This window comes from Bactrocera neohumeralis, chromosome 5 (genome assembly GCF_024586455.1).
Source record: "Bactrocera neohumeralis isolate Rockhampton chromosome 5, APGP_CSIRO_Bneo_wtdbg2-racon-allhic-juicebox.fasta_v2, whole genome shotgun sequence".
Classification (NCBI taxonomy): domain Eukaryota; kingdom Metazoa; phylum Arthropoda; class Insecta; order Diptera; family Tephritidae; genus Bactrocera; species Bactrocera neohumeralis.
In genome coordinates, this window is record NC_065922.1 from 70,701,541 (window position 1) to 70,845,719 (window position 144,179).

At 33.1% G+C, this 144,179-nt stretch overlaps 3 protein-coding genes and 1 long non-coding RNA gene across 5 annotated transcripts in view; 1 reads left to right on the forward strand and 3 right to left on the reverse strand.

Annotated features, from left to right (window-relative positions):
• Nucleotides 1-1,365, reverse strand: part of LOC126759361 (cysteine-rich venom protein pseudecin-like) — a 1,653-nt gene extending 288 nt beyond the window's left edge. Inside the window, exons 1-5 of the mRNA XM_050474097.1 lie at nt 1,237-1,365; nt 847-981; nt 383-464; nt 88-301; nt 1-21 (exon numbers count right to left, since the gene is read on the reverse strand). The exon at nt 1-21 is cut by the window's left edge and continues 128 nt beyond it. Of these exons, the coding sequence (XP_050330054.1) occupies nt 1-21; nt 88-301; nt 383-464; nt 847-981; nt 1,237-1,365 (581 nt within the window). The remainder of the gene's footprint in view (nt 22-87; nt 302-382; nt 465-846; nt 982-1,236) is intronic.
• Nucleotides 1,366-8,183: 6,818 nt separating this feature from the next.
• Nucleotides 8,184-67,269, reverse strand: LOC126758433 (DNA N6-methyl adenine demethylase). 2 transcript variants are annotated; one of them, XM_050472695.1, is made up of 3 exons: nt 66,538-67,269; nt 48,105-52,479; nt 8,184-10,163 (listed from the first exon to the last, which is right to left on the reverse strand). In XM_050472695.1, the coding sequence occupies exons 2-3, from the start codon at nt 52,156-52,158 to the stop codon at nt 10,141-10,143; spliced, it is 4,077 nt and encodes a 1,358-aa protein (XP_050328652.1). In that variant the 5' UTR covers nt 52,159-52,479; nt 66,538-67,269; the 3' UTR covers nt 8,184-10,140. The 2 variants fall into 2 exon arrangements, with proteins under 2 accessions (XP_050328652.1, XP_050328651.1); XM_050472694.1 differs by lacking the exon at nt 8,184-10,163 and having other exon boundaries at nt 46,843-52,479; nt 66,538-67,257.
• A 23,903-nt stretch (nt 67,270-91,172) lies between these two features.
• The window catches only part of LOC126758785 (uncharacterized), a 154,701-nt gene continuing 101,694 nt past the window's right edge, over nt 91,173-144,179 (forward strand). The window contains exon 1 of the long non-coding RNA XR_007666882.1: nt 91,173-91,612. This is a non-coding gene — a long non-coding RNA (uncharacterized LOC126758785). The remainder of the gene's footprint in view (nt 91,613-144,179) is intronic.
• On the reverse strand, nt 124,323-125,890 carry LOC126758778 (vitellogenin-1-like). The gene is made up of 3 exons (XM_050473161.1): nt 125,636-125,890; nt 125,197-125,579; nt 124,323-125,133 (listed from the first exon to the last, which is right to left on the reverse strand). The coding sequence occupies exons 1-3, from the start codon at nt 125,865-125,867 to the stop codon at nt 124,432-124,434; spliced, it is 1,317 nt and encodes a 438-aa protein (XP_050329118.1). The 5' UTR covers nt 125,868-125,890; the 3' UTR covers nt 124,323-124,431.

The following is a 144,179-nucleotide window of genomic DNA, read 5'->3' on the forward strand; positions in this document are numbered from 1 at the left end:
AATAAAGAACCATCGGAGAGACTAAAGAAAGATTGATAAATTAAACAAGACTACAAGGTATTACTGTTAGAGCGCAAAAACGCTTACTTTGCGGCATTGCATCCAATCAGTTCTACTGTAGGATATATCAATTGCGAGTAGTTGCCAATGAGACCCCTCTTGCGTTTTTCATTAAAATTCTCCCATCTTTCACGATAATTGAATTCATTGTACCATTTGCGCACCAAATGTGCCGACCATTTTTGATGTATTATACCGTGATGAAAGTGAAAATTGTGATACACTCGCGTCTCTTTGGGACCTAAAGAGAGTGATATAGCGAGAGAGAGAACGGCGTAAGCGAAAATTTAAAAATTTTTGTCTTGAAGTTTGCTAGTATTACCAACATTTTGACAAGCATCCGGTTCCACGCGACATCTTCTGAGAAAACGTTCGGCTCTCATTTGCAATTGAGCGCTCCAATGCTGTTATGAAGAGTAAAAAGAGCAATTTTAGAAATTAGTTCAATAAAAAACGGAGAGTATCTACCAATACATAATTAGTTTCGATGAAAGTACTAGGAGAGTTGAGAATTAAGTTTGCGGTTAGGTTAAATTGTGGGATAGCACATAAAGCCCGAGAGTTCAATTATGTAAACTACGGGCTCTGTTTGTGCTCTTGATGATAAAAGATAGTTCGGATATGATTTGAGAAGAAACAAAAGTTTCTTTTTATAATAGAATCAGTACTATTCGCATGTTTGTATGTGAAAACTCTCTTTAAGAGCATCAATACCTCATCCTTTTAATTGTAGTATTCAAAAACTCAAGAAGTTTTTAGAATTTAGTCCGCACTCATCTCACTTACCACGATATTCATGTTTGCAATATTATATTGCTCTGCCACTCGGTTTCGCAAACCATTATGACCCAATAAAAAGTAGTAAATTTCATCAGCACCCAATTTGAGTGGTTGAAATGGCTCACATTGTGGTGGTCGAGACTAAATGGCATGGAAGAGAGAGTTTAATCTGAATTTAGTTAGATAATAGTCAAAAGTTTCATATATGTATAGTTTGCCGAAGTCTTATGGGGAGAACAAGTTCGAGTTGTGGATATTAATTGCACACTTTAATGGAGATCGTCGAAACTGGCTGTACTGTAGAAATTTCAGCTGCCTTCGCCGCGAATTACTTGTAATTAGTCGGCTTTTTTCCACTCTCAAATCATTCGTTTGCTTAATCGTCCTCTACCTTACCTCGCACATAATGTGTGGCTCTTTACCACAAGTTATATTTTTCCGACAAGGAACAGCTGGAATTGTTTTGCTAAAAATGGACGAAGTAGCTTCTATAAGACCAATATGAAACCAGACGAAAAGTAACATTTCGTTTTTGAAAAATAAAAATTTTTTGTTTTGACATTCGTTTTTCTACTCATCAAAAGAAGTAAACTCATAGGGATGCTTCGAAGAGTTGAAATTTAGTTTTTTGTTTGATTTAATTTTGAGTTTAAGCTTTATATCCTAAACAGGGTATATTAAGCTAGAAGTCAAAAGATCATTAATGTCGAACTGAATAATTTAGCCAAGACCGTCTGTCTTTATATACGCGAGCTAGTCCCTCGAGATATTCGAGATATTGGGCTGTTATCAGTCCATTATAGTATATAGCTGCCATACAAACTGACCGCTCAAACTCAAGTCCTTATATGGTAAACTTTTTTATCTTACAAAGTATCTTCACGGAATTCGACATGGAACATTCAGCATCTGGTAAAATTTCCAACCTTGGAGCAATAGCCTATTAAAAGCTCCACAACTAGGGAGAGGCTAGCCTTACTGAGGGCAAGGAGATCACTATATTAATCTTGAGCCAAAAGTCTTTTCTAGGGTGCCCTTTCCTTCTATCTCATCAGCTTTACAATTTCCTGCGATTCCGCTATGGACCGGCACCCATACCAGTCTTATCACAAAGACACTCGATGCTATTGATAGCGAGCTCCTCGACCATACCTGAACGCACTGTAAACGAGTTCAAGTCTGGCTATCTGAGTGAATGGTCAATACTCTAAAGGAGGCTACACTCCGGAGAAGCAGATCTACTGCTGCCTTAATGGCTGAAACTGCAGTTGATAGAAAGCTCCCGATAGCTTCCACCAACCTTCACCCCAAGTTTTAACCCATCCGTAGAGAAGCTCACTGCCCCTCTCCTCGAACGCCTTTGTCCCACCCTTAGCTCCCTCGTCGGTATATGGACAGAGAAGGTGCCGCCAGAATTTGGTTTGGCGACTATATGATATAGATGATCCGGTATGAAGTCAAAGCGTTTGAGATTATCCGAGTGTTTAGATACACGTTTTTTTAAGAACCCAGTTTCTCTGAGTCTAATAGCCACTTTCGCAGCCATATACCTTCCAGCAATATATACGTGTACTATGTTCAAAATGACGTTAGGTGCCATGGTTGAAGTGGACCTTAGTGCACCACACATGCTGATGAGCGCCGTCCGTTGAACGCTCTCGAATTTCTTTGCAAGTGTGGTCTTTTCTAGAGCCCACTACCACATAAAGACTCCATACAACATATTGGGCTTGACTATGGTGTCAAAGAGTCAATTGACTACTTTCGGTGAGAGACCCCACCTTTTGCCAATGGCTCCTTTACAGCAATATAGAGCAATCAATGCCTTTTTTGCTTCCATGATATTCGGCTTCCATGAAAGCTTACTATCCAGGATCACACCTAAATATTTACCACTGGTTACAGGCGGATATCTCTCATTCGCGGCAGCGGTGTCACAGGGATCTTATATCTTCTAGTGAATGAAACCATCGCTGTTTTACTTGGTTTATGGCGAGACCACTTCCGACTGCCCAGTTTGTTACGACGCTGAGATACCCCTGCGTCAACTCATACACGGTACTCATAAACTTTCCTTTAACCATAAGTGACTGTATACGCAATAACTTGGCAGCCGCGTTCCTTAAGTTTTTTAGGCAGGTCGTTAACGACCAGGATCCATAAAAAAGGAGAGAGAACTGCAGCCTGTAGGATACCCCTGCTCACATTTGGTCGCGCGCCCGCTTTCCACCACTCCGTTTCAATCACTCTGTCGCACTGAAGACTAAGAATAAGGTGTTTAGGGTTTGATTCAACTCCGAGAGCGTCTAGAGCAGTAAGGTCTGCCTCCGGTAGGACATTGTTGGAAGCTCCCTCCATATCATGGAATGTCCCAACAGCGAAATCCTTACCCCTAATGGCTTCCTCAAGCCATGACATCAATTGTATGCAGGGCTTGCCTTTCCATTGACTTGCCTTTACAATAACGCTCCTGATAAGTAGTCCCTCGGAATTCTCAAAGTTAGTTTTCCAAAAATTTCTTGCCTTTAGCGAAACCTTCTGATTATCTCAAATTAAATAAAAAGAAGCACGAATTTTTATTTTTAAATACCACTTGCACTTTATTTCACGTTTAAATGAGTGGAATCGGGGTGGGAGGTCGTAGAGTGGGGTTTGGGGAGAATTTTGTGTTTTACCAATTAAAATTTCTTGATTTTTTTTTAAATACAATTTTTTTTAAATATATACAATATTTTTCTTTGCTTCACTTTCAAAACATATTTCTTTTTCTTTTTTTAATTTTAATATTGTTTTTTGTTTTTTTTTTATTATTTTTTAATTTCTTTTAACCGCTTTGCAGTGGTTATTTTCTGATCTTTTTTTCGTATAGTTTTTCACATTGTTAATTAAATTTTTATTTATAATTCTTTAATTTTTTCACATTATATTATAATCTGTTCGTTTTTGACTGTTGGCAATATTTTTTTTAAATACAGTTACTTTGAAAACATGTAATAGAGTTTTCTGCAATATTTCAAGTTTTTTATTATTTATTCACACATTAAATTTTAGTAAATTCTTTCGGGTTTTCGCTTGATATTTTACTATTTTTTTAATTTTTGAAATTATTTGCATTTTTGCATAATTTTTGGTTTTAAATTTTTTATGCTTGAAATTATAACTGTTTTTTTGTTTATAGTATTTTTTTCTTAATTAAATTCTATAATTTTTCAACTAATTTTATGATACTGAAATCGAAAATCGCTACAAATTTTATGTATAATAATTAGCTTTTATTATATTTTTTTTGCTTGAATATAATATATTTTATTATAATTACATTTTGGTGACTGATTTTTGTGTTTTTTTGCTTGTTTGAAATTTTAATATTTTTTCGAAAAGTAAAGTTTTTTACCTTCTACACTTTTTGCAACTTTGTGTTTTACAATTTGTTGTCTTTTTCTTGTAAAAATTATTTTCTTTGCGTATTTCTTCAATTTCACATTTTTATTATATGTTTCTTGCCATGATTATATTATAGTTTCTTACTTTTGTAAATCTTGAGTTGTTGAGGTACTTTGTTTCCATTTTTATTTTTTAGTTTGGCCATGTTTTATTTAAAGATTATGTAACAAGAACTTAGAGGGTTTGTTTAATGGTTAAAATTAAGTTGAAACAGGTTTGAGTCTTTTAGTATAAATCCATTGAATCTAGTCAGAAAACGGAGGCAAGTGTGGGCAGTTTGAAATGAGACATATTGGAACTGGTTATGAAAATTTATAAAATACTTTAAGCGCATAAATTTGCTGCTTTGAAAACTAAATTTTCAATTCTTGTATAGAAATTTTAGTCTAAAACAACAAATTAGGTTTTATTCCAATTTTTTTTCAAAACCTCCTCGTTCTTGCTCATTTTTAGTAGCATTTTTCATGTATTTTTTTTCTGTATTGCATTGCCACTACTTTTCTTAGATGTTTTGTGCATTTTTTATAAATTTTACTTTTCGCAAAAAAATTTCGCAACATTGTTTGTTTCGTTACTGCTCTAGAACTCGTATTTTGTCTATTAGTAATTTGAGCTGCGGTTCGATTTTCATTTATTGTAGTTGTTTATTTGCTTAATTTCATGTTCTTACTTACTTTTTCAATGCTTTTTTCATACTTTTGCGTTATTTTTTCTTAACCTTTTATTGCTTTTTTTTTAAATTTGCTACTTCATAATTTTTTTATTTCTTCATATATTGCTAATCTTTCAACAGTTGCAACAAAAGAGTTTGCGTTTTTGGAAATCTCAAACTAAAAATGTCTTATTTTTGCGAAATATCAAAGAAAGTAAAAAACAAAAAATATAAATATTTTTGTTTTAAGAATAATTTTTAAAAATTGCCAGACATTTTTATAGTTATCCTTTTATTAACTATATCTTACACTATTTTAGTATTTTCGTTCGAAAATTGGTCAGTTTACTTCAAAGTACTTTTTTTTATGACAGATAAAGCGTGATTTCTCACATTTTATTTAAATAAAACATTTAAAAATTTTATTTTTAATTAAATAATTAAATGTTTAAAAAGTTTTCTTTTTAATTCAAAAGTTTTTGCAGAGAAGTCTGTTTCCAATTAATTTTAAAAATGTATTTCGTTGTGAATTCGCTTACGAACCTAATAAAAATACTCAACAAATTAATTATAACCACTAATTAAACAAAAATTATTCATAAGATGTAGGTGGACGATATATAATCGGCGGATTTGTTAGAAAACAAGGCATTTAAAATGTGATCTTTCATTTTTGAAGAAAAAGATTATAATTTTTAAAAAATTTTAAAAGAAAAAATACATGTGTATTTTTAAATTCTTTTTATAAAAAACGGCTTACAAAAATTAAAAATATAATAAACATTTATTTTTTTTAAAATGATAAATTAAAATTAGTTAGTTTTGTAGTTTTAAAATTAATTTAGAAAACAATAAATTTTAAATGAAATTAAAATTAAATGACTTAATAAAATATAAAATCATGAATTCTGAAATTTTTGTTTAATTAAAATTGCTTTTATTAATTAGATCTGAAATTTTAATTTTTTTTAATAATGAAAATTAAAAAAAAATAATCAATTAAAGAATTAAGTCATTTAATTTTTAAATTTATTTAAAAATAATAATTGAATAAAAATTTAACTGACTTAAGTAAAATTAAATGACTAAATAAAGAAAAGAAAATAATGAATGCTATTTTTTTCTTAATTTAAATTAATTTTAAAGTAATTAAACCTGAAAATTAATTTAATTTTTTAAATAACAAAGAAACTATAAAAAAAAATTATTAAAAAAAATTAAAATTAAATTAATTGGAAAATTAAAATTTATTTATTAAAAAATTATTTTAACCAATAATTTTTTTTTATTTATTTTTGTTATTTTAAATTAATTCAAAAAACATTAAATTTTGAATTAAATGATTGATAAAAAATTATAATAGTGAATTCTAAAATTATTGTTTAATTTAAATTTATTTTAATTAAATTAAATCTGAAAATTTAATTTAACTTTTTAAATAAAAAAAATATATTTAAAAAATTAAAATTAAATTAATTATCAATGTAATTATGAGTACTTTTAGTTGCTGTAATTAATTACAAGGAAATAAAAGTTAATTATCAGAAAAATTTGATCAATACGTTAATTAAATACATGAATTAATTATTTAGTATAATTTTTCTTAATTAATAACTTAATTATAATTATTTAATTAATTGAAAAATTCAAAATAATTTATTTAATTAAATAAATGTAAAAATAATTAACAATTATTTAATTAAAAAATTTAATTTTTTCTGATAATTAATTTTTTTATGAGTTAAAAAGCTAAAACATTATAAAAATTTAAATATAAACTAAACAATTAAAACATTTTAATTTTTTTTAATTTTTCTTGGGAACTTATTAATAAATATAATTAATGTTTAACTGCTTGGAAGAAAGAAAATTTTAAATTACATTTTTCATAATTTTTTTCGATCATTTTTTTATATTACATTTTTACTTATTCTGTTAAAGTTTTTCACTTTATTGTGTTATTTAATTTGCTTGCATATTTTTAAATTATTTTTTCTCTATATTTTTTCTAACTGTATAATATTGTATCTTTTTTCGGTCTCTGGTTTGCATCTGAGGTATATCGTCGTTTGCTCTTTCTTGCTTTCTTACTTGTTCTTTTATCATAACTGATTCTCAGTTTTTTACTTACAAAAGCATAATCTCAAAAATTAAGTTTTCATATATTACTTTAATTCTATTTAATTATTGCACATTTTGCAAGGGCTTTTAGTAACTATAGTATAGATTTAACACAACAAATAAAAATTAAAAATAATTTACATAATTTATTTATCTTTTTGTTTTTGATAATGTTTTTAAGGAAATATTTTTTTTAACTAAAAATTTAAAATAAACTTGCATTAATTTTATATTAATATTTCGAAGCAAAAGTTAATAAATTTTTAAGTTAATTAAATATGAAAATTAAATTTATTTGTTTTAATAACAAAAAAGCTAAAAAATAATTAATTAAAAAATTAAAATAAGATTGCTGTAATTAATTACAAGAAAATAAAACTTAATTGTCGGAAAAATTTAATTAGTCTTCATCAATATCTTAATTATAATTAATTAATTAAAAAAAATAATTTTCTGAAAATAATTTTTTTTTATAATTTTTTGAACAGAAATTAAATAAGTTTAAGTAATTAAGAAAATAAAAGAAATAAAACTTAATTGTCGGAAAAATTTAATTAGTCTTCACCAATATCTTAATTATAATTAATTAATTAAAATAATTTTTTCTGATAATTATTTTTTTTTATAATTTTTTGAACCGAAATTCTAAATAAGTTTAAATAATTAAAAAAAAACGTTTAGAAAGTTTAATTTAAATGCTCGAATAATTTTTGGAGCAGTTTTAAATTTTCACCAAAATAAAAAATTTAATTAAGTTTAAATCAAACGAGATTAGTTAGTATCGATCGATAATTTTTTCGAAATAAATCAAATAAATATCTACTAATTTTAAATATTTTAATTTTAAGAGAAAACAATAATTTAATAAAAATTAAACAAAATTATAAATAAAAAAAAAATAAAAAAATTCTTTTAAGTTAATATGTTTTTTTTGGAATTTGAAACAAAAATATATTTAATATAATAATTCATACACATATTTTGAAATTTCAACCAAAAACAAATATTTTTGACTTTATTTACTTCTTGCTATTTCATTTTTATTAAACAAATTTAGTAAAAACAAAATAATTTTATTTTCATTAATAATCAAATATTAAATAATTTAAAATGCAAGATGGAAAAAATAAAAAATAATAACAAAAATCTAAAATACATAAATATTTTTTTATTATTTTAAGCTAAAGTAGCGCAAAAAACATTCTTCCACATTTCTTCCAAAATATTTTTTCTTTATTGTATTTTCCACTGATATGCATAAGTGTTGATATTTGCCAATTATTATTGCATCGTTTTTTTAAACAATAATTTTTCACATACAATTTGCAAACAAAATTTTAATTTTTATTATTTTTAATTTTTTTAACAACTTTAAACAAAAAGTGGTTGCTACTTGTATTTTGCTAACTTACTTTTTCAAATTTTCAGTTTTTAAACATATTTCTTGCATTTTCTTTTTCTTCGCCATATGTCGCTGCTTTACTTTCACTTCGTTCTTAACTTATGATAATTCTTTAAAATTTTGCTTAAACTTGCCGAAAAATTACATTTATTTACGTTTACAGTACATTGAAATAGTTTTCGTACAGTGCTGCTTAACACACTAAATTTAATATTTTTTTTCAATAAAACTGCTTAGCTTCAATTTGTAAGTTTTTTTGCTTAATTTTACTATTTTTTTCCTTAATGTTATGAAATATTGTAATTTTTGTAATATCGATATTTTTTATTTACCTGTTTATTGTTATGCCAGATATGGTGTATCCCTGCCAAGTTGTGATTTTCTTAATTTTTACTAAATACTATGCGTCGGTGAATTATTTTCTGTTTTCTCCGAAATCACGCTTCAGTAAATTCCAGAGTCGTATAAGAGTTGTAATATAGGAGTTTAGAAAGCAACTCTTCATCGTTTAAGAACTTTTTCAAACGTGTTTCATGGACATTTACATCCAAATCAACTTCGTTATTCGTATAAGATCGTAAATGTCGTATAAGAGCAGTTCGTTCGTCCATGCTATTCTTCGTTTCTTTTTTCTTTCGAACATTTACTGCAAAATCAACTTCGTTACTCGTAGGAAATCGTAAATGTCATATAAGAGTACTTCGTTCGTCCATTCTATACTTCGTTCATCCATTCTATACTTCGTTTCTTTTTTCTTTCGTAGTTTTATAACGTCCTCGTGTTATAAATCTTATAGTTTTCGTCTATATATTGGTCGGTACCCATAAATGAGTTTTATAAGGTTGATTTTGAAGTCGATTTGTATATCGTTATAACGTAAAAGGCTTTACTGAGAGCCATATAAGAGATTTATGAAGTTCGTATAAGAGTTTGACAAAGCTTTTACACTTTTCATTGCAATTATTGGCATAGTTTCCTCGATATACATTTTCTAAAAGATGTATGGTGTATATTCAACAAGTATAAGATTGTTTCGGAAGCGTATAAGAGATTCAGCAGGATCGTGCAATAGCTTTAAGCAGTTTTGTAAAATTTTATACAATGTTTATTACAGTTTTTCTTTTTGTCGATATGGTTTGTATACAAGTTTTATAATGTAATTTTATTGTATAAGAGTCATATAAGAATGGGATGTATGCTATTTACTTCGACTGCTCTTATAAGAATTGCGTTTTGGTCTGAAAAATTATTCGATAGAGCTCTTAAGAAACTTCCAAAATAATATTTATCAAACACAATATCAAAAAAGTATCGTATAAGAGTTTAGTTAATCGTTCTGTTCTGTCTTTTACACCTATCTTTAAGCATTTGTCTTCATTACAACACACACATATGTTTTTAGTTCGTAGAAGAGTTCTGTATACGAGTATTTTTATGTATAAGAGTCTTATAAGACTTTTATTTGAAGCAAATAGTGTTTGTTTAACATTCTCAATCATTTTCTTCAGAGTTTCATTAACTTCTCTAAAAGCTTCTTTCTTGATTACTTTTATGTCAATTTCATCATATATTTTTCTTGTTTCTTCATAAATGTTTCTCGTTACGGATGTCTTACGTATAGCACAGCATTTTTTCCTCGCCATTTTCGCTTTATATGGGGTTTCCTTTAATATTGCTGTCGTTAGTAGCCCCGAGCGATAATAACTGTAAATAAAAATGTTGAAAGATAATATGTTAGGTTATTTTGTTTATTTTTTATAGGTTATTGAAGATATATATGTAAGTATATATCTAGAAATATTAAAACTATTATCATAAAGTTTGAATATAAGCTTCAATCTTGGTTTCAGAGTTTTGGACCGAAACTTCCTTATATATGTACATAGATGATGGTATTCCTAAAATAATAGGTTGTCAAAAAAGTCTTGCGGTATTTTCGCTAGTTAGCGCTGAAAGCGCGTACTTAGTTCTAGTTTTATTCGTCGCATCGGGTCATGCTATACCTTTTTGGAAAGCTCATTTCACGCGCTAACACGTGTTTGATTGATTGTCGTTTCTTTTAAGTCGTTCGTGAGTTATAGCGTCGAAAGTTAGATCATCAGGGAACTATTGTCTAGTGAAATCTGGATACAGAGTATGACGTGCGATCTTTTGAACCATACACTTTTTGGAGTCGTGTTTCTCCATTAACTTTTTTACTCAGGCAAAATGTATATAAATGTTTGAGCAAAAGATGAGGATGTTGAAGCAATTAGGCAGTAGGAAAATAAACTTGATAACGGTAGGAGGACCAACAAAGTTCTTACTATTTTCATCCTTTATGAGCAGATAAATATGAAGACGTGAGACTTCTCTGAATCAGTCCTAGTGCAATTAGTATGTGAGACTTCTTTGAATCACTCCTGGTGAAATCAGTAGATGAAAGTCACAAGTGAGTTGGGAATATGAGCAGAAACTTCTTTTTCATGGGATTTAAAGTCATTGCCACCATAACCAGATGAGACTGACTTTAAATAAGGCTGACTAGATCAATATACATAGTTTCGGTAGCTTTGAACTTTAGGATGAATAAGTGTTGAGAGTCTGTACGTTATCAGTAGGTGAAGATCTCAAAATGGAAAGAAAAAGAGTTGGTTCTGAAAAAACAGAAGGCCAAGGCTGAAATAAGTGGGTGAGACCGAACATTAACCTCACAAGTAGTGAGCTTCAGGAGATCTAATTAAGAGTCCACCAATACTCAACGAAATCAGTGTGGAACTATGGGAATGTGACTAAGATTTGACTGTGGTAGTGAAATGGAGCTTTGAAGCACATAGACTCCCCTAGAGCTTTAGAAATATGAATTTGGCGAATGTCAAAAATCCAGAATCATGGAATCTCTACGACAATGATAATGGTGGGCATAAGGAAGTCTACTTAAGATTCGAACAGTGCTGTCTAAAATTTTTAGGTGAGTAGTAGTTGCGACTTGATAGACTAACCTGGAATGTAAGTAAAACCAAGGTAGTACAAATTGTGACTGGGAATGGCCACTGAGCCTGGGAATCCTGATAATGGTGGATATAAGTTGTTTTCTGCCGAGTTGACAGTCCATTGCTGAATATAGTAAATCCATAGACCCGATTGTCGTAGGAACGGATACGGATTGATCCTATGGATTTATGGTTAGAAGGAATATGTATTGGAAGCAAGCTTAGCATCGCTTGCAATCATGAACTTTTTACGGAGACAACTAGAGTACAGATCACAGACGCTGCTGATATATGATCGCTGATGGTGGGTTTGGAGACGACTGTATTGAGATTAAAATCCTCAAATACATTCAAGGGGGTCCAGATAACGGTGGCTATAAAAATGGATTTTATGTATCTAGAAATGAAATCAATATTGAATGGAGATAAGCTTAGTGTTTTTGACTGTGTTTTTGAATGCATGGAATATTAAAAGAAAATAAGCTTGGTATCTTTGACTATCATAAGGACTTCAAAGAGCTGCTGTCATAAGTCCGCTAGTGGTGAGTTTGCAGATGACTGGGATGAGACTAAAATCCTCCGGTTCTGATAATAGTGGGGGTACGGATGAGCCTTATCGATCTAGAAATGGACGGAATATTGAATCAAAGCAAGCTATCATAAAGAGTTCACAGAGCGCTGCTGCTATGAGATCGATAGAGGTGAGTTCTGAAAAACTGTAACGAGATCAAAAGTCTCCAATACATCCAAACGGTTTAAACGTCAATCGAAAGTAAACGCATACGCGGTTGAGCGCACAGCGGGGGAACACAATTATAAAACTTAAATCGCCTAGTGTTTCATTGCAATAACAACAATGGGCACTTAAAAGAAACAAAAGTTCTGAAAAAGTCATTGCATAAGTGGGACGATAAGCAGAGAACAATGACAGCGACAATGAAATAAGAATAACATGACATTTCATTGTGAAAAAGGTCAAAACGCAAACCAAAACTAAAGTGCCGAATTGTGTTAGATAAATCTAATTCGAAATGCATTAAAATTTAGGTAGATATTTATATGAATGTATATATACCTAGCGAGCTAATAAACAAATGTGTATTGTTGTACCCGAGTCAAGTGACCTCAGCTTGGAGGATCTATGTCAAACTGGTTGATGGTTCATTAAAAATTTCACGACAGGTAGCCGATGTTGCGCGAGCAGGGGGTAAAAAGGGAAAGTTCAACCGGTTTAATTAACCCTCACGGCTAATGTGTCACATAAACCACACAACGAACACACACACAGCCTAGAATAAGAGCAGAAGATAAGCATAAAAGTCAAAAAGGACGTGTGAATAGGGTCAAAAAGTCTTCCCGGAGGCTGGAGAAATACATGCATACATTACGGATATTATGCGGAGCCGAGTGATTACTTCATAGGCCGCATTAGTGCCATCTTCTGTGTCAAGTGTGTTGACATGCAACACAAAAATTCAATCAATTGTGGCAGGCATATTTTTTAATTAATCAAAAGTCGCATACACGAACAGATTATAGCAAAACGAAGCAACGAAAACATTACATAAAGTAATTCCGTCGCAAATTGAGCGAGCAGCCGAGCTTTCAGCAGGACATGTACTGCGCGTAATTGCTTATCAATGCCGCGCATTGTCAGCAGAAAGTGGAAATTGTTGTGGAAATGTTGTAGCAAGAAAATAATATGGAAAAAATAGATAAAAGATATATATTGGAGTCTTCTCCCGTCAGTGCATACCCAGTAGGAATAAAATTAGTTAGCCTGTAACTATTTCCGATATACTATAAAAACGTCAGAATCTCTCCTGTGAATTGGATCGTCTTAAGAATGTATTTAGGTACCTTTCTTGGAGTTAGAGTTGCCACTTAACGCAAAAGCTAAGCCTAAAAATAATGAATAAGTATGCTAAACCAAAGGCATTCAAGAAAGCCTTTAGCAAAACCATTGAACGTTTTTTAAATTTGCGAAAGTATACAATAGAGTTGCCACCTGCTGAAAAATTAAATCGCAAACTATTAAAAAAAAGTTAAACAATTAAAATATATGAAAGAATTGATTCAAGAGTGCAATAATTGAAAAAATATTTTTGACTAGAGTTGCCACCTATTGAAAATTTAAGGATTTTATATGAAAAACAGGTTGACAAATATCAGACATTGCAGAAAACATTACAGCATTTATTTAGGAGTACATTAATTGAAACATATTTTGGGCTAGAGTTGCCACGTATTGAAAAAATTAAAGCTTAAAACATTAAAAATAACTTAATAAACATCAGCTTCTGCAGAAAGCTTCTTAGAATATAGTTAGAAAGTGATTAATTAAATTTTTTCCGGAATACAGTTGCCACCTAGTATGAAAAATAAAACTGACTTTAGTAATATATTAAAGAGGGGTGTCAAATGTAAATCGTTTTGAATATTTATCTGAAAGTTCGAAAAAGTCGGTAATTCACTTTATAATAAGTATTTTAAAAATTCATTGAACATATGCACGAAGATTAGTAAAAGCGAAAATAAAAGACCTCAACGCCAAACTATTTCCATTTCGCAAGCAGTAAATTTTCCAGCAGGGTCAGTATGTAAATGAGTGTGCTGGCAAGAAAAATAAAATTTCCAAAGAAAAAATCGAAAGTCTAATCGAAGAGTATCATGCATGAAGCGGCCTAATTTACATCAATCTTAATTTTTATTAAGACAGCGAGGAAAAAAACTCGAATCTAATGAAAAAATCGCCAACGAATTTGGTTCAAATGCGACAAGTAAATATTTGTATGGATATGAATGGTAAAGTGATATGCACACAAGGGGCGTGTGTATCCTTATAGACCTACATATATACATATAGTATATATGAAGGTATGTGACTTTGTCCACAAACCCGTGTGTAAGCGTGTATGTGTGCGCACTTTGACAGTTAGCTTATTGAATACGAAAGTAGGGTACTTTTCATGCTGCGGCATTTACCACGTCTCAAACGTCAGCACAGCAGCTGAAGGGTTCCTTTACCGCAATGCAAACTGGTTGGTTGACGACTGAATGAGTGAGGCTTGATAGACAAGTGAGAGTGTGGTTAATGTAGCGCCGAGCTGCGGAGTAAATTATGCCTTGGCATATCCATAGCAATGCGAAGGTTTAAGCAAGGCAGAGGGGGTAAAAAGGTATGGTAAAAAGTTTCAAATAATCGAAGAATAAATATGTTTTTCTTGCTGTCTTAAGATTTTCAGCTCTTTTTATGTTTTTTTTTTGTATATTTTTCGTATGCTCCATGACCTTTTTCGGCTGATTTGCAAATGAATGGCGCGTGTTAGTAGCTACTTTATTGCTTTTAAGGATATTTAGCTGCACAGCTGGTAACCTTTTTTGTGATTGCAATTTTTTTTGAGGTTTCCGACAAATTATGCGCTCAAAAGTGTAGCAAAAGTTGAACAAGTGACACGTGCAATTATATGAAATTGTGAAACAAGTCTTTTATGTCGCTTGCTCTCCTAAAATAAACAAATAAAATCGGTGATTTATTGATAATATTAGAATAATAATACTAATAAACAAAGATTTCGTTTCTTACTTACTTAAATTGAGAAAATTTGATATAAAATCTCATATCCGTATAATCAGTTGTATCGGATTCTGATCACTTTCACTCTTAATTTTATATTTATCATATGCAAAACTTCTGCGGACTTTCGTATTCATAACTCATTTACTATAGAATCTATACTGAAAAATGTTCTATACGCAGAGTCGGTTGTATGACTGCTATATTTTATGGCTATCCGATCTTAATTAATTTTTAAATTCCTTTTACAATTACGAAAATAAAAATTCCTTAAACCCAGATTATTTGGTTAAGTTATAACGCAAAACCGAATAACTTACATGGCAGCTATATATAAAAGTGATTTAATCTAGTTCGTCCTCACATATGTTTAATATATTATTACAAGGCACCTGTGTACCAAATTTTGGCTCTAAACTAGGAAGGGTTATTGAGTTGAGGTAGGTAGTCAGACCCAAACTGAGTGCTTAAACTCATCATTCTTTTTCAAAAACAATGTTGATTAACCAAAGTTCTACAGTCTTGCATATTCATTACTTTTTAATTCGAGAAGGTATATTGGAAAATCTTATATTTCGAAAAGTCGATGGTATGACTGCTATATCTTATAGTTGCCCGATCTTAATGATTTTTATTATTTCATTTACAATTACTATAAATAAGAATACAGCAAAATTTCATACACTTAACAGCATATTTATAGAAGTTATAACGCAAAACCGAATAACTGTATAAACGCTTATATGGCAGCTATATATAAAAGTGATTCAATCTAGTTCAACCTGATACACGTTTAATATATTACCACAATGCACCTGTATACTAAATTGCAACTCTGAAGCTCGAAGGGTTACTGAGTTCAAGTAGTCAGCCTGATGGGCTTAAAGGCTAAATGTCACCTTTCCGTGTGAAAAGTTAATTTATTCCCTTTCAACTTAAAAAATAGCTTTATAGTAAATTAATAAATACACTTAATAACATTTAAAAGTGTTCTCAAAGTCGGCTTTTCGAGATCAGTGTCAAAATGAGACTTCGACGGGCAGCTTAGCCTTCATAGATCATCGATTAATTACATTTGGTTCACAGTGAACGATTAAAAAAGCTTCGAATATGTATGTAATATTCTTTAACGAAGCAGATGATACTTCATCATAGAGTCAGAATAACTTCGATACCGACATTTCTTCTACTTAAAATTAGTAGCAAAGTCAATGAAGCGACAAAACGACTTCGTAACTTAAGGTACCTTAAAGTGATGCACCAAAATCTGTCACTCAGACCCCATTGTATATTATCATAACGAAGCAAATTTTTTTTAGGTGATGAACCAAGGTTACTATACTACATATTTGTCGTGGTAGTCTTCATTATATCCTACAAATTGAGGGTTCTACGAGTTTTGATTGGCTTCAGACCAGTCGTTAAAGTAAATCTATCTTCTTCACTGACTATAATGAAGGTTTGTCCTACGTAAGTTGTAGATATTAAGAATTTGAGACACAGTGGGGCCTCTGGAGTTGAGCAGCTGCTTTTAAAGCTGTCAAAAGTGCGCGTTGAAACGAGAACCCGCCACAATTAATGAAAATTGTTTATTATTGGAAAGCGTTAGAGGGAAGTTGTCACAATATTTTCTAGTTATGGGTGTTTCCTGATTGATGTTTCAACGAAGGCGTTGCCAGCTTTTCTCTCATTGTATTATTTTCAAAAAAAAAATTAACAGTTACCACTTTCTAACACTTGAGTAGGGTTAAATAAAGAGAAAAAGTGCTTCTAAGAATTTTCGCGCAATTTTCCATAATTATATGCGCTATACCGTTATGAAACGATCTACTTATATAATATAATGCATACTTTGTGTGAACTGGAAACTCCCACAACTAACACCAGCTGCCATAATTTGAAAGGAAACCAAAAAGAATTGCTCACGGCATTGATTTCGCATGCCATAATTCATACCTTTCTTCAATGGAGCATATTGAAGAGATCTTTCAATGCATACACACACACGATTTTCAGCGGCATTTTCTCAGCCGCCGATCGCAAACGGCGATAAGTTAAATAATGCATTTAGACCGCATTCGTGCGCTACCGTACGATTTTCCTTCTCTTCCTCTTCCTCTTCATCTACTACTATTGCTTTTTCTTCTGCTCTTTGTTTGCTCAGCGAATTGTGAGAGAAAAATGTGCGGTAATTTCAAATGCCAAAGCAGATGAGGCACAAAAAGGAAATATTTGTTGGTATGTGTATATATAAATATCCTGCACGATCGGAATGTGCACCGCTCGATAACAGTAATTTTCAATTAATGCACAAACAAAAGCCAGCAAACACTGAAAAACCTGTACGCCGACTTACAACAACACAAAGACAGCAAAAAAGGTGCGGCGGAACGTATACAAATATATATAGTATGGAGAGATATATTATATCTGTGTGGATATAGCGCGATTTTTATGACTATTTGCGCATTGTCAATATTTATGCTTCGACTGAGTGGTACTCGTAAATAAATATTTGCTGAGATACAAAGGAACAACGGAAATACATACAGACAGATAAATGTGTGCATGTGGAAGAATGCTTGAAAGAATGCTATAGAAGAAGACGCGACTAACTGAGAAGTTGTAGAATTGGCGCACAGTTGTGAAAGGATGAGTTGTATAAATGTATATGTATATATATGTAAGTAGATATGTAAGCCTAAAAGAATCGCTCAAAACAGCTAACCAATAATTCCTATCTGCACAGATATATGTACATATGTCTATACATACATATGTATGTGTGAGTTCCTAGCCATAAAATCGACAGTGTAATAAAGATTCCAAAAAGGAATTAAATATGTCATAAAACAACAATAAAATCTGTTGCGTAAAACAACAAAAAAAGGCAATGCACATGAAAGTCCACTGCATGCACCCGAAAGGTACCCGAATTTATAACCAACGAAAAATTGCACCCACAGCAGCATACCTCAAAGCATTTTGGCAGTGATTTACAAATCTACAACAACAACACTAAATCAATAACAAAGTTGTTGTTATAATTCATGTGCTCTAAATTTTTTTTAATAATATTAAGGCTTCCAAAATTTAAAAAATAAAATTAAACTTGAGTTATGGAACTTATGTTCGCTAAAATAAAAAAAAAATAAGATTTCCAAAAATTAATTTAATATTAATAAAATAATATGAAATTATTTGAATTTACTTAAAAATATTTAAAACATGTACATTCTTTGAGAACTCCGCCTTAAAATATTTTATTCTTTGCACACTCGCTCATATTTACAAGCCAAGTACGCATTTCATACAGAATGTTTCAGCAAAAAGGCTTCAAAGTGGTAATTTTAATAAGATTACCCGCACTAGTCCGCACAGTCTACCGATAAGATATTGAAAGCAATGAGATTAATGCTTTAAAAGTTCTATCAAATCAATAGAAATCTCACCTTGTCTAATGATTTGATAGAACTTTAGAAACCTCTTAGTAACTGACTTCAAACTCCACTACGTATGCTCTGAATTTATACTACTACTAAAGGGCCGATTACCTCAGCTTATTATAAGTTAAAAGGTTTAACCATAAGAAGCAGATGATTAAAAGAGTTAAAAAAGCTCCAACGACTCAATAATTTAATTTAATTTAATTCACTCCAAATTCAACTAAAAGTGCGCCAAGGGAACATCACATGCCTGGCTGAGTCATTACCCCAACTTTGTGCTTGCTAAAAAGTTTACCTAAAGAAATTTAATAATTAAAAAAGCTAGAAAAGCTCTATCGATCAATATATTACTGGTAACAAAGTACGATAAATACAATAAATAAATACAATAAATACATACAATAAACTAGATTGCACTCAGTAATTGATCCCAAGCGCAGCTAAGCTTTTTTTCGGAGAAAAAGCTCTTACTGAGACGGTGTTTACCACCGTTTGCTAAACATCCAATAAAAGCCTAGCAAAAGAGTTTAAAAAGCTCCATCAACTGATTACGTGATTATCATTGCTTAATAAGATCATAAAAATTCCATAAAAGTCTAGTAAGTAAAAGAGCTTAAAAAGTCCCATCGACGGATTAGGGGACTACCACTGCTTACTAAGATCATAAAAAACACCTGAAAGCCTATAAAGAACTTAAAAAGCTCCATCGACTTAATAAATCATCACTCGGGACAAAGAGAGAATTCAACATCCTCTCAATAACAAGCATAAAGTTAAGAGGTCCCAAAAAATAGCGACTGCAAAGAAATTATTGCTTTCTGCAACTATTATATGCTTGGCTATGAATCTCTTTATGAAATATCATCTTAAAATAAAAAATGTGTAGCATTTTGGGGATGTAAACTCTATTTGTAACCACTTTTTCGGATCATGACGAAACAATCTATATTTCTCTGAAGCATAGCACTAAAAGACACATAAAGAGAGACTCATAGAGCTTAAGTTCTCAGAAGTTCATGAAGCTTTTAAAAGCTCTAACATAATCAGTTATTATGCTCTTAAATATATTAAACTATATTAAAAGTGCTCAAATATTATAAAATTGTACTCAAAAGCTCGTTCAGCTTTTAAGAGCTCTAACATGGTGCTAGAGTCTACAATGTTTCATATTGGATTTGCAAGCAAAGAAAATCAGTTATTTCTCAGCTGTCAAAAAAACTATATATTAAGGGCTCAAGAATTATAAAATCGGTTTCAAAAGCTTAAAAAGCTTAAGCTCTAATATGAATGTAGAATTCTATAGCATTGTCAAGCAAGAAAAAAATCAGGACGGCCTCAGATATCAAAGTAACTGTATTCAGATAGCTCAAAAAATGTAAAATGAGCTCAAAAGCTCAAAACGCTTAAGCTCTAATATGAATGTAGAATTATTCAGCATTTGCAAGCAAAATAATGGAGACGTCTTCAGAAAGCAAATAAAATTAAGTTAAATCAAATTTTATAAAATGGGCTCAAAAGCTCACAAAGCTTTTAAAAGATATAACATAATGATATTTTAAGCAAAAGCAAAAAAATAGCACTTTCTCCGATTTTATATCTATTATAGTAGCTATTTTAAGAGAGCTTAAAATTACGAGAGCCCTTAAAAAGCTTTCAAAGCACTTTAAGTTAAAAAATAGAGAACTAAACATAATACAATATTTTTCATGATTCTGAAGGCAAAACTCCCTCCTTGTGGCGACTACAACTTTTAACATTTCAATCCAAAAGCCAAGCGCTTAATCAAAGTCTACAAAAAATATGCCTCGCATGTTGAATTCATCTATCAACTTTCATCCACTTTAAAATACTGCCCGAATATTATATCAAATCTACATAATTTCTTAAGAAATTGAAATGCAATTAAAATAATTTCCGTACTTTATACCGATACTAAAGCAATTATGGTATATAAATTCAAAAATCGACGATCCGCACGCGATCACGAAACGACACGACACACTCACATATGCACATACGCTAATGGCGGTGTTTCGTGGAAATAGACATGGAATGAGATTTTAACAACATTTGATTAGGATGAGACAATAAAATGTAAAGACAGCCGAAGAAGCGTCAAATGATTCAAGTGAGGAATTCTAATGGAGTCAGAGGATTTGTAGAAAGCTGGAAGGCAATTAAAGTGGAAAGCAACACGCAAACGTGTATGCTGTGGAGATGAAGATAGGAGGGAGTGAAGATGGATTTTAAGAGTTAAAAAAATTACTTCAAAGAGACAATGAAGTAGTCATATTAGAATGAATGAATCATATTGGAATTTGGAAAAATATTATAAAATTTCAAAAACAAGGTTCATAAAAAAATGGAAGTATGATTTAGGAAGAACAGGAGTCAAAAGAGTGATACAACGAAGTCATCATAACTCAGATTAAGTCAAAAAGTCTTGCAAAGACTGACAGGAAATACACATATAGCCTTCATAATTAGGGCAGTTTGTTCAAGGAAGCAACAAAGTATCCATTTGCTCTTCTGTTTTGATTTATAAAATTTTGGATATCACTTTGGTGAGAAGTTGGCATCAACGCGACAAGCTTTTCGTTCAACTCTCATTATGAATAGAGTTTTATTCTAAAAATTTTAAGACTGCTCGATTTTAATTTGCCTCTGAAGGCCTCTGGTTATCTTTGGAATATGAAAAATGTTGGATAAATCTTTTTAATTTGGTTTGGCTGGATCTCCAACTTACACTTCCACAGCTTCATACTAAACGAAAAAGGTTGGAGCAAGGGATGGACCAAATAAAAATCTTTCCATATGATTAAGATTGGAATCAGATCACTTTTAAGCTATTGCGGTTCGAATCAAGATGACATAAAAACAAAAATGTCATTTTTTTGGTGAGTTCGAAAGTCAAGATGACCAGATGTTAGGGACTTAATATTTCACTGAAGATATTATATTTGTAGACGAATTTTACGCTTTTAAAGACCTGACAATTTTCCCTTATTAAAAGAGAACGAAGGTGAACAACATATAGCTTAGGATCGACTGGGTTTATGAATAGATATTTAAAGAATAAAAGCTCTCAGGCTTGAGATGAAGTTTGTTATTTATAAACCAAACTAAAGCGCCTAGAACTATTGAAAAATTCGAAAGCTCCAATCTTAGCCAAACTTTCGTACAAAGTAACGACTCAAAACGCTCCGTGCTTAAGTTTTAGCGAAGTTATGAGAGTGTTTGTGATTCTGTTAGATGTATACTAGCTCAAAAAAGCTCTTAAACTTGAAATGGAGCTTCTTACTTATAGAGCGTTCCAGAGCAGCTGGATCTATAAACAAACTCAACGGTTTGAGGAAGAGTTTCGACCTAAAAGATCAGCCAAGAGCAACAAGGACAAACGTAAAGCTTGAGATGGAGTTTCTTACTTATAGACCAATCTAGAGCCGCGGGATCTACTGACAAGTTCGGAAGCTCCAATCAAAAGCGAAACTGCAAGTCAATTTGTTCATTATTGAACCTTTAAAGGAGTTTCGATTGAGTTTGCAACTCTTCTGCGAACTTATTGACCGATCTAGATATAAGAAGTTTCTTATGAAGTTTCTTACTTATACTTATGTATATCGATCTGGAGAATTTGGATCTACTAAAAAGCTTGAATGCTCCATTCAAACACGAAAGTACTTGTCAGGTTCCTAGTAGAAGAAGCTTAAGCGAGGTTGAGAGTGGATTTGTGTCTATAAGCCCCCCAAAAAAAGACTAAAAAATGGATTATAGAAAAAGTAATTAAATTTTCTAAGCAAATTATAGACAGCAGGACTGCAAAACGTAGCTGTGTCAATAAAATTCCGAACAATAGCGTGGATTTATGAGAGATCATAAAGAAATTGAATGAAAGGAAATAAAGAGGCAAAAAAATCGAAAATTGTAATTCAATGAAGCCGCCAAAATGGTTATTATTTAAATGACATAGATATGGAAATAAATCGTTAATCCAATTAAACGGGTGATTGTACGACGGCTGAGCGAGATTACGTGCGACACACAATGCTACGAGCATAACTGACATGCATACACACATGCTTACATAAGGGGGTAATTATATTGTTTTCTATGCGCATGTGTGTATGTTTGTAATTTTTTCGCTGTAAAACTGAATTTATGTATGCTTGTTGTTGAAATTATTAGCTTGGAAATCTTGGAGTAAACTCTCACGGCTTTGGTTGTTGTTTTTATTTTTTATACCCTGAACGGGGACTGTCTGTATAATCTATGCGAATTGGTCATGCACTTTTTGAGATATCAAACTGAAATTAGGCACATGTGTTTTACTCTTCAAAAGACAGGTTATGTGTTGGAACGGCCGTTATCGAACCACTATAGCATATAGCTGCCATACAAACTGAACGATAAAAACCAAGTCTTTGTATGGCAGACTTTTTTATTTGACGAGATATCTTCACGAAATTTGGTACAGATTAAGTATAAAGACAGCGCCACAATCTGCCAACAAATTGTTAAGATCGGACTACTATAACATATAGCTGCCATACAAACTGAACGATAAAAACCAAGTCTTTGTATGGCAGACTTTTTTATTTGATGAGATATCTGCACGAAATTTGGTACAGATTAAGTTTAAAGACAGCGCCACAATCTGCCAACAAATTGTTAAGATCGGACTACTATAACATATAGCTGCCATACAAACTGAACGAACAAAACCAAATCTTTGTATGGAAAACTTTTTTATTTGACGAGATATCTGCACGAAATTCGACATGAATTATTTTTCGAGTCAACACTACAATATCCGTGCCATATTGTGCAGATCGAACCACTATAGCATATAGCTGCCATACAAACAGACCTAACAAAATTAAAGAAAGAGATTTTTTATACCCTTTTATGCTATAAGAATGGCACCTGTGAAGGGTATTATAGCTGCGTTCCTACTGAATGTTAACGTTTTGCCTTATTTTTATGTATTTTTCTAATTCTCCTTTGTCACGCTGCTTTGCACCTTTCCAACTCCTTGCCGGCGACCATAATTCTCGTTGGCGTTTTAGATTTCACATAACTTTTATACCTTTTATCTATTTCGCGTCAAGAGCTAATTCCACAACTACGTAGAAAAAGAGATGGGATAACGACAACAAAAACACAAACTATGACAGCAACAACACGGCAGCGCGCCTAAGGGATACAGAACGCGGCCACAATTTCGAATTTGGAATGTGTGTCAGCCTTCGCTAGATTGCAGATACGGCGCAACTTTATTGGCCCTATCTATGAATTTATATATGCGAGCGGGGTCTATCCTAATTTTCAACGTATAGTTGTTGTTGTTTTCAAATGCGAGCTGTGTGGCGCGGCGCAGCAGCCAAAGATTTAAGACTCCTCGGCAGCGCTCGGCTATGTGAGCGACAATAAATTTATAGCCATACTACAACAAAATAACAACAACAGCAACAACAACAAGCGTACTAATGTAGCATCTTCACTGTAGCATAATCTGATCACACGCAAAAAGACAACAACAACACACACATATACATACATATATGTATGGGTTTGAATTTTACTTTTTGTTACCATAATTTTTGTTAGTTTTTTTGTCCGCACATCTAATTTCATTTCTGATTATTACTTTTTTTATAAATTTTTGTGATTTTGTTACTTGAAAACCTTCGTTGAGTGGCTTAGCGACCGCGTTGAAGGGGCGCATGCGCGCGGATGTGATTGTTGCTACGCATCTGTGTGTGTGTGTGTGTGTGTTTAAAAGAGATATATTTAAACGGCGTAGCAACGCTGGCAGTTACGTTAAGGAAAGGAGTACCATAATAAAAGTAATAATAGCAACAACAACAACACACACATTGTAGTTTTTGTAATAACACTAACAACAAAATTCATACGCTTGGCATTATGACATGATTGAGTCAGCCGGCAATCATAGACGCTGCCGCCAAACGGGCTGGGCACCACCTCCCGCTTCTACGAAGCGACGCAACAGCGAAACCACACACACGCTCATGTGCATTTGTAGATGTGTGTGTGTACATAGAGAAATATTGCCGCAAGCGTGTGAACTTTTGCTACCAAAGGCGTTCGAACAGTGGGTTGTGATTACAAAAAAAATTGAAAATTTATGAATGAGAAAAAAAATTTTAAAGAATTTAAAAAAGTAAAAATTGAAAATATTAAAAAAAAAATAAATAATAAAATATTTTTTTAAATAATAAATATTAAATGTGAGTATAAAAAAGAAATTATAAAAATTATGAATGAGAAAAAATTGAAAAGTATAAAAAAAAATTAAATATTTAAAATAATAAACATTAATTGTGCTTAAAAAAATTAATATAAAATAATTTATGAATGAGAAAAAAAATATAAAAACAAAAATATGAAAATTTTAATAAAAACGTTTATATAAAAAATATTCAAAATAATAACTATTAATGAAAAAAAAAGTAAAGGATTATTTGCTCATATTTTCTAAATGGCTGAAAACAATTAGAGAAATAAATATAAATAAATTAGAGAATAAATTAGAAATTTTATAAAAAAAATTCTTTTATTAAAAAATTAATTTCAAAATTGATGAAAAAATATGTTAACAATTTATTTATTTTATTACAATGTTTTCAAATGAAAAAAAAATTAAAAAATTATTTCTAAAACTTGAAAAAACAAATTTTCAGAGCTCCAAAGATATGGAATATGCAGTATAAAAACTATAGATATATTAATATAATTAATAAAATATACATACATGTACATTATAAAATATATAAAAAAATGTAAAAACACATTTTCTAAATTCCTAAAAATTAAAAAAAAAATTAAATAATTACAATAAAAAAAATCTTAATGATACAACTTTAAAGCATGCATAGAAATTGAAGGGTTTTCTTAAACTTAAAAAAATAATAATAAAAAAAAAATAATATATTTGAAATTTCCAAAACAAAATAAAATTAATTTTTTTAAACTTTCGTTTTTAGATTTTCTTTTAAATATACATGAAAATTAAAAAAAATTTTCCTTAACATAGAAAGAAACATTTAAAATAAAATTTTCGAGATTTATAAAACATAAAAAATTAAATTTATTAAAACTTTTTTTAAAATTTTTGAAAATTTTATTCAAAAAATGTTCATAAAAATTAAAAACAATTTTCCTATACTTAAAAAAAAATTAATTTCTAAAACACAAAAAAATAACTTTTTTTTAATTTTTTAAAACTTTTTTTTAATGTTTTAAAACTTTATTTAAATTTTATTTAAAAAAATTACACAAAAATTAAAAACAATTTTCGTAAACTTAAAAAAAAATAAATTTTTTGGAAATTTCTAAAAAAAAAAATTAAATTTATTAAAACTGTTTTTTTAGAGTTTTGAAAACTTTATTCACAAAATTTACATAAAAATTAAAAATAATTTTCTTAACTTGAAAAATATTTAAAATTTCGAAATTTCAAAAACATAAAAAATTAAATTTATTAAAAATTTATTTCCGATTTTTAAAACTTTATTAAATGAAACAAAAGAAAATAATTTTTTTAAACTATGTATATTCAAAATGTTTGTTTGAAATTTTAATTTCAATTTCAAAAATTTCAAAATTCAAATTTTTTCCAGTTTTTTTATGGTGCAAAACTAGATTTACTAAGTGTAGTAATTAATGTTAAATGCATTCAAAAATTTTTCAGTTAGAGCAATACCAAAAATAAAATATACTTTATTAAATACTAATTCAACCCACTGTGCCTTAAACGGCGTTTAATCTAGCAAAGCAGTAACTGTCTGTCTGTTTCGCATTAAAAGCGAGTGACTGCGGCGAATTTTTGTTTATTGGCTGCTACGTTTGATTTGTGACTGCCGGTGTTGGTGTTGTTGGCTTCATTGAAATATTATATATACATATGTACAGATATTGGATATATAGTATGTATGTATGTATATACTTATGTTTGTGCAGCAAATTTTGCTACATTTGAATAAGCTATATTTTTGCCACACAATTGCATCCGCTCACGTTATAAAAAGTGCCAAAAAATTTAGCAAAATGCCCAAATGAGTTTGCTTTAAAACTTATTCCACTTCGATGCTACATATATTTTTGATACATTTTGATCGAAGCAGCTGATAAACTGGGTTAACCCTTAGAAAATACCAATTTTTAGAAACCTATAGATTATATAATGTTGCTATAAGAACTAAACTCGGTGGTCTATCTCAATTTATTTCATTATACATACTGCAGAGCAACTGCTTGAACTATAAAATTATATACTTGTAAAAAAATTAAAAGTATTATAATTACAAACTGGAGATCAATGAGGATCAGTAACAAAATATTTTAAATCTCTTAATTTGCTCTAATTTGTATCATTATACCTACTGGAGAGCCACTGCTTGTACTATAAAATTATATACTAGAAACAAAATGAAGATCAGTGAGGATCAGTAACCAATTATTGATTTCTGTTAATATAATATAACGAAAGTTACAGCAGCCAATAGCTGAGAAGCAACAGTTAATTAAATATAAAAATGTTTCTATTGGAAAAAAGTTTGAAAGTAATGTGCAGGATCAATGAAGATCGGTTAAAAAAAATCAATTTTTTCCTTCAGTTTATGAAAAAATTATATAATGAGAACAACACGGCTGAATTCATAAAATTCTTAATGATATTTCCACATTTTATTGAATTTGAAATTTGTTTTCAATTATGTGGCGATCAGTGAGGATCGAGAAAAATATTATTTGACTTCTGGAACTCAAACTGTGAATAGCAGCTAACAATTTACGTTAATTGTATATGTCTTGGAGCGGAGAAGTGGTAATTTTCTTCTATATAAGCATTTTTGTGAGAGTTTGATTTTAGTTATTTGAAAGGAGGATCATTATTATTCTCAGTTGCAACTATTGTGCTTGAATTAATATTATGAATTTGAGAAAATAATGGTCCCAAAAAACTCTTTGAGGAACATTTTTATTGCGCTGAAATGTTTAAAGTACTTTCTATAAAGCGTCGATCAGTGAAGATCGGTAACAAAATTTTGTAATACCAACTAATATAAGGGCATCTATATTGAAAATAGCTCAAGTGTATATAGTATGAATATGATTTACTGCAAATTAGTCAAACCTTCTTTATTTTAAATGTTTTTGCGATTATTTAACGGCAGTATTCATAATATATGTATATTTGGCGATCGCTGAAGATCGGTAACAAAACTTTTAAATGCATAACCGACAATGCATATTGGGAGATGTTGTAGTACATATGTACATACTTGTATAATTTAATATTCTTTATCTAAAAATTGTGCATCTTTTTCGATATTTTAACGATCACTGAGGATCGGTAAACAGTTGCTTTGTGCAGGTGTTAACTTGGAAATAGCTTGTTAATGCCGAAAAAAATTTATTTGGAGAGAATAAAAGTTAAACAGTAGTAATCTTTGTAAGCAGCAAAGGCATCGATCGGTGAGGATCGTTAACGAAATTCTTAATTTCAGCTAATGATTGGCACCATATTCTCAATGACAGCAGGATTATTATTTATTCAGAAAATAGTTAAACAATAGTAATATTTGAAGGCAGCTTAGGTGACGATCAGTGAGGATCGGTAACGAAATTCCTAATTTCAGCTGACTATATTCTCAATGGAGGCAGGCTTATTATGTATTCAGGAAAAAGAATATGCAATAATAATCTTCGTTAGCAACTATGGTGTCGATCACTGAGGATCGGTAAAAAAATTTTAATTAATGATTAGTAAGTGTGATTTTCAATAGCGAGCAAGAACTTTGATTTGATCACGAGTAAAAATTAAACAAAAAAAGTGTTCTAAGACAGCTAATGAGTCAATCAGTGAGGATCGATAGTCGGAAAGATCTTCATACAATCCAACAGCCTATAGTACAGTGAATGAGAATTTAATTTTTCACTGCAAAAACAAACAAATTTGTATGAAAATCCATTATGAACGAATAAATATATATATAATTTGATTCGGACATATATATTTTTTAGCGAAAACGAACGCATATTCGTCATAACTGCAATTTTTTCCAGATTTTTATTGTTATTTATTTTTTTATTTTATTTTTTAATTTTTTTGTATGTTTTTTTTTTTAATTTTTTAAAATATTTTTTTTTTTATTTTATTTAAATATTTTTTAAAATTTTTTAAATATTTTTTTATTGTAATTTTATTTAATTTTATAATTTTTTGTGTCGGTCAACAGCATGCTGCCACATTTGTCGCTTCTTTTATTTCCTTTAAACGCCATTAATCTTCTAACCGCACTTTGAGCTGCTCATTTGTATTTCCTCTACTGTTTTTCAACACATTTTTGTTGTTGTCATTGCTATTCTCTTTATTACTAAGCTCCGCTGAAGCTTTTAATCTAGCATGCATCAGTAATTAATGATGCCACCTAGTGATACACGACGCAGCTGCCCCAAATAAGCTCCCAGAAATCAGTTAACGAATTAAGCGTAATATAAAAACAACAAAGAAGCACAACAAAAAATACAATAAAAATTTATAAATTTAAGCTGAAGATTGGTAGCAAATGATCTTCTTAAAATTTGTTTACTTTTGTAATTCTTGTTTTAACAATCTCTCTGAGTCTTGCTCTTAACCGCGCCTCCCCCTTTGGCTTAACGCGCGCTTTGCTTTGAGTTTCGGTTTTGTGGCAGCTGTTCTGCTGCTTGTCCCGTACAACTTCTTAGCTGCGCGCTTCTAATGAATTTGCTTATTGCTGTTGTTGTTGTTTCCAGTTATTTTTGTTGCTTTTATGATTATCATATCATTTATAAGTGGGTAATTATATTTGTTGTTGCTAGCTTTATGATTATTATCGCATCTACTACATATGTAGATTTGTAGCTTTACGAGAGCTGTGCTGTATGTGTTATTGTTGCTATTGCTTTTTTGTAACTTTTTCGTATTTTTTTTTTATTTCTGATATTTGCTTGGCACTTTTGGGTGTTTGCTCGTCCGCATTCAGCACAAATCTGATCAACGTTTTTTGGCACAGCTGCGTTTGAATTTTTGAGCTGGCAAAGAAAGTCTTCAGAACTGTCTTGGCGGTCTCAATTGCCGAGTGATGAGGAGGTGTGGTGCTTGCATGAATAGCATTTGCAGTAATGTATTATAAATGCTATCCGCACACGTGTGGTTTATATGCATATGTGTGTATGTAACTATATTAAAATGTTTTTGGCGACATAACGGTATTTCAGAAACTTGAAATTTTTGAATATTTCGCTTAGAAATTCAGAATATTTAAAACATTTTCAAAAAAATTTAATTAACAATAAGTTGAAAAATACACTCAATATTAATTTTTCATAGAGTTGCCACCTTACTGGCTGGCCAAAATTTTCAAAAAGTCATATCAACTGTTTTTTTTATTTATACATATTATCTGCCAATATATCCAACATACCTACATACATATGTAACTATATTATTTTTTTTTTTTGGCGACATAACGGTATTTCAGAAATTTGAAATTTTTGAATATTTCCCCTAGAAATTTAAAATATTTAGAATTTTTATAATGCATTTAATAATAATAATTTAATTTAATAATAATTTTTCACAGAGTTGCCACCTCATTGGCTGTAAACTTTTCAAAAAATAATCTCAAACATTTTTTTAATTAAATAAATTTTTTGCCAATATATCCACCATACATACATACATATGTAATTATATAAACATTTTTTGGAGACATAACGGTATTTCAGAAATTTGAAATTTTTGAATATTTCACCTAGAAATTTAAAATATTTAGAATTTTTATAAAAAATTTAATTTACAATTAAATTAAAAATGCATTTAATAATAATTTTTCATAGAGTTGCCACCTTATTGGCTGACTAAAATTTTCAAAAAATAATCTCAAAAATTTTTTTAATTAAAAAGAAATTCAATTTTTGAATGAACTTTCGAATTCTAATTCCACACCCCATTCATAAAAAAATAATAGGCATAAATACCTTAATGATATTTTTGTTTTTTTATCCTTGTAATAATCATTAAAGTTGCTATGGAAGACCTCATTCTAGATTCAATAGAAACAAGAAAACCTAGATTGGATCGGTCAATTTGTATGACAGCTACATGCTATAGTTGTCCGATATCAGCGGCTCGAAAATAAGATATTCTTGGTGAGAAAAGACGTCTACAAAACTCCAAATCGATATATTATAAACTGTAAGACTAGTTAGTATGACGGGCATGGCCAAAACAACATAGGACATCCACACACTGATCCCCTAAATATATGCTTTATAGAGACTCCACTGTTTCTTACTGGATGTTATAGGTTTCGTACCGATTTTAATAGTATCAATAGTTCAGTGATAACTACGTATTTTGGAGGCTTGAAAAACTCTTAAATTTATTATGTATAATTTCTCTCAAGATTCAATACAAACAATGATCCCTAAAAGCATAAAAATTTTACCTTTAGAAGAACAAGTTTCGAACTCTATAGTTGACAATTCTTTGGAATCATTTAAGAAAGACAAGATCTACAAAGACACAATTAAGCTCCCGTAAGCTGAAAATTTTCAAGGGAGATTAAAAACCAATAGTTTTGGGTTCGTAACATACAATTAATCGCTTGTCAGCTGAAACATTATGACATCTGTCATTCATAGAATGTTCATTCTAGTGAAAGGGAGATGTATCGTTGCCCGAATATAAGAGGGATTAATGAATTGACTATAAGGTCAACTGGTATCATAGAAAAGAAAATTCTGTAGGAAACAAAGTCTCATATCTGTCTTGAAGATATCTGTTTTTGAGGCCAACTTGTTATTGTTGGGGCACAGTTACGAATTATCAAAAACTTCACACGATCGGTTGTTAGATAGGGAAGACACTCATGTAACGATCGTTGGTTAAAAACCCATTAGATAGGGTCATGTAAGGAAAATGGGAGTTTTTAATAAAATTCTGTAAGGAGGGTGGCTTTTGAAAGACAAATTTTTTGATATGTCGATGAAGTTATGGATCTTTTGAAGTATTATGGCTCTACTGAAGTACTGTGGATCTCTGTGTATAATTTCTGAGGATCAAACCGAAGGCGCTTCTTACTGTCGTACTTTTCGAGATTATCTTCTCGAGACTTAAAAAAAACACAATCCAAAAATGTGCATATAACTTTGGTTATTATAAATGTAAGACCACAAATTGTTAGGACCATGGCAGGTATTTTGGAGAATTTCTGCAGGGAACATGGCTTTTGAAAAACAAATCTTTCATATGTGGATGTGGTAAACGATCTTCTGAAGTTCTATTAATTTCAGCACTGCAATGTATACAGTTACTGAGAACCGAACCAAAGGGGCTTTTCAGTTGGGTTATTGACATTTTAGTCATGTGGCTTTTAAGAGAAAGATTTATCAATAGCTACAATTATGGGTGTAATGAAGTTAGGTGGATCACTCTAGCTCAGTGTCTAAGTTCTACACATGTGTATGTAAGTATGTTGAGAACCGAACTGAGGCAGTTTTCTATTGGGTTAAACTTATTATAAATCTATGAAAAAAGCAAAAATATACTGCAGTTTTATTTGATTAATAAAATATTGAAAAAAATCCCAAATATTTTAGAAAACTGCTGGTTATACTACTTAGGTCTTCGTTGGTGTATTTTCCAGCCGAACCAAAGGATCTTATGTCTTAGGCTTACGAGATTCCCAACTCGTGGATTTTGGAATAGAGTTCTATTGTATGTGGATAGAATTTTAGGACTGGAGAAGTTATTGAGAACCGAACTTGAAACATTATTTGCGTTTATCGAACTTAAATACCATATACGGGAAAAAGGGAAACAAGTTTTCAGATTTTTATGTGTACGAAAATATTCACAAATAGTCTAAAAGATGGATAGGTCTTCGTTGGGTACATGAAAGGAGTCTTACCTCTTGGGCTTACGAAATTCTCACTCCATGAATTTAATAGGAAAGTTATATGGATTTCTAAAGTTTTTTCTTTTGAATTTGATGAACTGCCCACATCTGAGGAAAGGAAAAAGTTTTCTACGGTTTTTGATCAGTTTGGAAAACTTCCAAAGAATCTATAAGACTGTTCGTAAATGGTCTGCGTTGCATATGTTTTCGTATATACTCCGATTGGACGACGGTTCTGATACTTGGGCTTGGGTGCTTATCCCGACTTCTGCTCTTTTTTATTTTTTAGGTGATTCCACAATGTATCTTCAAAAACTGTTGTAGAGACTGGTTTTTACATAATCTGCAGACAATTGTAGCCCGTTGTACTGAACTTCTTTCTACCGGTGAATTAGAAAAATGTTTGAAAACAAATTTTGAGCTCAAAAACTAAATATCAATATTTGAAAAAAGTTATATCGGAGCCGCGTTCCTATTTTTCATAGTGTCTTCCAGTTTTATAACCAAATCTTCGACTTCCAATTTCCGCTTGGCTTAATTATTTTTTATTGTTTTTTAATTAAGACAACTACAAAGCCATAAAAAAAAATAAAAACAAAATAGTTATCGCCGAAAGCCATTAAATTTGATACTGGCTGCTATAAGGATTTCAAGACGACAATGTGTTGCGCAGGCGGGCGCGGGGGGCGAAATCGGATGGCAATAAAAGAAAACTGTGAATCATTGTTGTTTGCTGCGACTACAAAATTTAATTGTTTAATTTTTTTCATTTGCACTTGTTGTTGTTATTTATGTCATTGCATTGCGTTTGCTGTTGTTTTTGCTTTGCGTGTCGATCTTGCTATCCTGCCACAGCAGTGGTAATTACAAAAGACCACGGCGCAGCTAACGTCTTTCACATTGTTGTTGTACGCGGCAGCTGTTGTTTTTCTTATTTTTGGTTTTGCTAAGCTGCAAGAATTTTCGAAGAAACCGAAAATCCGAAAACCAAGCACAAATGACGAACACATTGTCGTTAAAGTGCAGATGAAGTGCAGATGAAAAGACAATGGCAGGATTGCCAAGCCATAAAAGAGAGGCCAGAAGACACACTTAAAATTGTGCATATGTATACTTGTGTGTTTGTTGTTGAAGCAACAACAGCGCACAAACCAACTGCGAAGCTGCAGAACGCCAAAAATTCAATAAAGATTTTTACCTGAGTCACCGAAGGTGAGAAACTCGACGAAGAGATGGGCAAAGAAAGACAGCAGCAGCTAGAGTAGATACTCAAATGTGGTTAAAAGACGTGAGAATGTATGCGTGTGAGTGACGAAACAACTGCGGCATAACAGTTGAAGCTGCCACACTCGAACGCAACGCTGTGCCTTAACAGCTGAGTGAAGAACGCTCAAAATTCGAAAAAGGAATCAAACGTAGTATATGTATGTACGGCAGAAGAACGCATAAGTAGTTAGCTACAAAAGAACATAGATAGCAACTGAGTAAATTGGAATTGAGCAAGCCAAATGTAAAAAAGAATATACGATCGAGAAGATCATTACGATTGAAAAAACTATCGCTGTTTTACGATCCACCCCAAGAGTAATGCGCAAGAGCGGGTGGTGCTAAAGAACAAGCAGCGATAGTTACAAAAATGTGGCTTAAAGCAAGGCTACGGAAAGTAGGAAGCAAGGAAGCATGAAGCAGACGCTTGTTCTACTAGCAAATAAGAATGTGGGCAGTGTTATTTTGACAGCTGAAAGGAAGACGAGAGTAGGAGACTAGTTGACAGTAGAATGGAAGATAGATGGTGATGACTAATTTTGGCAAGAAGGCTATAAGAATTGAATAAAGCAAAAAATTGACCTAGTTTAATTATTTCACTTTGAACAAAATATTAAAAATTGAAGTGAAAGGAATTTTGCCACAACGAAATTTTCTCGACAAGCGTTGTTTTAGAAGATTGTGTTGTTGTATTCAAAATTAGATAATATGAACAACGAGTTTTCTATAGTGAACTTGAACCTGTAAAGAGTTCCCAATGATCTCTCAGTAGGTCTTGTATATGTCACTACGGTTTCTGTTAGCAAGAATTTTACTGATCGCTTAGAACATCGTTGAAATGTTTTCCAGGATCTCTAAAGCGTTCTAGCATATGCCAATAACAGTCTGTTAACTAGAGACAATCCATCCTCCAGCATCTCTAGCGCGAACTTTAACCTATATGGTGTTCCTCACAATATCCAAGGCGGTCTTGCAACAGTTCTGTTAACTAATTTTGCTTGTTATAGAGATCACTTAGACGATCTTTGGAATCAATTAGATCTAGTTATATGAACTTGAGCGCTTATGAAATTCTACAAAAACTCTAGAGCAGCTTGGAATCTGTATGCGTTTCTATATGTACTCTAAAATGATCTTCGATATGTCATTAACAGTTCTGTTAACTAAGCATGTTAATTAAATGATCTTCAAACAGACAGACATATTAATTTAATGCTTTGGAAGTTTGTTGGTCGTTGAGAAAATCGTTAGAATTAGCTGGATCACTATCAATTTAGACAAATACGGTGGAGTTCTAGATTTCATGAGCGAATTGTAACCTATATAGTGTTCCACATGATCTCTAAAGCATTCTAGCATCTGTTAGTAACAGTCCATTAACTATAACTTTTTTTGATCGCACTGTAATCGGCATATGGATATCACTTTTAACACATGTAATGACACCAAGAATCTCTAGAGCAAATTTGAACCCCTAAGTACATAGTAATGGAGATCTCTAAGGTAATCTTGCAACAGTTCTGTTAACTGTTGGAATCAGTTAGGTCTATATGAACTTGAGCTCTTATGATGTTCTCCAGAAACTCTAAAGCGGAAAGGTATCTACGTGTTATAAATTGAACCCAAATTGGATTTCTAAGGAACTCTAAAGTTACAGTAGAAAGCTGAATACGCTTCTAACTTTTCTGTTAATTAAGAATGCTTCAAAATTTTCAATTATTTTGGTACAACTAAGCATGTCACAAAAGGTCAACCTTATTGATCATTAGATCTTGATATTTCTTTAACAATTTGTAAGCTGCCTTAGTTTTTGATATGAAAGGACCTACAAAATGGGCAATGTTGCATCTGATAAGTTTTCTTAATGATTTAATGATTTTGAATATCTCTTCTGATTTCAATTAACTCTGTAACAGATTTAGATAGAAGGCCTCAGCTTTTGGAATCTTATCAGGCATACTATACAAACCTTGAAACTCTCAAGAATTCTAAGTCTTAAGTGTCTACAAAGTATAAAACTTTTGCAGGATTTCAGACTTTCGAATCCAGCCGCTTTTTAACATTATATTTTTAAGAACTGAAGGTTTTTGGGATCAGTTCTTCATTTTAGGTACTCGGTCTTAATTAAAAACTATATGTCTTTTAGTAAAAGACTTCCAAGCAATGTTTAGATTTGTTTTTTGATTCTGTTCTTCCTTTTAGATACTCAGTTCTTCTTAAAAAGATATATATATCCTTCAGAAGACATCGAAGTAAAATTTAGACTTTCCAGTAAGCCCAAATAGTTCAAAACATATGAAAAAGATTCGTTTCAAGTTGTCGATCAAGATCAACTCCTTTTGCGCTATCAAATCTAGAAGGTGTTTTGCTTAGCGAGAGTAAAACCAAAAATATTTGGACTAACTGACCTTAAACCTCCCTGAAATGATCATATATACATTGCTGTTACTGATCTTAGACTTATCCCAAAGTGATGTATACATTGCAAATGATCTTACACCTCTATAGTAATGATCCATACATTATTATAACTGAACTAAGGCTGCTCTTGAAATGATCTATACATTTCAGAGATTCTCGTCACGCATAGAGCTTTAATGTAACTGATCTTCAGTGAAGAATCTACTTATGGTAGATCACTGCAATTGTCTGGTAAATGATCTTGTTTTAGCACGATCATATACGATTTTTACTGCTTTCTTATTAGATACTATACCATATACTTTGTGAATTCTTTCATAAATGAAATTTTAGCCACTTTAAATTCGTGCTGTCTTCCATCCTACTTGCTATGCTAAATGTTGGAATTTCGCCAAGTGGCTCGTAGAAACAAACATCATACAGCAAGATCATACTGAGATCACAACAACCAAAACGAAAAATAAACCAACAACAGTCTGTGCCCAAAAGAACACATGTCGCCGCTGCTGAAAACTCCCAAAAATCAAACCGGTTTTCATTGTAGCCAAAAGAAAACAACAACTTCACGCGACACAAAAACCGAAACGAAGTTGAAATGAAGTAAAAACGTAAAGAAACGCCAACACAGAAGTTGAAAGCGGAGAAACAGGAGAATAAGTAGAAGGAATCAGAAATGTCGGGAAGCGAAGTAACAGTCGTGCATAGTTAACGATGAACATATATAAGTGCATGTATATGTATGTGTTTATGAATTTCTGTATGTGTGTATTTCTGTAGAATAAGCAAAGAAGACAGTTGTTTCAAATAATGCGCAAGCGCAACTGTCTTCAGGCGCAACAGCGCTGTCTGCGCAAGAAAGCAAGCAACAATAAGCATAAGCAAAGTACAAAAATTCAATAAAAATAATAAAAATCAAAGTTATTTAGCGATGAATGTGTGTTTGAAGACACTTGGATACACATATGTTTGTCTCTTTGTTTGTATGTATGTGTGTGTATATGCTTCTGGAGGGTGGTTTCTGCTGTCGTTATATTTTGCCGGTTTAATTGCCGACTGCTTGCTGCTTATGTGTCGTAGCTGCTGGAGGTTGGAAGAGGCATAACATAGTAAACGTTAAGACTGGTTTGTTTACGTGTTGTTGTTGTGATTTTTTTTTTTCAAATTTGATTCTTGTTTTTGTCATTTATTGTTCCTTTTTAGTTGTCAACGAGCTGTTAGATAGCTGGCTTATAAAATAAAAAGGAAATGTTGTTGTTGTTGCGACCCTTTTTGTTGTCACCGATCTCTTAGATAGCTGGCTTGTAAAAATAAAATTTTTGTTATTGTTGTTGGTGTATTATTTTTTTGTTTTTGTCATTTGTTGTTCCCTTTTTGTTGTCAACAAATTGTTGGATAGCTGATTTATACAATTTTTTGGTGTTTGTTTTTGATTTTTTGATTTTTTTAATTTTTGTGTTTTTATATTTGCTGTTTTATTGTTGTTGTTGTTGTTGTTATACATTTTTTGTTGTTGTTGGTATTCTTGTTTATTTTTTCTAATTTTTCGTATTTTTACTTTTGCTGTTGTTGTTGTTATTATACTTTTTTCTTGTTGTTGTTGTTATATTTTTTATGGTTGTTTTTTTGTTTTGGTGTAATTTTTATACGTTTTGTTATTTTTTACTGTTGCTCTTATTGTTGTTGTAATTTTTTAAAATTATTTTTGTTATTGCTTTTTTTCTAGTTGTTGTTTTTATTTTTTCTAGTTTTTTTTAGTTTTTCTAGTTTTTTTTTTTATATTTTTCTAGCTTTTTTTTATTTTTTCTAGTTTTTTTTTATTTTTTAAGTATTATTTATTGTTGTTTTTGTATTTTTGTCGTTGTTCATATTTTTTCTTTTCGTTGTGGTTCTTATTTTTGTTGTTGTTGTAGGTAACGTGCAGCTATGATTTTTCAGTTCGATTCTTGCTACAAAACATTTTCGCTTTCTGCTTCTAATTACATATGTACATACTATACATATGAAGTACGTAGAGATACAACACCACAACCTACATACACATACATAAGTATGTGTGTAGCTACATATATTGAAGCAGACTCTTTCGCATCCACACATACTTATGTATCCACATATGTACATATAGAAATATATATGAATGTGTGTGTACTCTCACCAATATCTTCTTGTCCCAAACCCCCGACAAAAAGTGAAACACTACCAATTCGGCCAATTCACTCGAATTCAAAAACTTGTTTTTCGTAATTACAATGAGACATTGTGTAGTCCGAAAGTAACAACAACTACGCAGAGCAGGGAAAAGTTCAAATTTTGACGGCGAAAAAAATGTAAACAAAAAATAAAAACAAAATTAAAACAAAAATTGTTGACCAAGGCCAGTTAAAGCTGTATTAGATAGCACACAGCTACAAATACAAGCACATATATGTACATATGTATGTATGTACGCGTGTACATAACCTTAAAAAATAGCAAATATAGCTCCTGTATTATAAATGCTATGTTTATGTAATAGATATGTACATACATACATATTATACATATGTATATATAATATATTATTTTTTGGAAATCATTTTTCTAGAAATTTATATACATACATACATACATTCCGAGTACTTTTCTATCACAATTTAAAAAGTAAAATTTAGGACAAAATTTTTTCATCTTGCATACCACCTCTAAGTCCTGATACCAGCTTCATATCTTACATAACTTCATATCTCTATATTAAAAACTTGCTATTTGTGTTCATAAAATGAATACCCGGATATCTATCTAACCTCACAGAGGCTGTAGATCCAATACGGAATTCTATCCAACCTCACAGAGGCCGTAGATCCAATCCGGTTATCTATCCAACCTCGCAGACAGTCTCTGTATAAGAGCAAATATTCCATCTTGTGATGCTTCCGAACCCCAAAAAATGTCAAAATTATGAAAAATTATTTTCAGCAACATGCCCTTCCAGAACATTAGAGCGAGAGTCAAGTTTACTAAGTGTTTATATCTGGAAATTTTTAGGGCCTAAAAGCTATTAGATTACTTTGTAACTTGTCAAAAGTTCAAAGAACTTGACGACTTAGAAATTGCAAGTACAAAACTCTGATTGTGGAGACTTGGATGAACAAAATGTTCTCAATATAAGTATATAGGTTAGGTTAAGTGATGTTCCCAATATATTTAGGTAAGGTTAAGTTAGGTTACTCTGGTAGGTCAACGCCACGCCTAGATCAGTTTTAGTCCTTTGCGATACCAGATGGAGTTCAGTTACTGGAGCCAAGAGGAGTAGTAATCCTTTAGGATACCTGCGTTTGACGCGAATTTTAACAGACTCTATGGCCTCACCGTCGATACCTCCTCCAGTGTATTACACCCAGATGCTTAAAGCGTAGTCTTGCCAATGCGGGACAAGTGCACAAGAGATGCTCCATTGTTTCTTTGGTGCTTTGCTCTAGACATTTCCTGCAGTCTTCTCGATCTCAATAAAGTTGATATGCAAAGTAGACAATGTTAGTAAGAAAAGAAGAAGAGAGAGCAGGAGAAACAAAGAGAGCGATGGGGAGTAATCTCCTTCTAGTTCTCAATATAATTGCTAAGCAAAGCAGTCTATATAAGTAAGAAGAGAAGAAGGCAGAGCAGGACAAACAAGGCGCGCGAAGAAGAGAAATATTTATCGGAGTTATTAAAAGCGTCCGACTTATTCTGGACTTTGATCTACTCAACCAACGAAAAGTTATTGTTTTGCTGAATCTAACTTAATACCCTATATTTTTATTTGCTTCTTGCTTCGAAAAGTTTTATTATAGGGTTGCCTATGGCTTTCAAGCTGGAAGTTCGATATCATCATCTTAAAAGCCCACAAGGATACTCAATCTTTCTATTTAGACATCGATCGAATTACTTTTCATTGAGCAAGATTGTGAAATATTCCTTAGACAAAGTTCTTGAAATAACGTGGAGACCAGAACTGTAATACTTTCTAAGAAAACTGTATAGAATTATCAGATCTTTTATTTACTTTACAGATTTTAGAACAAAGGCTATAGAAGAATAGTATCCTAAACTAGAGTCTGGGTTAAATTTTATTTATTTTAAAGATTTAAGAACAACTTCTACAGAAGCATAATATCCTAAAGTGGACTCTGAGTTATATATGTAGTTAAATATGTCTGTCAACTGCCAGAAAGGTCTTAGAATATCCAAAATACACCAGTAAAATATACTTTGTTCTCCATTATTGATTTAAAGGTTTTATAGCTTAAGATAGAGTGAGCTTTTAGAACATCTGTTTTACGAATCAATACTTTATATCTTAAGTTATTTACTACCGGGAGGATCAGTTTTTCTGTCAAGGTCTATATTCCAAAAGTATTGTAATATCAATTCCACCGAAAACTTTTCATCCATATCAGAGGTAGAATAACCAACTTACAACTGGTTTCGGTCTTCGGAAGAGATGTGCCAGTTGTCAAAAGATTTGACTTGCAGAGATGCATAAGTTTCCAAAAGTTTTGTCTTATATTATATCTACAGAAAGGATCAGTTTTTCTGTCAAGGTCTATATTCCAAAAGTATTGTAATACCAATTCCACCGAAAATCTTTCATCCAAATCAGAGGTACAATAACCAACTTACAACAGGTTTCGGTCTTGGGAAGGGAAGTGCCACTTTTCAAAAGACTTGTCGCGCTTTATGTCACATTTTATTTCTACTGACTGTTTGACTTAGGTGGACAGCATTTTGTTTTCAAAATAAATTTTTTTTTAAAAGAACTCTATACATTGCCAATCTGTTGGAAACCTGCTTGGCGAGGCTCTAATTAAATTTTCTTTGAAGAAAAAAGTCTAATCACTTCCAATGCACTGTGGATTTGTTGGACCAGATCCTAAACTAAATGTCGCGAAGTATAATATCTTATTGAAAAAGTTTCATGTGATTACAGAACTCAATGGCTCTAAGCTTTAAGCTTATTTTAGAGCTATAAGTTCAAAAATTAGTCCAAATTGTGTTAATGGAATCTGAAGCAATATTGAAAACACTTTTTCTCGAATCTAAGTTACTAGAACTGCCGCCAAAGCTAATTGAATACCTTTTTTACTCAATAAGGGTTGCCAGAAGCTTAAAATGGAATAAAAAATTAGAAATGAAGTTGCTCAAAAAATAAAAAAAAATTGGGGAAATTATTTAGTTAAAAATTTAAAACGAGAAGAACAAATTTTTAATTGCATAAAATAGAACATTAATAGAATATTTAAAAAATGCTTAAACAAACACAAAAAAGTAACTGAATTTTTAACCAATTGTTACTCACATGAAGCCGGCAAACATGCAAAAAACCTAAAAAAAAACTTCAAAATTTTACCAACCAAAAATAAATTAAAAGAAAACGCAAAAGATATATTTTTTCAGTTGTAAATACAATTGCAATAATTTATTTTTCTGCTTTTCATGCATCCATAAAATATTTGATAATTTTTTTGTTTTGTTTTTTGGGCAATTTATGCCCACCAAAGCTATTAATAACTAAAATCTAAACAATACTAACATAAGTATATGCCACGCGCAGCGTACGAGTATCTTTAACATAATTTAAAAATGTTTTTTTCTTTTGTTTTTGCATTTTTAAATTTCAATATTAATATATTTCAAAATATATATTTTCAAACAATGAATTTTTATTTATAAGTTTAGGTACAAAATCATGAAGCACTTTGCCATTTGCGGTTACTAAATCCATACTTTACAGCTAATGCGTTTTGGGGTGACCAGAAGCCATAAAAACTGAGCCGAGCAAAAATTAAAATGCATAAAGGTCACATAACGGTTAAGTACAGCTTAGATAACTGTTATGTAAGCTCTATATGAGCAGCTTTTATGGCTGTTGGTCCATTTGAGTATTTTTTGCAGTTTAGCGTGAATTATGAGTAATTTTTTTCAGAAATTTAAAAAGAAGAATTTTTTTTCAGAAAAAATTTTAAGTTCAAGAAAGTATTGGTTTTGCCAAAATAATGTAGCGCAAAAAAATATTGACAGCTTTTTACGTGTATTTTTTTGCTAATTTGAGAATTTTCGATAAAAACTTTAATTATATTAATTAAATTTTAGAAAATACTGTACAATTATAAAAAGTTAATTTCATAAAAAATTTATTATTAAATTTTTTGAATATGTTTTTAAAAAATAAAAAAAAAATAATTCTAATTTAATTTAATTATTTTTTAATTAAAAAAATATTTTTAATAGAACAAAAATTGAATACACATTTTTAATTTTGTGGTAATTTTTTAAGATACATTTTTTTAATTAAAAGTAATTAAAAAATTTCTAATTATCTTTTTAAGTGATCATTGTCAACGACAAAAAATTAAAAAACTAATTAATTTTTAATCGAAAATCCATTTTGAAATTATTTTTAAACGCAAATAATTTTTTAAGTAATTTTGAGCTTTTCATAAGTTAGTAGTTTAAAATAATTATTGTTATGTTTTTTATACTGTATGGCAAAAAATATATATTACAATTTATATATTAAAACTAAAATTAAATTAAAATTATAATTAATTAATAGATATGGCGTTAAGCTTTGAGTATATACATATATTTATGTATATATGAGTATTACAAAATTATATTATTTTATTTTTATATGTTTCATGTAATGTTTTTTTGTAAGCCAAAGTCATGCGGTGCGATAATAAAATCTGGTCACCTTAATATACAAAAATCATGAGTGAGAATAAGTTTGCTTGCTTTTGTAACAGAGTGTGCGTTTTCTTTCATTTAGTGAAGAAACAAAATTAAATAAATTTTTGTTATTTATATAATGAAATAATTTAAAAGAAAAAATAAAAAATTATTGAAAAAAAAATCTCAATAAAATGTTAAAACCTTTTTGAAAAAAAAATAGTTTTGTTTAAGTAGTTTTGAAAAACAGAGTTTAAATATTTAAAAAAAAAAAATTAAAGAAAATATTAAAAAAAAATTACCAAATATCTAGAAAAAAATTAAAAAACATTTTTCAGAAAAGCTTTAGTTTAAAAAAAAAGTTTTGAAAATATTTTTTTTTAAAGAAAATATTAAACAATATAAAAAATACACTTAAAAAAATTTAAAACGAAAATTATAAAAATATTACAAAAAAAAATTATTTAGTTTTTGAAAAACAGCATTATTTTAAAAAAATTAAAATTAAATAACTTTAAGCAGAAATTATAAAATCTAGCACAATACATCCAATTTTCTGAAAAAAATTAAAAAAATGCAAATGTTTGAATTTTAAATCTGTTAAAAAAATAAATTAAACAAAATGAGTTTAAGATACATTTTAATTTATCTGAGAAACTAAAAAAAAAATTTAAAAAAAAATTTAGAAAAAAATTATAATAAACTTAATATTCAAAAAAATAAAAATAAAAAAAGTTGATTTTGGTTTTATATTTTGAAAAATAAAATCAATTATTTTGAAAAAATTTAAATAATTTTGAAAATATTAGTTTTATTAATTTTACAAAAAAAAAAATTAAAAAAAAACTAAGAAATATCTTTCAAAAAAATTTAGTTTCATTTTTTGAAAAAAAAAATATTATTTAAAAAATATACATTTTAATAAAAAAAATTGGAAAATATTTATATTCTGAAAAAAAGTAAAATAAATTTTAAAAAAGTTTAGTTTCCATTTATGTTGTAAAAAATAAAACCAAATGCTTTGAAAAAAATTAAATAATTTAAAAAAAAATAGTTTAATTAATTTTGAAAAAAATGGACAAAAATTAATATTCTGAAAAAAATTAAAATATATTTTTAAAAAAAGTTTAGTTTCGATTTATATTGTGAAAAATAAAACCAAATGCTTTGAAAAAAATTAAATAATTTTGAAAAAAATAGTTTAATTAATTTTGAAAAAAATGGACAAAAATTTATTTTCTGAAAAAAATTAAAATTAATTTTAAAAAAGGTTTAGTTTCGATTTATGTTGTGAAAAATAAAACCAAATGCTTTTGTAAAAAAGTAAATAATTTTGAAAAAACTAGTTTAATTAATTTTGAAAAAAATGGAAAAAATTTATTTTCTGAAAAAAAAATTAAAATTAATTTGAAAAAAAAAAAAGTTTAGATTCGATTTATGTTGTGAAAAACAAAACCATTTGCTTTGAAAAAAATTTAACAATTTTGAAAAAAATAGTTTAATTAATTTTGAAAAAAAATGGAAAAAATTTATTTTCTGAAAAAAATTAAAATTAATTTTAAAAAAAGTTTAGTTTCGATTTATGTTGTGAAAAATAAAACCAAATGCTGTGAAAAAAAGTAAATAATTAAAAAAAAATACTTTAATTAATTTTGAAAAAAATTAAATAATTAAAAAAAAATTGGTTTAATTAATTTAAAAAAAGGAAAAAATGAATATTCTGAAAATAAATAAAATAATATGTTCAAAAAGTTGTAAAACAAAAAATTAACATTTTGAAAAAAATATGTTTAAATCATTTAGAAAAAAATAGTTTTAGTTGTTGTGAAAACATAAAGGTAAACTTTTGTTGACAATATTCTTTCAAGAAAAATGGTTTGACTTTTTTGAAAAAATTACAAAAAAATATATCTTGCTTTTTTTTGAAAATTTGAAGTTAGTTAATTAGTTTAATTTATTTGTATTTATCTGTTATTTAATTTTTTTTATTTGTATTTATTTATATAATTTGGCAATTCGAAGAAACTAGAAAAAAATGTTAGATATGAAAAAAAATTAAATTTAAACATAAAATATTTTATTTTAATTAATTTTAGTTTAATTTAAAAATTAAATTTTTTTATTAATTTAAATTTAATTAATTTTTTAATTAATCTAAATTTAATTAATAAAAAAATTTAATAATTTAAAAATTAATTTAAAATTTAGCAATTAATTTAAATTTAATTAATCAAAAAATTTAATTAATTTAAATTTAATAAATAAAAAATTTTAATAATTTAAATTTAATTACAAATACAAATTTTTTCTTTAAAATTTATTTCGAAATTAAAATACTGTAAACGTTGGTAATCAAAATATTTTATTGACAATTTTTGAAATTTAAAATTCTGTAACAAAAAATTTTATTAACAAGTGAGTTTTAAGAAAACAAAGCTTAAAGTAAATAAATTAAATTTTGATTGCTGTAAACAATTTTTATAGGTACAAACGGTAAATTTTAATTTTCGCATATAACGAAATCTTTACACACCCTGTCACAAATGCAAACCTGTATTGGCACGCTGTAGGCAATGAGTGCTTAAACGCTGCTTAAAATTATTAAAAAGATATTTCTTCTTTTATGTTGTATTTTTTTATTTATTGTAATTAAGTACAGCCTTTGCAATTGTTTACAAAATATATTCGTTTTTGCATGTTGTTTAATAAAATATAAACAAAATTAGTTGAAAATAAAATTTAAAACTAAATTAAATTAATGAGCGGTTGCTGTGCGCTAATTACAAATACACTTCGGTATGTTTGCCGCAATTTTTATAAATAAGTAATACTATGTAAATTATAATACTAAAACGACAAAGCCGTTTCGTCTCACTTCCATGCAATGGCTGCAGCTGCTTCTGCTTTGCAAAAATACTTTTTCGAAAACTTGCAAAGTTAATTTTTAATTATAATGCAGAAAAAAACGTAAGCTAAGGATAATTAATACAAATATTCATTATTGTTTCATTCAAATACTTGTGCATTACATAATTTTGGCATTACTACAAAAACGGCGTAAGTGCACTTACGCTATGCAAATTCTATGTGAAAAATTCAATTGCAAAATTATTAAAATTTTGTATAAAAAAATACTATGTAAATGCAAAAAATACAAAAAATGAATACAATATACAAAAATAGGTAATGTATTGGTTCTGAGCGTTGCATTACAAGTAATTAAAATTATGAGGTTTTTTAATTAACAAAAAATAATACAAATAATTTTCATTTTATACATAAATTATATAATACTATTTTTAGTTGGCTACCCTGAGTATATTTCATTGTTTCGCTGCTGAGGTATTTGCGTTGAAAATAATAAATTCAATTCAATTCATACAAATCTAGTTATGTACTTGTAAATATGGCATTTTGAGGTGGTTTTGGTTGCATTTGGCAAGCGGCTCGTAGCTAAGGCCGCAAATAAACGTATGATTTAGGCGTCGGAACCAGTGCACAGCGCCGTTAGTTGCACAACTTCGTGCAGTAGTCAAGTTAGGCACAACATAACCCCTAAGACCTCACAGTTATTGCGCTTAAAACGCGCAAAAAACCCAACTATCCAGCTCTAATTAGTGGACTTGCCGCTAATTTCCCGAATTCAACACTTTCACATCGATAAGGCACTGTCGCCTCGCATTTTACGTGCTAAGACACACAACATAGCGCGTTTTTCGTATACGGACCGCTGTAATGGCACAACGCTTACGTTACTTTGGTCGGTTTATTGTCTGGTCCACAGTTTATTTCAACTAGCCTTGAAACCTTACTGGTTTGCTACTAAAAGTCATAGCTGATATGGTGAAGTAGCTCTACAGAAATTCGAACCTCGGTTTTGAATCGAAGGTACAGTCACACTTACGAACCGTGTGGTTAAAAGCGCTGGCAGGGTCTCTAGCTTCTATATGTAGCTCTCTGGAGCTTCTTAAACCTGCAAGATTAGAGTCTGGAGCGTCAAGTTAGTGCTCAGCAGCTGAGACGTGCTGAAACTTGCGTTTCTCGAACGTCTTGGCAGCAGCTGAGACCTGCGTTGCTCGAACGTCTTAGCAGCTGAGACGTGCTGAAGCTTGCGTTTCTCGAACATCTTATTGCTGTGAAGCTTACCGGATTGCTCGTCTTCAAAGAAGAATAGTAACACAGTAATACAAACGTTCCTATTCGAGTCTCCGTCACTCTACTCTCTACGTTGTACCGAAATTGTAGCACCATTTGTATTGCAGTGTACTTGTAATACAAACATCCTAAAACATAACAAACTTGGTACCCGCAGCTAATACTTAGCAGCTCAGACGTTGCAAACGCCGCTGCAAAGTGCTGAGTCCGCTAAATGCTGTAAGTACTAGTGCTGAGACTTCCGCAAAAACTCTGAATAGTTTATGGTCTTACTGCTACTCTTTTATTTCTATTCTATTACACAAATAACTCGAATGTTACGTTTCTACCTCATCTTTATTTACTGTAAAATGCTCTAAAAACCCTGACCCAACTACAATGCCTTTTCAGTATTTCTAATATTTCTTTCCACTAATTACTGCTGTCATTTGATCAAAAGAAGGCTGACAGCTGCTTTTCTGGCATAGCTTCTGCATATGGCATACCATCTACATATGGTTCCTCCTTAATTATATAATTATTTTCATCTTCTAACTCGTGATCTTCGATAATCAAACTATCTTCATCTATGTAACTCTCGTCAGTCGAACTTATTAAGTAGCTGTTCTCGTCTAATTCACCACTTACAGCCGTCGACGTTGCACGCGCTCTTGGTGCTGTATATAGTGGTGGTGGCATCTCAACTGGCTCGGTCTTAACATTACTATTCTTTTTTCGCCTCTTAGCCTTGGGTTGTTTCGGTTCTGTGCACTGGTCCTGGCCTGAGCTAGTGTTATTTTGGTCTTGTTCTTCGTCTTTCGTCTCGGTAGTCGTGTCATTTTCATATGGTCTGTATGGTTTCTCCAGTTCCGTCATATCAAATAAGCCCTCTGCAACTATGGCATTAAGCACACGTCTGGCGACTACTCTGGGACGCGAATGTGTCTCAACATGCTTACGCAAATGATCTCTACGACAGAAGCCCTTATTACACAATGGACAGACATGCTGTTTCATGCCCGTGTGTATGGCTTCAATGTGCCGACGTAAGTCGGTCTTGTGGTGAAATTGTTTCGGGCATTGATCACATTTGTGTGGCTTATCGGTGGCTTGATGTCGTGAGTTATGCACACGATGAACCTCCGGTTCAGCAAAGCGCTTACCGCAGGTAACACAACGGTATGGGTACTCACCGGAGTGGAAGCTCTTGTTGTGTTGAGTGAGGTAACAGTTTTTGGAGAACTCCTTATCGCATTCCAGACATTTGACACGACCATTCGGTAACGTGATGGAGCGGGGCGTAGTGGTGCATTGGGAGGGCGAAATCTTCCGTTTTGATGCGCTTTGACGCTTAGTTGGTCTACGTGGTTTCGCAACTTTTTTGGTGGCGTTTTTTCGGCCGTTCGCGGTGGTGTTCTCGGTGGTTGTGTCGATTATATTGGTATTGTTGCCAGCGGTAGAGCTGTCGCTTTCATCATTTTGGTTTGTAACGGTTGTATTAATATCGCTTTTACTGGTCGTGTCCGGGCTGGCCAGTTCAGTTTTTGGTGAATACGGTGCAACTGCACCGCTGTCCATTGTCTGCGATGGCTCTTGTAGGTACAGGTGCTCTTGCATGTTCACACCATTGCCTAAAATCGTATGAGCCGGCGGCAAGTCGCCCTCTTGCGGTGAACGTGGATATGACTCACGTAAAGTGGTATGCGGAGGCAATGCAAAGAACGGCTGACCCATGAGTGAAGAGGGCATAAACTGTAGTAATTGCCCGTCAGCGGTGATCATCTGCTGTGGTTGCATTCCGTTGTACGGATCCATTGTGGACAAGTGTATGTAGTCGTTACTTTCGTTACTGCTATTACTGCTGTTAATGGTAATCACTTCTCCATCTTCGCTAGACATTGCCGTCTCATTACCAATAGTAGTGTGATAAGTCATTGTGGGCTCCAGCGGCGCCAGCTCCGACTCCTGCTGCAGCTGCTGGAATGATGGAATGGTGTTGGTGGTGTGCAGCTGCGGCTGCTGCTGCAGCGGCGGCAGCAGCTGCTGTGTGGTGGTGGTGATGGGCGGCAGCAGCTGCGGCGTGATGGAATTGATGTGGTCCACCGGCGACTGTATGCTGGTATTGTTGAGCAGCATACTGCGCATGGATGGTAACACCAGCCGCTCCGGCTGTTCCGGCTCCGCTTGCTGGGTGTGGTGGCGGCTGTGCAGCATATGGATGCTGCCCATATTGACCATAGTAGCTGTGCTGGTGCTGGTGATGGGCTGCTGCGGCGGCAGCAGCTGCATACTGCTGCTGAGCAGCGGCGGCGTGTTGATACCCAAAGGTAGGATGTTGTATTGGGGATCCATTATATTGGCTGGCATAGTGACTGCCGCTGGCGGCTGCATGGGAGAGAAAATGTTGTCCACCATTCCCGGCGGACGCTGCAGCTGCTCCTGGTGGTAGTGCTGGTGGGAGGTAATAAGGGGCGATAGCGGTCGCATGCTGTGCTCCGACGCCGGATTGAGCGTGGGCGTTGTGTTGTGATAATGCCGTTGCGGCCCCTCCAATTCCTCCAACAGCTGATGGTGGAAAACCTGCAATTCCTCCCCCTGCTCCAGATCCGCCTGTGCCTGACGGTGGCGTTGTAACTGTACCTCGGCCTCCTGTGCCTGTTCCGCTGCCACTGCTGCTGTTGCTGCTGCCTCCTCTTCCAGTTGTAGCTGTTGCTGCTGCTGCAGCATTTCCATGTCCATTTGGGAGCGATCCCGCTCCTCCGACGACAGCGTGTTGTCCAACTCCGGATCCGTGTCCGATTCCGTTTCCTGCTGTGGCGAGCGAATGTGCATTGTGCTGTTGTTGCTGTTGCTGTTGTGCGGGTAGTTGTCCTCCAAGGGTTCGCTCTTTGTGGTAGTGGTTGTTGTTTTGTTCAGCAGGCCCCTCGTGTGGGAGGACGGCATTGGTTGTGGTGTTACTGGGGCGGAGGGACCTGCTAACCCGTTTGGGTGACCGTTCAAGACGGTTTGTGAGTTGTTTGGCGAGATACCCGGCACATTTATATGGCTGGGCGAATGACTATTCGTCGATGACTGCACTTGATTTAAGTATTGCGATTGCTGTTGTTGTGGCTGATAGCCGCCTGGGTTGGCGCCATACGGTACACCGTTCATCTGCATTTGTTGTGTCGGCGATGGTGAAGCGGAGTACTGCGACATGCCCATACCCGCACCCTGTGCAAAGTCCGGCGAATTTCTAGGCGGTTCGGGTGGCTGCACCGGTGCTGGTGGTTGCTGTTGTTGTGCGGCGGCGGCGGCGGCAGCTGCTGCTGCTGCAGCGGCACTAGCGTTATTACGCCGGCTGTGTGACTTAGTTGTTGTGGTTGGATCACGTGTCGGATGATGGTGCGCAGATATTGGCAGCGTTGCTGGATCTGGCTGACCGCTAGACTTGACTGCGTTCTTGTGCAAGGTGGTATTGTAATGACGCTTCAGGTGTCCCGAGCTAGTGAACCACTTGTTGCAAGCGGTACAGTTGTATGTCTTCGGCCGACGTGCCTCATTCGACTTCCAAGTGGCGGCCTTAGTAGGCAAACTGACTGGATTAACGGATGACGAAGAGGGTGGCTCAAAGCCACGATACTGCTGTTGCGGATCCTGTGGCCCAGTTGTGGTCGTAGGAAACTCAGCTGGGCTTGAGGAAACCGGCATCATTTGCTGTTGTTGTACGGAGGGCGGGGGTTGTTGACATATATCAGCGGTTACAGTGGGATCGAAAGACTTATCCACATAATTCTGTGAGTCGGGGTACTCAGTTTTGATCAAGCCATATTCTTGTTTTATAGACATGCCAGTTGCGCCGTTCGGCATGCTGCCTGGCACATGATAAGGCGACTGTTTGGGCGAGTAATACGGCGATTGATTCGCATGCGGTGGCTTGCCGCTCAAGTCAGTCTGCTGTTGGCCTGGCTGCGGTTGTGTGGACTGTTGCTGCATGTAGGCTGGCATACCCTCCTGCATGCCATTATTTGGCGGCTGTGGTTGCTCCCAACCGGGTAGAGCGCGTTGTTGCATGCTGTGCATGGAGTGCAGTGGATCGCTGCCACCTGCTGGCTCATGCATTTGGTGTGGATGATGTAGCAGTGATTGTATGCTGCCCGGTGCGGGCGGATAAACCATCTTTTGTGAATCCAAATCTAGTAGCTCACCCGGATTGCCGCCCTGTGTGGCTGTGGACTGCTGTTGCGAGCCCGAAGAGAGTTCCTCCTTTATGTACGGCGAGCTGGAGTAGCCGCTGCTGCCATATGGCGAGGCGCCATGCACATTGGTAATATGCTCTTGCAGCTCATTGTCGCTGGCGCACATGAGTCCACATTTCTTGCATTGTAGTTTGCAGTTGCCGCCCGGCGAACCGGTTGTAGAGCTACCGCTTAACTGCATGTGTGTCGAAGTCGATGTTGGACTGCTGGAGCTGACTAAGCGTGGGCTCAGCGAATTGGTGGTGGTCGACACGGCGGTGCTGCTTTGTGGCAGCGGTAACGTGCCGCCGTTAGTATTATTTTCCGGCGTGCCGTTGCGATTGTTGCCGTCACCGGTGCTGCATGAAGTCGGGTTGTTGAGGTAGGGGTGATAGCGCACATTGCTAACTGCCGACTGGTTGGACTTGTAGTCGCTGCTGCCATTGCTGTTGCCACCAGCGCCATACATCAGTCCATAATCCATGGCAGCCCCCGCTTGATGTTGCTGTTGTTGTTGCTGCTGCTGCTGCTGTTGGTAGAACTGCTCGAATGAGTTCAGATAGCTGGGATATGGTGGTTGCTGTTGCTGCTGCTGCTGCATATCTGGTTGGCTGCCAGCTGTAGCGTAAATGCTGCTACCGTACATATGTGGCAAGCCGACGTTGCCATTCGTTGTGGTCGCCACCGAACTGTACATGGCGTAGGGATTGTGACCCAACTGTTGTTGTTGCTGTTCGTTGTTGGCAATTAATTGGCCATTAGTGGGTGGCTGCGGTGTGCCCGGCTGGTTATCGCTGGAGTCTGCAGCCGCGCTGATCGTATTATTATTGCTATTCGTGCCCGGTTGTCCGGCATCGCCGACACCGCTACCGTTCGAATGTGGTCCGCTAGAGACGACTGCTGCGGCATTGTTGCCGCCATTAGCGTTGCCGTTGCTGTTATTGCTGCCATTGTCGGCTACACCGCCACCGGCCACGCCACCGGTCTCAGCCGCATGCATCGGCGGCATCTCTGTTTCAATTGAGGCCATCAACTACATATGTTGTGCGTGTTGTTGTTAAGATTACTGTTCGCTTGAAAGGTGCTATAAAGTATAACTTTACTTGTTGGCTGCGAAATGTGTGGCGCGTTGCTTGATTTGCGTAAAATCGCAACTGTCTCTTAGCGCTTAGCTGGCTAGCACTCTAGCACATTGCGTGTCTGCAACAAACTGTGTATTAATGCCTGTGCTGCGTCGCTGCGTTTGACACTGTCTGTATGCGTGTGTGTTTTTTATTTCGATTTTTACAATCGTTCGTCGCGTGTTGCTGACTCGCTGCGCATTCGGAGCTCGTTGCTGATTTTCGAAGAACTGTAAAGACGAAAAAAATGTGTGAGGTTAAAAATTTGCACTGATGACTAAGTGTTTTTCGACATAAAGAAAGCAAAGTGGCAAAGAAATGACTCTGCAGATACGAAAAGATGTAAAGGAAACTGCGCAGGCGCGGCGCTACAACTTTTCGACTTCATTTACATAGCGCTGAGTTCATATACAAGAACGACAAAGACGTTCTGTGTAATTAATAATGTACAATATATATTATATAACAACAACAAGAGTGAGTATGAACGGTTTGGCGCCTGGAAGACGCTTGTCGGCTTGTAAAGCAACTACGTTGAGTTTTCGTATGATTTTGTGACTTTGCAAAATGCCACCAAATTCCAAAACCTCCTCAAAAAGCAGCTTTAGTTATTACACCCAATATTTGTTCATAAGCTTCCCCTTCTTACGCCCTAAGCTCCATCTAGAGTTGTGGAACTTTCCTACTAAATTTGTTAAAACTTTTCAGAGTCCTTCTCTACTAAAAACCCTCTAACAATTAATTCGTATGGCTTCGCGCTTTTACAATTTACAACAAATTTCTATAACCTTCTCAATATCAAGTCCCCATTTCTACACCCCTTATTTACTTCTTCTTTTCTTTCCTACTAAACTTTAGAAACTTTTCGCGGAGCTCTCCTCCTCAAAGACTATTGTAAATCCACCTCCGACTATTCCAATATTTACGTCCATCAAAATCTTACCTTAACCTCAAAATATATTATAATATCCTTGCGTTACATGTACCGTTACTGCTCTGACTTTGCTTGCTGACTGCTTTAAATGCTTGAACTAAACATGCTAGTAACCTACGCTTGCCGCATACTCTCCGCTTTGGCGCTCTTCCTTATGTAATACAATAGTTTGAGTGCACTTATTTACTCACTCTCAACTCTCATAATATATTTGATCACTCTCTACTCTCATAATATATTTTCTCTCTCTTTCGCTCGCCTTGTATTGCTTGCTTTGAGCAGTACTTTGGAACTAAACTAACCTCGAAATAAAGTAATGTTTCTTGAATTTTTGTGCGGTTTTAATGCACTTGTTCTATCTCTATTCTACTCTCAACAGATTTTTATGCTTTCTGTGTTTTGATTTGAATTTTCGTTATTTGAACCTTTCACTTGAACTACTCTAACCTTCAAATAAGTATTAGAAATGTGTTTTCTAAAAATTAATATTTCTTCTAAAAAGACAATTTTTTGAACTTAAGTTATTTCCACTCTCAACAGTTTTTATTCCTTATTTTTTCTATTTTCACTAGTCAAGCAGCACATTTATGTTAAACTAACCTCAAAATAGCGTGGAGAACTCCCTTGATCAATGTTTCTTCTTTTTTCCAAGTTTCAAAATATTATTTGCTTAGAAATTCTCAACTCTTCTCCCTCAACTGTCTACAGTTTATATGCTCCCTATGCTATGCTATTATCCCTACTTTCGTTTTCTTTGAGCAGTAGTTTAAAACTAATCTAACCTCAAATCTATGTCTATGTCTTTTTTACTATCACTATGCTGCCAAAAATATGTTTTTTAATCTGCCACAAGCCCACCACAAACTGTTTTCGTTTCCCTCCTAATATTCAGGGCTTCCTAAGCAGTTTCTAGTATTTTCTTCAATAAAGACTCTAGCAAAATCTTCAATAAATATTATATTATTGATTTTCTATACAGAAAACCGCCCAGTTCTTGCAACGCCCAAAGAGCTTTTCGAAAGCTTTTTAGTTTTCCGAAGCTTTTGACATTTTTTCGCCTTTTTAATGAAGATTAGTGAATTTTTTGTGTAAAAGATTATGATCTTTTGAGAGTTTGAACATTTTTAGAAAAGATCTTTCCGGAATTTGCTTATTTTTAGAGATAAAACTTACATTTTTTGAAGCCAAGACCTGATACTGCTAATTTAAGCTCCTGAGACACTTTTAATATCACTAAGTGAGTTTTCGTACGTTTGTTTTTATCATCACCGTTTCAGTAGTTCGATTATATCACAATTTCTTTCGAGTGTTTTAACTTTTTGACACGTTTTTTAAAACACTAGCACTGAGTTTTGATATAATATAATTTAAATTCAATATAATTTATTATTTTTAATATTAAATAATTTAATATTTTTGTAAAAAGCAGTTTATTATATTATTTAAAATAATCAATAATCACGTGTTCCTTTCACTTAGCACTTTCGCACAAGACTGAGCTTTTATTTTCAAGCTTTTGAGCTTTTATGCAACTTTTTTGCTAACACTGGAGAACGGTGCTGCTCACCTGTTGTCTTCAAGCACTTATCATGAACTGTTTCAAACACACTGTGATTTGGCGCACCTTCAACGAAATATTTGTCGCTTTCTGTTATCAGTTGTTGATTTCGGAATTTTTTTGTCGCTACAAGGACTATCTACGTTTATAAGATGCTTAGGTAGTTAACTACACGGCACGATCGTTACTGTCGTTCTGCGGTGGTATGCCGAAATTTCGGCTATGATATTACTTCTGTTGTAGCACTGCTGCGACAAAAACACAACAACATATGAGTACAACAGCGGCGCAGCTACAGAGCGCGCTACAGCATATTCTACAGCTGTAGCTACGTAGATTTGTATGTGTTTGTCTCGTTTTGGCTGTCGTTGTCCTGCTTATGCGCGCTCGTGTGTTCGGCGCACTGTGTATGTATGTATGCATGTATATATATGTGTGTGTTCGTGTGCGCCGATCATCCTTCGCATCGAAAGCAATGCGCAAGTAACTACACGTCGCTGCGGCATAGTTATGTTGCGCGTGCGCGCTCAGCACACAAAAATAACAACAACGCGCAGCAGATACAGCAGCGCTGACAGTACCGGCGTCTACTTTGGCAGCGCGCTGCATACCTTTAGCAAAATGGCTGCATATACATACGTAGCGCGCAAGTATGTGTATGTATATTTGTAGTGCGGCTCCTTGCGCTACTTGCAACGTGCTGCGCGTTTTTGTAGATATATGTATCTACCAGATGTATGCTAAGCCGCGCGCATTGGCGCAAACTTACTGCCGAAAGTAGCAAAAATGTCATATATAGCTATTACTTTGAATAAATGCTTACAAAATGCAAAGCAAAGAATTTAAAGTAACACTTGCATTTCAAGCAATATGAGCGCTTGCGCATATACTCACTCAAACACACACATTTTTCATGCATATCTATGTATATATATTTTGCGCTCACAATCTATTCACTTGGGCTATACTCAGCGCTCATACATACATACGTATATAGACACAAACATATAATCTTGCGCTTCCAGTAAACAGCAATGCGCGGCACATACACACATTCTCTGCGCGTAGCGCGCTGCGCCGCGCATCCTTAATTACTTTTTACCTGGAACTGCGCTATTAATTATGTATGTATATTACAATGAAGTGGCATCTCCACTAATTGCGAAAAATTGTAATCACTTGCGGAAGTTGACCAACGCTTTGGCGAATCTTTAGCGCGGTGCGCTGCGCGCAGGTAGGCGGCACCAACGCTGCGACACATACAAAGGAACAATAGCCGCGTTCGCGCACAAAAACGGAAGAGCAGCGTTATCCTTGAGCCTTGCAACGCCTACTTGTTGCAACCATCAATATTATAATACAATAATTTACAGTTATCTCGCGTACTTGGTTTGCTATTTCTAGGTCATTGTGTTTGTGAGTTTATGCTTTTCACCTTTTTCCTCGTGTAAAGGTGAGCGTTAGCGAAATTTTAATGCAGAAACACACTTAGCGCAGCTTCTAAAAATGCATTGCGCTTACAGTTTAACAATATTTATGCGAGAGTTTTTGAAAAATGACAGCTTTGCCTCGCCGCCTACAAAACAATTTTCTTGTTTTCAGAGAAATTTTTACGAAAGTTATCTTATTGTTTGAATATACATTTCTTTGTTCGTTTAAATGTTAAAGGACTCTTGAAACTTTCTGACAAAAGTTCGTAATTAATTTGCTAATTTTTAATATTTTTTGTTTTTTTTTTTTTCAAATTTAATTATAATTTTTAATCATGCTTAATTTTAAATTAATTTTATATATATATGAATTTTTTTTACTTTTAATTATTTTTTCCCGAAATTTATATATTTAATTATTATTAAATATAATTAAAAAAATTATTTTAAGTTTGTAATTTAATATATAAAAAAAATATTAATTTAAGTTTGTAATTTTCTTAAATTAAACTTACTTTTTATGTTCGTAATTTTAAATAATTTTTTACATATTTTGAAATTTGAAAAACTTTTAAATTCAAATTTTTTAAATTAAATAAAATTTGTACATAATTTGAAAAAATAAATAATTTAAAATTTTTAAAATTAAATTTTTAATTTTTTAAACGAATCAATTTTTTTTTCAATTGAAATTTTAATTTTTATGTTTAGTTTTTTCAATGTTTTATGTTTGTATGTACAATTAAATTATATATATTCCTGGCATAGAAAAAAATTATTTAAAACTTTAAATTTTTAAATTAAATTAATTTTTTTATTTTTTAAATTTTGATGTTTATTGTTTTTTTATATAATGCTTTTTATATTTAAAATTTATATTTTAAATTTATTTGTTTTTATTTAAAAATTTCATTTTCGAAATTTAAGTTTTTAATTATTTTATATTGAATTTAAAAAATAAATATTAAACTTTTTGAAATTTTGATGTAAATAATTGCAACTTTTGCTTTTATAAAAAAATTATTTAAAATAATAATTTTCGAAAATTGTCCTTACAGAATTTTTATATAAAACTTTTTTTGTTGTTGAAAACTTTATTAATATTCTTACTTCCTAAAAACTTTTTTTATTTCAAATTAAACCTTTAAATTAGTTATTTTTTTATTATGTTTTATTAAATTTCAATTTTAAAAATTTTTATATTTTTAATTATTCCATTTTGAAATTAAAAAATTTAATTAAAAAAATTGTGAGAAAGGAAAATAGGAATTTCAAAACTGTGAAAATAATAATTTTGAAATATTGTTGTAAATAATTACAACTTTTGTTTTTATAAAAACAATTAATTAAAAGAATAATTTTCAAAAATTTTCCTTTCAGAATTTTTATTTAAAACTTTGTTTTGTTGTTGAAAACTTTATTAATATTCTTACTTCCTAAAATTTTATTTTTTATTTCAAATTAAACTTAGTTATTTATATTATTATCTTTTATTAAATTTCAATTTTCAAATTTTTTATATTTTTAATTATTCTATTTTGAAATTAATTTTAAAAAAATTTAAGAAAATAAAAAAATTGGGATTTCAAAAATATGAAAATAAATGAAAATTAAAAATTTTAATCAAAAAAAATTTAAAAATTTAATTTAATTAATTAAAAATATTTTATTATTTTTGCCCTTTTCTTTAATTAAAAATTTAATTAAATTAATTCATACAAAAAATTTAACTTAATTTTTTGCACTTTTCTAAATTTTTAAAGTTTTAATTAAAGAAAAATAAATTAAATTTTTTAAATTAATTTAATTTGATTTTTAATTAAATCCTTAATTAAATTTTTTAAATTAATTTTTTTTTAAAAAAATTTCAAATTAAATTTTTTTAATTAATTTAATTTGGTTTTTAATTAAATCCTTAATTAAAGAAAAAGTTAAAAAAAATTCAAATTAAATTTTTTTAATTAATTTAATTTGGTTTATAGAATTTTTTCATTAAACATTTATGCCTTTAGTTCTTAAAAATTTTAAGTTACATTTTGTTTTAATTTTTCAATACTTTATTTAAAAAAAGTTTATAATTTTTTTAATTTATTTATTAGAAATTTATTTATTTTTGAAATTTAAAATTTTCGTTTTTCAAATTATTTTAATTAATTTCGAAATTTGAATTTTTTATTTCATATGTGTGTTGTTTTTGTATTCCACCTTTGCTTCAAGCAGTTCCCGCACTTATTTATTATGTACTTAAGTTTTAACATGCACATATGTATGTATACGCGTATGTATGCTGTGCGCTTAGCTCGTAAAATCTCTGCACAAATGTTTCCAACATGGTTGTTATTGTTGTTATAATTTTTATTTATGCCATTTTTTACGTTTGCCTGTTCCATTAATTACCTTTTGTGGCACGTACCCATTAAACATTTCGACTTCTCGCGAAAAATATACACACTTACACATACCTACAAGCATATATGCACATGCCATACATACATACATATGCATATATATGTATATGTAAATGCATAAGATATGCTCAAAAATATATTCGAAAACACACTTAAGCGCTTAATGCGTTTTTTCGGCAAAATGATCTTCCCACACTTGCATGTGCACATAGATACATATGTACATACATACACTCACACACACATTTACATGCTTTTATGCCGCCACTTTTGTATCATAAAGCGCCGTTTTTAATGCGCATCTTGCATGTGCTCGGCTTAATTGCAATTGATTTGTTGCAAATAATCAGTTGCACACACACATATACATATACACACACACTTGTATATATTTGCATTTACAGCTGTAATTAGTAGCTGATCTTTGCAAACATGATCCTCGAATATTTTTTGCGCAGCTTAAATGAAATACACGCTTAAGTACGCGCATAAATTATGCTTAAGTCAAAAAGCAACAACAATTTTAAGGTATTTTTAATATTTCACATTAACGTTAACGTAACATAACTTAAGATAATGTAAGGTTTTTGAATGGATTTGTGTTGATGCGGTGCTAATTATTGTGGACTTTAAGTACTTATGACTTGAAAGGAGAGATAAAAGTTGCTAAAATTGCAAAAAAAAAAAAAAGAAAATCTTCTCGACTCTTCCAAAAATATTTTAAAATTTTGTAACTCCAAATGTATCTCTCACGTCATGATTCATGAAAATTATAAGAATATCACATAAGCGGTAGAAAAGAAACACCTTATTACAAGAGCTCTTGAGGGAGCGATTGAAACCATAACTAGGATGGCGTCTTGATAGCCTTGGGATGACCATTTGATAGCCTGATGAAAGCCACACTAGGAATGTATTCTGTTTATGAAATTAGAGAGCTGGCCTAACCTACCTACTTAACTTCCCTCTCAACTAACAACAATCATCTCTAACGGGTTTTACAAACTCCACTTGGCTTGTCTAGTTTTAAATTTACTCCCAAGCACTACCCAAGTGCTACTTTTATACAATTTTTATTGCTTCAAAATAAGATTAATATGTCTCAAACTACCTTTTCAGTTATTTGTAAAAAAAATTTATGCATATACATATATTTGACTTTCAAAGAAGATTCTGGGGCAAGCGGCCTGTTTTGGTGTTTATGAGTATTCACTATATGAGAACACATTTTTTTAACTAAATTATATATCCAGACATTGTCTTCTTTTCATGCAGAATCATATACAAATTAGCTTAGGTGAGGTGAGATCGTAGTGTTGATTCAAAGTCGCTGGATCTCACTTGCACTTGAAGATATTCATGCTCCAAACGCCTAAATGTGAATCACCACATCCTTATAAATCGTTGAGGCTTTTGAGCTCACTGCAATTTTATTAAGCCGGTTGATACTATTCCCAGCCACTTCTCTGGGTTCTTTAAAGGCGTGTCTGGCGAGATATTTCAATCTCAATATGGCACAAGCAACTCGCAGTCGCACAAGTTCTGGCCTTGGCATAAATCAATTGAAATCATGTAAAAATGCTGATGGACACATTTGTAAGGCTGGCAGTTGTCAAATCAAACCTAGCAAAACTTTGAAATATAGAAGATTGCTTTTCGTCAAACCTAACCTAAAAACCTAGAAAGTTACAGAGAGGTAGTGGGAAATAGTAAAAATTTGGTCTGGCTGGTACAGAAAAAAGTCAGATTGAGCTAATCTAATTTAGAGGAGATGGAATGTTGAGAAATTACATTATATTTTTTTGTGAAAAAAATTTCAAAGTTAATAAAAGGTGTTTAAGCTCATGAAAATAGTTATTAAACCATAAATATTTTTCGTATTTATTTTGAAAGCGTCGGATTTTTTTAAATATTTTTTTAAATATTTTTTTTTAAATATTTTTTTTTTAATTTTTTTTTTAATCTTTTTTGAAAATTTCAAAATTTATGAAAAAAAATTTTGATTACATATGTATGTATGTATGTATATTAATGCAAAAAATCTTTTTCTTTCTTTACAGCTTTACATATTAATGGTGAGTGTTTTTTAAAACTTATTTCAATTATTTTGAAAAAAATATATTTTTTTAGCTAATTTTTCAAAATAATTTTTTAATTTTTTTTTAATTTTCCAAATTTTTTTTGTTAATTTTAAACAAATTTTAAAACTCGTTGGAAATATTTTTTTTTAGTTTCTTATAACCAATTCACTTTTTTCAAATTATTAATTTCTAATAAATTGCTTTAATTTTCAAATAAAGGCAATTACTTTTGAACAAACATACAAAAAAAATTTAATTTTTTTAAAATTTTTTTTTTAATTTTCAAAACAATTTTTTAATTTTTTTTTAATTTTCCAAATTTTTTTTGTTAATTTTAAACAAATTTTAAAACTCGTTGGAAATATTTTTTATAGTTTTTTAAAACCAATTCACTTTTTTCAAATTATTAATTTCATAAAATATTTAAAAAAAATTTAACTAATTTTGATTTAATAAATTTCCGTCTTTAATTCCTAACTATTTTTATGATTACAATATTTTTAATAAAAATTTGAAACAGATTCCAATTAGATATTTTTTTGACAATTCGGAAACTTTCTTGAATTCTTAAACCAAATTCACATTTGGCTTATTTCTATTTTGTGCTTTAAAAAGTCTGAAATATTTTTATTTTTAATTTAATAATTTTAAAAAACTCTGAAATTTTTTTATTAAACTTCTCAAAATTGTGAATAATGTATTTTCTAAAAATTCTATCCCGGAACTCTTCAACAAGTCACATTTTGCATAATTTTCTTGTTTTTGTAACTCCCGATGTTTGACAATTTTCTTAAATTAAAAAATTTTCTGAACCGTTTTTCTTTTTATTTACTAAAACTGTTAACAAAATACTTTACACAAATTTCAATTTGTAGAAAATTAAAAAAAAATTCAATTGCTCTTGGACAAACAAGCCCGATTCACATTGTGTTAAATTTTAATTTTTAATTTGTGGCAACTTTCATAATAATTTCAAAATATTCCAAATTTTTTTTTATACATACGCTGTAAATGTTAATAAAATATTTTTGAAAAAATAAAAATTTTCAACGTAATTTTTCTACATCCTTCAAATATTTTTTTTTTTGTAAAAAATAATTTTAGTTCCCTTTTTACTTGAAAAATGTCAGCCATTCTTCACGCTCTCGCCAAATTCCCATACATAAGCATAACATCGTGAAGCACAGCCGTCGTTTGCGCAACGGAATTTATGCCAATGCATGCCGTCGCTATTAGCAGCTGCTGCCAACATTTCCCCTTAGCCGGCTGTTGTTATTGTTGTTTTTTAATTAAACATGCCTATGTGCACGCGCAAAAACTAACAGCTACAGCTGCTGAGATTGCGGCAATACTGCCGTGGTGTTCTACAAGGGGGCTGTTAATGCGGTGCGAGCGGCTATGCAACCCTCTTTTTCGAAAGCAAAAAAGCATTGATGCATTGCAATTAGGCTGATTAATCTGTGTAAGTAGAGTAGGGTGCTGTAGAGAGTTATTATAAACAATGGAAGCTGTAATATGCTCCAGTAGATCTTTGAGAAGATTTCGAACTGATTAAATTTGTTTATATTATAGTGTGCTTTTCATTAAAATTTTTTGTAAAAAAAGTAGTTGATTGTATTTGCATTCAATACTTCCTTAGAATCATTTAATGATGTAGCGAATTTTTTATGATGCATATGCATTATAGCAATGAAAATTCGCGATAATTTCTCTAATACCCAAAATCTTAACGATATAATTTGAATACAATTTTTAACCATTAAAAAGTAATATTTATTAAAAATAAAATGCCAAGAGACGTTAAGCTTAATTGTGAAGGACTTGGTATATACATAGTGCAGAGGTATAGCGGTAACCCCGGTCGGTTCAACACCGGGCTGTTTCAAGCTTTTTTTTTTGCGTAGAATTCCTTTTTAAGTTTTTGCATTTTTTCACAACATTTTTTTATATAAAATTGCGACTTATATGTACATATATGAAAGTATTTTTTTATGACATTTTCACAATTGAAATATTTTTTATTTAGAAGAAAATAAAAATAATTAGCTTATAAGAATATTTCAAAAACTTTCTACTTGAAAATTAAGAAAATGCTAAAAAAATGAGTTATGGTGCTGAAATTTAGTACACTTGTGTGAGAATGTATCACTATACTGGTTATTGAGTTTTGGGAATAACAAAAAACCTGAAATATTTTTGTGATGAATTGAAAATAAAATATTAAAAACTTGTTTATTTTTTTTTCAGATTTATTTTTATTGTTTTTTTAATTTTTCTGAAAATTTTCTTTCAGAAATTTTTTTTTCGAAAATTTTGAGTTATGACACTGAAGTTTTGCATATATTTTGAAACCTATATTTAGGCTTATTGAGTACAAAAACTTTTTTTCAAATTATCACGCTTGGAATATTTTGTATTGTGCTTTTCACGAACTTTCTACTGAAAAATGTGGAAAATATGAAATATTTTGAGTTATGGCGCTGAAATTTGGTACACTTGGTCACAAGTAATACGCTGATATATTTTTCACACAAGCTTGCAGTAATTTCGTAATATATTTTCAAACAATATTGGCGCTTATTTTTGACAAAAGTTTTTCTGAAATTCTCAAACTTCACATTTTTTTTAAATTTCTTTTTTAGATACTGAAAATAATATTTCAATAACTTTTCATTTTGATGAAGAATATACTGAGGTTTTTGAAACAACTTGCTGAAATATGGTACTTTTGAGACTATATATTGTCACCTAAAATGCAAAAAAACGTAACATCACTTTTATAAGTTTTCAGGCGAAGAAGAAATGATAAAATAGAGACCACTACAATTGAATCAAAATTTTGAATTTTGGTTTTAAAATGGTTATGTAATAGAAACCATTCATATTGAAACGAAATTTTGAGTTTTGATTATAAAGTGCTTATATAGTGGTTATATATTGGTTATATCTGATATCGAAAGCTTAGAATTGATAGAATAGAATAATTGAAACCACTCATTTTGAAACAAAATTTTGACTTTTGGTTATAAAATCCTTATATATTGATTATATATTGGTTATATCTGATATCGAAAGCTTAAAATAGAAAGAATAGAATAATAGAAAACTCATTTTGAAACAAAATTTTGACTTTTGGTTATAAAATCCTTATATATTGGTTATATATGGGTTATATATTGGTTATATCTGATATCGAAAGCTTAGAATTTTATGCATTATGCATATACATATGTATGTATATAAAGGTAAAGTGAATCGTAAGCAATAAAAAATTCATTTTTGATTTTTTGATGATCCATTGTTTTGCATTTTAGGTGACGATATAGTATATCAATTTAATTATAGTAATTTTTTCACAGAATTATATATATTTTTGCTGCATTCTAAACTATATTTCAAGAGAACTTTTACTAAGACTCGCAAAATATATTGAACATTTCTGAGTGATGCTGCTGAAATTTGGAATCACTATCAGCTAACCTATTATATTACTTGCAGTTAAACTATCGGTTATCTATTAAATGAAAGTTAAACTGAAATTCTCTCTCGTTAAAGAATATATTGAACATTTCTGCGTGATGCTGCTTAAATTTGGCAAAGGTATCAGCTAACCTATTATATTATTTGCAGTTACACTATCGGTTATCTATTAAATGAAAATTATACTCCTCTCAGTGAAGAATATGTTAAAACTTTTAGAGTTATGGTGCTGAAATTTTGCAGACCTAATTTCGCTCAAATTTTCGAACATATTTTATTTTTTACTATTTATAATTATATTTATTTTTTCGCCGCAATCAATTTGATTTTTAAATGGTATTTCATCTGAAATTTACTAGCTTTGAACTTTATAATGAAACATTTTGAGTTTTTGCGCTGAAATTTGTCCTGCTTCTAGGTTTAGGATTAAGCTTTATATTATATACATTATTATTTTTTTAATTTTTTACTGTCTATTAGACTTAAAAAATTTTCAGCTGCAATTTGAACAGTTGACAAGAAAACTTCTGTGTGGCTATGAAATAAATATGCTAAATTTTTATTTACAATGCTGTAACTTACTAAATGTTATAACGGATTTTTTACTTGTTTCAGTTAATAATTTTTCTGAAGTATACATAATTTTATAAAATTTTTTCCATAACTAAAATTTGTATTTATTGCTGCCACAAGATTGAAAAAAAGTTTCTCTTTCGAGAAAAAAAGAAATAATTTTGCTATTCTGAATTTTTATGAAAAAATAATTTTGCTAATAGTTAGACAAAAGGTGCTGAAGTTTTTTTTGAAAAAAATTATCTTCTAAATGATCTCAATTCGCTTTAAAATGTGGTCTAAAAATTTATTGATATTTTTGCTGATGTGCTCTTAGATTATCAAAATACCTCAGCAATACTTTTGACATGAGAATAACAACTCTTTTCCTACCATAAACCTGTCTAAATGCCTGCTTTTATGCACTGTAAATACTTTAAACGCTCATTAAGACGATAAACAGCAGCTAAAAGCATACAAATTTCTCAGCACACATTTAAAAATTTCCAAAAACATGAACTTCGCCTTTTATTTTGTGCTAAAAACCCCAATTTGTTATAATATTTTTTTGTTTTTTGAATTTCGACATGAAATGATCATCTAATGTGCTAACTAACATTTTCTGTTAATAAACATTACTGCTTTTTGAAACTACGGCATCTTTTGTGACTAAAATGTGAAAATGTGAATGCGTGACTAAATTTCAATATCTTAGCCTGTTAACTACCAAAAATCTGCTAAAAAACTTTTGTTAAAAGTTATATTTCTGCTGCCTACAAAAGTTCTCTAAATAATCACTGTTAATACTTTAAACATTCATAAAGCTGCTAAACTCCAGCTAAATGCATACAATTTTCTCATGAATAATTTAAAAATAACCAAAAAAATTATTTTCGCTTTTTATTTTGTGCCTAAAATCTCAAATTTGCTATAATTTAGCATTAAATGTTCAACCAATTTATTAGGTAACCTTAGACAGTTTTACTTTTAATGTAAAAGAAGCTAATTTTCAAAGCTACAAAATCGCTATTAATTTTTACGCCATTTGCTCGAAATTTAATATAAATAAAATTCAAACTTTTAGCTTACTAACTGCCAAAAACCAGCTAAAGCGCTTGTTTAAAAGTTATATTTCTGCGGCCTACAAAAGTTCTTTAAATATCACTGTTAACATTTCAAATGCTCATTAATGCCGCTAAACTGCTGCTAAAAGCATAAAATTTCCAGAGCAACTATTAAAAAATTATCTATTAAGAAGCATCTCGCTTTTCATTATATGCTTAAAGTCCCAGAATTTGCTATAATTTAGCATTAAATGTTCAACCAATTTGTTAACTAACCATTAACAGTTTTACTTTTGATGTAAAGGTAGCTAGTTTTCAAAGCTGCAAAATAGCTATTAATTTTTACGCCATTTGCTCGACATTTAACATAAATAAATTTCAAATCTTTAGTTTGCTAACTGCCAAAAATCAGCTAAATTTCTCGTTTAAAAGTTATATTTATGCTGCCTACAAAAGTGCGCTGCCGACGCTGTTTACTCAAAGCGCCTGCTGCTGCTAACAGTTTAACGCAATGTTGCTTAACAGTTTTAAGGCTTTTGGCTGCTAATGTTTTATTAAACGCTGTTAATGTTATAATAAATGCTGCTTTTGTTAAATAGTTGCAAATTTTCGGAGTTACTTTTGCATTTGTTTTTTTTTTCTAAAATTTTATGATTTTTTTATAATTTCATTATATTTTTATTAATAAATTGTAGTTAAATTTTTTGCTACATACCTACAAAATTAAGAAAAATTTTATAAGCATGTTGTGTAAAAAAATTTATATAAAAATTTTGCTTACACTGTGCTGCTGTTGCGGTTGTTTCGCAAATGCGCGCTACTCGGCGGCAATGCTTGCAGCCGCGTATGCTGCTGGCTGCTTTATTCTCCTTTTCCAAATTTTTCAGAAACTCCGTGGCAATTTTGTTGAAATAATTAATTTTGTGTGATCTTTTCCATAAATCACTGAAATATTTTTGTTTTTAAATTTTTGCACAAGAAAAGTTTCTACTCTCCGCGCACATCACTCGCTCGCACACACTCGTACCACTTGCTGTTTAATTGCTGGGCCTGCTCGTCTCACTCGCCGGCTGCTACCGAGTGTTATTTGTGAATCTCTTATTTGTTCATATTTTCTTTTGTTATTTTTGTAAATATTAGTTCGCAATTTTTTTCGCCAATTTGTAATATTCGTTACTCGTCGTGTTGTTTTTGTTAATATTCTTGCGTATTTTGTTTTATATTTTTTATGATTTTTCGCTTTCGTTATTTATTGAACTTCGTTTTGTGCGTTGTAATGCTTCTTTGTTGTTGTAGTTGTTTTATATTTGTTATACTTGCTTGTTGCTTTGTGAACTTCATTATGAACTCAAAATCTTTTCTAATTAAACTCAATTGAACTCAAAAACAACCATGTAGAATGAAACGTAACTAAAGTGTCTAACGAATTTTGTTGTGTGGCGAATTCTGCTGCCGCCTGCCCGGCGCGCTAGGCGTAAATAAACTTTGAGTTTTTTAATTTATTTATTTTGCGCTTTTTTCGCAGCGCGCTAAGCGTTTTTCGACGCGCTGATTGGCTTTTGGTTGCCGCTGCTGTGTCGCGCCGCGCCGCGCTCGCTGTGTCGGCCGTTGGCTTGTCGCAGAAATTCGAATTTTGAATTTTGTCTCGTTGAACGCGCGCAGCACTTTTACACGCACGCTTTTACTTGAAAGCTTGCTGCGTCAGTTTCTTACGCGCGCGTCGCGTTTTTGTAAATTTGTTGTTATTTTTCGCTTACAAAACTTAAAATTCAACTCAAAAATTTTTATTGCAATTGTTTTAAAATTTTTTTTTGCACTTAATTGAAATGATAAACTCAAAAATTTTAACGTTTGCCGAAATTTTTGTTTTCTTGCTTGTCCTTTTGTCAAATTTTTGCCAAATTTTTACTTGTCAATTTTTTTCAAGATCTTTTATGCCGAAAAGTTTTTGTGTTTTTGTTTTTGTTTGCCAAAAAATTTTTATTTGCCGAAATATTTTTTGGTTTATAATTGAATTGAAAATCAAAAATGAAAAAACTGAGGAGAGGCGCTAAAAGCTAAAAAACTGCGCTCAGCTCGCTCGATCGCCCGTATGCCAAGCTGCTCGCGAGTCCTTCTTTCCGGTCCGGCGTTCCAAATACAAATGAAACTGGCCACAGCCGGCGCAATTGGCCAAGCCGTCGACGGCGCATAAGCAAACCAACCAAAACAACAAAAACAACGCGCACGCACGCATACAAGCGCCAAAATGGCACGAAAGCAGCAGCAAAGGCGAATGGGCAAGCAAAAAGACGCTGCCAATTGCGTACAAAAACAAAAAAATTAGAATCGAAAATAATCGTCGTTGCGTCAGTCGAATAGTCGGTCGGCCAGTTGGTGCTTCGGCTAGCTGCGGCTTCAGCGCCTGGCTGGTTGGTTGGTTGGTTGGTCGGTCGTCACATTCATTCAGTGCCAATTGGTTTGCTCGGCGCGCACTCGTGCGCTCGGTGGTTGTCGTGCGGCGCGTTCATCGGCATTCGTTGGCGACGCTGTCAAACAACCACTGTTTGCCGGGCGCAAAGCCACTACAGTGGGGGAAAAGCATGACTTGTGTATGTTTGGTGTGCGGCAGCAAGCATTCGCAGCCACTCTCAGCGCGTTTAGTTGTTGGTCAGCTGCTGGCTGCAGTTCTGCACCACCTCCCCAAGCGCCTATACGCTTTGGTTATAAAGACACAAAGCGCGCTTCGTTTACTCTTTTTTTTTTTGGTTATCTGCTCTATCAGTTGCGCCGCTCTTTGACTCATCATGCGTTGTACTAGTGTTTGTGCGCCTACTACCACATTCTCCTCACTAACGTAACGTTTATTAGTGTTTATGTGATCCTCATTTGCCGCATGTTTCCCCAACTACTTGCTTTCGTCGCTTCTTCGCACTCAATCTTACCATTCGTTTCCCATTTGTCTTCATTCTGCACTATCTCTTGCGCGCTCTTTATATTTTTTCACTCATTTCTTCTGCTTTTTCGCTGTTTTTATAACCAACATGCTTCTTTATTCCTTCTGTTAAGTTCTAATAAGTCTTCAGCATCATTCATTTCCCAAATCCACTCATTTTGCTGCTCGCGCTCAACTAAATTCAACAGCGCACGACTTTTGTCAACATTTTTTGCAATTTTTTCTCATATCTTCTAACTACAACAACAGAACAAGCATTCTTTAATTCTAATTCGAGTTTGTTTTTCAACAGCAAGCACACTTTGCGTCTAATAACAGCTTAACAGCCACTCAAAATTAGCACATCTGCTTAACAGCAATTTTACATTAGCTTAACAGCCCCCTGAAGCATACTAACAGCTTGCAAAATAATTGTTACACACACATTCAACCAATTTTCAGTCTATTCCCACACACATATACTAAAGTAAGCGTCCTTGCTCTTCACCACAACACCAATTTGCCAATTAGTGTCGCGCAACATTTCTTATTGACGCTGCCGCAGCCGCTGTCCGCGCTGAGACCAGTAGCCAATCGAGGCACTACAATTCCAATTTGCGTATGCATGTATGTATATGTATGTGTGTTCTGTGTGGTGGTAGATACTTGCTTGTTAACTCACCACACTCAGCGCAACAGCGTTTACTGCGTGGATGTATCACTGTTAACGCTGTTTAGGCGCACTGTTATTAACAGCAAATGCCAAAAAGACTTGTAAACGAAAATTATAAAGTTTGTAACTGATAAAAATTAATTTTCGTCTATTCCATTGAGTTAATCGCAAAAGCAATACCTTAATTGAATCTGCATCGTTTGCAGCATAACAGTAATCAAACTTATAACAGTTAATAGCGCTCAATGTTAATATGAATTAGACACTCATTGGAAATTAAAGGAGATTTGAATTAACAGGGTTATTATTGTAATGAATTCGCATAAAAGAAAAATTAACAGTACAGTACCAAAATTATGTTAATTGAACAAATAGCAGTCGTTAGCAGAAGGCACTGTTAAATGGTTAAATAATATTAGGTTTTTAATGTGATTTTGAATAAGTTGATTGAATTATCAGTTGAAGAAAATTAAATAATATTCCGAAAAAATTAAAAATAATAGGGGAACTAATTAATTAATATTTTATTATATATGTGATTTTGGAATGAATACGCATAAAAAATGTTTGTAGTCTAAATAAAAAATAATAATAATAATAAAATATAAAAAAATTAATTTCATATCAATTATCCAAAAAAAATTAAATTGCTTAAAATTAATGTACGCAAATGAAAAAAAAAACAACGCACACAAAATTCTAAATGACACATAAATAAAAATTGACTGACATTATTGGGAAAAAAAAAAAATCACAGCGGGAAAATTTAAAATGAGAATTTCCGGGTACTTATCTGACAGAATGTATGTATGTATATTAATAAAAAAATTATAGAAAGTTAATCCAGAAAACTTAAAAATAATAAAAGGAACAAAAAAAAATACTAATTAAAAAAAAAAAAATTTAATAAAAAAAAATAAAATTATTAAAAAAATAAAGCAAATTAAAAAAATGAATTAGAAAAATTATAATTACAAAACAATAAAGAAAATGAATATAAAGTACAAATTATTTGGCAATAATATATGAAAATGAAAACAAATTAATTTATATGAAATAAAAATGTCTTTTTAATTAATAATTAAACATTATAATAAAAAGTAAGCAAATATAAAGCAAATAATTTAAATGCAAAGAAAAGTATATTATTGATCATAAAAAACAAAATCAGAAGAATACATAAATAAATATAATAATTAAAAATAAAAAAATATATAAAAAATAAAATAATAAATATTAAAAACTAAATATACTTTAATTTTAAATTTAAGAGAGTAATTCATAATATCAATTAAGGAAAAAATAACTTATTAGTAATAAAAATTAATGCACAAAACTTTTTAAAAATATAATTGGCTAATAAAATAGTTTAATCTAAACTTTTAATTTTAATTAATTGTATGTTATTGGAAATCATTAAACAATATTATTTAAAACTAAAGAAAGAAAGAAAAAAAACAAAAAATTAAATAATAAAATTTATAGAAAGTACAAATTATTTGGCAATAAAATTATTAAATTTTTTTAACTAGATTTCAAATTTTTAATTTCTTAATTTTTTTCAATTAAATAACTAAAAATAAATTATTAATAATAATAAAAATATATGTATATTCAAAATGTATAAATTATAGTTTTAGACAATTCTTAATGACTTTATTAAATTAATTTCATATATGTAAGTGGAAAAATAAACATTTTAATTAAAACTAAAAAAATATTGATCAATAAAGTTTAATTCTTTACTAAATAACATTAAATTAATAATTATAAAAGTAGTGAAAAATAAAATTAATTTTTTGTAATTCAAATTTTAACTATAATTTTTTTTCAAGTGAAAAATATTTAAATTTTTTTTTAAATTACATAACTAAAAATAAATTATTAATAATAACTAAAAAAGATATGTACATATATTAAAAATTTACAAAAAACATAACTCTTAGTTTCAATTAATAATTTTATTAAATAAATTTATTATAAGCAGAATTAATTAAACATTACAATTAAAACCAAAAAAAATAATAATAATTAACAATATTATATTATTAAAGTATTTAAAAATAAAATTATTTTTTTTAATTAAAATTTTAATTATAAATTTTTTTAACATGAAAAAATATTAAAAATTTATAAAAATATAATTAGAAGAATAAACAAATCAATAATTTAAATTTGTTTAAATTTAATTATATACACAATCATTTATATATTGTATATACATACATATATATAGATATATATATATTTTAATTAAAAATGTTTAATCCCACCTAATTACATCTCCTATCTTAATTACTTCCTCTTAGTTTAATGAAAAATTCGACCTTCTTATTACGCAGCATATTTCCGCATTATCCTATTAGCAACAGCTTAGCACTACTTAGGCATTTCTCATAAACTTGTGAATGCATTTATTAAGGCAAATGTGTAGCTTGCATCTGCCTTGCACTCAAATTTCTTTACTTTCTTGCTTTTGGCAACGCGCATGGATTTCGCTGCAGCCGAAAAGTGGCAGCTGATGCACTACCGAATAATTAGAGCGGATAATGAAGTGCGAAGACCGATAGGCAAATGCAGGAAAAAATTAATGGAAAATAGCTCAAATTGTTTGAGAAAGTATTATTGTAGATTTCATATCTAAACAGGAAGATATTGTATGCTTGAGAATTCGCTTATGATTTAAGATTGTAGGATTATAAGATTTGTATTAAACATTTCTTTGTTTCAAAAATGTTAATCCTTTTTTCACCGAGGTAAAGAAGCGTGTTTCTAAAGAGGATCGTGGGCTCTATAGATTGGAACTCAGATTCGTTAACTAACTGTCTTCATAAATTGCACTTAAGAGTTCTAAATGTGCGTCCTATGTGATCGTAAGACTTTTCAGTGCTAGTGACTGGATATATAATAATTTCAGACCCCAGAAGCGTACTGAAAATGAACTAATGAGGTTGTAACACTTTTCGGGGACTGATCGAATTCTCCTATTTCCGTAGTTGATCTCTCTTTTGATCAAGCTCATATAAATGCCCCACCAAGCTATAAATCTTTCAGTAAATCCATACAAAATATTTCAAAAAAATTACTAGTTTGGTAAGCTAGCACTTGTCGCTAAGAAAAAGTGATCCAATTTTCGTAGATATAATCATTTTAGACTTACAGTAGTCTCTGCTTCCGCTACTGCTCTCTTTTACCTCAAAGTGTCATATAAAATCTTCTAAGCAAATGAAGCTTAAGTTAAACCTCCGGATTGTTGAAAATGAATAAATTTTCGGACCCTTTGGGATCACCAAACTCCAAGGTTCCACTTATTTAGGCTCAAAATCTCGTCAAGTACTAATACAAAAACCTTTAAAAAGGAGCTCTCTAAGTAAAAAAAATCCATTCAAAATATTTCAAAAAATATCTACTTTGTCACATCACGCTATAGAATCAGCCACCTGCGCCCAGTCTCTGCTAAAATATAGAAGGGGTGTCAGTCTGTGTTGAAATTATTAGACTGCATGACTTTTGTTTTCAACTCTCCACTCACTTTATTATCATTCATTGCTACACTTCGCATATATTCACATAAAAATATATATTTTTTCACAGTTGGACCACTTACTTTGTCGGCACTTGAGCAGCACATATTCGTACACGGTCCATGGCCGTCCAACCGTGCACCCTCTTGTGCTCATATGCTGATACCATGTGTCTCACATGCCGCTCACAGCTCCAGTCATACGAGTATTAGCAAATATTTATTTGTAACGGCATGAAATTTCGTATTCCCAACAGTTTTCGCTGCGACAGTGCAGTGTTGTTGTGCTTGTTAGCTGCTTTATGGGATGAGGTCCCAATTGTTTTCGGCTGTCATCGATATGGCGAATGGGTATGTGAAAATTCGCGACGCGCCTAATCAGTCAGCTGTGACCTTAACTTTGCTCAGCGAGTTTAAAGTCGTGGCAAATGAAGCGTTGCCTGCTATATTTTGAATTTTTTAAGAGAGCTACTTGGTCAAGTCGTCTTCTCGAAGTAGAACTAGTCTCTCATCTAACTAAAAATTTAATATGCAAAGACACATAATCTGATTGGAGCATCCTAATTGTCTAGTATCATTTCAGAAGTATTACCTTTAATGACCGGCCTGACAAGTTGTAAAGTATTGCAATCCCGCATTACCGGGCTCTTGAAGGTCAAACTGATCTATAAGTATTTATGTTGACGACTTTTCCGTGCTTTCTGTCTATAAAAATAGTATGCGAGCTTAGACAGTCCATCTCGTCGCACATCGTGAGTTATCTGCCCAAAGACCTACAGCTCACTTGTAAAAATACATATTTTAAATCTTATTAACTAGCCTAGAAACCGGAATAACTAGAAGTTATCAGCTCAGTTTTCGTTTTCAAGTTAAATTTTTAAAATATCCTACTTGGGGAGTTGTAAAATTCTATAAATACATATACAATTACTACGAATGCTAGACTTAAAAGCTCATAAGTTAAATAAAGAACTCACCCCGTTCCAAGCTATACCTAGTTTTGAGACAAACTTCACTTCATTTCTAGTCAAGTCAGTTTTAGTTTGGGTCAGAAACTCTACTGGCGAACTCACATTATGAACACCTAGTACCAAATTAAGATCGAATTACTTTCTGGGAATTTTTTTGTGGAAACCTTTTCTAAACTAAGATGAGACAGATGAGAGCACACTTAGAGGTTAGAGAGGTGACTTAATTGTAAGAGATAGATAAAGTATTCTTCATTCCGATGAGTAATATTCATTCAATATTCAACGCTTTTTTATTTTTCATTTTCCAATCCTAAAATTTTTCTTGGAATACTTACTCAAGAACTATCCATCTATCTTTGAAACGATTAGCTGAACCAGGAACATTGAACGGAGATTTGTATGATGACGAAAATTCGAACTTTAATTCATAAAATTTTCATTGTCCAGCATTTGGTTCTTCTAACTTTTTAGCTTAGACCTCGAAGTCCTCGGATTCTTTCTCAAAAAAAATTTCATATTAAAACTAATTACTAAATTACCTTAAAACTCAATTAAGTCTGAAAGGAGATTCTAGAGCTGAGTGGTAGCCTACACATAAATTGATTTCGCTTATTTTCTTCATCAAAGTGACAAGCATAACTGGGGATAATTGTATGAGAACAATACCACAGAAAGATCTAAGATGAGATTTGAAAACTTGTTGTTGGAAACATAAAACGATTCACGGAAGAAGATAGCTAATTAAGCTACAGGTTTCATGAGAATTAAAGTAAAAGAAAGGAAATAGCAACGGATAGAGTTGAGCTTTCAGATAGAATTAGTGAAGAGCAAAAAAGAAAGAGTCCTCCCAGTGAACGGAGTCGATGTGAAGAGGCAATTACAGCAGCTAGAGTTGACCTTGAAGGCTTAGAGCTATAATTTTTAACAGCTGGTAGAGGTTGGATTAATGGAGAGCAAAAAAGGTAGACTCTAGTGGAAATTTAATCTTTTATAACAGGAAAACTACTTAAAAATGGTTTAAAATGAATTAAGTGAAGGAAAACAGAAAACCTGACTTAAAAAATGTTGTATACCAGGATAACTACTTTAAAGATGATTTTAACTGCATAAAGTAGAGGGAAATAGAAAACTCGACCCAACGAAGGTTACATACCAGGAGAACTACTTAAATATGGTTTAAACTGCATAAAATGGAAGAAAACAGGAAAGCCGAACTAAAGAAGGGACACACAAGACTTTCTCCAGCTGATTTATCACCTGTTTCAGAGACGGTATCACGCTTCGTCTACCTTTAACTAATTCCATTGACACTTCGCGATTTCGGTTGTTGTTGTCGCTGCTTCTGTTGTTCTTCTGTGACACTGAAATGTAAATAAACCCTTCAAGGTGTTGAAAAATTCACTTGTAAATATCCCAAATCAAAACACACTCAAAATTTACATAATTTTCACGAACATATTGTCGTGTAGCACGTGTGAACGAACAACCAAAGCAAAAAAACAAAAAATAAAATAAAAACGGAACAGTAGTAATAATAAAACCCAGCGAAAAAGGGACCAATACACCGACATATATGCGGTAGTGCCGTAGAAGGGATCGCCAGTTAGACCGACGACGGACGGACATACACATATAAACATACAAATATGTTCAAGAGGACACTCTCGTCACAAAGCGACAGACAAATTGTCGAAATCCCTTAACGACTTAACGAAGGGCGAAAACAAAAACAACAAACCAAATGAAGGCGAATAAAAAATATGGCAAAAGTGAATAAGAAGAGAATTGAATAACATTGACATTACCAGGAGACAATAAAGCAATAAAATAAAAACGCGACTTGGCAGGCAAATCGACTTAATATGTCGTCACAAGCCGCACGAAGGCGTATAGGCGCTAAGACACACTGTACGCCAGCGAAAATTGCAATACAAAAACATAGCGGGTAACAAAAAACAAAGAAATCCAAGAAAAAGTTGGAAAAAATGCAATCGTCGTACATATGTGAGTGAGAAAATTGAAAAATATAATAAAAACATAAGAAGCGAAGTGAAGATGAAGCAATTGAAGCGTAGCTAAATGGTTGGAGTGGCCAAATAATGCCGGCATAGAGACGCAGAAACGGCAGGAGTCGTTGTAGGCGAGGCGGAAGGAGACTAATATTTCAAGTGGCGGAAGGAAAGAATGCTTAAGTGGTATTTTGAGCGGTATGCGAGTAGGTTTGGTACAAGGACCTCATGCATGCACAATTGTAGACCAGCTACAGACTGGTAGAAGTTTAAAATTCGAGTTTGACTAAACTCTTACTGCGAGTTCTAAGCACTTAAACAAGTTACACTTGGCGGTAAACAAGTTTCTCTGATCTGAAGATCTCAAATGGATCGCTGAGTTTCATGGAAGCCAGCCCAGCATGTCAGCAAGTTGTGTAGACTCTGGAAGAAAAGGAAGAAAGGAAGATATAAATGACAATTATAAGCACTCAGCCCAAGAAGACTACTGCGCTGAAGAATTATGTTCACCCACCAGATCGAAAGTTCTGCAAGTAACGAAAAATGAACGGCAATACGAATCTGTCAGAGTCACGAAAAGTTTCTGTTAATAAGAATTTCATCGATCGAGAATCGATTCGGGAATCATGTGAACCAATTGCATGGCGCTGACTGGAAAAATTAGATGCCATCGATTGAGCTCATTAGCTCTAGGTCCCAGAGGATCTATCAGCGATTCGGCAATCATGTGAGCCAAAAACACAAGCGATGACTGAAAAAATTAGATGTCCTGGATTTAGCTCGCTAGCTCTCAATCTCAGAGAGTCTATCAGCTTTTCTACTCTCTTCGAACGAGTTAAGTTCAGTATAACATGTATGATTTACTAGCTCATCCCATTGTATCAACATCACGAAAAAAACTATCTTTCTTGTGGGTCTCCATTATAAAGAGACTATGGGCCATATTGTAGGGCGTCTGTTTCGCTATCGTAATAATGAAGTATGAAGTTGATAGTTTAAACAGTCTTTGGGCGTATACAAATCATGCTACATAACAATCAAACTTTGACAAGCATGGGAACGACTCATACCTTGCTCAACTTTTCCTTCGCTTTCTTCGTCACAGCCAAAAAGGGATCCATGCCGCTTACGTAAACCCAGACTACCGCGTATTGTATTCCTTTCATTTGAGCGTCGCCTAGGTTAAGTTAAGTTAGGTTAAGTGGCTGAATGTCACGCCACATTCATAGACGTACAGGTTCTTTGTAGTGCCGGATGCAGGTTCAGCTTAATACCGGCTACGATTTTTAATAGAGACTTGATACCCAATTTTGTTAATTCATCTAGTCCCTTGACCGTCAATATCTAAGACGAGTTCAAGTTAAGACGGAAGCAAAGGAGAAATCAGCGTCACTCTCATGGCCATTTAACATGAGCTTGGCGACTCCGTATGTCCTTAAGGCATTCCAGCTCACCCTGATCCGTCCCGGCAACATTCTAGTTAGGTTTTTATTTAGGAAGACTGATATTTATAAGAAGATTTTGCGAGCTTATGTAGTATTAACTTTCGAAGGCAGCTACTGAGTTGACAAGGCCTCTTCTTTATTGGCGTGGACACCGCTCACGCGGTTATAGCCGAGATTACAAAGCGCGCCTGCCGTTCTTCCTTTCGCTGTTTGGCACCAATTGGAGATTCCAAGTGTAACCAGGTCTTTCTCCACCTGGTCCTTCCAACGAAGTAGATATGTTCCTCTTCCTCTGCTCTTTCCGGCGGGTACGGCGTCGCATACTCTTACAACAACAACATGATCTAGCCAGCGTAGTCGCTGTCTCTTAATTCGCTGAACTATGTCAATGTCGTTGTAAATCTCGTACAGGTCATCGTTCCATCGACTGCGGTATTCAAAAGGACCATAAATCTTCCGCAGAACTTTTCTCTCGAAAACTCGTAACGCCGGCTCTTCAGATATTGTCACTGTTCCTGCCTCTGCAGCATATAGCAGGACGGGGATGTTGATTGACTTGTAGAGTTTGGTCTTTGTACGTCCAGGGGACTTTACTTCTCAATTTCCTACTCAGTCCGAAGCAACACCTGTTGGCAAGAGTTATTCTGCATTGGATTTCGAGGCTGGCGTAGATGTTGGTATTAATGCTGCTCCCAAGGTAGGAAAAATTATCTACGACTTCAAAGTTATGACTGTCAATAGTGACATGGGAGCCAACTCGCGAGGGCGACAGTTTATTTGATGACGGGAGATATTTCGTCTTGCCCTGGTTCACCACCAGACCCATTTGCTTCGCTTTCTTATAAAGTCTGGTGAAAGCAGAACAAACGCCTCGGTTGTTGAGGCCAATGTAGTGTTGACAAATCTCCATTCTGTTTGCGTACATCCGACTGTTATGAGAATCGACTTCAGCCCTATTTACTGGTAGTATCTGTGAGGGACACAAATTCAGATATTCCACAAAGCTGCTTGGCAAGGTTTCATTGTACCTTATAAAAGAAAAGATAGGGCATCATTTTCAGTGTTAAGAAAGTCAGAAGACATCGATAAATTTGTGTTAATCTACGCAGAGAATGGCCGTCATCGACTGTCTACCTGTTTTACTTGAAGTTCCTGACATTCCGACCTGACAGCTTACAACTTATTTTTTGGTGTTATACCATGAAAATGAAGCTGGAGACAAATCTCAAAAAGTCATAACGTATTTCTCAAGTATCTCACACATTTTTTCGAGCATTTTGTGTATTTTTTTGTTTATATTTAATCTTTTAATTGCAATTTCGCCAATTCCGCTGATTTCATTTCGTCATAGCCGAGCATAAATACAATCAGGAGTGTAATTAAAATTTGTTAGCGTGTATTTTTCTCTCTCTATTTCATTTAATTTATTTGTTTGCCACACTCACGCTTTACTTCCATTCCATTTCGGTGTGCATACATCACATTTGTTTATGAATTTTATTACCGCATTTCAACTCCAACTTTTTCCAGCGAATTAGAGCTTCCATTGCCTGGCGCCCTTTCCACTTCAGTGTTATTTTTTTTTATACTATATTATTTTTCATTTGTTTCTGCTTACTCGTGTGCTATCTGTGCGCCATCACAACTCGTTAATCCCCAATTTCATTTTCGTCGCAACTCGTCAACGCAACACAGCTAATTGAATCCCAACTCTGTTGTCCAAAAACGGTCTTTCCCACCGTCTGTTCGGCTGTCGCTCCATGTAGCCACTCATGTCCGCGGTTCATCATATGATGTGACACACGGCGCTGTGGTCAATGCGCCACGTACGTGGTACCCGTCCTCACTGCGCACTCCTCTAAGTAGCTTGCCTTCATTGTTCTTGGGTGACGGTGAGCTTTAGCTTTTACTCTCAAAATGATTGTTTATTTTTCATTGAAATTTTGTTTTTGTATTTCCGTTGTTTTTTTGTTTGAATTCCGCATTGTTTCAGACGGTCTGCAAATGTGTTGTTCTTAATCTCTCTGTTAATTTTAGTATGCACTTTACAGGAGTTTTGTTAGTAAAAATGTGATCTCGTATTATTTTTACTGCTGAGCTTCAATTCTAGACATCAAACTGTTGTTATCACTAAACACATTGCTTCCCTAAAAATTTTCAATTTCTTTGCTAATTTCATCCAATCAAATCTTCAGACCATTATTTTTACTTCAGTTGCAATATAAGCCTTCACTTTGCTCTTTTGAGGTTTAGGTGCCTAACTGCTAAAAGACCTTGTCCTAAAAGTTTGACGTAACTTTCGAGAACTTGCCGTTGAACTGCTGATGTAGCGATAGGTAACAGCAAACTCATTTAATGAAATAATTATTGTATCATCTAACTAAGCTCTTTTAAAGCTCCATAGCAATACCATAACAATTGAGAACTTCCATAAATCACTCTTCTTAACTGGAACAATTCGGAAAGTACACGCATTTGTGCTAGGACATTGTGAAGAAAATAAATCTAATAAGTCTCAGTATATCTCTCACTAGAAAAATAAAAAGATCATCGAAGTAATGACCTAAAATCATTTAGTAAAGTCCAGTAAATGCCAAATAATAGAGAACAAAAATAACATGACAGCTTGACACTACTTAAGCGGAATCTGTCTAAAAAAGGCTTTTAAAAAAAGTACATCTTATATCACTCGTTAGTAAAGCCCAGTCATTCTGAAAGAAAGTTCAATGTAAAATATAACCTTCAATATTGTTAAAAGATGCCTTTAAGTTAGAAATCTTATGTTCATTTTCCATATTTTGATATCCACCATTGATTTCGATTTCAACTAGCTCAGCTAAATGGCTATTAAAGTGATAATCAAGGTGCTTTAACCTTAGTTTCACTGAACAGGACCGTCCAGAAGCAAGTACTTTAACTTGTTACGATCTTACAACTTCAAAAGTATAAGTATTTCATCACGTCTGGTCGAGCTCTTTTGGGGTTTAGGTGCCTAACTGCTAAAAGACCTTGTCCTAAAAGTTTGGCGTAACTTTGAACTTGCCTACCAGCGATCACAATAGCTTGATTTCAATCAGGCCATAGACTTCTCAAACCATGTAATAAATCATAACAAGACATCGGTAATTTTTAACTTTCCTCTTTTCAAACTTCTATCATTCGATTCAAATGGTAACCAATGAGAATGCCTTTTCGTGAAAGTTTGGGTTACAGTTTGCAAAAATTCCATGTCTAGGGAGCACAGACCCAGTATCACTTCTCAATCGATGGCTACACTTCGGAGCAGTATAAATTTTTTAGTCAACCAACATCTACTACAAAAAACAGTAGGTTTCACCAGTAACCATAATCCGAATTTTCGAACCAAGAGCTCTCAGCCTACCAGTGGTTCGTCCAAGGCAGTGTAAGGCTACTGAAGGTTAGATTATGCTGGCCGGCTATCGCACCATACATAGACCCACTCATCCTTAGTAAAGCCTGATGGAGATTCATTTTAGTTCGAGGTAAAATAGACAGTCATACAGGACGTCAACGCTTTTTGCAAATTTTATGAGTGACTTGATATCAAAAGCTACAAGATTCCTAAGACGGGTTCTAGATAGGCATAGGAGGTGTTCCAGCGCCTCTCTTATGCCAGGTTCACTGCACTTTCTGCATGTATCAACAACTCGCCCTCGTCCGCCTGTCAGCTCTTTCGAAAACTTCGTTTCATCAGGGAGAACTTAGAAAGTTTTATTAATAGAAGTGATTAAACAGACTCTATCTCTATAACTCTCTCTCCAATTAATTACTGCTGTTAACATTACTGTTATTGGATTTGCGAAGATTTTAACTGAGAATTTAGTAGTTGAAAAGTGTAATTGTATAGACCTTAGCTCAAGATAATATTTAAAAATATTTGAAAATTTTGAAACCACAAAACTCTTAGAGTTTCGAACAATAAACTCTCAGCTTTTCAATGGTACTTCTATTATGGTAGAGAGCAAGTGTTAGCTTTTTCAAGCAAGACCTTAGCAGATTTTAAAGGAACGTGTAAGCTATAGAAAAGGCCCTAGCACAGAAAATATTTTAAAATATTTCGAAATTTTGAATTTTTAATCTCCCAAAGCTTCACACCATAAACTCTCTCTCGAGTACGATTTTAAAGGTCCCAACTAATGTTAGTGTTTAAAAATATTTCAAAATTTTTAATTTCAAAATTTTCAAACATTTACCGTTGTGTAAATTTATCTGCATATTTCTAAAGCAAATACCGGTTATTAGCACTAATCCAAGCATATTTTTTTATTTTTCTTAAATATTTTATAAAATAAATATTTATATTTTCATAAGCGCTTCGTTTACACAACATGTGTGACTCTTGCATTTACCTTACAACCTTTCATTTATATTTTCTTATTATTTACTTATTATTATTTTTATATTTTCGAATACTGGTTACTCACGTTTTTGCTTCCGCTGGCCAAACGGCAAAACGCGCGTCCCTTTGCACGCTCAAATTGCACAGTTGTTATTGTTGTTTGCCCTGCGCTTTGTTTGTCCCCGGCGTTTTGGATAAACAAAATCCCGAAAAAGGTCGACAAAAGCTGAAATGCTAAATGGAAGCAACGAAAAAACACCAACGACAACAACAAACGCAGTCGCTTTGTTGGGCATGGTCGGTGTTTTGGCGCTGGTGTTTGTGGTGTTTGCTTGGGTCCGTTGGAAAACGTGCCAAAAACCGCAGCACAAAACCGAAATGCGTCGAATGCGTCATTAAATAAAAATTCACTGCAATAGCAACAACAACAACAACAAGAGAGTACGTACTATGGCAACAAAATAGGGAAAAAGGCCGCCAACCGCAACATATGTAGACCAAATACAAAAGCATAAGTCAAAGACTTATAAATTGTCTTAGGAAGCGAATTCGAAAAAAAAACGAAAATTAAATTAATAACCATTATGCTGCACACACACATATACATATGTCTATACAAATGTGTAGTTTACGCATTCATTCATGTATTTTGGCGCTGCAACCGCAATTCTTCGATTATGGTTGGCATATTTCGGCGATGACCTTAGAGATTAGCCACATTTATTTAGGAAGTGAGGGTAGTCCAATACGAAAGGACTACCGCAATAAGTGTGCTGTAGAGTGGTCAGGTACTTGACTGATTCTTTAATAAACAAGAGCTGCTGGAAGACGTTTGTTATCTCTTACCCGCGAAATAGCGAGTATTTAAGCCTCTAAGACAGCACTCATGACAATGAAACGAGTTCTATCGGGATTATACATAAGACTTGTAAAGTCATTTATGAAAAAAAGTTGATTTAAGTCATATCCTTTAAGGAAAATTTGTGAAATATGGCGCATCAAGCTGATCTTACGCTCAGAATCAACCTTATATGAAATGTTCTTTAAAAGCGCTGTTCCAAAATCACCGCCAAAACAAGTTAGTAATTACTTTCTAGCATAGTTTTGTAAACCTTAGATTCAGCATGCTTAAACCACGTGCTGCTGAAGTCATAATCTCAAAGAAATCATATGAAGTCTACGGATATTGTAGATTAGATTAGACAGATAGACTGGGAATGCACCACGACCTTATGTCTATTGTGTCCTCTCCTAAATCATCACATAGTCCAATAGTCCAATATACTGCCAGGCGATATTGAAGCGATGTGATTCCTATTTGGATACAGGGGTATTACGCTCAGAACACTCATTAAATGCGTTATTCTTCAATAGATGTACTCTAAACTTACTGCGTAAACAAGACACTAATTCATTTTTTTTCAAGAATTTTATATAAAACTATGCGCAAAAAGCAAATCTCTTTCATCAGTGACAAAAAAGATATAGGTTTTTCGATAGAAATCGAACGATCGCAAAAAGTTAGACCATAAAATATACAACTTCAAAAATTAGCTTTCATTCTAAGACAGCGCTTATTATGTTGTCACGAAGTTTGTAACATCCACAACCACACGAAGAAGTTATGAAAAGTATATATAACCAATCATAACGACGAGCCGAGTGGACTTAGCCGTTCCTCTGCATTTACACGAATCAGTCCCTCACTTTTTGAGATATCGATCTGAAATTTTGCACACATCCGTTTCGTTCCAAGAAGCTGCTTATTTGTTGAAACCGCCGTTATCAGACCACTATAGCATATAGTTGCCATACAAACTGAACAATCGGCATTAAGTGCTTGTATGGAAAGCTTTTTTATTTGACAAGATTGCTTCATGAAATTTGGTATATATTATTATACAAAGCAACAGTATAAGCTCCTAACAAATTTTGCAAATCGGACTACTTTAGCATATAGCTGTCATACAAGCTGAACGATACTAAACAAGTCCTTACATGGAAAACTTTTTTGTTTGACGAGTTATGTTTACAAAATTTGACACAGGTTATTATCTAAAGCAAGACTATAATATCCTAACAAATTTTTTAGATCGGACTAGAATAGCTTATAGCTGCCATACAAACCGAGTGTTCGAAATAAAATCGCTGTATAGAAAACTTTTTTGCTTTACAAGATATTTTTACGAAATTTGCTGCAGATTATTTTTCAATATTACCCTATAGCATCTGCAGAAATTATTTGAATCGGACCACTATAGCATATAGCTGTCATACAAACTGACCGCTCAAAATCAAGTTTTTGTATGGAAAACTCTTTTATTTGAAGAGATATTTTGACGAAATTTGGTGCAGACTATTTTTAAAGGCAACGCCACAAATTTTGCATATATTGTTCAAATCGGACTATTATAGCATATAGCTGCCATACAAACTGACAGCTCAAAATCAAGTGCTTGTAAGGGAAACTGTTGTATTTGCCAAGATATATTCACGAAATTTACTGCGGATTATTTTTCAATATTACCCTATATTCTCTGAAGAAATTATTTGAATCGGACCACTATAGCATATAGCTGTCATACAAACTGACCGCTCAAAATCAAGTTTTTGTATGGAAAACTGTTTTATTTGACAAGATATCCTCACGAAACTTGGTTTAAATTATTTTTCAATGTTACCCTATTGCCACTAAAAAAATTATTTGAATCGGACCACTATAGCATATAGCTGTCATACAAACTGACTGAAAAAAATCAATATTAAAAGTTTTTATACCATTTATGCCATAAAAAATGCAATTGTGAAGGGTATTATAGCTTCGGTGCAGCCGAATTTAATATATTTTTATATTTTTGAATAATTTTCTTAACATTTTTTTCTTCATAAAAAATATTTTATTAATAAAATGTATAAAAAATCATAACGCAATTCAAATTAACCAAAATTAAAGCGAAAATCTTCATACAGCACGTAAGAGGCGTAACAAATTTAAAATTAGAACAAAAACAGCAACATGTTGCATTTACACGCCATGCATTAATCCACCCAAACACGTATTAACACACGCACACACACGTACAACAGCGGCATAGCATTCCAAAAGTAGCTGTAACAGCATAGAATGCCAAGAGAAATCGCAAATGTACAGCCAAACATACTGATAAATGTGCATTAAATGTGTGCACGACTAACTACGCATACACACATACCTACAAATACGCACAAAAACACACACACACACACATAAATATGTAAGTCTGCGACTTGCAAGCGTGAAATATAGGCAGCTGCAGCGCATTTGCTCAGCACTTTGAAGGCCAAAAAGCCGGGAAAATTGCAAGCAAGGACAACCATGCTGCACAACAACAACAAATTACAAACACACACACACAAATTTAGTAATATAAACTCGCCGGCATTGTGTTACCAAGCCGGCAACTATGCATTGCATCTGCAAGTCATGTGATCGCATGAAGCGACTGCAACTACAAAGAAGCAACAACAATAACAGCAAACGCTGCAAAACTGCAGCATATTGCTTTCAAGGGTTGGTTGTTGTTCTTATTGTTGTTGTTGTTGCATTCAATACCCATGTGTGTGGCACTACGCTGGCGGTGGTGGGTTTTTCCAGCAACGCCGTCGCTTTCACCGCAAGCTGCGGCGCGGCGCTGCAGTCGCCCAAGTCGAGTCGAGTCGAGTTGAGTGGCGGGCAAAACGTGAACGATTCCGAACGCACGTTTACGAGTGCCAAATGCCAATGCATGCCACGCATACATACAAACAAGCACCGACAACAATAACTACCACAATAATTGCAATGCTCGTCGGCTGCTCAGCTGTTGCGGAAGGACATGCCGAAGCAGCAGTCGGCGGCGGCTGCAGTATATGCTTTCGTATGTGCTAATGCACTTCATCGGCAGTAATTGCTGTTGGCATTTTTTGCAGCATATGCTTGTATTTGTTGTTTTTGTTGTGGTGTTTTTTGCTGCTTTGTGGCAAATTACTGCCGTGCATCTGCTATTTTCCGCATTGCCAGTCGCCATTATGCCACATCCGTTGGTTGCATTGACATTGTCTCTTCTGCTTAGTCTTGCTGCTTGCAGGCATCTTTGTGTGTATAAATTTCCCGTAACTACTTTCTTTTTGACGTCTCTTTTCACTGTCTTTTTTGTGTCAACTCATGTTATTGCGTGAGATTTTTCGATTTTTCTATTTTATATGACAGTTTTTATTAATTTTTTATTTTATTGATTTTTTATGGGTTTTGGGTTTTTTCAGCGTCAGCAATTCATGTTTTTAATTTATTATGCTACCATTTTTACTTAAGCGCTAAGTTAGTTTAAAATTTTTCCAATTAATTTTTTTTTCAAAACATAAAATTTTTACTTTGTTATTTCTATTATTTTTTTAACAAATAATTTTATGTTAATTTGAATTTTTTGCTAATATAATATTACTTTTCACTTTTTAGATATTTTTTAAATATTTTATATTTTTATATTTATTTATAAATAATCTGCATTTGATTAAAATCCAATATAAGATAAATCTGTAATGGAGAATAAAATTTTTTTCGACTAATTATCTGCCGCGGCTCTAATTCTTCCATCTTCTTTTCCATGCGAGTATCGTGTCGTTTTTTTTTCAATCAATTCCGCTCTTATTGTTTTCGGATGTTTTCTTTAGCTCCCACAGCTTTTTCCTTTCGTACGCTAGAAGGTCAATTAGGGCATTAAAGCTTATCACTAACATTGCATCGCCTGACGCTGTTCGTTAGACTGATGCAACTCTGAGGGCCACTATCTTACACCATTTTTTGTTTTTAAGCACGTCTGCCTAGATCTCAATTCCGTATAATAGGACGCAGTTTATCGTCGACATTAGGAGCTTTCTCTTTTCTTGACTGGGACCGCCTATGTTGGTCATTAGTCTGCTAAGTTTGGAGGTAATTTTCGCTACCTTGCGGTGTGCTGGACCTTTATCCAGAAGGTTTAGAGTCCAGTCATAGGCCTAGGAACTGTTTTTTGTGTCACAAGAATACCGGAGTCGTTTGCATACTCATTTCTTGAGGTATGTGCTTGTTTGTTTGCAGTAGTAGCTCTGTTTTCTCCGTAGCGAACTGGAGGCTGTGTGAGTCGAACCCCGTCGGTTCAGCTTTAGTCGGTTTAGCTTTCTTTACGCTTCTTCTGTGTCCCTTGCTGTGATTGCTGCTGCAATGTCGTCCGCGTCGCCACTTGTATACGATTCATCTGGCATTTTGAGTTTTAATATACCGTCGCAGCTGTTGTTCCACAAGTCTGGTGCTAGAATGGATCCTTGTACTGCTCCTGACGTGATCGCTATCTGTCGCGATTCTGCTCTAGTTTGGTACAGCAGTTTTCTGTTGCTAAGTTAGCCCCGCACCACAGCTCTGCGGTAGTCGGGGATCTTAAAGCTTTTTTCGAGAGCGTCGAGTATATCCACCCATACAGCGCTGTTGAAGGCGTTTCAGACATCTAAAGTCGCCGCCAACACTATTCTTTACGCATTTTATACTTACAGTTGATCTACCGGGTCTAAAGCCGTGTTGTCTAGGGGGAAAGTCCTCCAGCTTTGTTGATAGCCGCTTCGAGTCTAGGTTTAAGTAGCCTTTCGTATAGCTTTCCCGCTGTGTCAAGCATGCATAGTGGACGATATGCTGATGGCAAGTTGGGATCTCCTTTTCCCATACTGATTAGCACCAGCCGTTGCTTTTTCTAGATTTCTTCAATATTCCAACTTCGAGGCATGTTCAGTGGTACTGCCGGCCGCTCTGCTGCGATTATTTTCAGGATTTCTGCTGTGATCCCGTCCGGGAGATTTGTTGGCCTTGAGCGTACCAGTGCCTACTTGGAAGTTCTTCGAGGGTAAACTAGTTGACTTGCGGAGGTTTTAGATCATAAAAGTATATCTTCGTGCCTAAACTAGATACACTTGGCGAAAACTGGACCCAGCTTCCATATAACTTTCTCCAGGATTATCTAATTAATTTTTTTTGGTATATTTTTTTTTTATTTTATTTTATTTTATTTTATTTTATTTTATTTTATTTTATTTTTTTTTATTTTATTTTATTTTATTTTATTTTTATTTTATTTTATTTTTTTATTTTATTTTATTTTATTTTTTTTTATTTTATTTTATTTTATTTATTTTATTTTATTTTTTTATTTTATTTTTTTATTTTTTTTATTTTATTTTATTTTATTTTATTTTATTTTTTTTATTTTATTTTATTTTATTTTATTTTCTTTTCTTTTTTTTCCGTTTCTTTTCTTTTATTTTATTTTATTTTATTTATTTTTTTTTATTTTATTTTTTATTTTATTTTTTTTATTTTATTTTATTTTTTATATATTTTATTTTTTTTTTATATATTTTATTTTATTTTTTTTATTTTATTTTATTTTATTTTTTTTATTTTATTTTATTTTATTTTATTTTATTTTATTTTAATTTATTTCATTTTATTGTATTTTACTTTCCCCTTGCTCTTTTTTTAATACATTTCTATTTTATATTTCATCAATCATTTGTACATACATATTTATATAATTCTCTATACCCTCATATCACTTTTCTGCCAATATTTTGCGCCCCTTTTTGCAATTATCCCCGACAGTTGCACACATTAAGCCACAATCCGTAACACAATAGCGCTCACGGTGATAAATTTATAATACTCAAAGCCACGTACAAAGAGGTGTGTGTATGTGTATATACCTACATATGTTTAGTTGAAAATGCACATGCAGTTTTGCTTATGTAATAACGGATCAGCCTCTCACAGCATGCCAATGAAATTGCACATTTTTTATAATTTTTAGGGTCACTAATCCTTTTTAGTTTCATAATTAGGAGCTGTCAAAGTGCACACACGTAAATACATACATACGTACATATGTGCATATGAATAATTTAAGCAACCGCAGAAATTAAAAAAAAAAATAGTATGCAGTGCCGCACAATTACGTGCTAATGCCAATGATTAGAGTAACCCATTTAGCTCTACTTAGAAGTTTAGATTAGATGTAATCTGTTTACGCTCCATCTTGTTTAAGAATGAAAGGGCGGAGAACGCCCTTTGATTGATACGGTATAGTCATAGTATACTAGAAACTGTTATATGATGAAAAATATTTCCTTTAACCAATGAAAATCATGCTAAAGTGAGTAAAAATAATGTCAGCACCCATTATATGTTCCTGCGACACTTATATTGGCAATATTCCGCAATTTAGGTGTTTCACACAACTTTTGGTCGAGTGTTAGCAAACGACACAGATTTATACCCAGGAGCAGATTTTTACCCCAAGAATTATAGTATATTTTCCTAAGCAGGTGGCAAACAACTTGATGATCTAAAAAAACTCAGTTCATGGAGGCTTTGGAACATTATGTGAATTTGAATATAATCACGAGAGGGTTTCAAAACACAAAGACGGAAGACAACATAATATGGTATACAAATGCCTATGAAAGGCATCAGTACCACTGAGGACAAAAAATGCTAGAGTTCTTAAAATACCTGCTAATACTTCTGTGGGGCAAAATGGCAAACTTTTAAATAAGGGTTTGTCCGGAAAGTGAATTATTAATTACATTTAAATAGGACTGATTTTCATCCGCCGCCACCGACTGTACTTCGGAGCGTGCGCGCACTGACTGGATTCGGTAGAGGGTGTTCCAGGCTTACCCAGATGTTGCTTTAGCAAGAAGTGATGTGTTTCGGTGGCACCAGGTCTTTTTGGAGGGCCGGGAAAAGGTCGCTGATGAATGAGCAAATCCAAAGTGAAAACATCAAAAGGCATCGTCCACCATGAATTTGTTCCTCCTGGACAAACTGTCAACGCAGAAGTTCTTAAGAGACTCAAAAGTAGGGTCAATCGAGTCCGACAAAACATCGCAGCCGATTGGAAGTTGCACCACCACAACGCCTCGACTCACACCGCCTTTCTTGTGAACAGCTACCTAACCAAGGCCGGCATTCCAACGCTTCCGCTGCTGCCCTCCAGCCCAGATGTGGCCCTGCCAAACTTTTTTTTCTGTTCTTGCCTGAAAAGGTCGATGAAAGGCAAGCATTTTGAGATAACAGAGTTGATCCATGCACCTCGGATCTCAAGGCTATTCCGAAGCATGCCTTCCGTGACGCCTTCAATGCTTGTAAATCGCGGTGATAGCGCTGCATCGACGCAGCAGGAGCCTATTTTGAAAGCTTTTAAAGAATTGTAACGTTTGATTGAATAACTTTTTTTTTTTAATCGACTCTTACTTACTTTTTTTGTCACCTGGAAGTTCGAAAATCTTTATATTAAGTATATGGGGGTTCAAGCAAGTATTGACCTGATTCAAACCTTTTTTCATATCTGAATTTTAATTGTAATTTACCGATATTTTCGGTCAAAAGTCAAATGTAGATACTGGGGTCCAAATATGCAGTACCTAGAGGCTTGAATAATTTTCATTGTATTTAAACAACTTCTAGTCATAAGGTGGGATACACCAAAAGCATTATTGGTGTCAAGTTTTTTTCAAATATATTATCTTATTCTTGATTTGTATAATGGCAAGTGAAAGAATGAAGTAGAATTTAAAATTGTGCTAGATAGGCAGTAGGCGTGGTTGTAGTCAGATTTCGTTAATTTTTATTTAGGAAAATGAGAAGAAACCACGTAATAAATTTGGTCGAAATCGGTCGGACCGGTCCCGAGTTATAGGATTTCACCAAAAAGTGGGCGGTACCACTTACATGCCATCTCGGAAGTAAAATTTAATGTCTCTAGGGCGTTAATTTATTGCGCTTTTAGTAGTTTTTAACAGTACCGTTATTATGAGGAGTGAGCGGGGTCTACGTCATTAATTTTCACACCATCCGTAGGAGTTCTTATAATATTTGTGCTGGACGCTTTAGTAGTTTAGGAAGTATGAGCATTAAACTTATTAAATTTATTAGAGGCGAGGCCACCCAATTTTTCAAATTTTTTTCCTCAGGTGCCCCTGCTATCAAGATATCTCAATTTTAGTCAAGTTACAACTTGCACGAACGGACGGACAGAGACACCAGGATTTTGACTCGTCTCGTCATTCTGATCTTTTATTTATTTACATATAACCCTATATCTCTATCAATTATTTTTATGTTATAAGTACAACTGTTAGGTGAACAAAACTATTATTGCAACAGTATAAAAACAACGCTGTCACTCTTTATTAGCATTGATGTTAACAAACATTTGGAATTGCTGTTACAAACCCGCGCAAACAACAAATCAATGTAATTTGTTCGTTTTTTGTTACTGCAAACCTGCCGAGTGATCTCTTGTAATTTCGTTACAGCATGCACAACAATGCAGGAATGTTACATATTTGCGCATACAACAACGCAGTTGTCTCGTCATTACGAAGCAGGTGAACAGCACTGCAGAAAATTATTAGTGCGACTGAATGACCGAATGCTAACACAATTTCATTCATGTTCGTTAACATTCGCTGTTTGATAATCGTGTGTCGGTAAGTGCGCGTCGGTTCGTGATCGCGAACAAATTTTGTGAAAAAGTAAGAAATTAATCAATTAGTGCAGTTTTCTGAGTATTATATTAAAATTATTTGAATTTGTGAATGTGCAGTGATAAGTGTGTGTTAATTAATTGAAGAGAAAGTGTGCAAATGCAATGTAGCAAAGCAAAGCAGAATGTGTTGGTTTGGCAAACATGTGTCAGCATGCCCGTGTGAAAAATGTGCTTTTGCTCGAAGGTTCCTAATTGCGCGCTGTGCTATGTATAGTAGTAAATCTAAGTTTAGTGAGAAATTTATCAATATTGGTGATATTAAATTGTGTTTATTGTTCGATCGTTGCGTTTAAAATATCCGACGTATGTTTAATCGAAAGAAATTAAATATGTACATATATACATATGTATGTATGTGCAGTAAACAAAAGGTAAGGCTGAACACGTATGTTATATATAAATACATATAAATATATGTTTGTATAATTGTATGAACAAATGCTTATAATTAACAGGGCTAAGTTCGGGTGGAACCGAACATTTTATACTGGGAAGGAAAGTATCAGATGCAATTTGAAATAGTGTTATGTATGTGGGAAGTAGGTGTGATAGCAATCCGATTTCATTAATTTCCGCACTGCTACCTAAATTGGTTGAAATCGGTCGGGCGAGGTGCGAGATATGTGATGTCACTTAAAAGTGGACGCCCGTCGTTTCAGTTTCTACCCCGGCTCCTATAAAATAATGTCATACCATCTCGGATGAAAAATTTTATGTCCCTGTCGTATTTCGTTACGGGTTTGTCGCACTTTTAGTACTTTTAACAGTACCGGACACGGTCATCTTCCGATTTCATCCATTTTTACAGTGTCGGTAGGTGTGCTTAAGGGATTTTTTTGCGTATGAGAGGGTGGAAAATGTCTTTCGCACCATCAGAGCTATTGTCGCGGCAACGGTATGTGCCACTTGCAGGTAACGAAATACCCCCTTTAAGGAACCGTCGCCCACCCTAAGACCACATTTGTATTACTTCTGGGTGGCGTTCTATTTTTCTCATTGATTTCAAATACCGCTTTTTTCGGCGTAGCAAAATTGCTGTGTATTTCTGGATAATCCCTTAGTCTTTTTTTGCTCTCTAGAATGACACCAATTAAATTTTCCAGATGTATTGGGCCAACCAAATCTTCTACGGTGGTGCATTCTCGTTGCTATCGCACACATTTAAAGAATGTGTGTTCTGCGTCGTCTTCTGTCGCGTCGTTATATAGGCATGATGGCTCTTCGACTTTACCCATTCTATGAAGGTAATTTCTGAAATATCCGTGTCCGGATAGCATGTGTTGTGTAGAAGTCGACTTCTCCAAATTTGGGACTTGTCCATAAGTTTAAATCTCTTATATGTAAGTCCGGTTGTCCATCTGTCCCGACTCTCATTCTGCCATCTTCATTGCCATGCTTAAGGGATTTTTTCTGAGCGATTTGGTTTTCGTAGCTTAAATGGTTGATATTTACATTTAATCAATTAGAGGACGTGGCCACGCCCACTTTTTCAAAAATTTTTATAGGTTTTCGCCTAATGACGTTTTGTAGGCGTGGCAGTGGTCCGATTTCGCCCATTCCTTTCAATTCGTTACATTAACTTTTTACTCAAATTACAGCTTGCTCATAGAGACGGACGGACAGACAGTCTCTTCATCCTGATTAATTTTTATATTTTTTTTTCTTGTTTCGGAATGTTTCGTTATATAGCATTTGAAGCGACGCTGGGGATCTCACGAGAAAATTTTGGGATTTACCAATTTCTTTTCGAAAAGTCCTGAAATTGAGTATTACTATATTGTGAGCTACTTTATGCGGTCTGAGCTCAATGTGAGCCTTGGACAACCGAGTCATATGGTAACGCTAAAATACACGCACTTCATTTTTCTCATTTTCGGTCATAACCTATAAAATTTTATATTTATTCACATTTTTTTCGTTTTCTATATTATATAGTCATCCTCATGCATGATAAATTTTCTAAATTTATTGCCAATAAAATATTGACATTCTCCAAATATTCCAGTACTTGCCACATGCCACATTCTAGAACTGTAAACCCGCTCTCATTATTGCTTCATTTGTTTGTGGCACGAAATTTTTGATTTTATTGTTACATAAGATTTGTAGTTAGTGCAAAAGTTATGGCGCCACACAATGGTGCAATTAAAATAATAGTTGCAAGGCGGTATATAGACACATACACATACAAATACGTATATACACATACAAATACGTATATATAAAAAGCATTACAGGGAAAGGAAAATGAAAATTTTGGAGTTTGAGGAAACAAAACACTTACAAGTCCAGCCCGTGTTTAGTAGCAGCAATGTGCTTTTGCATGCCAGCACGCATACACAATTATAGTCAGTGGGGTCACGGGTGAGGGATGAGGTGAGGCAAAATGCCTCACACGATTCATTTAAGTTGAGCGAGTGGTGTCTAATCCAAGCTTTATCTTTTTGTATGTGTGCTTTAGTGTTAACTATTGCTTTTGTTTTTGTTGTTGTTTCTGTTGTTGCCATTGTTCTTCATTGTAAAACTAAAATTAAGTTATTTTCTAACTGCTTGCACGTACAAGCGATTGCTGTGGTGAAGCGTGCGCGCGGCTAAGCTGGTGACCAAGAACATACAATTCGCTTGCCCTACCACCTACTTTTCTTCCAACCTTTTCTTGAAATACCGCCACCCATCTTTAAATATAACTTGCTACAGCTACAATGAGTTAGAATTTGCCCCAAAACTGCAAACTTCTTGTACAGTTGACAATTGTAATAATAATATACGGGCGCGCGATTTTATAACGGCATACTATACATACATATATAGTCCTAGATATATACATACATACTTGCACATACAAGGAAAGTAAATATTTTCTACTTAACTCCAACCCTTTCGCCTTAAAACTGTCAAATGCGCACTTTCACTAGTTTTACGACATTTTACTAGATTCAAGCACACATACATACATATATATACACACATACAAATAATATGTAGTAATGACAGGCATTAAAACTACAGCAGCTATAAACTCCAACAACTGCCCACAGCTTCATCCAAACATCCACTCTTACACTCACGTATATGCATATACTCATATACAAACATACATACACATATACAAATACATGTCAGTGCATATAATACACCCCACCAGCTTACCTACACATATACAGTCAAAACTTTCTCCCAACTTCTCGCCAACTACGCGCATTATTCACACTAGTCATTTGTGTTGCCTGCTTTTAGGCGCTATGCACACAACAGGCCATAAACTAGCGACGCCAGCTTGTCATGTAGTGCTAATGTCCACATACAAAACTTGCAAATACACTACCAAACATATATAGAAGGCATGACACATGAAAGCGTGCGCAGCAAGCCAACAACAATAACAATAAAACACAGTAATTGCTCGTGTATGCGTGTGACGAGTGCGACACATATGCAAATTTTCGCCGCTATACACACATACAAACAAAGAAATGTACATACAAAAGCACTTACTTGTATAGATTTATATTTATACATACAAAAATAATATACATATATGTATGTATATATATGTGTGCCTGTGCTGCCCTTGGTCTGCAACTAACCACCAATACCAATATCAAAAGCGTTGGCAATCCAACTGGCCACCTACACACACACTCATAGCTGGCGTACATGCAGACTTTGTTATCGCACAGTGAACGTAGTATGGCGAACGCTTGAATGGCTGGACCAACTTTGTGGTGAAACGGTGTTGTCATAGTGTTGCTTGCAGGAAAGGAGGTTGCCAAAGAAACATATTTTTTTCAATAATTCGTGATTGAAGACTGCAGTGTATCGATAATTCAGAAAACTGCAAAAAAATAGCTTCACAAATCAGAACGCCAACTCGGGATCTATAAATGGCGCTCCTCTCGATCCAAGCATAATCGAAGATCGTAATCGTGTAGGTTGTTGTGGAGTTTTACAGTTAGAATGAATAGGATACTTGGTGTAAAGAAGAGCTTCTAAGCTTTTGATAAACATTGTTAGAAATGGAATGTCTGGGAGCAACAAGAAGGATATTATTAAGCATTATCGTCTTAAAATTAAACAATTTACACCGAGACTGGTTCTCAGCAAAACGCTGCCGACCTCAATAAAAAAAGACCTGAGCAAGAAAGAAGAAAATTAGTCTATGCGTCTTTCAGAAATCAGTCATAGAAAGGATCAGAAACAATGTTCAGTCCAATGTCGTGGAAGCCAAATTTACTTTTTAGAATTAGAACACGGCACTGAACTGATTTTAGTTTAGTAATTTCCGCAAGATCACCCAAATTTCTATTATCAAATTGAGGCTACGTTCCAGCCAAAACCGGCGATAAGGCTGAAATCTAGAGTAAATTAAACATGATTAGTGAAATCCGCAAAGTCCGCCAGAGCGAACGTGATTTTCCACTTCGGTTAAGGGAGGTACATTACAATAGTTACGTTGGAGATTTATCTCGAAACACTGTCTATAACAAAGACTTCTGCTTGGAAAATGTAGGGAAAATGTCTCAAAGGTATAGAAATTTTGGTATTCGGTCCTCCGATACCTGCACCAAAATCTGTCTAAACTGTCAGTGTACTACTTAATAGAGATATGCCTTAATAGTAGAACAAGCATGGAAGTAACTTTAAACTTCTTCTTGAAGTTTACCCTTTTGATAATGCCGTTCCTCTGTATAAGAGTGGGTGGTGTCTCAATAACTTTGACTTGGTTCCCGTGCTTCTTCTAGCGAAGAGTATAATCCACAGTGAGACCTAGATATTTGACCTCATAAGTCATCTCTAACTCCCAACGCATGGTTCAAAGTTAAGGTTGCACCAAAAAGCATTCCTAAATATGTATATTATAAATTCATCAGCCTAAATTGCTGCAAGCCCACCTTTTCATAGGTTAAGGCAAGGATAGATAAGCTTTACTTACGTTAACTCTAAAACCGGTTAGCAGACGCTACAAATTCTTACCACTGAATGATATTTTCTTAAAACTCAGATATTCGAGACATTTCAGTAATCAAAAACCCAAATAAAGAAAATTTACAAGCCAATTTAGGGACCAAAATGAATTGTCAATATCTTTTACCTTACCTACCTACCTAGCAACAAAAGGTCTTGTTGTTAGCTCAATCTGTATCCTAAATGCTTTCGTTATAACCTGAAATTCAAAGTTTAAGATCATTGGATATTTACTTGCAGTAGACGCCCTCTCGAAACGCGCTTTAATTTTCAGTTTTCCCATTTCAGTGTCCCCATTTCATTCTGGTTTCTCAATGGATTACTTTGAAGGACAGGTTTGAGCGAGGTCGAACGGCCAAGAAACTCATGAATTAATAAGGTGTTTCGAGGTGTTTCTCTTATCAACACAAGTTTCCTACTCCATCATAAGAACTGATAGTCTCTAGCCATCAGATCAAATGAAGGTTCATTCAGTCTTGGTTATTTGAGGTTTCATAGTTATTGGATTAGAAAAAGGCTTTTAGAACTGCAAAAATGGTATAAGAAGAAATTATTTTCTAACTTTAAAGAGCACAATAATAATTTAAGTACAGTCTGCTGAAATACTAGGAATTTATAGCTTGGAATCCGACAGCCCTGGACACAATAACAGCCGCGCGTAATACAAGACGCATTAATTTGACTTGACTGGTGACTTAAAGGAAACTGATTTTATCTCTGCCCTACAAAGACCGTGCTAGATTTATTGAACCCTTGCAAAAAAATCGCAATTGTCTACTTTAAATCTTTCGCACCAGTAGGAAAATCATAATTCCCCTAACATATGGAGACACGCGCTCAAAACTCATATGCAAATACAAAGAAAATCATAAAGCGGCTTAAATAACATTACATTCTATGCGATTACAGATAATCTCTTTTCTAAAATGCTTTCTGAAAGCCTCTATTGAGGCACTTTCCGCGCGCATAAGAGAGCTCACTCTTATCAATGTGCCAATCCAATTTGAAAAGTAAGAAAGCAAATCGCCAAATACAACTGTGCGCTGGCACTCACCAAGTTAACGGTGTTTGAAAATCGCCCCTTCGGGCGTTAAAAACGCGTAAACGCCAGCAAATACCACAAGTCTTCGCATCGAGCCACTGCTATGGCAACCCTTTGTACGAATGTACGAGTATGGAGCTCGAATGGATACGCGTATGTGACCGGACGTGTGTGGTGTTGGGTTGGAGGTATTAGCAATATTAGACGTATTTTAAAATGTTATTTGGCTGCGAGGCGTATGTTGAAGCATGTAAATTTGACTTGGGCGAAATTGCAAAATACGCGCAACGGAGTAACTAACTCAAATACCACGCGAATGCCGAGAAGGACCAACGGCAATGCCAATAAGAACATAGCGGCCGTAAGTTGGTATTGTTGCGGCAAGGAGAAGCTGAAGTTTAGCAGTGAAAGTGATGGGCTGTCGCAATGGCAGGACGCGGAAGTGGTGGAGGCGCGCTATAGCAATCTACAAATCTAGAAAGGTAAGCTGAAGACAGCGTGGGGAGGAAGTGAATGTATGTGGACGTTTGAGGACGTTGCGAACTCACAAGTGGTGTGAGAAAGGGCTGCAGCAGCTGAGGGCCGACGCTGTGAGCTCACGGCTGGTGCAAGGAAAGACAGCACAATCTAACGCGGCGAGCTCGGAGTGAGTATATCGGCGGACATTCGATACAAGCGACATATAAAGGAAATCGCAAGGCCGTGAAGCCGTGTGTCTATGTGACGTATGTAAAATACAATGTGAACAAACACAAAAGAGGAATGGCGTTAGGTAACGAAGTGGACTACGCGGTAGACGAGTGTCTAGCATTGCGGCACATTTCGCCAGAGCATAGAACGTCGGTGAAGGCAGTTTGTGACTAGGAAAAGGAAGTTAAAGGCGATATCGACCTGCTTACATGGAAGCTGTTGTATGCTGGAGCTCGTGTTGGTCGTTGCGTTTGACAGTGGGCGGACAGGCGGATGGTGTTGCCAGTACGTTGGTAGTAACATTGATGAGTTTACACTTTACACATACGGACTCAGAGGAGTGTGTAGTTAAAGTAGTGGTGTAAACAGCGTAATCAGCATGTGTGCGACTTGGACTGAAGTCAGTAGGTGGTGGTTTTGGACCAGACTGGTCGACGGCTGCTCACAACACACACATGGGGTGTGCGAATGATATATGTAATGATGGACGTTAGCAATCAGACGTTAGTTTGGCACATTCTGGTGTGGGCTGCTGTGCGGCTACCGGTGGTGGGCAGCCCTTTTGGCGTTTTCTAAGATTCAAATTTCCAAATTACGCGCACAAACAAACGAGCACGTGTAATGAAGCATCGCTGCAGCGTCGAGGGTAGTGCTCGTAAATATGAAAGCTGAGGCTAAATCATTAAAAAGATTGCGCGTTACGAAGTAAACTGAAAGCCCCCCACTCGGAGTATGAGTATGTGCTGCCACCAACGCAAGGTGGACATAATGTATGGTGGGCTTTGTGTAGTTTTGCATAAGCACACATGAGCTCTGTCCTGAGCCCGCTCATTGATGGGGGTGTGTTTGATGTTTTCATTGTGAACGCGGAAATTAATAAATTGAAAATGAGCGCCACATAACGAATCTTAAGTAATTCGGCAAGAAAACGACAGTAACTATGCGGAATTTATGGGAAAACTTCGTTAGTTTCTAATAGATAATATTTATCTTTATGTAGTTTTACGTACAAAGGCCAAAATTCGGACTTTACTACAGGTTTTGAGCTCAGTTCTACGTCCCCCGTCTGCTGACTCGTGGCTTGAAGCCTTGGACTTCTTCCTTTAAAGATATGTAGAGAATAATTCTTCTCTGCACTTGAGACTCGAGGCTTGAAGCCTTGGACTTCTTCCTTTAAAGAGACACGGAGAATAACTCTTCACTGCATTTGAGACTTTCATACCGGTTTCTATAATTTAGTTCTTCTAACTGGGTATCAACTCTCTTTGAAGCACATTTTGAAAGACAACTCAGTTTTACATCTTCTTTGACAATTTGTGCTTTGAAGCCGAGCTTATGTCCGAGTTTTACGCCGTGTAGCCGCTGGCTTCTTCCTCTAATGAGTTGCGGTGCTCAACTCTACTTCACAACTTTTAAACCCACTGCTTTCTAGGTCCTCGTGTTCGGTAATTGTTCCTTAGTTTTTTTATCTTTTAGGTCTGAAAGATTTTTACTCATATTTCTTTCAAACGTGGGTTTTTCTTTGAGGTAGTCATCGAGGACATTATGAATGAGAGCAAAGAAAGTTGACTGCTTTATAGGTTGTTGTTGTTGTAGTGGCAGAATTCTTCCGGTTGCTTAGACCTGACTGCCGTGGGAACGGACTGCTTTATAGGGGTTCGGGCTCGGCACTTCACGCTTTGGGATTGGGAGCTGTTACTCATATGGCTTCATCAGTCCTACTGACATCCTTTCATAAACTTGGGCTTGAAATCTCTGGGGTGTGTCTCAATAACCCAGAACATATCAGTTGGTTCTGGCAATATTTTTGATATTCGGGACATCTGAACTTTCATTACAGGCCGCAATCAAGGCTTATTTTGATTTTTTCTAAAATCATTATGATTTTGAGGAACTCCCAATGCTTGCTTCGGTCAAACTCTTTGGATATAAATATGGCAAGTTTGTTGGGGATTCGAGCTCTGGTTTTATGTTTATTTAAGGTGGATAATGGTTGAAATAAAGACTGAATTATACCAGTAAATACAACAGTCTCGAAATAGGTATGAATTATATATATTAAAATTTCCCACTGAACACTGAAAAGCAAGACCTCCCTCTGCAAGCAAATTCTGGAGCCTCTTACCTAAACCCACGCTCTATACATACACCGAACTCCAGAAAAAGCAAACGTACGCACATTTCTGGCTTTCTACTTGTAAATTATTAATTCTAAGTAAAAGGCGCGCAAACTACTCACATGTGTATACAATTACAACAACAACTTTCATACTGCTATATATGCGAAACTCCACCGCATTGATAGCTCCATGTGCGTTTGCCCAACAACCAGGCCCAGGCACTTAATTGTAATCACGTACATATCAAGCATGTAGCTCTCTTGAAAGCACACATCTTCCACCTCCCACCTCGTCAGCGGCAATTGGAGCCAAGTGGTCACGAGGACGGCTGCTATTAATCTACATGTACGCTATATATGCGCCTCTCATATACCTGTAGCTGTATTTGTACGCTCCTTGGTGGTTAGTAAAATTTGATTTGCACGCATTCGTCCGTGTTTTCTCCAATTTGCCCACTCATCTAGTTGCTGATTCGCTACCCCCACCATTCATTAAAAACCGACGTCAATTTAAATTTAATGCGCTGCTTGGGCGTTCGTTTGCGTTAGGTACGCGTATAAGTGGGAAGGCCCTGCAGGAATTTTCTTTGGATTTGTTTTCGAGAAACTGAGTCTTAATCTGACAAAGTTCTGTTATCTAATAAAGATGTTCTTTGGTTCTAAACCCATAAAAAGTGGGAAGATTGCTTAGGAATTTGCTTTGGATTTGTCTTCGACGAACTGAGCCTTCAGTTGAGCAAGGTCTTTTATCTAATTATTAGCTCCTTGGGTTCTAAAACCAAAAAATATTGGACATAAAAAAGCATAGCAAGTCCAAGTGTCCAGTTATTGTGGAATCTAAAAAAGAACCTTCTTCGTAACTTTCGATCTAAACGAGCTCTCAAACACCACTTAAACTGAATTTAGACTAAAAAACACGTTGTCCAAGCCCTTTTTAGTTTAAGAAGGCAGCCATAAAAGTAAAAACTCAACACGAAGAACACAAAAGAACATACCGCTATACAGGCCGGCCGAAGTCGCGAAGCTTCAATAATTATTTACTAAATTCCTTTTAGAATTCAGTTCTTTATGGATAGTAAATATCATTTTAGCTTTACATAAAGTGATTATTGAGTTCTCGGTCATCTGAGGGACTACTGCGATCCCAAATATCTTATTAATACCTCGATCCACACACGTTAAAACCTTTTCTGTACAAAATCATGGAAAGTTAAGTTTCGATAGCAACCCTAGTGAATCTGAAGAAGCTCCTTCATCAACGAGGTCCCAAGTTCTATGTAGATTAAGATTTAAAGCTCGATCCACACAAGTCAAAACTTCCACTATATAAAATCATTGCAAAATCGAGGTTGGTTAGCAACCCTGGTGAATCTGAAGAAGCTCCTTCATCAACGAGGTCCCAAGTTCTATTGATTGATTGAGCTATTAACAGCGGCTTACTACCTACTTATTAAATATACAGTCGGAAATAAACCCCAGCAGCGAAGTAATAAATTCCAATAAATATTTTCTGCGGCTCAAATATGAACTCTCGAACTCGTTTTAGATCATTACAAGGTGAACTAAATGAACTAACTTACAATTGTTAGGTATACGACTGGTCCATTTAAGTAGAAAGAGAGAACCAAGGCAATTACTTTCTTCGAACATCGAAAAATCAAATCAATATGAGCCCCTGGATAGTAGCACTAACGATATGTCTCAACCTAATTTGGACTCCTACTAACATTCCAGCTGGAGACCGTCATATAAGATTGCCAAGTTAAAAACTTGACAATTCTAGAGCTAGCAAGAGTTCAGCTTGCGTTAATCGGCATTCTGTTCATATCATCATTCATCTAACTAAATTTATAAAACCTTCGAACTAAATTTCAACCGGGTCCTTATTACCATATACGGTACATTAGTGATATGTGCTTTCATTACCATATCAGCAGTCGAACAGCAGTTTCAAGGCTGCCAAAGCCAAAGTCATGTTCTGGCACCAACTTCTCATCTTCATATTTCCACCCTCTCTGTCTCCTATTCGAATCACAAATACTGAAAATTTTTGCTCGCATGTGACGCCATTTCCTGCTTCTACCCAGCTACTCCAAGCATTAAATTTAATTTCTATTTAACTAACGACCACTCGCTTAATAAGTATAATACTATATGCGTGTACGGCAGAAGCTTAATTTGGGGTATGGGTGGGAGTAGCTCTAATAACGCCGAATGTGTATGGTATATTCATATGAAGGCTGGGTTATGAGAATTTAGCTGACAGCAGACCAACCACAACCTTTAGGCCGCAGAGGACGCTGTATGATGGTGAGACTTGACATATTGGAGATTTTTTAGTCGTTCGCTCTCAGATGTTCCGTTATCTCACAATCTCTCAAGGGGTTCCTCATTGTAAAAATTTCTGTCAAATATCAATTTTTCCATTCAAACGTCCTGCTCGAGGCTTCGTCTTTTTTTATATCTGCTCATCTTGTCAAATTTTAAATTCTTTAAAGATATGAGGGTGATATTCTTAATTTGTCAACTGGTCCACTATTATTGTACCTATGAATATTTGGTGGTATGAAAATATGTTGTAAAAGAATCTATCAGCTATCCGTACTTCCGATTTATTGTAAAACCCTCTATTATTTGAAGAAAACTCCGTCAGCACTGGCCAAAATAGTAAATTTTAATTTTTTTTCCGAAAACGTTTTTCTACTAAAGATCTGCTCTGAAAACTAAAAAACATTGACTATGAAGATAGGTGAAAGCAAAAAGTCTCCGAAAGGCCTTCTCTACTAAATCTTTTCTCCAGAAATAGTGGTTCGATAGACCCTTCCAACCATTTGAAATCAATATAAAAGATCATAAAGCCCTTCGGCACCAAGCCTCAGGCATTTTCAGCAAAAGCGAACTTCCCTACAATATCTGGTTTCCAGAAACAGTGGTTCAGTAGACCCTTCTAACCATTTGAAGTCAATATAATAGGTCCTAAAGGCCTTCGGCAGGCAAATCTCTGCATTCTAAGGAAGAGAAAACTTCTCTACAATATCTTTCCTCCAGAAACAGCAATTTAATAGACTTTTCGAAACAGCTGGAGTCAATAGAACAGGTCATTAAAAACACCAAAGCCTTATTTTTCAAATTTATCTTATGCAATAAAGACATACAATGTATAGCATATTGTCCAGCAGAATTTAATTTAAGCTTAAGAAGGACTTGCTATCCTAAAAAAATACTTACTTTAATTGAAAAATTGCCATTATGGGCTTAGTTTTTCACATTCGCTTTTGATGTCACAGAAAGGTGAAAAATGCTTAGAAAAGAAAAAATTAAGAAGAAATAACATAAGAGGGGAAAAATGCTCGCAGTAAAAGAAAAACGCAAAACAAGAAAGAAAAAAGGGTTACAAAGTGAAAAAGGGTGGCGAGTGCTTTATGTTACATACTTGTAGCGCACACTGTTACTTCTAAGAATAAAAAAAGATACGTACTTCTTCACATTTTTTCTTTGTGTGCCTCAAAAGTAAAATTTCAATTAAAATCGTTTGTTAAATTTACAACAACAAAAAACTAACAAAACATAAAAGCCAAAAGAGTTGCAAGAAGCTTACGAGAAAATAAAAATTAGAAAAAAAGGCGAAATTGAAAATAAAAATTAGAAAAAAAGGCGAAATTAAAAATGAGAAAACTTAAACAAAGCAAACATAGCTGCGAAAGGCTTACAAAGCAACAAAGCAAACAATTTTTGATGTTGAAAATTGGGAAAAAATAATTGAAATAGAAAGTGCTAAAGAAATTCGCAAAAAAATGGAAAAGGACACAATAACAAAGACGAACCAAACAAAGCGCAGAATAAATTATGTATTAAAAAGCAGAGGAAACTGGACCGAGCTTAGTTAGACGAGCCTAAGAAAACAATTCTGCGAAAGAAAATTTTAGAAAAAAGGAAATGAAATGAAAGGAATTTTTAAAAATAAGCCGCAGAAAATATAAATTAAATTATTTTGTCCAGCTTCACTTGGCAAAATGTATAAATGGTAAACGTAGTTAGTGGTAGTTAGTTAGGAAGTAGTCGTTGTTTTGTTCCGATTCTTCTTTATCTCGAAAACTCGTAACGCAGACTCATTAGATGTTCTCATCGTACATGCCTTTTCACCATATAGCAGGATAGGTATGATCAGAGACTTATAGGATTTGGTCTTTGTACATCGAGATAGGACTTTACTCCTCAATTCTCGAACTTCTTCATGGTCGGACAATGGAACGTCGGCTCCAGCGTCATCGTTTGGGAAATCGGGTTCACCATCTCCTGGTGTTATGCTTTGACTGCCAATTCTCGAGCATTACCCCTATCGGCCAGCTTGTCAAGCTCTTCGTACTCACGCATTTTGGTCTCTCTCTTTTTCAGTCTGCAAATGTGTCTCGCTTCCCTCTTCAACTCTCGGTATCTATCCCATCCCGCATCGAATTGTGGTCGATTGTAACGTTGCGAGGTAGGCAGTCTGCTTTCTCTCCGCTGCGACACGACACTCCTCGTCGTACCAGCTGTTCTTTTGCATTTTCCGAAAATCAATGGTTTCAGTTGCAGCTGTACGTAAGGAGTTTGAAAAGCGGTCCCACAGTTCACTTCCCGAGTTGCGGATGTTTCTCTGTGACGCTTTTCGACGTCGAACCTTTTCCTTTTCTTTGTTGCAACATGGTCCAAGTCGATTTTTTACTGCACAAAATAGATTTCTTAAAAAATTGTTATTTTGTTTATTGAGAACATGAAAGAATGAATAATTTTGAGGAAAGCATTGTTAATTTTTTCTTTAATTTAAAAAATTATTCTAAAAAAACAATTTAAAAAATAGATTTCTTAAAAATTGTTTTTTTTTGTTTATTGAATAAAAAGTTTTTTCTTTATAAAAATTATAAAAAAATTAAAAATTTCATACAACTAATTTTTGAAATTCTAACGAAATTCGTGAAATTTTTTAAACCAAATCACCAAAATTCAGATTTAAAAATGAACCGAAATAAATGGTATTCTAGTTTTTCAATGGAAAAAATAAATTTCTTAAAATAAATTATTTTATTTATTAAAAAATTAAATTTTCCTTTAGAAAAAGGCGTTGTGCATTTTTTCTTTAAAAATAATTTTTAAAAAAATTAATAAAAAAAACAAAAATTTCAAAATTTTATAAAAAAATTGTGATATTAAAAACAAAAAAATTATAGATATAAATAAATTTTAGATATATGGTATATATTTTTTCTAAATTATATATATATTTTTCTAAATTATTATTTAATAAAATATTTTATAATTTTTCAACTTTTTTATTTTTACAAAATTTTAAATTTTTTTATTTTTTTTTATTTAAATTAAAAAATATTTTTTTTTAATTTATTATTAATTTTTTATAATATTAAAAAATAAAATTTCCTTCCACCGTGCAACAACACATGCACGACTAACTCACCAGCGCAACGCAGTCAGCGCCCAACGCCAGCGTCGCTGTCAATTTAAAAACGTCCAAAGCATAAAAATCGTCCAAATCAAGAGCAAACATCAAAAAAAAAAAACGAAAACGAAACAGAGAAAAATAAACACAAAACTGAAATGAAATAAAAAGGAAATAATATAACAAATGCGTGCAATGTCCTTCAACCCTTTCGCTTGTGCGCCAGCAAATAATTTGCACCAGCACCAACAACAATAACAACAGCGGCAAAGCGAAGTATACAGCGAACAGCCCTCCGACGCACTTACAGACGCAAACGACTTTTGTCCAGCAAAAAAAAAAGAAATTCAGTTTATAAGCGTGGAGAGGGGAGGGGGAAGGGTAGGTGGCAAAGTGGCAGGGGAAGCTTGATAAAAAACGACTTTGATTCGAATGAAGCGCAGAGCAAAAAATCTACCAACACCCCATCTCCTGCAGCAAGCATACACCGTGCTGTCGCTAAATTTACACACATACATAGGTACCGTTATTTTTCCACTTTCACTTTCACTGACATTCTTTTGGTGCTACAAACATATATGCACACATGTATACATATATACACATACATATGTCGGTACGATTCCCATATTTATTTGTTGTTGTTGCTTACATTTTTATTATTCTTGTTTTTGTTGTTGTTGTGCAGTCGAGCGCGTTGGTCAGCGTCAAAACATTAAAATTCGCCAGCAGCACTGAAATATTTTCACAGCACGAAAAGAAAGCCAGCAAAAGCGAGAGTGGTAGTGGGAGAGACACACGGCTAACGGTAACATAAGGGGTGCCACAAAAAAACCGAAAGGATGCTGCATTAAAGTAGTAAAGTAGTCGGGGGTATAAAAAACGAATGCGCAAGCATATAAAGAAAGCGAGTGAAACGGCGGGTGGGGGCGGGTGGTCTTCGTGTTAGAAAAAGTGCGTAAGCACGAATTGCTAAAGAGTTGAGCGCGTGTTGGGCCGTAGAGTGGGAGGCAGCAAGAAGACAAAGGCAGACAAGCACAGGATTACGGAGGTGTTTGTTGCTGGGCAACACAACAATCAGCGGGTAGCAGGAGGTCCGTGCTTGGGCATGCAAGTGTTGCCGTAATGTGTGTGCGAAAGTATTAGTAGCTCGGCAACTGAAGCAAAAAGGGATTGGGAGCGCGCTGTGCATGCAAACGAGTAGCATTTTTATACGAATTACAAGCTGGACAGCCGAGAGCATGTCGAAACAGTTTGAAATAATGGAAAATGTATAAAGCAAACGGTGAAAATTCAGATGGAATTAGGAGAAAATGTCGAAAAAGAGTTGAACAAAATGAGAGCGTTCATTGTGATAAAGCTGAGAGTTACTGGCGTTAAATTTTAAAATGAAAAGAGAGCGAATGAAAGTAGTTAAGGAGCTGGTAATTAAGTTTCACTCAACATTTTTTGCTTGAGAAACATTTTTTTTTTGGATTTTGTGTCTGAATTTCATAGAAGATGTATTTTCTAGTATAAATGGTTATCTTGAAATCTTTGTAAGGGTACCCGAAGTTGATAGTCTCTTTTTTTGACTTTCTAAAAACCTCTGAAAAAATATCGATATTGCCTCATTTTTGGGGTCAAATAAGCGATAATTCAACATAACTTGCAGTTACTTCTTCGAAGCGGATATTATGCAAGAGATAGTTTTCGATTATATTGTAAACCAGATTCCTTCGGAATTTGACTTTCTAAGGTCTGTACTCACTTCTAACACCTCGAAGCGTACGGACGTCTTAGACACTGGGACGTGTCTTATATCTATCACAACATGGTCGATCTTGTTGGTGGCTTTTCGATCCGAAAACAGCCAGGTAGCTTGATGATAACATGACAGGATATGTCACCATGAAGGCTGAATTTACTGACCGTTGTGCCAAAGGTACTTTCTTTGCCCAGGCGTTAAAGTCGCCAAGCACGATTTTGATATCGTGGCGGGGGCAGCTCTCATAGGTGCGCTCCAATGGCTCATAGAAGGCATCTTTGGTCACATCGTCCTTTTCTTCCGTCGGGTCGTGAGCGCAAATCAGCGTTATGTTGAAAAACTTCGCTTTGAAGCGGATTGTGGCTAGACGTTCATCCACCGAGGTGAATGCCAGAACTCGGAAACGGTATTTCTCTCCCACCACAAATCCCACACAAAATTTGCGCTCTTTAATATGGATGCTGTAGTAAATGTCACAAGGACCTACTCGTCTCCGTTCTTTCTTGGACGGCGGTGATGTCAGCCTTCACTCTAACAAAAACATCAATCAGCGGCACCTTCCCAATTAATGGCCCGACATGCCAGTTGCATGCCCTTAAGTCGTAATCCTTAATACGTTTACAGTGGTCGTTATCAAAAAGGGGGTCTCTCATCCGCGACTGTTGCGTTTTTTTCGTCGCCGGTCCCAAACCCAGCGCACAACCCTGACGGAGGGATAATTCGACTTCTCACTTTAACTTGCCATGAAACAGATGTTTTTGGCTACCCGAAAGTGAGCTGTTTGAGCTACATTTGAGAAATCGTTTCCAAACCCCAAGTGAACGGCACTCAGAGAACTTTCCTCACTTGCGTGAACTTCTACATATGGCTCCATCTTTACCTCCGTAGAGCAATTTAGATTTCTAAAAGAAGTTAGACTGTAAAAATTTACCATATCAAGTAGAGTATCCGAAATCTTATCTCCTAAAGAAGCTGTTCGAATCTGTATTTATGTGTATATATCATCGGTGTTGAACCGTTCGGATTTACTCATATCCAATAGTGCATCCGAGGTCCTACCTACTCGGAAAGCAATTTCGAATCTCTTTTTGCAAGTTTGACTGAAAAATACTAAACATATTTCCTTCTTCTGTATTAGAAAAAAATATGGATTATTTTGTCTATAGGTAATGAGGAAGCATGAACCACTCTGAAGACTTTTTCTATATTTGACCTTTAAACGCATTTTATTTTTATCAAATTCAATTTCGAAAAGTAACATAAGCTCCCTATAACCCATACAAAACAAACTTAGACGCATTTACCTAAAGAATGCACTTAGAAGAGCTCAAAAGCGTTGGAATCTTATACAAGTATCCCCACTAAACCTATTTTAGTAATATGAGATCCGAAAGCCCTAATCCTTAGATTATTCTTCTTACTTTTTTTCGTTATATTCAGTTCGCTCAAAATACTGATGCTTTTTGGACTCAATTTGCTTCGGTTGAATTTTCTGGAACTATGAGTTGTATTGATCCCTCCATGTCTGCCCCGTAAATGATGTTAAATCAATGCCAGCCTTTGCAAAAACCTCAAATTAATAGTGGTTTCATTCAAAACCAAATTTTGGATAATACATAGTTCCAAATATAAAAAACACTGCTTTTCCAAGCAACAACATATGCTCGTAAGTGTGCCTGCGCGCCTGAAACTATGCATAATCCTTTACTATAACTACTCACAGCATCCAAAGCTTACAACAATTCTAAAACAATTTGGGGTAGTTTCGTATTGTTGCTTACAGTCGAAATAAATTATTTTCGGTAGTTATAAAAAGCAAAAACATGTTACTATTTCTGTGTGTTTTGCCAAAAAATTACATAAAACCACAAAAAAAGGGTTGAAGGGGTTGGTGGTTGGCCGGCAATGACAACAAAAATGCTGCACTTTCCGGAGATCTTGTTTCAAAAAGCACGAAAACAATACTTAAACAATTACAATAAACAAAAACAACAATAGTAGAGTGGTTAAGTGTGTTCTATTGTGATTCTGCACATTGTTGATGTTGCTGCTGCCTGCACCTTTGTTGCTGGTACACTTTCCTTTGTATGCGAGTCTCGCTTGCAGGCTGCCACATGCAACTGACATAAGTCACCACTACACACACGTGTGTAAAAAAATTATTGCAAATGCTTGTGAAGATGCACGTGACTGTAGTCATAATTGGCGGAATATCATAAATCTTCTCTTTCAAATATTAAAATGTGGCTGGGCGCCTAATAGTAGACAAAGTAATGTTTAAGCCTTATTTCGGTTTTTATGAAAATTCAATATTTTTCCATATAAAGAGAGATTTTCTAACATTATTGGATTTATTTACAAAATTTTAACTTTTAGCTGATCACCTTTAATGCGCTTTGGCTAGATGATAGTTTTTACTAGTTTTATCGTAAATATTAATTCGATAAAAGCGGATATAATTGGATTTTCATCTTAATGAGTTACTAATACTCTTATTAATAAGCTTTTTTCAAACAAATCGTTGTAAATTATAGAAACAGTAAAAAACGCCTGAAAATAGGCTAACAATTTACAAACATTTTTAAAATATTGTCATACACATGAATTTTGCTGTGTAGGCATAAAAAATATAAATCATTATCATTTTACATAATTTTTTGCCTGAAATTCTTAAAACGCCTTTGCATATGCTATAAATTTACAAACTTTCACTATAGTACTATTTCAAATATTCGCTGTATCTCCGAAAACAATGATATTGGAGTGGACAAGCAAGATTTTGCATTTTATTAAGAAGTCATTACTTTTGCGCCTTTGAGCAGGCTACGTTATTTGAATATATGAAGTTAAATGCTTTCTAGACGATCACATCATCACAGAAAACAATAAAAGCAACTTCTATTTGCATATTTCCAGCAATTAGGTAACTTAGTTATTATGACGCCTGAGTATAGGCAACAAATTTTCGAAATTTTTGCATTCAAGCTCCTTTTAAAACTCATACTGCCGCAAAAAGTATTAAAAGAAACATGAATGCCAGTTCATTTAAGTAAATTATCGAAATCTTCAGCATCTTATGTAACTCGCATTCAATTGCGCCTTTGGGTAGGCAACATTTTTGAAAAGCCAGTTTATCAGTCTTTCCAAATGTTCAGTTTAACACAGAACGGCAAACAATCAGCTTGTGCAAGCAAAACTTTCAATTTTCTGCGGCATTTTATAGAACTTAATTACTATTGTACCTTTAAAAGGTTCAAATTCCTGAAAATTTTTAGTTCAACTTCTTTATAAATATTCAAATTATTACGAAATATAGTAAAATTTACTTGAGCGAACAAACTTCAAAAGCATGATTGCTATTTTTGTTCTACCTGCCAGTTAATTACAAATGCGCCTTTAGTTATGCTACAATTTTTGAAAAATTCAAATGATACTAGCTTCTACTAAATGTTCACATAGTAAAAGACTACAGTAAAACTAGCCTGAGTTTGTGTAATTTCTGTGTCAAATGCAACGTTGCAACATTATTACTCTTGCACCTTTGAATAGGCTACATTTTTTATAAATTTTAGTTTATATTAATTTTAGTATACACAAATCATCTCGAAAACTAAAATAAGGACTGGAAGTATATATTTTAAGTCAAATATTTATTTTTTTGTAAGGTAATAGAAATTGCGCCTTTCAATATGCTACAGTGTTTGAAAATTTTGGTTGCTTCTTTTTTCTAAATATTCTGCGCATCACAAAACTATTAAAATGCATTTCAAGTGATACAATTATCAACAATTTTGCGCTTAATTTTGTAGTTTGTGCAAGTTCATTAAAAGTGCGCCTTTGGTTAGGCTATATTTTTCGAAAACTCGGCTCATTTCTAAATGTGCTACATCATAAAAAGAACTAAATTTACTTATATACATAAAGTCTTTAGTAATAATGTAACTAAATTAATATTGCGCCTATGCATAGGCTATATTTTTTGTAAATATGCTGAAACAATTTTATCTAAATTTTTACATCTTTATTAAAAGAACTTTGTGTACATATTTTTAAAAAATCTATTCATTTTTTGGTTATTTCCATTGTACATATGTATGTATATAGTACATTAGCGCCTCTAGATATGCTACAGTTTTTTTAAAGTATTTTGCTTAGCTTCTTTCCTAAACGTTCATGACTTTGAGAAATGTAAAAAAGTAATACAAGTTCTAAATAAAAATTACTTTTATTGCATTTTATTAGACTTAATTGCAGTTGCGCCTTTGTATAGGCCACATTTTTGAAAATTCGGTTTTTTCTAAAAGCTCATTTCTTCACAAAGAGTATAACAATGCACTTTTCTGATTATGTCTGTGTGTTTAAGAAAATTTATAATCATTTTCAATCTTATTTTTTCATTCACGCCTTTGGATAGGCTAAATTTTCGGAAAATATTTTTTGTGCTCTTTCCATGTTTGAGAAACATAATAAAAATGCACTTGTATATATATTATAATGAATTATCTCAATAATTTTTAACTTTTAATAGTATTATTTACTGGTACGCCTTTGCATATGCTACATTTTTGCAGATTCAGTATATATGGATGTAAGAGTGCTTATGTATAAAATATGACTTTGTAATATATATGTACGTTTATAATTTCAAGAAAATGTATTGTGTGTATATCTCTGCTTTTAATTGATAAGCAAGTTTGCCCCTTTGTGTAGGCTTTTTTTTAATTCTAAGTTTCTTTTACATATTTTCGTTATATGCTTAGACAAATGTATTCAAATTATCTTGCTTATAAATTTTCAGTAGAGGAAATTTGGTACTGACGCTGTTAGCTTTCCAATACGCCTTTGTGTATGTTACAATTTAAAAAAAAAATCCACTTTAAATATATCTATACGGCTTTTGCTTGCTTAGCCTTAATTTTAACCCATTTAAAATACATTCAATTCCTCATTTTTCCATCTTTATTTACTCTACCTTTTTATTGAAATTTCTAAGACACACACACATACATGCATACATATGTGCATTCATAAAAGAAAATGAAAACGCTGCCAGTCGCTGAGCATAAGTTTTCTGCAAAGGCTTTCAAGTTTACTCATTTTTTTCGCAGAAAGTCAAAAGCAAACAGAAAATACGAGCAAAGGCGTATACAAAGTAGAGCACAGTGTAAACAACAACAAAAAATGCAAACAATTTTCTTCCTCTTAGCGTTTACAATTCGCTTAATACTTTTTAGCTGCCAAAAGCACACACACACACACACATGTGGGTTTAGAATCCATACGCAACTAACACGCGGTCCCACAGGACTATCAGTAAACTACGAACGAATGTGCTCCTAAGTGCTCGGCTAGTTCTGCTCGTGTGTGTGTGTGTGTGTGTGAGAGCGCGCCTAAGTGTATGTTTAAATTTATGTGTGAGAGGGTGCGGGGCTGCGCACCAATGGGCACATAATAAAAAATTTAAGCAACACACAAAGGCGGTGCAACAACAAAAAAAAAACAAAAATGTTGACTTCCAAAAAATTACAACAACAAAGGCAGCAAAATGGACAGTAAAAACAACAGTTGCAAAATTCTGACATACAGAACTACAACAACAGTTGCAAAATGTACAACAACAAATGATGACTTACAAAACAACAACAACAACAAATACTATAAATGGACCGCGGTAACAGCGACAACAACAACAGCAACGACGAATAGGTTGACTTACAAAATAACAACAACAACAACAAAACGAAGAGGTTGACTTACAAAAGTAACAACAACAAGAAATTCGTGAAATGGTCAGCAGTAACAGCGACAACAACAAGAACAAGATTTGAGGAACTTACAATATTACAACAACAACAAAACGAAGACGTTGACTTACAAAATAACAACAACAACAACAAAACGAAGAGGTTGACTTACAAAATGACAACAACAATAATTGCGAAAAATGTACTGCAACAAAAACAGTAAACGACGGATTTGCAAAGTAACAACAACAACATTAATTGCCAGAAACAACAACAAGCGACTGACTAGCAAAATAACAACAACAACAAAACCAAAAAATTAAAAGCAGCATCACCAACAAATAACTGTATTACAAAATAACAACAACAACAACAAATACACAAATGGACGCAACAGCAAACGACAGACTTACAAAAACAACAAATGGTAAAAAATGGAAAGCAACAGCGGCAGTAACCACAACAACAAAATATTGACTTTCAAGGCAAAAGCAACAACAAATGCAAGAAAATGGACAGCAACCACAACAACCACGGTGTATTTGTAGTGCTATTGGCTTCTTAAGTTTGCGCAATTTTGCTCGTTTTTCCATTTTTGCTTGCCGCAGTGTGCCTGTGTGTGGCCGTGCGCGCTCGAATAGCCAGCAAAAATACCCCCTTGAGTTTAGAGACTCTTAAAAATTCAAAGCACGAAGAAAGTTCTAATTTAAAGCAGCATGCATGCTGCGCCCCCGCGCCTGCACATACACAGGCGCGCGGCATCATTGACAGCGCAGCGCAGAGTACCAGTCCATAACCGCCACACACACACTTACACACACATGAGAGCATTTATGTAGACGAAGGGTAAAAATAGGACGAAAAATTCCAGAAAAAAAACTAAAGTGAAAGCAGTGGCCACACAGTAGTGAAAGTGCAAGTGAAAGGGTGGCACGCACACACATACACACGCATGCAAAGAAAGTAGTGAAAGCACGCGTGTGCACGTACGCGCAAATTGGATTGCTTGCGCACTAAAAAACAGTGCGTTTGAAAAGTATGAAGGCACACCAACGCACATACATATATATTATACACCCACACACACCCACAGTAGCACAAATCGCAAGGCAGCATACGGCGAGTGGCCGATTTTCGCACTGGACCATGGAATATTACGCATTATTATTATGTTTTTTGCAAACACCAGGCTTGTAGGCGAAAGGCAGTCACATGTTGTGCACTGATAGTTTTGAGGGTGTGTTTGTGCGGCGCTTCCATTGCAGCGCCGTATTGTGGGCATTGTGCGTGATTATCTGGCTATTTGGGCGCGAAAACTTTAGTGTGTGTGTGTATATGTATATATTTTTTTCTATATGTGCGTGTTTTTGCTGCACATGTGCGTTTTTAATTCACTTTCACCCGCGGTAACATAATCTGGATCTCAATATAACAATTGCCAATTTGAAAGGTAATCTTAAAAATTGCTAATTATATTGTACAGAGGATTCTCGGGTGCCAAATAGAAAGTGAAATTGCGTCAGGAATTGAGTTTCACTTTTGAATTAAATTAAATATAATTTATTATTACGAAGCTGATTTTTTCTGTAATAAAATGACAGCCTACTTCGAATAATATTTTTTCTGTAATAAAATTTTTTTGTCGATTTTTATAAAGTTAGAATAAAACAAGAAAAACGCGTTATATTTGGCTGCACCGAAGCTATATCTAGTACCCTACTCAGGCATAGAAGTTATAAATATATCTTTTTCTTGATTTTAATCAGTCAGTTTGTAGGGCAGCTATATGTTATAGTGGGCCGATCTGAAGGATTTGTTCAGATATTATAGCTTTGCTTCGTATAATAATATGTGATAAATTTCGTGCAGCTTTCTGGACAAATGAAAAAGTTTTCCATACAACAGCTGAATTTTGATCGGTCAGTTTGTATAGCAGCTATATACTATATTGTGGCGATTTTAACTATTTCTCTGGAGATTACAGCATTATCTTGGGTTATAATATCTACCGAATTTCCTGATGATATCTCGTCAAATGAAAAAGTTTTCCATACAAGAGCTGAGTTTTGATCTGTCAGTTTGTATGGCAGCTATATACCATAGTGAACCGATCTGAGCAATCTGTTCGTGGATTATAGCATTCCCTGGGACAACAATTCGTGCCAAATTTCGTGATGATATCTCGTCAAATGAAAAAGTTTTCCATACAAAAGCTCAATTTTGTTTGAGCTTTTTGATTTTTATTATGGAAATAAAATATTTATATTATTGTATTTTTGAATATTTAAATTTTTTACTACATATCGAGTATTATGCTTTAATTCTTAAGACTCTTAACTCTGAAAAACAACACTGAGTAAATTTTTTCCCTTCTACTCGCAAATTTTTGCCGCTAAAGTGAAAGTGACATGGTAACCGGTAAATACATATGTATGTACATATATACATACATCTATACATATAAAAAAAAGTTTTCTTAAAAAAAATTTATTTCCATAAAAAAATAGTTAAAGTAGCGTAAATAAAAATCCGCTTATCAGCAGCACCCGTAACGAGCTGTCAAGCGCCCTTACACCAGCTTACACTTCATTACCGCTCGACAAATTAAATCTGACCAATTCGCTTTGCCAAATTTTCGTCTTTTTTGCGACATATGCAGTTTTGACATAATTTGCAAGCAGCCAAGAGCATGCTAACGGCACAATAACAGTATGCTACACACGTAGCGGTACTTCAAAGTTCAGTTCAATAATAATCAAATGTCCACTTGTCGCGCTCGGCACGCACACACTCACGCGGCGTAAGCAGAGAGCTTCGCTTGTGAGTATGTATTTACTTTTTTATTGTGGTTGTATGTGTGTGTGTATTTATAGTATGTGAATGATAGAAATTCAAATATATTATGTTGGGTACTAGCATACATATAGTACATACATACATATATACATTTGTATATGCTGGCCTGTAAGGCACATTACAGCAATTGCATTAATAACGTTGTTGTTATTTTTGTTTTTTTCTTAATGTATGTAAAGGCTATGTATTTTATTTTATTTTTGTTTTTTTTTATTCTTATATTTATTTCTCTTCTCATCTTGGTTTTCTATTTTGGTTTTTTTTCAAATTATTTTTTGTTTATTTAATTGTTTTTTTTTTTTGGTTTTTAAATTTTTGATTTAATTTTCATTTTTTATTTGGTTTTGTTTTCGGGTTTTTTCTTTTATTTTTTTTATTTTATTATTGTTAATATTTTTTATTACAATTTTTTTTCAATATTACAATTTCCTGGTTGTTGCTGTTGTTTTATTTATTTTAATATTTTTATTTTTTTAACATTCGATATTTTGTTGCTTTTTTATTTCCTTTATATTACATGCATACATACATACATATTTTAGTTTTTTTTTATTTTTTTAAATAATTTTATTTAAATTTTGCTTGTTATTTTCGCTTTTTTGTTGTTGTTGTTTTGTTATAATGATTTTTTTAGTGTTTGTTTCATTTGTGTTCGATTTGTTGTTACTATTTTTTCGTTTTCATTTTCCATTTTTGGGAAGGTTTTTTTTTGTTCTCATTTTTTATTCTCGTTTCAAAAATTCTTATAGTTTCTTTATTTTTATGGGTGTTGTTGTTTTTTGCATTTTTTCAAATTTAGTTTTTTTATTCATATTTTATTAATTATTAATTAATTTTTAATTTGTGTGGTGTTTTTCTCGTTTTTATTTCCCATTTATTGTTGTTGCTTTTTATATTCAATGTTTCTATAACTATCTTATTTATTTGGTGGTTGTTGTTGTTATTTTATTCAAGTTTTTCAGCTAGGTTTTCGTGTTGTAATATTGTTGTTGTTGTAATATTTGCTTTTATTTTCCATTTCCATTATGTCGTCTTTTGTTTTTTACTTTTGAGTTTTTATATTGTCTTAATTTATTTACTTTGTTGTTGTTTTTCATTATTTATTTAATTTTTTTTGTTTTTATTTTTATTCCAATTTTTTATTTATTTTTAATTTTCCGTAGTTACAATTTGGCTTAATTGCCGATTTAGTTGTTTTTATTGTTGTTGTTATTTATTTTCGATTTCTTTCCTTTTCCATTTTATTGTGGTAATTTTTTGTTACTAAGCCTTTTTTCCTATTTTTTTAATAATTTTATTAATTTTTATTTTTAATCAATTTTCGATATAGTTCTTGTTGTTGTAGTTTTGGCTCTTCAATTTCCATATTTTTGTATTTGCTTTATTTGCATTGCTGCTTATTTTTATTTTAATTTTTTTTTGTTTTTTTTGTTTTTAATTTTGTTGTTGTTGTTGTTGTTGTTTTTGTTTTCAATTATGATGTTGTTGTTACTCTTCATTTTCGATTTTTTGTTGTATTTGCTTCATTTGCATTTTTAGTTATTTTTTAAAAGTTTTTTACGTTTATATTTCCAATATGTTGTTGTTGTTGTTATTTTTTTGCTGTGTCCACATTTTCGCTTACACTTTCGGTAATTCAATTCGCATCGTTATTATTATTCGTAACGGCATATTATGCAAGTTTTGCTTATTTCTACAATTGTTGTTTATATACTGAGTAAATATAACTATACATATACATACATACATACATATATTTACATTATACTATACACATATACCCGCACACACATACACTTACAAAGTAAAGCACTTTGCTTTTGTATTCATCTTTTTTTTTGTTTTCTTTACTCCTTTTATGCCATTCAATCTGCACTGGCTCGCTTTTGAAATTTTCTTAGCATTGCTGCCTTTGGCGGCCATTATAATTTATCTGCATTTACAGCTTCATATACAGCTATGTACATAGTGTAGTTTACCCCCCACCGCTACGCTGTATAAATGTCAATTTTCATTTACAAAAACCCTTTTTTCCTTACCTTTCGCTCTTTCGCTTCGCCAGCAGCTTCTTTATGCTTTCGCGGCAACAAAGCACCCCTCGCACCGCGCGCATTTCAATTTCGCTTGATTTGTCCGATTTTCCTTTTTATTCACTAACTTCAGAGAACTTGTTAATCTCACCGCCGGCCGCACGAGCCGCCCTGTCCGAGGCTCGTTCGTGCCTCCCCCAACCCCATCGTGCATTTTTTCGCATGACAATACTTTCATTTTTTGCGCTGCTTCTGCTATACGCATTTCCCCTTCTTCTTAATTTTTTTCCAACTTTTGAAATTTTTCTTCATTTCTCGTCGCTTGCATACACTTTTTCCTGCTATACTTCGCCCGCCGCCGCTTTAATTGTATTTTTTAATAATTAAAAATTCTTGCCGCACATTTTTCCATTATTTTCTTTACATTTTCGCTGCGTAAACTACCCGTTTGCGTAACAGTTTGCGTGCTGGAGTTGTAGAAATATTCTCCGCAGGCGGACGGAGGTTTAGCTGCAGTCCAGCATAATTCTTCGCCATCGCCGATTTCTTTGTTCTAAACGAAAACTCATTAAAAAGTGCTTTGGCTCGATTTTTTTAACTCTATTCTGCGCATTTTTCATATATAGCCGAAGGGGTGGGTGGTAATATCGACTTCTTTTACGCCACGACAGCTTGATAATGAACTTCGACTACGCAAAAAGTAATATTCTAGCATTTTTTTCATAAAAAGCACAGCAACGAAGTGCAAAGCAATGGCTACCAATTAACATAATTGTATGAAAAGTCTGTATCGCGCAATTCGAAGATTGAGGTTAGGTAATTGAATTTTTAATTACTTAACGAAGACATCTTCTAAAAAGTATTAACAAATTTGCTGCCACAAATAATATCGTTTTTGCTCAAAAGTCCACGTTTTCTAACTCAAACCTTGCTTTGCGTTTTCGTAAAATTGTCTGAATTCCAAAATAGAGTATTACAGATAAATTGAAGAATATTGTTTAGCACAACCGAAGACAATAAAATCTTATTGAGCGCAGATTGCTCGCGCTAATCTAAGGAAAGAAGTATCAGTTCATCGTAAGTCTCCTGAATTCGTGTGGAACTGAATTTCGTAAAGTCTCACGCATTATAACTATGCTAACCTAAAAGTTGTTGTGAAAGCTTTAGCAGCCAGCAGTAAGCTCTAAGGTATAGTTGTATTCCTAATTCGATTAATTCGGGGTTTATCAGCTTAAATTAAGTATTGTAGCTATTATTCTCTAAGTCCGAGCTTGGCCTAGTATTAAAATATAAGATTATATTTTTTTCTAAAAAGCTGTGAAAGCTCTGTAAGGCTAATCTCAGCTCTCGAAGCCGATTTCTGATATCAAATAAGATTCACTTGAGATCCCCTCAACCTAATGCTAAGTTTAATAGCTGACAACACTGTATATGTAAATATAAGCTATAAAGCTTTGAAAGCTTTCTAAGCTGATTTCTGGTATCCTATATAATTTTTAGTTTTTAATTCACCTGAAATCAACATCATGCTGATTTTCGTAGCTGAGACTACAATTTAGCTTTGAAGCTTTGAAAGCTCGATTTCTCGCATTCGATAGTTTTCACGTGAGATCTGCCCTTCTTAGACTTAATTTTCGTACCTGTCAACACAATTTAGCTGCAAAGCTTTGAAAGCTCCCTGAGCCGATTTATTGAATCATTTAATTTACCGAAGATCTGCTCAACTTAATGCTGTTTTTAATAGAAGCTACTATGCCACTATTCAGATATGAAGCTTTGAAAGCTCTTTTCTTTTTGAACACAATAGGTCGCGTTGCATTCCCCGTTTATAAAAATAGATTTCTGGTATTCTGGAGCATTGACTTGAGATTCACTCAACTTCATTCTAATCATTATAGCTGACACTACAACTTTGCTTTAAAGCTGTGAAAGCTCTCTGAGCTGATATCTGGTATCCTCTAGGATTCACTTGAGATTTCCTCAATTTCAAACTTTATTCTGCGAGATGTGGAAGATTTTAAACGATTGATTCTATTACTATTCATTATTTGTATGATTTTCAAAAGCTTTAAAAGCTCATTTCAAGCTTTTTATTCTACTTTACTCTTTACTAACCAAGTTTATTGGGCTTAATAATAGCTGAATGACGGCATTTACTTTCTGTCCCACCTTATGGCTCAGTAGTGGGCAAGAAAGCATTTTCTTGAATTAAATTTCTTTCTTATCCTTCTTAAAGCCAAAATCCTTGCTAATCCTTCTATCTACAGGCACATTAAAGCATATTTTCAATAACACAATTTACTCTCAAGCCGAGTATACCTTGCAGCTGCTGCTTATGGTCATTCAGGGCAGTAGTGCCAAGACGATCAATATGCCAAAAATGACCCTAAGACGACCAAGGAGTAAAAAGGACGCAAGCAACCGAAGAAACTGCAAGCTGTCAGAAATGCGTAAGAAACGCAACTCAATTTAGAATTTTCGCAAAAAAATGTACAGAAAATAAAAAATGGAAAATATGCAAGAAAAAAATACATATATTATATAAAAGAGGACAGGAGTATAAGAAAAGGGGTATAAAGGAAAAAATGTAAACAAAAAATAAAAAATTTATAAAGAAAGATACAAAGTAGGCAAATGGAAACGGGCACAGGATTGTCGAATTTCGATAAAGAAACACATAAAAGCGAACTTGTGAACGGTAGCTAGAAAGAGAGATAGAAACGAGCGAGCGAGAGAGAAAAACGAGCGCCAGAGCGAAAGCAAGAAAGTCCACAGCAGCCAAGCACAGGATAACTGCTGCTCGTAAAGCATTAAAAAAGTAACAAAATGCTATAAATACAACAATAACAAAAGGAGTAAAATACAAAAACAAATACAATAACAACAGCAAGATGAAAGTACAACAACATCCAGATTTAGCAACAGCAAAAACAAAATTACAACAACAAAACCAATTACAACAACAACGCCAAAATCATCGACAACAACAACTAAAAACCCTACAACAACAATAACTACAAACTGCTATAATAAAAAAGGATACAACACCAACAGCAACAACAACAACAAGACCAACACGCATAAAAAGTTCGGCGGGTGGCAGAAATTTCGAAGGACAACTGGACACAAAGCAAATATGCAGAAAGTGTCGGACGCTGGTGGCCGATAAGCTGGTGACAGCAGGCTGCTCGAGAGCAAAGGCGTCTTTTAATGTACGCAAACTGCAAAGTAAAAAACGGACAGAGAAACTGAACCCTTTCGTTGGACAAGCCAAAGTGCGTAAGGACAATTGAGGAGGAGCGCTGCTGCTACTCTGCCGCCGAGTGAACCCAAAGATGACCGAACGGCCCGAGAGTGACCAGTGATAGTAAAGCAGCGCCAAAAGCAGTGGCACAGCGGGCAGCGGTCAAGCAAAAGGGTGGGTGTGAAATGGCGTGAGACTTACTCTGTATACGGAAATGCCTAAGAGTTAGCAGAGAGTTAAGAAAAAACGAAATAAACATAAAAAATAAAACATTAGCAGCAGCCGACACCAACAAGGTGGTCACTTCTCCACCGGCCCGGTCAAGGGTGGGCGTTGCGGCACCGTCATGCGTGTGTGTTGGTAGCGGCGCTGCAAGTAATGTAAAGAAAATTGCCCAACTGCCAAAGTAGGCTGGAAAGCGTCTATCGAGGCAGCAACCCTTTAACGGCACACACACATAAACGCATTCACACACACACTTCTTTAAGCCTACACACACGCTTAGGCGCACGCAGGCGCGCGTGTCCGGCTAGCTTCCATGCACAATAATGAAATGCCGCACAACAAAAACAACAATAGCGCATTGATAATAATAAGAAACAGCCGTGCGGCAGTAAAGGATAATATCCATAAAAATGTGTGTGTTGCAAAAAATATAATAATCATAAATAAAATAATAATAATAATGCCCAGGATTTTCGCAGACACAATTGCGTCTGACTCAGGCTGAAAGGGCTTACTTTCATTTCCTGCGCGTCGTTGCGTTGGTCAGCGTGCTCTATCTATGGGCTTGTGGTGTCGAAATAAATTAGTTTCGGTTTTAACTTGTAGTTGTTTTTGTGTGTATTTGTTATTGTTTCTGCTTATTTTTGTGCGTGTTTTTGGCAGCTGTGGCATTTGTGGAAATTTGTTTATGCGCAGCTTAACCACATGTGCCGTTGGCAGGTCAGATTTGCATTAGATACTTTTAAGCGCAGCAGTTGGTGCCTGAAAGTAGGCAACGCTGTGACAAATGAGCTTAGAAAATGTAATTTAGAGCAGAAATGTTGCAGAAATACAAGAAAAAGGGTTATGTAAGGACCTTCATAGAGTGCAAAGTAATTTTTTGATAGAAATTTTTTTATCGAAAAATTATTTTTTTAATTCTTTTTCGAAAATAAAATATTTTTTTCATTCTTGTTAGAATTGTTTTTGGGAAAAAATCGAAAAATAGAATTTTCTTTATTTTTAATTCTTTATCGAAAAAAAAACTTTTGGCAATATTTTTATAGATTTTCAAACAAAAAGTTTTTTTAATTCTTTTTCGAAAAACATTTTCATTCTTGTTCGAAACTTTATTTTGAAAATTAGAACATTTTTTTCAATACTTTTTCGAAAAATAAAATCAATTCTTTAATTAAATTTATTTTTTTAATCTTGTTAGAATTTTTTTTTCGAATCGAAAAATAGATTTTTTTAATTCTTTTCCGAAAAAAAAATTCACAATATTTTTATAGATTTTCAAAATAACAACATTTTTTTTAATTCGTTTTTGAAATTTTTTTCTTCGAAAACTCGAAAAATTTATTTTTTAATTCTTTTGCGAAAAAGAAATTTCGCGGTATTTTTATTTATTTTGAAAGTAACAAAAAGCAAATATTTTTTTATTTACTTTTCGATTTTTTTAATTCGAAATTTTTTTTATTTTTAATTCTTTATTGAAAAAAAAACTTTGGCAATATTTTTATAGATTCTCAAAGTAACAAAAAATTTTTTTTTAATTCTTTTTCGAAACTTTTTTTTTGAAAATTAGAACATTTTTTAATACTTTTTCGAAAAAAGTAATTTCACAATATTTTTGTAAATTTTCAAACTATCTAAAGGTTTTTTCTATATTTTTATTCCTATAAAATGAATATACAATTTTTTCTCATTTTCATTTAACTGAACTTAAATTAAAAACAAAATTTAAAAAGTTTCCTAAAAGCAGCATCATTAAGGCAAATTTATTTGTTATTTATTATTTTTTTTTTGTAAGTTTGTATTTTTATAAAAAAAATTTTCAATAATGTTGAGGTAATTTTTCGAGAAAAAAAATATATTTCCCTTTTTCCAAAAAATGTGAAAACTCTCCAATGCTTTCAAAAAAAGTAGCTATGAAGTTTCCAATCAACCATATGAAAGCCATGAGAGTTGAAAATGAGACCTCTACCTTGTAACACCCAAAGCCAGTACTTATTAAATTTGCATGCCTCAGACACAATTGATCTCAGTCGCCCGCTTACCTCAGGAGGAATTTTCGTTAAACCGATCAGCCCGAAACTCAACACAATACATATTAGTTGCGGTTCAATCGAGCTCGTGAAGGCCACTCTGGCACTTAAAATATCTTACACAAACTAAATATTAATGATTTACTCAATAAACCCGTCATTTTTCACAATTTTTTGGACAAAAGTCCGCCGATTAGTGTCGAAATAAAGTTAAAGATGTTCTTAATAAGACAGGTAGAACTAGCATAATCTCAAAAATATTATTCTAGTTAGAAAAAAGCTTACAAAGTCTTATGTATTATATGAAGGAAGAAACAGAAAGTAGTGGACCAAACAAACACAGTTCGTACCACCTTAGAAAGAACTTAGTATGGCCCAGAGATCCAAGTATACGGTAGATCTTATATCGTAAGGCCCCTCATCTCGTTAGATCATGCTTGTGATAACACTGAAACTGTCTTAAAATTCTCTCACAGATGTCTTTATAATACGATAAAAGACTTTTCGTATTTTTATTTCAGACTCCTGTTTCCTAAAGTCATAGCTCGCATCAGTTTCTAACTCTTCCATTATATAATATTAAATTTGTGAACCAAGTAAGAACCACTTCTGTCGAGAATTTGTATCTCTAAAGTAGTTGAGACCGTAGGAATCAAGCTATTAGCTTCGCATTCCTCACAATTCCATAAAATGTAATATGCGGACTAAGTATCAATCGATTTTTTCGAAAATGTGCTTCTCTAAAGTACTTAATTGAGAGCCTAAGCCTCAAAACATCAGCATCACAACCCTAACAGTTCTACGAGAGGTAATATACTGTCCAAGTAACAACGAGTTCTATCGAGAATATGTGTCTATGTGTCTTCAAAGCGATTGAGTCGCTAAGTCCCAAAAATTTTATAAATATGCTAAGCCTACGTCTCCTGTTCTAAATAACATTATAAACACATTTTGTCAATTTCTTTTTTAATTATATTTATTTTTCGAGAGATTATATAAAAGTACAAAAATTTTGAGGTTAGTAAAGGTCACAGATATTTCTCAACCAGTCAGTATCGTCAAGCGCCTTAGTTTTGGCTGTTCCTCTGGTCGCTGCGCCATGCCTGATGCAAACCATGATAAGAGCCTTGTTTCTGAGCTGGAGCACTCCTGCCGAAAGGACTCTTTGCATTCACATTGAGCACGTAATCGCCTTTCAAATCGTACTGAGCCGCAATACCCATGTAAGCACGTTTGCCATAACCCTCATTGCTCTCATACTGCTGCCTCGAACTGGCTGGCACAGCAGCGAAGTTGCGCTCATTTCCGGGACGCACCGACTCGGCGTAGTAACGTGTAGCGCGCATAGCTGCCTCGACGACATTGTCAGCACCTGGCGCAGTAGAGGCTGGACCATTGACGTAGAAATCAACATCACCGACACGTTGACGTGTGCCCATGCCGCAGGTGCTGCTGTGTATGGCATCGACGAAATCGGCATCACCACGCGCCAAACCGGTCAAAACATTCTTGTTGCTGGCAAAGATCTTGGCGGGGTCCAAAGCGGTAATGCGACGCAATTGATGACCAGTCCAGCGCTTGTATTGACGACCAGCAGCACCGGCAACCTGTGCGCCAATACCTTGACCAATCAAATGGATGATCTCCTGTGGCACATCAGCCTCATCGGTAAGTTGGACGAGCGTCTTGCCGATCATTTGGCCGGTTTGTTCGACATCGAGCAAAGCATAGCGTTTCAAGTTCGTCAAGACAGCGCCCAATTTTATGATCTATGGAGAAAGAATAAAAAACTTTTTAAACGAAGCTCGGGTTTCTGCGAGTAGAAAACCTACGACAAGATTGCCTCTGTTCGATTTTTGCTGCTTCCACGATTCGCTGTAGTCCTCTTCGCTTGAAGTGGCTGGCTGACGCTCATTAGAATCATAATCCTGGTTGTTGGTATTCACTGGCTGCTGTTGTCCGTAGTAGCGTTGCATGTAAGCTTGCACCAGCTTCTTGTTGGCCTTAGCGACGGCCGGACTGGTCTGTGGCAGGCCGGTAATGAAGATGGTCACCTCCTCGCTGCCGAAGTTGGGCTGTTGCTTGGCTTTCGTAACCATTTCGTTGAGGTTGGTCTCGACGCTCTGTCCATTAGGCCTCACGAAGACCACGGGCACATTGCTGGCACTGGGCACGTAGCTTGGGCTTATGTTGTGATTGATCTTGAACAGATGATCTGCAAAATAATGGTTGTATGAATTCTTAGGACTACTAGCGTTGCCAACTACTTACACATTTTCCCAATCAAATGCTCTCCTTCCTGCACCGACATGTTCTCCAACTGTTGTAAGCTCATATCCTCCGCTGAGGGCAAAGATTGCAGCTCCTGCACCGACAGCCAGTTGGTTGGCCTGAGATTGCTCGACACTTGTGTATTGCTGCTGCCGTGATTGCCATGCTTGTGGCCAGCGCTGGCAGCGCTAACTATTAAAACCAACAAACCGAATGTCTTCAGTAGCTTCATATTGCTCTCGGGTGCAAGTCAGTGCGAACTGTGCTATCGCCTCATTTCCGCGGTGTTTTTATATGAAAAACGCTTGGACTCAGCACTGCGCTCGGGCTAGCTCGGTTCGCTAGCGTCAGAAACTTTGCAATTAATTGAATTATTACAACAAATTAACGGTTAATATTTTTATGCAACAATTTAGTTTGCATAATCGTCAGCGGCAGTGCATTGACCGCACCTTGAGTCGCCTTAGTTATAGTTTTTTCGTTGTTACTTTTGTTTTTGCTGAATTGCAATATTGCCGAAGTGTCTGTCGGCACGACGGCGTCGGAGACGCTACGCTGTTTTGCCAAGATCAGCTGTATCCAACGGTGAAAGCAACTGTAGATTAGGGCTCTGAGCGAAAGGGTCTGTGATTAGAAGGGTTTATAAGTAGTACTAGTTGTAATCTATTCGTTGACGTGCTGTATGGTTACGTGTGTATGTATGTATATGCATGCTCGTGTTATCAGTCGAAACTACAAGTTCATTAGTTCATTTAATAAACTGAATAATGATTATTAGCAAAAATAAATCTTTTGAAAAAGAATTATTTTAATTATTTTAATTTAAAATAATTAATATAATGATCTGTGTGTTTACAAAAATATACATATGTATATTTCTATCAAAAATTTAAAATAAATAGTTTAAAATAATTAGAATAAAATTATTTTTAAAAAAATTATAAAATTCAATAACAAATAATTTTTTAATTTAATTTAAATGATTTTTTTTAACTTTCGCTTGAATTAAAAAAAATGTTATAATTTAGGCAACAATTAATTAAATTTTTTTTTAATTTTTATATTTTAACTATTTTTTAGGTGTATTTTCTTAAATATTTTTCTAATCTAATTTAAATATTTTTTTTAATTTTTTCTTTAATTAAAAAAAAAGATATTATAATTTAGGTAAAAACTTTTATTATTGTAATTCAAATATTTTTAAGTGTATATTTTTTATTTTGTTTAATTTATTTTAATTTTTTAAATATTTTTGTAATTTAATCTAAATATTGTTTACTGTATTTTTTTTAAATATTTTTTAAGTTAATTTTAATTTAAAATATTGTTTTTTTTTTAATAATGAAAACGTGCGTTTTTTATCTAATTTAATTATTATATTAATTTTTTTTTATGAAATATGAATGAAGTAAAATATAACTTCCACTAAAAACTATTTATAATTTAAAAAAATAAAATAAAATAAAATAATTATGAAAAAAATAGAAAACTGAAAAACCAAAATAATTTTTTTTTAATTACATTAAAGTTCAAATTAATTTTTTAGTGAATATTCTTTTCGTTTAATTTAAATAATTTATTTCTTTTAGCAATATTTTGTTTTATTTTTTTCTAATTATTACTTAAGATTTTTTTTAAGTAATTAAGTTATGCATTTATTATATACTTATGTATGTGTGAATTATATTAATTGTTCTATAAAATTAATTAAAATTAACATACATAAATTAAAATAATTATTTAAAATAAATAGAAAACTAAAAAAAATAATTTTTTTTTAATTATTTTATTTTAAAAATTATTTTTTTTTAATTTAATTTTTCTTTTTTTTAATTAAGTTCAATTTTTTTAAGAGAATTTTTTGGTTAATTTATAAAAAATTAATTAAAAATAAAATTTTATAAAAAATTAATTTGTTATAGAATTTTATAAAATATTATTAATTAAGTAAAATCAAACTAATAGTAAAATTTATCAAACATATTCGATTTTACACAATTTTCTAATATTTTAAAAGTTAAATTGTTTAAACCAAAATTCATTAAGACACAAAATTTTTAATTCAAATACTTTTATAAATTTTTACATATTCTAAAAGACATTCCAAAATCACAAGTCAAAGTTTCCAATTAAAAAAAAAATTATATTTTCATTATAAATTTAAAAAAATGCTTTTATATATTTTCGAATATTCTAAAAAAAGAATTTTCTAAAATTTTCTTAAAAAAAATTCAAAAATATGTGTATTTTTTAAGCAAAATTAAAATTATTTTCAAAAACTTATATTATATATAAAATTCGTATTAATATACATATTTAACTTCAACATTTCTTTTTTGAAACTCTCTCAAATGATTTCAAAAAGTTAAAAGCATGCATGCAATATTTGCCTTTTATAAAAAAAATCGATTTCTTGCGAATTTTCCTATTCAAATATCCACATTTGTTTTACATACACACTCGCCACTCACCACTTACTCCACATCCTCTTCCATACAATACTCATTTTATTTATATTAAAATTCGCATGTGAGACTGCCCATTGCCTTGAGGCAGCTGGCACCCCTAAAAAAGCTTGAGCACACATAAAAAAATGTATAAAATAAAATCTCACTCAGTTAAATGAGTTTAGTATTGGAAAATGCATGGAAAGTTTCTCATTTTAAAATTCCACTCACACAGGCTCACGAGCTGACCCAAGAAACTGACCAGACGTGCGCGTAGTTTTGAATTCTTTGCATACACTCTGGCGCAAAAGTAAAATTAGTATTAGGATAGCGCAAAATTTTATTAAATTAAAAATTTAAAATTTAATTTAATTTTAAAAATTAAGATTAATTTCTATTAAGATTAGATCAAAAAAATTATTTAAAATTAGTGTTAATTAAAATTTTTAGATTAATTAATTTTTTTTTTTAAATTATCATAATCGATTTAAAAAATTGAGATTAAATTTTTTTACCTTAAATTTTTTACCATAAATAATTTTTAATTTTTAAAAACCAATATTAAATTAATTAATTTTAAAAATTAAACTTAATTTAATTAAACTAATTTTTTTAACTAATTAAATTTAAAACTAATTAAATTTTATTTTTTTACATTAAATTTTTTTACTCTAATTAATTTTTAATTTTTTTTCAGAAATTTTCATAGTTTGTTTTAGATTTGGGGTGTTTAAAAAATAGTAAGTAAAAAGTAATTGTTTGAATTAATTAATTTAAAATTAAGACTAATTTTAATTAAGATAAGATTAAAAAAAATCAAACTTTAATTAAAATTTATTTTTTTTGGAAAATTTCATAATTTTAAAAACTAAAAAAATTAAAATTTAATGTTTGTTTAAAAATTTTCATATTTTGTTTTAGATTTGGAAAGTTCAGATAATAGTTTTATTAAAATATTTTATTTTAAAAATTTTACAAATTAATTTTTTTGAACTTTTCAAATTTTATTTTATCATTTGTTGGCGAAAAATTAATAAAATTATGAAAAATGCTTTTAATATTACATTTGAGAATTTTATTTGTGGCAAAAGTAGTAGAATTTAAATTCTTAAGTTTTATTCGAAATGTTTCAAAATTTTTTGTAAAATTTTATTATAATTTTTTTTAAGTTTATTGAAAAATATAAGAATAAAAGGTGTAGTTTCTAAAAAAATATACATAAATTATTTAATTTAGTACTACCCTAATAATGCAAAATATATATCACAAACCGCCCTTGGCTAAACATACAACACATGCATATATATATATACTAAACAAATTTACACACACTCTTTTGACCATTACTCTGCACTCAGCATACCTTTTTTAACTGTATGCTCGTTGCCTCTTCACACTTTACTTTTTCACTTTCACTTTGCATTTCTTCATTTTCCTATTTCACCCCTTGTCTGCCGCAATTCCAACGAAAAACGAAGAGTCTTTGTCGATTCACTTGGTCAAGCAATTTTTGCGCTTCCTTTGTACATATTTGCATCCCTTTTTAGATGTTTGTTTTTTGCCGAATTTGCTTGTGCGCCAAAAAGTATGCTACACGCATGCTTTCGCACTGACCATAAGCATGTTGGTTTGGCTGCTGCTCGTGTGTGTACTTAATAAATGTTGTTGTTTGTTGTCATAGGATGAATTTATTGTGATTATTGTTGTTGTTGTTAAATGATTTTTGGTGTTTTTTTTTCAAATATTATTATATTTTCTCTGCTGTTGGCATTTCATTTGCTTCATTTTTTAAATTTTTGTTTGATGCAGGTATGTTGGAGGCTCTTCATGTACAGCTACATAGTTTATATGTACACATACATAGATAGGTGTTGAAATATTTTTGGGAAAATATTTTTCTTCAATCAAACCTTTCAACATATTTTGGTACTTTGTTTTATCAAAAATAATAATATTTTTAAAAGTGGCGTTGTTTTGTCTGAAGCTTAAAAGTTTGCTTCTACGAATATGTTAATTATGTGATGCTTAGCTGAAGTTAGGTAGCGCTTACAGTGATTTTAAATACCAAATCACAATATTTTAGGCAAAATAATACCACCTAACGGTATCTTTCGGTATTAAAATATAGGCGTTCAGGGGAGAGTAGGCGTGGTTATGTTGGGATTTTTACGATTCTCCAAATAAAATCAAGCTGATATTACAAAAATAACCTTTTTATAATGAATTTGGTTGAGATTAGTTAAATGGTTTGAGAGAATTTCACAAAATTGGATAGAATTACAATTTCCAGGTGCTTTTTCGCCACAATGTATAATATAAACTGATTTTTCGCAGTTCTAAAACATTTTTGATTTTGCTTCATCTTTATTTTTAATTTATCTTACAATATTGTTATCATTTTTTAGAAACCAATTTTTCCATTAAGAAACCAAATTAAAAAAACATCGCATGCAATTTTTTCAAATAGTAAAAAATTCAAAAACATTTTTTTTCATGCTACTTATTATTAATTTTTAATAAACTCACTTCATTTAATATTAAAAATGTAAAAATATCGCATGCTACTTAAAAAAATTACTGTTAATATGAAAAAAAAATTTTAGATAATTAAAAGTGTTAAATTTGATAAGTGTATTTTTTAATTGCATGTCACTTCATCATAATATTTCAGTTTTTTAATAGCAAACAAAAAAAAAAATCGCATGCTACTTATTAATTATTTTAAATAAATATTGTGAATTTTTAAAAATTAAAAAAAAAATCCAAAAGCAATGCAAAATTTTATAAGAAATCGCTTGCTATTTATAAATGATTATTTTTGTTTTTAGGTTTTTTTTTTTAAATAGTGAAAAGTATTTTCATAAAGAATAAACATTTTATAAAGACATAACATGTATATTTTAAAATTTTTAAATTTTAAAAAAAATTTTTTGATCCAATAAGTTTAATAAAAATTCGCTTGCCTTTAATTTACTAACTAAAATTTTTGTAATACAAACAAATTTTTCGATAAAGAGTAAAAAATTTATTTAAAAAATCGCAAGTAGTAAACATATTAAAGTATTTGATTTTGTTTAATTATTTTTACTCTATTTAATATTTTTTTAATATTTATTCGGTAAGAACAACAAATTTTTCTAAACTATCGCATGACATTTCGAAAAGATTTAAAAAATCGCATGATATTAAAAGTTGGCATTTAGAATTTCTCGTTAATAGTTGAAAATTTAACTAATTTTCATTAATTATTTTTATTCTATTTAATATTTCTAAAACCTGCAGTAGCAACAAGAAAATTTACACAAAAAATTAGACCAAAATCGAGATAGTGTAAAAAATTTACAAAAAAATATCGCATGCTATTTATAAATTTTTTTATGTTTATAAGTAAATTTGTTATATTTAGACCTTTTTGTTAATACTTGAAAAATTACTTGTTTTTTTAAATTAAATTTGTTCTATTTAGTATTTTTTAAATATTTATAAATACTTCGGCAAGAGTAAAAAAATTCTAAGATATCGCTTGCTACCATATTTATAAAAGACTTTAAATTTTATTAGCTAATGTTTTTGAAATATCGATGTTGCTCGACATAGTGTAAGAAATTTACAAAAAAAAACTCGCATGCTATTTATTAAAATTTTTAAACTCATAAGGAAATTTGTTATATTAATTTTTTGTTATTAATATTTGAAAATACTACGGCAAGTGTTACAAAAAATTATAAAAATCGCATGTTAGTTATTAGGAATATTAAATTTCATTTACTAAAAAAGTAGTATCTAGTCCTTGGTAAAAAGTATAAAAATATTATTAGAAAGTGTATGCCATTTATTAAAATTTTTAAACTTACTTGGAAATTTTTTTTTAAATAGAAATACAAGGTACTGTTAGGTTAGGTTAACCCTATAGGCCAATAAGCCACGCATAGACCAGTTTTGGTTCTTTGCGATACCAGATGGAGTTCAGTTTCTAGGTCCCTGAGGAGTAATAATTCTTTAGGATTCCTGCGCTTGATGCGAATTTCAACAGACTCTGCGGCCTCACTATCAATACCTCCTCCAGTGTAGCATACTGTGGAGATCCCAGATGCTTGCAACGTATTCTTCTTAATGCGGAACAGGTCCACAAAATATTGTTTCTCTGATGCCCGCTAGACTCTCTAAATAGAAAAAAATAAATTTTTTAAGCGGTATTTAAAAAAAAATCGCATGCTATTTATTTATGTTGTCACTTTTTCAAATATTTCAGTTTTTTGTATTAAAAAAAATTCGGTAAGCACTAAAAAAAATATTATTAGAAAAATCGCATGATATTTTTAGTTATCTTTGCTCTATTTTGTATTTTTTCTTTACTCGAAATTTAGTTAAAATTACTTTAGCAAGCAGTAAAATGTGTTATACTTGTAAAATGCTTATTAAAATATTTAAGTTTTAATGTTACAAAAATGTCAGCAAGCAGTCAAAAAAATTTGATAAATTGCATGCAATTTTTTAATTATTTCTCTTCCATTTAGCGCGTTTTCCATGAAAACTTGAAAATATACTAATCAAACAATAAAAAATAATTGTTAAAAAATCGCATGCTATTTATTTATAATTATTAAAATATTTCATATTTTAAAAAGTGATAAAAATTGCATGCTCTTTATTACTTATTTCTCTTGCATTTTGCATGATTTCCATGAAAACTTAAAGATAACAATTCCAATAGAAAATATTTATTAAAAAATCGCATGATATTTTTTATAAATTTTTAATATTTAATCTTTTCTTAAATATTAAAAATGCTTGAACTAGTGTTAAACTGAAGTCTCCAAACAAAGCTGCTGTACGCAAAAGCACTTTAATTTAGCTGTACATTCCTCTCTGCCTTAACATACTTACAGGCGCTTGACCGTCTAAACTGCAGCACAAAGCTTTCTGTCTTTAAACTTTCAACCGCATGCTTCTCAATTTTTTCCATTTGTAAAACAAGCTTACTTTAATGCGCTAAACCCATATTATAGTTCAATACGTTCACTCTTTCACCAACCACTTCAAGCAACAACAATTTTTGCAGTCCTAATGCAAGCATTGACCCATGTAAGTGACACAGAAAAGCTTGTAACTTTCCGTTTCGCAAGCATATGTGCATTTTTAATGCCAACGAACACACATGAAATATTTATAAGTAGCAAAAACATATAAAATATAGTTTATGCGAACGAAAACTGTTGTAAAAACAGCAAACTTTTTCTGGAGCGTGAAATTTGAAAACAATAATTTATGTAGAATATGAAAATTCGAAGTTTTAAGGAGCAACTGCAAGTGTGGAACGTTTACTAAATACACAAAATCACAAAATATGCATAATATGACTGAGTACTTGAGTGTGGGTGTGTGTGTGTGCCTAAATTTATGCTAGTAGCCTGCTCAATTACAGCAACAACAACAAAGTTTCGCGCTTCAGTGATTTTGAAATGCCAGCGACAAGCAAACAACGACAGCCACATAAATATTTGACTAACAAATAATACACTCACACATATGTATGTACTCTCACAGATATATACATATTTTAACTCGCCAAAAGTTATGTATGTGTGTGTCAGTTTATTTGTGTTGCGCCAGCACAAAACTATTTGCGCCACCTGCATATTTCTCTATCTACTTTGCCACATACAGATGAAGATAAATAGCTTTTAAGCCGCTACATACAAACACTACCACACACATGCTTTTTTAGTTATTTATTTGCCACAGTTTGACGTAGATTTGGTCCTTTTCTGTTATAAATTTAAACTTAATTACATGCACAATGGAATTTAATCCAGGGCAGCATTAGAAATTTCGCTAAACACGCATACCGACACAGGCATACCGACACATATATACACACATGTGTTATACAACTTAATTCACGCACAGGCACACTGCGAAGTTTATACACATATACAAGTACATGCAGACTTTCCGCTATCAGTTTTCAAAAGTAAATTATTTACTTATGTACATATGTACATATGTATATGTATATATTTATTTTATATACATACATATTTAATAAAACATACATGTACATACATGCATACATACACATTAGTATATTTGTGGCAAGTCATGTCCTGCTTGTCGCTGCTTCTGGCTACTGTCCTGCTGACTCCCCAAAATTTTAGTGTTCCAAGTGTGTACGTATACATACATACATATCTATATAGATCATACATACATATGTATGTATGTACATAAGTACACTTAAATGAGTTTAAAATTATAAAAGTACTTATATTTAACAGTTGGGGCATTCCAGGTGTACTAAGCAAAACCAAAAGTATCGCTCAATAAGTTTTTACCATAAATTAAAACAAATTAAATTAAAATATGTAAAATAAATTAACTTAAAAAAATTAAAATAAATTAATTTAAAAAAATTAAAATTAATTAATTTAAAAAATTTTTAATTAAAAAAAAATTAAAATAAATTTAGTTTAAAAATTTAATTAAATATTATTAAAATAAAAATTTTAGGCATATAATTTTTTTAATAAAAAAACGTACTAAATTAAAAACACTTATTTTTGCATATTAATTTATATGAAATTTGCGTACTTAATCGAAAAATAATTAAATCATTGAAAAAAAAATATCAACAAAATTTGTAATATTTTTTTAAATTTTTATAAAACTGTTTAAAAAATTAAACTTTGTATACAAATTGAAAAAATTTAAAAAAATAATAACTGTTCTTTGAAAGAATATTTTCAAAATTAAAATTAAAAATTAAAAAATGTAATCTAAAAAATTCCCCTGAAAGTATTAAAAAAATATTTTACTTTTAAAAAATTCAGTGAAAAATATTTTTAAAAACATATACGGATATGTATGTACGGATAAGTATGTACATTTTGTATATATTACTAAAAAAAAATTGTATATGAAAAATTCAAAAAAAAAATCCTAAACCAAAACGCCATAAAATACAAAAATCGCATTAAGCCGTTAAATGATTTTCTTGGAGTAAAAAACAGCGCTTTTTCAAACATTTTTTCTCCTATAAAAAATTAAATATTTTATTAGAATTTCTTATTGTTACAAACATACATACACTATTAACAAAGAAATTCTGAAATTTTTGGAAAAAAATATTTTAAACTCGGCCATTGCGACGCCATTTCCTGTGACCACTCGGAAAAACAGATGCACCCGCGTTGGCAGGATAACTCCTTACAGGATCATCTAAAGTAAAAAAATAAGTGTTTTAGTTAAAACCTTAACTTAGAACTTGGATGTAGGAAAAAAAATTTAAAATTAGATTTTTGGCAGACATTTTTACAAAAAAATGCCAAGTTTAATGAAAATTTGTGACATTTTTTTCAAATAGTTGTAATTGGAAAGAAATTCTGCTTCCAAGTTTTTAGGAATTGTATCTTAAAGAACTTTGGAAAATTTTAGAGAAATCTTGCCAACCGACTTCACAGACACAGTTTCGAGAAAAACGCGTTTAAAGACGGCGCACTTAACCTAAGTTTTGATAGCCGTAAACCCTTGTAACCCCTTAAAAGTATTTAAAAAATTATAAATAAAAAACTTAAGAGGTAAAGGCTTTTTGCTCACACTTTGCTTACATTTAAGAGGTCAATGAGTCTTCTGTTTACATTTTATGGGCTCAAAGACCACTTTGTTTACCTTTTACTACTTTTTTAACTCTTTTTTTTACTCTTTTGTTTGTTAGCCAAGTCACCAATCCTAGTATACATTTAGCCAAGTCAACAACCGTTGTTTACGTTTAGAGTTATGACCCCTTTGTTTACATTTTATGGTGTTAATGTTTCTTTTGTTTATATTTTAAGAGGTTAATGATCAGCTTTTTCATATATTATGGGGTCTATTCCGCTTTGTTTTCATTTAGTCAAGTCAACAACCTTTGTTTACATTTATCTAAGTCACCATCATTTGTATACATATACTTGTATGTCAGCGAGCCTTCTCGTTACATTTGATGGGGTCAATGACCACTTTGTTTACATTTTATGCCCTTTTTTACCTTTAGTCAAGTCAACAACCTTTAACATTTAGCCAAGTCAACAACTCTGTGTACATTTAGCCAAGGTCATCTTATTAAAAAATTTTAATATGGAGTCAATTTTAATTTTATTGCTATTATTATTTTTGTTTAATTTTTATTATTTTTTTACATTATTTTTTAATTTTTTTATATTATATTTTAATACTATTTTTTTAAATATAAGTTTTTCTATAAAACATAATATTTTTTTTTTTTTATTATTTTATAATATTTTTATTTTATTTATTTTTATTTTTTTTTATTTTTATTTTTTTTTTTTGAATATAATTTATAAGCTTGGCATGCCCCTTCTTGTATGTACTTCACCAACCACATAAATATGTATGTTCGCATGTACGCGCTTTTAATTTCCTGCCCATCGGTCTCCTTGCATATTTACCCGGCTCAATTTACTTTCACATTCAAAATATCAAAATCTGCTCATTCAAATATTAACATACACACATACATGTGCGTAAATATTTACATACTGTACATACACATGCATGTACACATCTAACTGTGCACCGTTGCTTTGCTTATCAAAAGCCCATTTCTAGTTTAGAATAACCAAATTTGCCGTAAGCATTTTAAATCTCCCCCCTCAACCCAATCACTGCGGCATAGCATTTCAAACATGCGCTAGCCTCCCCCTCAGTCACACATCCGGCGTCATGCGAACTTACACAGACGCATATTTTGTAAGCCAAATAAGTGTCCACTACCTATACACGCGAGTATTTAAATTATACATATATCCATATATGCAGTTTCAGGTATATATTTGTATGTAATTAATCTGTTAGAAACCGGTTTGTACTTTCACTTTTCAGTTGTTAGTCAAATGCGCATAACCCCTGACCGCTCTCCAAACTATTTTCTGCTTCCTCGCTACTGTAGAGCACGTCTCTCACTCCAGTAACAAGTTTTCAGCTCCCCACACTACTCTGCCTTATCAGTGTCCGCACTATGTATTTATGTATGTAGTGCTCTTACCCCATACAGGTGGCTTCACCTTCCTGGTAATGCTAGTAATGCCTACAAATACCGGTTTAACTACTTTACATTTATCGTCCGTAAAGAACAGTGTCTAATTTTGTGATTTTATTTGGCTTATTGGTAATTTGTTATAGTGGGTTCTATTGAAAAAATTTTTAGCGAGATTTGGAAAATGCTCAAACAAGCGCATACTTTTTGACTTAGCTTTTTGGAACAATTTCAAGGTTATTTTTGAGAGAAGCACTCTAGTACTTTGTACAGAATTTGGAACCTCTAAGAAAATTACATTTATGTTTTCTAACAACCGACTTAGTCCTTGTAGGATTTGACTTCGTTAAAATGTGTTCTTAGTGACCATAACATGAACCTTATTATATGTATGGAGTGATCTCTATCCTCAACTCTCCAGAAATCCAGAAATATACATTTATTTTCAGACCCTATTACCTCAGTATGTTCAAAATCGTAGAGCAGACCCTTGTGTTCTGGTCTTCAAATCAAATTTTAAAAATAAAATCTGTTTTACAAGTGAGACAAGAATGAAAGGAAACGAATACTAAGATTAACAGTTTGGCAAGAACTATTTCGGTTGGGGGCAGCCATGGCTAGAAAATAATTATATATAGTGTGATCGCTACAACTCTCCAGATATATAATTTTATTTATATAACCCTATTGCTTCAATAAGTTCAAAATTGTCAAAAAGTGTCCGTTCGCTATATATTTCACAAAGCAAAGCTTAAAAATAATTTTGTTCTACAAATGAGACAAAAAATAAGGACAACGAAATTTTTCTCTTACTTATATGGAAGTTTTAAGACCTTGTTTTGAAGCTTGCGTTCAAAATTTTTCTTTTAAAAAAGGAAAATATCAGAAACCGGATTAATTTCAGTATGAGAAGCTTTCCCAAAGCTTTCGATCCAGCCCGGAAGCTTTTCTGAAGTTATAAGAGGCAAATAAGAAAGTTCAGTAAGACTGAGCTTAAGTTCGGAATAAACTTTTTTGGCAATTTTAAGGAAGTGTTAAGAGCTTTTTTGACGGAAGACAGATTCATTTCAGAATAAACTTATTATAACACTTTTATAGGAGTTTTAGGAGCTTTTTAACAAGCTTTTCATCAATACCTTGAGCTTTTCAACGGCTGTAGAGCTTTTAACGAAACAAGCACTTTTGTATTATAAATATTTTTGAAATCAGAAATACAATATTTTGCAATAAATTGGTATTTTTGGAATAATACTTATACCTTCCCAAAGAGAAGTAAAACGACTAGGTCCGACCACATTTTATGTATAAAAGCTTAAACACAATTTGGTTAGACGAATCAGGCATATCTTAACATTTAAGGAAAAGAATTTCATTAGCTTTTTTTATAAAGCTTTCGCTTAGACTATTAGCTTTCCTGAAATATTAAGTAATCAATGCACTGAATGAAAATGAGTGGTTCTTGTGTTTTTTATTTATTATTATTATTGTTTGGTATTGTTTGCAAAAGATTATTTGTCCTTACCGGAGCTTTGAAAGTTTTAAAGAAAGAAACTTTAGACTATTAGGAGATGTTCTACAAAAGTTAGTTATTCTAAACTACTTTTACTAAACTTAGAAAGCTTTAAAAGCTTTTGCAAGCAATTATAGAAAAAAAGGTATTTAGATGTTCCACAAAATTGTATTATTTTTATTAATAAAGGCCATTAGTGAACTAAACTTAGAAAGCTTTAAAAGCTTTTGCAAGCAATTATAGAAAAAAAAGGTATTTGAATGTTCCACAAAATTGTATTATTTTTATTAATAAAGGCCATTAGTGAAAAGCAAATTCTATCTGATAAATCCACCCAACTATAGGCCGCAATCTGGCTTTCCATTAATTTTTACAGTTAATGTACAAGCCTATTTACCACAGTTGGTTGTGAACTTGACTAAATACATTTAGAGGGATGAGGGTTTGAAGCTTCGCTATATAGATTTCCTGAAGAAGTTCGATCAAAACCGACAAAGCTTGAAGTTTCAAAGTTTCCAATAATCTTCAATTTTTTTGCTTAAAAAAATCTAAAATAAACCACTGTGCACTACTCACCTTACCAATAAAATTTCGAATTTTAAGCGCTTTCACTCGAAACATCAGTCAAATACCACAGCTACCACGTTTCACACAACTCAATTTAGGTGTACACGCACAGCGCAACAGCACCTACACAGCTAACGGTACACAAGCAACCACAAACGACTAGTAAGCACCTTCAGCACACAAGCTTAACATCACGCAATGACTTTCACGTACAGAAAATTCACATTATATAAAACGTTTACGCTTAATTTTCATTTAAGCGCCTAAAATATAGCATACATTTGGGCGCATAGTTGGTATAAGTGAATAGAGAATGTATTAGGCTTAAAAATGTTGTGTAGCAGTAAAAAAGCAACAAAAGCAGAATAGAGGTGTGCAACAAATAATAATTACAACAACAAAAACAACACAGAAACAACACCAAAACTTTTCCAAATTAAAATTTTGATTATGTTTCATAGAGAAGTATATATGTACAAGAAGAGATGTTCTTTATTGAATTCGATTTTCATTCTTACTGCCAAAATGCTGTTCAGCGTATATATGTATAACGAAAGCATCGATCCTTTCCGCCAGCACTAATACACTTCCTCACGCTTTTGAAGCGCGCCTTCGCACTTCTCACACCTTTGGCTCTGGCTTTCTACTCATGTTACTTATTTTCAGCAGCACTAAGTTGATTTTTAAATTTCCGCTTTTCACTAGCGAATGCCAATTCCGTAAAAAGCATCAAAATACATATACATATATATATCTATGTGTATGTGTGTTGAGCAAGGACATGCATAGTATGTATGAGAGTCGTTGGCCAGCATGTGTGTATTGAAGCTAGTGGTAGTGTAAGTAGTGGCAGTTGAGCGCTTTAGTGCGCCTCTTGCAAATGTAAAATCGCCAGCAGCTTTGGCAGCAAATATCAGCCTGAAAATATAGGTATGTCGTTATATAATTTACAAGAATTCCCAGTGGTGGAATTATATGTAAGGGTGTATGTGTATGCATGATTGTATATGTAAGCACTCGTTCAAAGCTCCTTCGGTCAGTATATGAGAGCCACATGTGTACCCATTGCCTTTTGTTTGCTTTACATTTCCATCAATACGCTAAAGAGCATAAAGCACAGTGGCGCAATTGCATAAATTTTCGGGAAAAAATTCGAAAGATTTGCAGAAACGTTTTGTTTGCTCGAATATAACTTTTGTGGAGGTAAAAAAAATAGGTAATCTAAAAATACGTGAGAAATTTACGTGAATACTTTCTTTAAAGCATATTTCTCATGAAGACCTAACCTTAAAAATTCCAAAAAATTGGTAGCAATGAATATATAAGGTTTGTTTCTGATTTTTATAACAGTATTCTCAATTAATAACCATCCTAAGCTTAGTCAGTCCATTTTAATGCATATTTCTGATACAAACATAACCTCAAATTAACGTTCAAATTGTTTAAAATCTAATATAAACAATAATAAATATATAAAGCAGATTTTTTTTCATTACTTATAGAGATATGTTATATGAGCAGAAAAAAATGGTAGGAACCAACTAGGTTTTTCAAATAAACCTAACCTCAAAATACTTCAGAATCAATTATTAAATATACTTAAGACTTATACTGACACTTACTACTATTATTCTTCATAAAACAGCTAATTTCGTAAAAAAATATAATGCAATTTCTTTATTGAAATACTGTTTTATCAGTTTACGTCCCTTGTCCCACTGTGCCCCACCGTTCTTAAATACCTAACACCCACTGCCGCGCCGCTTACTTCGCTTTTGACTTCACTTTCCAGCATTTTCTTACCTCCAGCACGCATGGTCACCCCCGACCGCTGTCAATCCACTCGCCAGCAGATTGCTTTCTTTACACCAACACATATGCATATGGGCGCTACTGTGCCTTAAAGTATGCTACACAAACAATTCAAAGGCCCCACACCACGAGCAACAGTCAGCCTGTCTTCCTCACTTGCTCACAGCAGCAGCGCTGCGCTGCCAACACTCACTTGCCGTCCATTATTTGCGACTGCTTTTAAATATTGTAAAGTGGCATTGAAAGTCAAATAGTCGTTGCGGATGCTGGAGAAGGTACGTAGCAGCCTGAATGTATGCCAATAGCGGGCATAACAGCACAACAATGCCGGAGCGTGTGTGAAGAAGAGATGTGTGGAGGTGGTTTTTTGGGCGGCATAACTAATGCTGGCACGCAGTTGAATCAAAAACTGTTTTCTATTCGTAAAAAACATCAAACACATACGCCTAAAAGTATGCACGTACGCACAAACATAGGCAACGCTGTTTACACATATGTAGATTTGTTTAGTTGAATGTGTATGAGTGGGAGTTTGCGTAGCGTACGTCCACCACATGTCATTTGTCCAAGCAAAACCACCCACCGGAAGGCAGGGAGCGCCAAACTAAAATTTACTGAACTATTTTATGAGAACTTAGATATAAGTCCTTGGTACCCTTCACTACTATCGGGTGATTTTTTAAGAGCTTGATAACTTTTTTTTAAAAAAAAACGCATAAAATTTGCAAAATCTCATCGGTTCTACTACAACCGTCAGATCATCTATGGAAAGATGGACAAATAGACTTTTTTCACCAATATCTCTGATCTTACCTTGTTTCTTACGCTCGGAGACTTCATACCAGCGACCACGTTATCCGATACAATCCATGGTTCCTGGATTAAGGACACGTCGTAGCGGCTCTTTTTTTGTGGATGTTCACTTGGAGTACCAAGATCTGCGTTTTGGATCATCAGACGGCTGACTGGGTTCTTTTTCCACCTCTTGTAGGAGAAGTGAAGTAGCCATCATCTTTTCTATGCCGAGATCCTTTTATGCTTCACTCATCTTCAACGTATTTTTGTTGCCTTCCGCGGGGTGGCGCTTCGTGAGGAAGGAACAGGCTTCTAACGCCCCACGACATCTTTCCGAACCTCGCGTACAGAATCTCTCTCTGCCGCCTTATCGATCTGAAGGTTGTAGCTTTAGCCGCCATCTTCCTTGATAGATTTCGCCACGCTTAGCACCTACCAGTTGCTAGTTGGCACGTCCAGATTCTGTCCTTGCAGCAGCCGCAGACCATGTTCCGGATTCACCACGCGAGATATGGTTATCTTCGCTTTGGGCACCCATGGAATACTGCTGCGGTCTACCACCTTCAGGGCTTCCAATAGCTTCATTTCTAGTCTATGAGCGCAACTGTCAAATGCCGTTTTGTAATGTCATTGGCTGCCGCCACTGGCTTAGCAGTTGTCGATTTGTCCGCGTGCTTGACGTCTAGCTTTCCGGCTACGTATTTTCACTTCCTTTTTTTCGAGAGAAGCTTCATTCCGCCTTCCGTGTTCCGCCACAGCTCCTAAGATCGCTGTACCCGTCTATAGTTTCAGCCTCGTCTCCAACCGACGTTTGTACTGATATCCCAGTCCGCTCCGTTCCTTTATAGTCCTCCATGTTGAGTTTTAAATTCGAAGGTCTCTACCCCTAGTATTTTATACCTACCTCAAATACGGCAGCCCTCGCTAGAAGTCGCCTGCCTGCAATGTAATGACTCCGACAGGAGCCCGCTTGAGATCATGATATTATAAACAGCGACACCCATTGCCCAGTCGACAACCGCACACGAATCATACTAGACCTCATTTATGTAGAAACATTTGTGCACCCCTGCACCAACCAGCTAGACACACTCAAAAATTTACAATTTCGCTAAGCTTGTACGAGCATTCACGCACCAAAAGTGTGCATTCAGATACTAGCTCCTTGTTGTCGCATATGTGCCACGAACTACTCTCTCTCTCTCTCTGCGAACAACGCATTCTTCTCCTCCGCCAAAGAACTCTTCTCTGCCATTGATGCTGGTGTATGCAGCCAAAGTAGCGCTCAAGCAAGACTGCGTGTGTGCCAGCTTTTACCAAACATGCAGACACACGCATGTTGGCTTGCTTGAACTGGACTCAGAGACTTAGGTCCATGCTGGCTTGCCACATACATTTCTACTTACTTCGCTGGCCACCCACCACCCATGCACCGGCAATTAAGTTTATTTGTTGGCATGCCAAAATATTGAATGTTTATACGCGCAATTCGTAAGACTGACTCTTGCTCGGTCCATTCCACTTTTTAAGGGTGGTGAGGAGTGTATGCATATATTTATATCCGTTGCTCGTCGGCTCGACTTGACTCGACTCGACTTATTTATGAGTGCGTGTGTGTCTGTGTGAATTTAAATTTGCCTGGGCATCATCTATTAGATTTATTGTACATACACACACATATGCATATATGCAACTCTACATACATATACATATACACATACATACATACCATGCATATTTGTTTGATATATGCGTCTGCTTTTCCTTTTTGTTATATTTTATTATGCATACTCACACATATGCTTACATATGTATGTATGTCTGAGGACTACCAATTTTCGTGCACAGATACACTCACACATGCTTATACGCATTCAGTACATACATATGTATATATATCTGTACAGCCTTTGTAATTGTATGCTTTCAATCTCGTCAAATCTTATATAATTCCTTTTTACATAATTTTTTTTAATCTTTCTATTTTTTTCAATTTTCCACACTTCCTTTCTCCGTTTTGCTTGCTCTTAGGTAAATTGAGCCCGAAAAATCCTTGCATATTTTTAATTCAATATTTTTCGCAATTTTTTTTTTTTGTTCCAGCTAGAAAGGTGGTGTATTTTTTAATTATCTCATGCATTTTGGCCCGAAGCGTTGGCGAGGGTAGGGCTGCCATATTGAGTTTCACTTCATATTAACACTCATTTGTATGGTTGTTGTACGAAAAGGTTAAAGTTCAAAGGTGTCTTATAACTCAATTGACCACGTGAATGTGAGGATCAGAGATAATTAAATTACTTTTTTTTTAGTTTTTTCTAATGTTACTATTTTTTTCTTGTAATATTTTTTTTTTTTTTTTTTATAATTTGCGAAATTGCC

Coding starts and splice junctions, on each gene's coding strand:
- LOC126758433 (XM_050472694.1), bottom strand. CDS start 52,158: ATGGCCTCAATTGAAACAGAGATGCCGCCGATGCATGCGGCTGAGACC.
- LOC126758778 (XM_050473161.1), bottom strand. CDS start 125,867: ATGAAGCTACTGAAGACATTCGGTTTGTTGGTTTTAATAGTTAGCGCT. Junction 125,580..125,635: donor GCATTTGATTGGGAAAATGT/GTAAGTAGTTGG, acceptor ATTATTTTGCAG/ATCATCTGTTCAAGATCAAT. Junction 125,134..125,196: donor CGAACAGAGGCAATCTTGTC/GTAGGTTTTCTA, acceptor CTTTCTCCATAG/ATCATAAAATTGGGCGCTGT.